The sequence below is a fragment of the Lathamus discolor genome, chromosome 6 (assembly GCF_037157495.1).
Source record: "Lathamus discolor isolate bLatDis1 chromosome 6, bLatDis1.hap1, whole genome shotgun sequence".
Classification (NCBI taxonomy): Eukaryota; Metazoa; Chordata; class Aves; order Psittaciformes; family Psittacidae; genus Lathamus; species Lathamus discolor.
Window position 1 is genome coordinate 22,656,157 of NC_088889.1, and position 144,179 is coordinate 22,800,335.

General features: G+C 43.4%; 3 protein-coding genes across 16 annotated transcripts; all 3 read right to left on the reverse strand.

Moving 5' to 3' along the window:
- Nucleotides 1-2,741: 2,741 nt before the first annotated feature.
- Nucleotides 2,742-31,922, reverse strand: ADSS1 (adenylosuccinate synthase 1). Its single transcript, XM_065684208.1, has 13 exons — nucleotides 31,635-31,922; nucleotides 16,005-16,107; nucleotides 14,547-14,609; nucleotides 13,750-13,800; nucleotides 13,344-13,410; nucleotides 12,157-12,264; nucleotides 11,720-11,801; nucleotides 10,634-10,760; nucleotides 9,058-9,212; nucleotides 7,751-7,875; nucleotides 5,735-5,832; nucleotides 4,428-4,577; nucleotides 2,742-2,923 (listed from the first exon to the last, which is right to left on the reverse strand). Exons 1-13 carry the CDS (start codon nucleotides 31,815-31,817, stop codon nucleotides 2,871-2,873), a joined length of 1,365 nt encoding a protein of 454 aa, XP_065540280.1. The 5' UTR covers nucleotides 31,818-31,922; the 3' UTR covers nucleotides 2,742-2,870.
- A 13,392-nt stretch (nucleotides 31,923-45,314) lies between these two features.
- On the reverse strand, nucleotides 45,315-61,606 carry LOC136017373 (inverted formin-2-like). Of its 7 annotated transcripts, none has more exons than XM_065685613.1 (13): nucleotides 61,522-61,606; nucleotides 60,743-61,247; nucleotides 59,744-59,886; nucleotides 59,150-59,211; nucleotides 57,532-57,634; nucleotides 56,802-56,887; nucleotides 55,686-55,786; nucleotides 54,370-54,440; nucleotides 54,157-54,264; nucleotides 53,559-53,629; nucleotides 52,154-52,274; nucleotides 51,247-51,390; nucleotides 45,315-46,838 (listed from the first exon to the last, which is right to left on the reverse strand). In XM_065685613.1, the coding sequence occupies exons 1-13, from the start codon at nucleotides 61,552-61,554 to the stop codon at nucleotides 46,722-46,724; spliced, it is 1,665 nt and encodes a 554-aa protein (XP_065541685.1). In that variant the 5' UTR covers nucleotides 61,555-61,606; the 3' UTR covers nucleotides 45,315-46,721. The 7 variants fall into 7 exon arrangements, with proteins under 7 accessions (XP_065541685.1, XP_065541684.1, XP_065541686.1 ...); XM_065685612.1 differs by having other exon boundaries at nucleotides 51,247-51,411; XM_065685614.1 differs by lacking the exon at nucleotides 61,522-61,606 and adding an exon at nucleotides 61,328-61,481 and having other exon boundaries at nucleotides 51,247-51,411.
- A 6,685-nt stretch (nucleotides 61,607-68,291) lies between these two features.
- Nucleotides 68,292-112,154, reverse strand: LOC136016665 (inverted formin-2-like). 8 transcript variants are annotated; one of them, XM_065684238.1, is made up of 23 exons: nucleotides 111,921-112,154; nucleotides 93,235-93,643; nucleotides 91,808-91,923; nucleotides 91,117-91,276; nucleotides 90,290-90,323; nucleotides 89,080-89,221; nucleotides 88,835-88,976; nucleotides 87,466-88,311; nucleotides 86,090-86,235; nucleotides 85,942-86,003; nucleotides 84,605-84,707; nucleotides 84,436-84,521; nucleotides 83,842-83,942; nucleotides 82,467-82,537; nucleotides 82,246-82,353; nucleotides 81,213-81,283; nucleotides 80,503-80,623; nucleotides 79,785-79,949; nucleotides 78,982-79,084; nucleotides 77,197-77,355; nucleotides 75,417-76,187; nucleotides 73,898-73,957; nucleotides 68,292-70,496 (listed from the first exon to the last, which is right to left on the reverse strand). In XM_065684238.1, the coding sequence occupies exons 2-22, from the start codon at nucleotides 93,626-93,628 to the stop codon at nucleotides 73,899-73,901; spliced, it is 3,960 nt and encodes a 1,319-aa protein (XP_065540310.1). In that variant the 5' UTR covers nucleotides 93,629-93,643; nucleotides 111,921-112,154; the 3' UTR covers nucleotides 68,292-70,496; nucleotide 73,898. The 8 variants fall into 8 exon arrangements, with proteins under 8 accessions (XP_065540310.1, XP_065540308.1, XP_065540307.1 ...); XM_065684236.1 differs by having other exon boundaries at nucleotides 73,898-73,954; nucleotides 111,921-112,003; XM_065684235.1 differs by lacking the exon at nucleotides 111,921-112,154 and adding an exon at nucleotides 111,790-111,877.
- Between the last annotated feature and the right edge of the window lie 32,025 nt (nucleotides 112,155-144,179).

Sequence of the window (144,179 nt, forward strand, 5' to 3'; positions counted from 1 at the left end):
TAATTACTGTACTTCCAAGCATCTTTATGCTTAAATAACTTCATACAAATGAAGCACCTTTCACAGTGCTTGTAGTAATTAGCACTTACCAGGCACCTTTCAGAAGTGCTTTGCAAACATTAAGAAAGGTCAGAGATCTCATTGCTCTTTTATTTGAGCACCCATAAATTCGAAGCATACAGCTTCCTCCATGTCAGAGCAAGGACTGCAGGGCTTGACCTGCAGGCCTCCAAAAAACAGTGCAGAAGAAGTGAGGGGGTATTCCTAATGACTATTTTACAGATTGAAAAAACAGTAGGAGAGAGATTAAATAACTTGTCAAAGATTAACAAGGGAGTTGTAGCTGAATTTAGATTCATGGCTTTGGGCTGGGGTCTTTTTGTGTCTTTTTTTAAGAGATAAAGGTATCGCCTTGTGGCATAAAGCTACAGCCTGTGCTGAACTGGGGTATAAAGAGACTGCTCTGCAGCTGAAGGGTGTAAGAATTCTGCATTACAAGCAGCAATACACCCATAAACAGTTAAATGTAGTGCTTGTACCATTACTTTTGTAATTACTCCTTGGCACAAATGGGTTTGAATATTAAATGTTATTTAATATTGCACGAGAAAAGACAAAGGAGATGAGTATGACAGAAGATATTCCAGGTAGGTTTTTCTTTTTCCCCCATCTTGGATGCAAAGAACATTACCACTTTGTACCCCTGGAGTTATCATCTAAGAAAAAGGGTATTTTTTACATACTACATAATGGCATTATTGGGTTGTGATGCCATTTCCACAGCCCCTGGGAATGATACAAAAATATCGTTCTAGCTCTCTGGGACATATACAGGAAAGGAACATTTACTGTGAAAATTCCACAGTTAAGGAATATCTCTATTTTTAGTACATTCTTTTTCTTTTACAAGAGATAAGCCTCTTTTGAGAGCTCTTGGTGTTTGACTACTATAAATTAGAAGATCCACAAAGAAATCCAAATTTATTCTTGACAGGTCGGGCAGAGAACAGATTCAGAGCAGCCCTGCAGAGAAGGACTTGGGGGTGTTGGTCAATGAGAAACTTAACATGAGCCGGCTTCCGTGTGCGCTCGCAGCCCAGAAAGCCAGCCGTATCCTGGGCTGCATCAAGAGAAGCGTGACCAGCAGGTCGAAGGTGATCCTGCCCCTCTACTCTGCTCTCATGAGACCTCACCTGGAGTATTGTGTGCAGTTCTGGTGTCCTCAACATAAAGAGGACATGGAACTGCTGGAACAAGTCCAGAGGAGGGCCATGAGGATGATCAGGGGCTGGAGCACCTCCTGTATGAAGACAGGCTGAGAAAGTTGGGGCTGTTCAGCCTGGAGAAGAGAAGGCTGCGTGGAGACCTCATAGCAGCCTTCCAGTATCTGAAGGGGGCCTTCAAGGATGTTGGGGAAGGACCCTTCATTAGGGACTGTAGTGATAGAACAAGGGGTAAAAGGTTAAAACTTAAACAGGGGAAGTTTAGATTGGATATAAGGAAGAAGTTCTTTACTGTAAGGGTGGTGAGGCACTGGAATGGGTTGCCCAGGGAGGCTGTGAATGCTCCACCCCTGCCAGTGTTCAAGGCCAGGTTGGACAGAGCCTTGGGTGAGATGGTTTAGTGTGAGGTGTCCCTGCCCATGGCAGGGGGTTGGAACTGGATGATCTTAAGGTCCTTTCCAACCCTAACTATTCTATGAGTCTGTGATTCTGGGACCTCTCCATGGCTTCTGCGTTTTCCAGCCCTGGCTGCCACATGTCATCCCCTTCTATAAATAAGCACTGCATTTTGCTGAGGAAGGTCAAAATGTGTGAGGGGTGTAAATACTGCAGCAGTCATCATTAAGTCATGCATTGATTTATTCTTGGAAACCTAGGTGCTGTGGAAACAAGTGTGCTTAGAGCCACAAGTCCTGTGTCCCTCAACAGAGAACTACAGTAAAATTTTGGAAATTACAATCACTGCACTTGCAGGAAGGAAAGCCTCAGGTTGGCTGAGGAAACAGAATGTACTGTCTCAGCTCCACCCTCCCATGTGTTTTGTACCCTGAGGACACTCTTCCTTCCACCTTCACTCAGTCCTTCCCTACTGCATAAAGATTGCACATCTGGCAGTCTCCATAAGGACTGTCTGTCAGTACAGAGGATATTTGAAAGAATTATTAGACAGGTCAACTTTCCCCAGTTTGGCCCGTCTACAGATGTTATTTCAGATACAGGGATAGGCTCTGTGATAAAAATACTTCAGCTGCACTCCATTCATTTTAGGAATGTTAAAAAATCGTGATATAAAGATTACACATAACTCCGCTTTGCTTTGTGCAGTCAGAAATTAGAACACCCATAAAGCTCTCTACCAAACTTCACTGTATTTTTGGAACTGAAAATCTGTAAAATCCAGCTGATTTAAGTACACAGTATCTGTCTCATTACTGCCAACCCAGATATAGAGACATCTTAACATCTGAAGTTGAAGAACAAATCCAAGCTTCACAATCCTAAAGTTACCCAAGTAAGTACTGGAAAAAAGGCTTAATACTGGTTTCAGCAAGAAGAAATAACTCTATATGGATGTAAAATACTTTCAAACAGCAATATGACTCAAATTTTTAAAAAATATTTTTCCTTATTTTGTTAATAATAATTTATCCATTTTGGTTTTGATGATGGCCTCCAAGGAGATTTTACACCAAATTTACTGAGAACTTAAAGATAAATAAAATGCTACAATACAGAATATACATTTTGTTTCTATTTAATTCCTAGAAGAACATGTTGGTTTTAAATAGCATCTCCATTTAAAGAGGAACCAGTAAGGAACAGAGGAACTCCAAATTGTTCTTCTCATTGCAGAAGTTCTTTCTTCGTTTAAAATAGCTGGATCATTGACTCTCTTGATTTTCCAACTCCGACCCATTTAACTAGGGAGCAAAACGCATTCATTAGAACAATTACTGAGCGTAAATATTAGAATCAATGAATTGAATTAATTTTCACCTGTCATCACGCTTCACTACAAACTGTCCAGTTTTGTGCTGAAACAAAACTTCCTAAGTTTTACTGTCAAATAACGCTTTACTCCTGCTGCGGTACCTGACTAGAAGTGCAATATACTGAAGTTTGAAAGCATGAAACAATTGTAGCATGAATACAAAGCAGTGCAGATGGAAGACCTAACAGAAGGTCAAGCATGTATTTTGCAGGTTTCACTGTCACTGTCTCGAGTGATAAGACGCCTATCTAAATCCCTGCAGAGAAAGAATCAAGAGCTCTGCCAGGATGTGAAGTTTGCTTGATGTGGAGAAGGAGATAGTGATGCACATGTACTTTAACATGGTTAAATGTAAGGCTATAATTAAAAACATTATCCAGCCTGAGCAGCCACCTCAAATATCATACTATAATTGTTTCACTACAGTTCGTGCAAGTGGAACATACTATAGTTTCTATAATATATAAATTACATTATAGAATACTATAGTTTCTCTAATCGATTGCCCATTGATACTATAGAATTGACTGTAGGCAGGTCTCCTTTAGCCATCAAACCCACCAAGGTACCCTGCCTTCACACAGAGAACCAGAGAAATAAAATAAGGGGAGCCTTATTTTCATATCCCATTGCCCACATCTGTGTCTATGACCACACACAGACTAATCACTGAATTTCAGGCTTCCTAATCCATGAACAAGACTGGAATTGCCACAGTTGTCAGTATCCTGTACTCCCTAAATGTGACCTTCGAGTGCTTTATGGAAAACAAAAGCACACATGCCAGCTTTCTAAGTTTGCTGCTGTGGAAATTCCTTTCCAAACTCTACTATTCATGCCACACCTCCTGGCACCTCTAGAACTCCAGCAATTAGGTTTGAAGAAAACTGGGTGGCTTAACCTTTGGACACTGATTATGTTAAGATTCTCACTTTTCCGAAGTGGCAGAAGTGGGCCAAACAATCTTGCATCCATTAAGCAATACATTTCCTTATATGGGTAAGTATGGAAAAGAGTTGGGAAAAAAAAAAAGGGAAATCTGATTCTATGTTCAACAGGGATGCAAGTGCAGGAAGTGAAATTGAGAGATTAAGACATTGAACTAATTGCACTGAAGCATGGTACGCAGATCCCTAAATTTTCTCTGACAGAAGGCAGCAGTTTGCCAAGAACAATACACATTTATCTTTCCCCTGGTTAAATCCTTGTCAGAGCATCTTGGAGCTCTCTGCAGCACTGCAGACCTGCCTGCAAAACACCCAGCTTTGCTGCTTTTTGGCAAGCTGTCATTTACCATCATCAGCCCATCCATAGGCAGCTACACTGCCTCCCTCCCAAACCAAGCCAATCCCCAGCTAAGGACTTGAGCACTTTTATATAGCTGTTCCCAACTGCTGTGGCATCCTCACATATACATCTACAGAAAGATCTACCTGGCACTCCAACATGGTTTTCCACACAGCGGATGTAATTCTGGGCCTTGGGTGGGAGGTCCTCCCACTTTCGTGCGCCAGTCGTATCGGTCTTCCAACCAGGCATTGTTTCATACTCTACTTCCACCTTCTGTAGTATCTCCTGATTAGCTGTGGGAGAACAATTTTTGTCACAGTTGATTTTAGCTACTTTACCTTAAAAGAACACACCTAAGGTACTACACCAACAAAGTCTTTTGACAACATTTAAAATCTCATAGATAAATAATCACTATTACTACTGGTCAGTTCATTCTTTCATAATTTAAGATTAATGTCTGTTACTTGGGAAGGTAACTCTGACTCAGGAGGATCCAGGAATACAGTTTCCTCTTCTAAAAACTGTAGGATGCACTCTATGTTGTCAGAAGATTACAGTCTCATTTTTGAGGAAACAAGTTATTTGAAGTTTACAGGAGTTCCACTTTGTGGTTCAGATTTGCACATAATAAAATGTAAGTCCTCCTGTAGACAAGGCACTACTGTCTCAAATGGTTTTAGCTTTTTGGAACAGTATTAAACCAGGGCTGCTAAAAATTTAGCTATCTGCAAGCTTTTCCACATTGGAATTATCACTGTGTCCACAGCCAGGAACTACCATCAGTGGTGCGAAAGCTAGCTGCTGCCAGCCCTCCCCATGCCCCTAGAGTCCACATCCTAACAGAACAAACCCTTCATCTTGGCACAGTCTGTCACAGGTATCTTGAAATCATCATTAATGTAAGAAAATTACGTATTACCACATCTTAAAAGTTTTAAGATGAATCATGTTGATAGGCAATATATATTTTCATTAACTACACTGTTGTTGCTGTTAATTACAGTTATATGACAGTATACCATAAGCAGCTTTATTCTGCTTGTATCTGTCTCATTTTTGCACAGCTTAATCACTGCTTTTGATTTTACTTTACTTCATTCAAAGCTTATTGCCAATAATACACAGTCACTGATTCAGTCTTGCTGACTTTCAGATCCCTGGTGTTGCAAATAAAAAAATCTAATAGGACAAGACACAGAGGGCCTAACACAAGATTTCATTTGCTCTGAACTTCTTGTCAGCATATGTACAGATGCAAGGTGAATGGAAAATGCTAACGTACTGATACAGCAGCCTTTATACTCATACTACAGTTCCACAGACTTCTACAGGAGGTCTAACATTAAAGAAATCAAGACTGATTTTAAAAAGCAAACAGGTCTTACCCATTAGGTGTGACTTAACAGGCAGGAGAGAGAAAAATGGTCATAGATATTTAACAACATACCTGGAAAATACGGAATTCTTTTTCCACCCAGTTTGTAAGCAATACCGATTTTAATTTCGTCAAGGACATCAAGAATATCCAGTTTTGTTAATGCCAAACTGTACAGAAAACATAAGTTAGTTACACCCATGATGGATCTCCTCTTTAATCCTTTACACCTGTCTTTTTCATATACATACTTTTTCCCTCCCCCCTTTCTAGTTTTGTACTCACAAGTCCAACCCAGGCAACCCAGCAAGCAGAAATATACAACTAAATTAAACTATGAATGCTGCTAATTGAATTAACACCTCTGGAATGAACACATCTGAGTTACTAAGAATTCCAAATGCTTCGTTGCTCATACAGGTGCAGTGTTCAATTCAGTGCATGAAAATGTAAGCCTATTATGTAAAGTGGCATTTACTGGACTTGGTCTGGGTGTGTATGACAGCATGTCCCTTTACATCACTACTAGTGATTATTTCTGTTACTCCTACTGATTCAGAACAACTTTAACAGACTTATTTACTAAATTACACTTTCAAAACAGACTTCACAAGCATAAGCTGGCTACTAAAATCACATATACAGTTCAATAGGAAGGACCCCAGCCTGACTTTAAGTGCCTGGGCTGTGCTACCAAGGTTGTCAGTTTAATGAACCTTTTCTCATCTTGTGAATGAACACAATGGAACACAAAAATGGAACCTCAAGAAGGCACTGTAGCATTCACTGATCAGAATAAAGCTGCATTTTTAAACTAGTCAAGACTAGTGCCTGGTAAAAATGCGAGTAGCTAAGGATTTTGACAGGTAAGTGCATAATAGTCCATGCCATATGTGCTCAGTAAGTATATGATGAATGCAATGATTAAATGAAAAGACCTTTTGGGAAAGAAGCAGCATAGTCAGTCTCTCCATGTTTTTTAACTTCACAGTTACCAAAGATGACATAGTTTTGTTGACAGAAGTGCAGTAATTGTATAGAACTGAAATGCGAGGAAACATAATGCCTTCCTAACACTATTTCCACATAAACTAGAGCTGTGCAAGTTAAAGTACATATAAATCCAAGTTAAAAAATATTTCCTTTCCTCTGACAAACTAATGAACAAAGACCGCTATTATTTTGTAACATTAGTAGCATCAACAATTAAGTCGCAGTTTATAAGATATTTAAGTGCCCAGGCTCATGTGCTTGCATAAATAAACAAGTTTGCCTGAATGCATGAGTAAGTCTATACTTCATCTGAATGAAACTGTAATTAAAGTTTTGCAACTTTTCAGAAAATACAGATTGGTAATTAGTTATAAATAAATAGCTTGTGACAGTTATTAGCATTAGACAAAAGCTAGCTTGAGAGCATTACGGTCTTGAACAGTTCCTTTTAAAGAACCACTTTTCCTTTAAAATATCAATTTAACATATAATTTGAATTACAATAATTTATTGCCTAAGTCACTCAGTCCCAAAGAATATAAATCTCAGCCCATTAAATGAAAGAAATATAACATATAAGATTATAACTTTGCAAATAAATGAACCTGTCAGGACCAGAATGAAAGCTGTGCCACCTGCTGTACACTTTGTGTCATCCCACTCATGTAACTTAAAGAGGTAGTGGCTCCGAAGGACGCAGAATTGGTCTGACAAGTATGCTCCATTTCAGCCAACCAAAGCTCAAAACCAGTAGGTTTTAGATCACGACACATGTCAGTATGAATGCACTGGATCAAGAACACTAGAACAAACTGACAGAAAACTGATATATTTACCCAACCTACATCAGCCATCTGATATAAGCAAAGTGAAAAAGAATTGCTGCTATGAAGTTGTAAAATCACTTGATTTTATAAAAGCCAAAGGAATTAGACCATTATTAGCATTAAGATAATTCGCAGTTGCCCACTGTGAATTATTTTATTGCTTAAAATGCAACACTTTACTGGACTTATATTAATGTTACCTACATATTTATTCTGTGAAGCACAAAATTATCACTTCCAAATGTAGCGCAAAATCAGTGATGCTTACGCAGTGAATCCGTTGATCATATGAACATATTTCAAACTGACAAGATCTAACCAGCCACAGCGTCTCTTTCTGCCTGTAGTTACTCCCCATTCATGGCCACGGGACTGTAAAAGATCTCCAATTTCCTAAAAGAAGACAAAAAGAATACTGATGGCATTTCATTGAAAAATAGCAGAAAATGAATATAAATAATTATGGATGAATAGCAAGAAAAATACAGTTGTTTAATTCCAAGGCCTTTTTGTAGGAAAAATAGAAAAAAAATGAAGCTTTATTAAGAGGGGACTAAGGTGAAGAATAAAGCCCTTCATCCACAGGATGTTTGTATTTCAGTCACTAGCATTTCCAAAATACTTATTTAATATGACTATTTCATGTTGCATGGAGACACGTTTCTTCCTTCTTCCTCTGACTGCAAGATTTGCTTGATGATTCAGCCCTGGTTTTAAATTTTGTTTCCATGTACCTTCTTCATCTGTTTGGCACCTATTGTTTTTGTGAGCAAGACTGTAAATGCTTGGGACAAGACCAATGCTTGTACAACGTTTCGGTCAACAGACTCCTTGGCCACACCTAGGGCTCTCAGGTTCTACCACAGCATGCAACTGTCAACTGTTCCCTTCGGACTGTGTTTATAATATGTTAAAAATGAAGAAGAAACTTTACATTCCTGATTCATAAAACTAAAAGGTATCACCAATTCATTTGAGCCACCAGAGAAAGGTTTTTCATGACTAAATCCTTAAATTAGATTCAGATCACTGACCTAGAGATTGCTGTGTGCATAGCTCACAATCAATACCCTGAGCTTTCTAGTTTCTTGAAAATAAAACCACAATGGACAGCCTAAAAGAACCAAAATCTCTTCCTTTCTCAGTATTTACCAATCTGTGATTGACTGGCTGAAGCACACATCACGCTTATTGTATAAATCACACAGAACACAGGCTGTCAAGCACAGAAGCTGTATATTGTAAGCTGTATAGTTAAGCTTTCCTGTGATGCACTGACAGTTTAGTCTACAACAAACTCTTACCACTGAAACATGCCTAACAACATTACATAAAATGATGAAATCTGGTTTCACATCATTCATTATAACAGAAGTGTGGTCACTGGAATATAACATCATCACATTCATGTTTCTCTCCTCTGATGAAAAATACCTTAATAATGTAATTCTCTTCTTGAGTGACTACTTGAATTATTATTATGGTACTTATTTATCATTGGTATACCTTTATCCTATTCCACTGTCCTGATTTTTTGGCTACTGTATATATCGCATTTTATAACATTAAACCTACATTAATCTGCTCAGTGGGGAATGCTCCAATTCCCACCCGAGTAGTATATGCCTTCACCACACCGTAAACATCACCAACATGCTGGGGAGGAACACCAAGTCCAGTGCATACACCACCTACAGTGCAGTTCGATGAGGTCACGAAAGGATATGTGCCTGTCAGAAAAACACAAGAGCACAGCCCTGTTTCAGCAATGACAAGAAATAAAGATTGATTTTTCCTTTGTGAGTTGAAAGGAGATTTTCACCTGTGTATTTGTCTTTAAAGCTAAACTGAAACAGCAGCCAAAGAGTAAAACAAGTTCTTCTTACATGTACCCATTTTGCTTTTAAGAGAACATGTTAAGCTGTTCTTCCCCAAATTGCTTCCTCTTGTTGTGAATAATACATATTTAGATTTCTAAAGCTCTACAGAAACCTTTCAAAACGAAGGAGTTTTTCCATTCAAACAGCTGAGTCATCCTGGCAATATGTACAAGCGTATTATTAGTGAGCGAGAAGTTCACACAGACAAATAAAACACACTACTTTCCTACAATTTCTTATAAGGAGGTGTGAAGTATGTGCTATCTGTTCCAATGCATAAGCTTTTCTGCTTTCATCCTTTGCTACTCTCACTGCGGACTGCTCACAAGGGAGAAATTTAAAAGCATCTCAATACTACTTAGGCACTGGATCTATTATAGGACACTGCTGCTGTGTAAAGCTTTTTTCACTGTCCTGTGTATCACAGAAAGTATTTCCACTACATCCACAGAGAGCCTGGTGTAAAGGTCACAGTCTGACATTCCCAGTGCTCTACACAAGCAGCTCTGAATATCTGCAGCAAAAGTCTTAAAAGGCTCTTCACATTCTCTACACTGTGACTCTGGGTTGGAGAATCTCTCCCGTTCTTAATTTCATCTTCATGGAGACCTAAGTGGTTTAATTAGATTCTGCGTAAGAAAGCAGAGATCAGCTGAAGAAGCTAGGCTTACAGGTTATCTGCACCAGTTTAATCCTCCCTCCACTGCAGAGTAATTATCTCAGCAGCACTGCAATGGGTGCCTGGAATGTATGGCAATGTGAATACACATTTAGAAGTAATAGAATCATAGTTAGGGTTGGAAAGGACCTCAAGATCATCTAGTTCCAACCCCCCTGCCATGGGCAGGGACACCTCACACTAAACCATCCCACACAAGGCTTCATCCAACCTGGCCTTGAACACTGCCAGGGATGGAACACTCACAACCTCCCTGGGCAACTGATTCCAGTGCCTCACCACCCAAACAGGAAAGAATTTCCTCCTTATATCCAATCTAAGATAAAGATAAAAATCTAAAATAAAGAATATCTGGAATGAAATTTCAACTCCACCAGAATAAACTTCAGTAAAAATTAATATTTAAACCCAAAGTACTTAATCCTGTTAATGATACAATCTCTGGCTTACTGTGCTTTACTTTTGGGAGATCTGTTCCTATTAAAGACTATTTTGTTGCTGTATTTTCCTGCTCTTTGCAAAGCTGATATAAACACAGATCAAAATAAAACTAATCTCCTACAAGTTAAATTAAGTTTAGAATTTAACATACCAAAGTCAATATCAAGTAATGCTGCATTGGCTCCTTCAACAAGAATCTTCTTTGGGGAGCCATGAAGAGCTTCGTACATAAAATATACGCCATCTCGAACCATGGGTCTTATTTTTTCAGCATATCCCTGCAAATTTAAGTAGAAATGTTAGTTTCCCTAGACAACGGCTGCATGGAGGGAACACTGCTCACTTTTGAGATGCAAAACATACAAACAACCCTAACACACCAGCCTCAATAACTACATTTTACCTGAAAAATACAACCATTAGCTTGTATTTCACTGAAAATCAATAAATGTGTTGAACAACTCACATAAGGAAACATGACTTGTAATGGCATTAGAATCCCATAATTTCTGTGCAATTTCTATTTACAGAGATGTTCTAAACCTACCTCTTTTTGTTGATAAGACTCTCTATATAGTGTGTTTACAGTCTAGACACACTGAAAGTGGACTTAGAAATAGTTCAATATCCAGAAGAAAAAAAAATAGTTAAAACCACTACTCACAAATACTAAAAAGTATCTTTAAATGTAGGGTAGCAGCTCTGAACAAGCACCAGCAAAACCTGGGAAAGGTAAGGGATTTTTTTAGCATCCTCCTTTACTACATATTCACAAAAGATGTTTTACCAGTGGCTCTTCAGAATTTATTTATAAAAAGACATTTTTGAAACACAGCTTCCACAAACAATTCTTCAGTAAGCATGGAAGTCTCTCAGACAGGCTACATCAGTCATGGCTGGAGACTGTTAACCGGAAGTGCCACCCTGTACTCTCTTGATTACTTTAATAGAACAGTTGTTTCATGTCAAAAAAGCAAAGTATTATAGGAGAATTAAATAATCAAAAAAATTCATTTAAATGCACACATCAAGAGAACATTCTATTACAATGCACAGGTACTGCTTATTAAAAGGCTTTGAAATAGTGAAGATACACATTTTTCATTTAACTTGATTAATTAGTTTAATAAACAGGAGTTCTGGTTTTCATAATTTTTACTTTTTAAATTAAGTATTACTGTTTTTTTTCTATATTTTCCCTGAAACTGAACAAATACTACAAGTGTTAAATCCTTACCTTTAGCTTTTTCAATTGTCCTTCTATATCTATTTCCAGTGTGGGAAACATTGACTTGTACTGTTGTGCCAGATTTTTAAACCTGTAAAATATTGAAATCATATCTATGAAGAATATAGTTACTGTTCATAGAACCTTTGGCAAGAACTCAGTTTATATTATATAAGGATATATTCAGAGCTATAAAGAGAAAACACCCAGAACTTCGATACCTCAACCACAGCATTTCCCAATGTACAGAATTACATTTTAAACTGTAAGAAATATTGCGAAGTATGGGAAATAAATATACACATTCTTTCAATTTTTTTGCTCTTTTTAGACAATTTATATACAAAATTCAGACACATATTTAAAAAAAAACTTGTTGAAAGCAAGTCTGTCAGCCAAAATGTATCACTCTATGACATAACATTTAGAAAATAAAACAGTTGTACCTTGAAGAAAATTCATCAAAGTCAGAAAGAAGGTCACAAATTCGAAGGCCTGTGCGTGCAGCTTTGGAAGAATAAGTTGGTCCAATCCCCTTCTTTGTTGTGCCAATACTAATTAAAGATAAACCCCAAACATGTAATAAATACATGTGAAAATACACTTTATGCTAGGTAATATTATTAAAGCTCTTCAGTATACCATACAATATACCATACACTGGGCAAGAGGTCTAAGAGAGAAAAAAATTAAAGTTCTAAATTGTAAAAGACACAGCCATTTTCATGCTTCAGTAGATTTGCATAAATATTGCTAATATTCGTTGTATAGAGTAAAGCTTTACGCCTTGGGTCTGGCTGACACAAGCTTAATTGAAGCTGTTTGTATATACACATATTATAAGGTCATAATGGTTCCTACATTATCCTGTGGTACTTGTACATCCCTTAACACAAACAATAGGAAACAGAGGTCATTTTCATTTCCACAGTTGCAGCACTGCCTATAGTTGCAAACAACAACCAGTTGAAACAACAAATCAGTTGCAACAATTAAACTGTTTCCCTGTCCCATTCCTATTTTTGAAATGCATTTTAGAAATACAGTAATATTGAGATCTTTATTTGTATGCTAAGTTTGACTGAAATGGTTCAATGGATCAAAAACTAATAGGCTAACAGAGAGAAAAAACACAGTATGTTCAGGTAAACCTTCACTCTTTCAGAAACCAGAATAATGAAATATGAGGTTACACACTGCGCTAAAGTGTAAGATTAAAATTAAAATAGAAACCAGCATCTCCATGAAGTGAATACACAATAAATGATTACAAGCATGGAACCTAATCATGACACTTCAGAGCTGATTCAAAAGAGCATTGCTAGTCTGATATCAAATTGGATTGAAAATATCATTTTAATGGAAATGAGCTTTGAGAATTTGGCAGGAATTTCAAAAAGTCTCTATATGTTGCAGAGAACCAGAAAATGGAAATATGGCAGAATTCATCCTCTGCCTTTTCAGTAATAGCTCAGAGTTTGTTCACTAACGTAAGCAGGAGCAGAACAAGTCACAGAAATAGTAACACCAGAAAGGCTCTTTAGAGATACATTGCCTTCCTGTTTTCCAAAATGACACCAATTTTTCAAATTTGCATAATTATTAATGAAATGAAGGTGCTGAAAATACTTACTTTTTTCCTTCTTGTGCTTGACGCTGCACTTCCTGGAGCCCATCTACAGCCTGGTGGAAGTCAAACACTGCAATGGAAAATATAATGGACAGAGTAGAAGATCAAAGGAGATAAATGTTCTTTAAATCACAGACATCCATAATTTCAAGACAAAGTGCCTTTGTTATCATTGACAATCCACAGGCCTCCTCGTGTGGAAACAGAATGAGTATTACTTAAACATTGTGAAAACAGTAAAACATCACTCTTTAGTGGATACAAATTCCATTATTGTGCTTCAGATAGATGACGCATAAAGAAGCCATATTAGATCAAATACATGACTATTTTGTGGAGTAATAATGTAATTTAGCACCATGAGCTAAGCAATCATTTGTGAGATTTTCCCCCTTCAATCATCACTTACCTATATGTGCTCTATCTGATATAATCAGTCTTTTCTCCCAATCTTTCAAACCTGTCAGAAGACAGAAAAGTAGGATTTCACCTGCACTGATTGATCAAAATTTGGTTTTAAATTTTTTGTCTTCTAGTTTATATAGCTTCTTATTAAGAAGACTGCTGACAAAATGGATAAACCATAAGTGAATACCAAATATCAGCAAAGTTTTAATTCACATTATTTTATACTTTTTCAGCTTTCTGATTTTGGTACGGACAAAGATACTCACTACTTCTTAATGCCAGAACACTGTGGCTTACACATGATTTCTTTTCCGGAAAGATTCCTGTCTAACTTGCTATACAGTAAATCAGTTAAACTCCATTTGTGCCTCAGAAAATAGAGAATTTATATATATAAAATCATAAAACACTGTAAGGTGTGAGGAACCTCTGAAGGTCATCTGGTCCAAAGCTTTGCTCAAAGCCGAACCAACCGAGTTCATACTCTGGCATAGAAATGGAGACACAAAAACTCTGGGTTAAATCATCTCAATTTTAGGTCAAAGGAAGCTTTGCCACACTTACATTGTATCTAATATGGTATCAAATGCCATAGAACTCTCTAAAACCCCATGAGAAGATAGATAGCTTTTGAAAATCTGTGTAAAGACTACAACATGATTCAACGTTTTAAATAAAGCTTTCCTTGGTATTTAAAACCCGGAATGTTATTGCACTTCATATTTATGGCCAGACACAAAGGTTTAAGAAAACCCTCAACCCGGCTGCCTATTTAAAGAAAGATTAACAATTACAAACCTTTCTTTTCATTCTTTTCAGCTTCTTCAAACAGGCCTGGTAAATGTATAACCACTCCATTACCTTTGGGAACATAAATGATTTATTTTAAAGCAAGAAATAAAATATTCATTTGTAGGATGTAAGGCGTGTAAACCCCTGCTGTCTGAAATTGCATTTAAAAGGTAAGGCTAAGCTTCTCACATTTTTCACAAAGGATAAATCCTCATTTTGGTGAAGCACCTACAAACCTGCTAAAATCAGAAAAAAAAGAGCTCGCTTGTTTCAGATGTGAATGCCGGACCTGCTCCAAAGCCAGCTGTGGTAAGCCAATTCTTGCCTTTGTTTGTGGTGGACTTTGCACCACGACTTTAGCCTCAATTGTTCACTGGTAAAAGCTCGAAGAAGTCCATGGCCTTACAGCACTGACAATCCTATGTGACAATATTTAAACTTTCTACAGTATTTGCGTATTTGTTTTAAACTCAGCTCAAACTAGTGCAATCTTCTTTTGTAGCTTTTGAGCTACCATACAGAATTCAGAAGCAATATGGAGCATTACTGACGAGACATGGAGGATTAGTCCTGTAGTGCACTAAAAACAGCTGCTGTTTTCTTTCTTGGGAGCAAAAATATACTCAAGAGCCTATCTCAGCCTAAATTTAGGATAACTTAAGTTATAGTTTTTACTAACTGACAAGGGAGTAAATTGGAAAAGAAGACCATGCTCAGCAGAGAAAAAAAAAGTGTAATATATTTCTATCACCCATTCAGAAATTATCAAACAGAACAAAACTGAAAGTCCATGACTCACTGACATTCAAAGTCATTTCTTGCACATTCTGCATGTTTTTTCTCTCAGAAATGAATATAATTTTGGACAATAAGAGGCTTAAATTTGTCTACGACTTAGCTATGAGTTTAAAGTCCAGTAAGCAATGCAAACTTTTTTACGATGCCATCTGCATCCAGTATCTTTACAGAAAAATACAACATCACCATAAACAGCTGGTCATGTGAACAAAGAGGAGACTGTATTATAACCTTCGAGGCACAGCCCTGTACCTTGTGGCCTATTTCCAGAAAGCTGGTAAAGAAATACCAGAGATAAATTATATTATTCATTTAGCCTAAGTGCTGGGGTTTGCGTCCTCAAAAAATAGCATATGTACTTCTGAAAGTATAAAAGGATTGTGCAAGTAGAGGGTGGGATCCAACCCTGCACCATAAAGGGTGATAAAGAGCAACATGACAGAAAGAGGGGCTTCTTAGTTCCAGTTTTCTAGTAGCAGAAACTAAACTGACACTGAAAGTAGAGTAACTCTTCATATTAAAGCAGCTGCAAAAGAAAAGTCAAACAGTTTAAGCTAAATCAAATCTGCCAGCCACTTACGTGTTTTTCTTTCCTACTATAAAATATGGTTGCAGCTACCCACTGCATAATGTTATTTTATTTAGTAAGTTCCAATACTGACTTACCAATAAAAGAAATTGCCTTTGGATTAATGATGCCACTAGGAAATAGGTGAAAATCATATTCTTTCCCATCAACAACCACAGTATGGCCTGCGTTATTCCCACCCTGCAACAGAAACAAATACCTTAAGATTAATGGTCTTATACCACCACTCTGAACTCTCAGCAGACGATTTGACAAAATCATCTTTTATTATTTGTACATTCATATCTTAGGTCACTGCTTTCTCCATCTTACAGTTTCTTGAGATGCTGTAGTATCATAAAAAGGGCTCAGAAAGGACAATTAAGAGGGCTGAAGGACCTCAGCAGGACTGTGTAGTATCATGAAGCAGGACAGTACCACGGAGTCAAGGCAGGACTGGGGCAGAGCAAGAATAAACACGGGAGTGATGGAAGAACCTAGAAGAGAACTAAAGCTTCTGGGACCATAACTGCACTGAACCTATGGAGTCCTGTCTCCAAGATGCCAATGCGAGCCCATCCTTTTCAGGCATCTTCTGTACATGGTCATTTCTCTTGAGTTTAAGCCTTCAACACCAAGTAGTTCCTTCTGAGTGGAAGCTCTTCCTGCCTGCCCACCCACAAACAGCTACTGCTTTTCTAAGCATTCCAGATGGGAGGTCTATATAAAGTTGGGAGCATGTGGGGTCTTTGCAGATTTGTGGAATCTCCCCATCAAGGGATGATCTTCTACTTTTTGGAGACTCCTACAATTCACACCTTACACAAGTACCTACGAGACCTGAAAATGCGAGCTGGTATTTTCCTCAAGAAACTGATTTTTTTGTGAATGGCTTTTAAACGAGCACAATGAGACAACACACAAACTTGGGAAGAGGTGAGTAAATCAAGGTCATGAGTTGGTTTCAACAGAAACAGCAACAAGTTTAAAAATTCAAGGTCCAGCTTTCTCAACATGCCTAATTTTTGTTGAGGTTCTGTCACCATGTAACTTTTTCTCCTGATAGGGTTGGGAAACCTGATTGCTTCTCTGTTCTGGTGCTACAGACCTTCATTTTCCAAGGAATTACAAATCTTTGTGGATTTGATATGAGGTGTGAATGATGTAGAAGTGTCTGGAATGAGGGTATCTACTGAAACGAGAATTGAGACTGTCACTGGTAATTTGCAAATAATGAAGAGTGTTGGCTGAATGTGGGCCATTATATGAAAACTCTGAGAAAGGTCAGTGATTAATAAAAATTAATAAAATTATACATGTTCTTCCAGAGGTTCATTTACTCATTTGCTCATTTCTTTGCATGTGATATACAGGAAAATGGCAGCCAACACTCCTTTCAAGGTGTGGATATATGCTGAAACACAACATTAAGAAAATAGTAACTATGGGTTATAAAAATAAAAAGCAAGCATTTTTTAAGGAGGGGGATGGACAAAAACACTATAAACATGCCTTTAAATATGACCAAAGTAACTCCCATGTGCTGGAAGATGTGAGCTCAACAATGACATTTAAACAGACAACCTGCTAAGGACAAGCTGAGTACAGGTTGTAACAGAAAAACTGGTGCATGTACAAATTTCACTTGATTTAGCAAACTGCATCCTTGGCCTGGGAAGGACTCCTGAGTGTCCTGCTAATGCAGGGTTACAACTTGTCTGGAGAATCCTGAAGCCAGCAGAACCATCCTAGGTATTTAGCTTGCCTCACAGATACAAGAAGCCAGTTGTGGGAACCTGGATCTAGTTAAAGATACTGAACTAGCTAGCAGGCTAATAAATCAGCAGGAAAGTACTTCACGTGATATTTAAGAGGTCTGGAACTGGATGGATTGCACTGGTTGAAACACTAGTTTATTTTATTATAGAGGCATCCAGTTTGAGAAAGAGGCTTGTGATGTCTTCTGAGACAAGCAGGCATGCTGTCACTTATACTACAGTTAAATTCTGCTTCTAAATCAACATGAGTAGAAACAAATGAAATCAGGCCTGAGGACTCAATTTGAATTAACAGCATCCTAAATTATAGTCAGATGTATTTCCTTATATCCTAAAATTTTAGAAAGTGGGATATACCAGTATGAGAACGTTCATGAAGGATAGTTTATGCCTTTGGAAAATAACATTCACTTCCAAAATCAGGGAAGCCTGGGAATTCCCATTAAACTACTCTGGTGTGGGAAGTTCAGTTCCCAAGCAGAAACCATCATGGAAGCTGCCTGTGCTCCAAAAGGCTGAGACACTACTGCGATGACAGCAGTGTCTTAAACATTAGCATCCGCTTGAACCTGAAACCTTCCTTACTGCTTCTGCAGTGATTCCAATATGTTCAAGTAGGCACTTGTGTCCCTTCTGTTAAGCCACTTTAATCTCTAGTGACTCTGCTAAAAGTGTTCCAAATGCAGGAAACCTACCAGATCCAGGTGATTTAGGCTATCAATTACAGCAAACTGCAGCAATGAAGTGGGACTTGAGAACGAGAAAACATTAAGCATGCCAAAGACAACAGGGTAGATATCTTACTACATAAACAGTAAGTCTAATAAAAAAGACCTAAATATCATTTAGGAAGCTCATCTCCAGAAAGCACACAAAAGTCCTTCCAGGCAGCTACATTAACATTTCAGAGCAGATAAATCTTTGTTTCTGACAGTATTTGGTAGGTGTTAAAGTTCTTCATATTTAAATCAGGCACCTAAGGAAAAAAAACCCAAGCTTCACTGAAGTCATTCAAAGCTGCACTGGGTTTGCATGACAAAGTTTTGGTAGCAGGGGAGCTACAGAGGGGGCTGCTACAAGCTTTCCCCATGTCCAACAGATCCAAGGCTGACCCCATCAACAACAGCGGTTGTGCCTCTGGGATAATAGAGTTAAGGGACAGAGATTCCCCCACAGCATGTGGTGCTGCAGCCCATGGAGGTCCATAGATATCCACCTGCAGCTCAGGGAGGACCCCACACCATAGCAGATGGATGCCCAAAGGAGGCTGTGAAGCCATGGGAAGCCTGCTCTGGAGCAGGCTCCTGGCAGGACCTGTGGCCCCATGGAGACAGAAGCCCACACTCGAGTAGGTTTGCTGCAGGACTGGTGATCCCACAGGGATCCACACAGCAGAACTCTGTCCCTGAAGGACTGCACCCCATGGAAGGGACCCACACCAGAGCAGTCTGTCCCTGAAGGCCTGCACCCACAGAAGGGACCCACATTGGAGCAGCCTGTTCCTGAAGGACTGCACCCCACAGAAGGGACCCACACTGGAGCAGTCTGTCCCTGAAGGACTGCACCCCACAGAAGGGACCCACACTGGAGCAGTCTGTTCCTGAAGGACTGCACCCACAGAAGGGACCCACATTGGAGCCATCTGCAAAGCAATCATGCTGGAGAAGTTCATGGAGGACTGTCTCCCATGGGAGGGACCCTATGCAGGAGCAGGGGAAAGTGTGAGGAGTCCTGCTCTTGAGGAGAGAAGAGCAGGTGAGGATGTGATGAACTGACCACAACCCCCATTCCCTGTCCCCCTGCACTGCCGCGGGGTGAGAAGGTAGAGAATTTGAGAGTAAAGTTGAGTGCAGGAAGAAGGGAGGAGAGGAGAGATGTTTTTAAGACTTAGGTTTATTTCTCGTTATCCTACTCCGACATGATTGGTAATAAATTAAACTGATTTCCCCAAGTCTGTTTTACCCATGACAGTAATTGTCAAGTGAAGTCTCCCTGTCCTGATTTTGACTCACAAGCCTTTCATTATACTCTCCCCATCCAACTGAGGAGGGGAGTGACAGAGCAGCTTTGGTGGGCATTTGATAACCAGCCAGGGTTAACCCACCACAATAGCCTGCAGTGGAAAATTAGTGTTCAGGCTTTTGAAAGTACCTACATTCCTTAATAAGTCAGTTTTTTATTAACTTTGAAAGTGCTAGAAGTTGAAGCCCTATTAACAGCATTAATATGTATAATTCCAACATATTTTGCCTCAGGAACACTCTACTACCTTGTGGTGCAGAAAGCTATGCCTTCTTTTTATTAAAACCCAGCAGACCACCAGCAATGTGGTTTAAATTCAACAACCTAAAATGCCAGTCATTTCAGGTTCAAAACAGACTTCAAGTTAATAGAAATAACTGCAATACGTTGTTTTCAAAGAGTTAAACAACAGGAAACATAGTAGATATTATTTACAGAGCACAGTATCCAATATGGTGAGGTTCAGGTTTTTGTTTTTAATTATTTTTAAAGAATATTTAAGTTGGACTCAGATACAAACTGGATTTTTCTGGAATATTTTAACCTACATTTTCAGACTTATAATAATAACAGTTATATATTGTCCCAGTACCAGAAGGAGCTAGAGGAACTTAACACCCTGATGGTTTTTTTGTTCAGTATGTTAATTTAAAAAGAAAATGTATTTCCAAGCTTTTTACATGCTGATCTACTCATGACATTGATTCTTCTACTGAAGTAATGTACTTTGGTTACTATCCCATAGTATGTGAATGCAAGAACTATGTCAAGACACTGAACTGAGAAGCTATTGCATCTTACCGGTGTTAACAACTGTATGCTGATATGAACACTATCTTTCAGAGGATTAACAATGATTATGAACAGGTTGGCAGAGGACAACACATAAGTCTTCATCTTTTTAGTAGAACTTACAAAACAGAAGGAGAAACGAACGCACTTTCCAAAGCGCTCTGCCATTTAAAGGCTGCTCTTTTGTTCTGTATTATTTTTAAAACATCATTCTCTGCAGTAGAAACATCCCAAGGTAGAAACAGAATTTGTATTCAGAGCAGCAGTGAGGCTGTGCAGCACCTGCAGCAAGAACTCTCTTCCCAGCTGGCCTCAAGATACCTGTTTGAATAGGAATGAAACGTGCCCTCATGTTCAGTTGTGTTTCTACCTGCTCCTGCCAGCCAGACAGTGTGCAGGAGACTCCATTCTGCATGTGTCAAAAGGAGCGTTTCCAGGTGCTCCACTGGTTTCCACTGGTTAGCACATCCTTCATTTGCTTAGTGCTCCCCACAAAGCCCAAATATAACTGAATTAACTAGATACAAAAAATCATCAGAGCACGTGCCTTAAAACCTGATGACAGTTTCAAATTATAACTAGAGGTTGAACACAAAGCATGTTTCTGATGAGTTCCACAGTGATCGACTCACATCCTCTTCCAGTTAGCAATGTTAATCAATGAAATCGAGAGAAAACAGAAATTCATTCTTGAAGATACGAAGCCAACACAGCAATCGTTTGAGCAGTGTACCAGAAGTACACAGCAGTCTGAGCTACTTGGCCAGTTGGTGTATGCAGTGAATGCAAACATGCCAACCAGGTTTAGAATAAATTAATTAGAAACAAAAAGATGAGCTGAAATCTAGATTGGAGGTATCTATGTTAGGAAGCACATAGAGGCGTCTGAACAGAGTTTCAGTGCTCACCAATATGCCTAAGGCAAACCTTGCATGTATAAACGGGAATATCAAGTAGGAGTAGAGAGATTGTATTACCTCTCCTTTTGGCAGTGGAGCAACTGCTACTAGAATACTGTGTCCTTGGTACTTGGACAAGATTACAAAATGATCCCCCTCTGGCATTATAATCTATGAATTTATAATCTATGAACTGGAACACCAGATACAAACCAGAAGTTTAGGAAGTCTGCATGTGAAAACCAATACTATGATTCAAACAAATGCTTTATTCCTGGCAGTGCTCAAGGCCAGGCTGGACAGAGCCTTGGGAAACATGGTCTAGATGAGGCATCCCTGCCCAGGGGGGTTCAAACTAGATGAATTTAAGGTCCTTTCTAACCCTAACCATTCTATGATTTCTGTCTATTTCTCTTCATTGTAATTATTTCACCACTACTAATACCACCCATCAATTAAGCAAAACATTTCCTGAAATTCAGCTACATCTGCAGACCAAATACCTCTCATCATAGAATCATAAAGTAGTTAGGGTTGGAAAGGATCATCTAGTCCCAACCCCCCTGCCATGGGCAGAGACACATCCCACTAAACCATGTCACCCAAGGCTTTGTCCAACCTGGCCTTAACAGAGTCATAGAAGAGTTAGGGTTGGAAATCATACTGTGAAAGAGACTATAAAATGAGTTTTCTTCCATTTACAGCATTTCATATGTGATTCTGAATAAACAAGAAGGAGCCCTGTTACATAAACTGCTTGTTCTTTCTCTTTACAATTTAATTAGCAGTGGCTATTTCTTTCTAACTTACATTAGCAACTGACTGGAACTAACTTGAGTAAATGTAGCTGCTCAGTCTTGCCAGCAGAACTGGCTTTGACATGGCCTTTATAACAAGACAAATCCATTGTATTTCTTGGTGTTTCTCTTGATCTACACCATTGCAAATGAGCTTAGAACATCACTGGTTTAAAAAATAAATAAAATCCAACACATAGACAAATGCAATGCATCAAGTGCTCTGACCACCAAGACCCTCAGACACCATGTTGCAAAACCACCTGCATATTATACGTTCTCAGATGACTGAAAGTGCTGTACTTTACAGCTGGGAGGTTGCTGCCATGGGTTCTAGTTATAGCTTCCGTTACTGTAAGCTTTTCCTTGACATTTTCTCCAGTTAAGCTCTCACCTGATAGCCCCCAACTCAGTCCCAAGAAGTGGATCACAACTTTTATTTTAAGTTAGCCGTTGGAAGGAGCTGGGTTATGGAATAATCACAAATGTACTTAGACCAGGAGACCTGAGGGAGCAGTGATTTTTAAAGCAATGCTGGTGACAAAGACCTGGAATGAGTTGTATTTACCTCCTGACACAAATCGTCATCGGGCAAATCTAGTTTGCCTTCCCAAAGAATATGCTTGCAATAAACTTCAAGAACCACTCTGCACAGAACTGCTATATCCAGTTCCTGCATCTGTTCAAGTATGTTCCTGCTGTGTCCCTTGTCACGTCTCACAGAATAAACAAAATCCAAAGGATCCCACCTTCCTATTTAAAACTGTGATCTCTTCAGAAACTCCTGAATTCCCATAGAAAGAGGCCTTCTAACGCCTACTGAGACAATTAGTATGATTATAAACACAAACACTCCTGAGAAGAGCTGAGCAAAACTGTTGACCTTTTAAAAAAATACATATAAACATTTCTTGCACAAGTATCAAAACCTGAAGCTTAGATCATATTTTCACTAATAATGTAGTATTTTTCCTTTACTACAAATGAAGAGTGACCCCAACTTCTATGGATATATTGGCCTTCCTAAGTGTCTGGAAAACGCAACTGAAAAAGCCAGGTCTAACTCAACTCAGGTTTTAAACAGCAGTCAGTGTAGGCAAACTAGATACTCAAACTCAAGTTATTTTCTCTCAAACAGAATTTAAAGTTTAGTCAAACCACATAAAAACAACCTACTACAAGAGACCACAACAAAACACACACTTAACTCCAGCAGAAGATGTAAAGAAACTAAGAAAATCTAGTTATATTGATAGAAAATTCTATAGTGAAAAAAAAATTGACTCATAATCCTAAAATAAAGAATAAAAAAACCTCAAAAACCTAGACATGTCTGCTCATCTTTAGTCCCCTCTTCTGAAGAAGCACAGTCATGCCCCTGTGGGAAGTAATATGATCCAAGGATATGAACATTACTTTTCTTATATCTGTAAACAAGTTAACAACAGCTAGTGAGTTACAACAGGAATGAAATAGAACAGATGTCATTTCGGCTTAATTTTCAGCTGCTTTCTTCTGATGCTTGTAGAGGATAATAAATTCATCAGGCTTTATAAAGGGGATTGAAAATTAAGCTTGCTTTCTTATGGAGATTTGGAAACTTTAAACCTGACCTTCTCATACAGTATTTATAATCCTGGTGGTCCTGAGATGATCTCGCTGATGTCCAAAGGAGAGGCTAGTTTAAAATAGCAATGTCACCATGTTGCTCTAAAGCCTAAAATGATACAGCGTAGGATGCAAGTACAAGCAAAATGAGAACTAAAATTTGGACAAAATACCTTAGAAGCAACAGATTGCTACAATAAGGTTTCATTTTTTTAAAGGGTGGAATTCTTTATTGCAGGTAAGGGAACTACTCGTACTTCATGAACCCTCCCCGGTGTGGAATAGGAATATAAACCTCCTTGATTTTTTTGCAGCAATCTTGCAAAAGAATTACTTAAAAGAAATGTGCCTGTATGAATGTACATGTACATATATAAGTGGGATCATCACTCTTCCCAAACATCAGAGAAATCAAAAACAGTCCTGCAGTACTGCACACTCATGACTCCAAGGCCATCAATCTCTTCACTGAACACCATCAAGCACTAAATCATTAGGAGATTAAAGTCTTTACATACCACTTTATTCTGCTGGGAGAAAACATACTAAATATGAGGGTTAAACCTCACTGAATGGAGAGCAACATGTTACATACATACATACAGAGAAAAACAGTATCCAACAAGCACCTCTAACACATAATCATCACAGAACACTGGCCTAATTTAATGCCTGCTGCACACAGTTCCAACAGCCCATGATCAGTAGGGACAGCCACAACAATGTATGGCTGCTTTGCCCTGCCATGTCAGCCACACCACAGAGGAACAAGGCACCCTCCTGTCTTGTACCTAAACCACTAAGAAAAACTTCTCATCTCGCACTTTCTACCACATCTCATGTTTATTATTTGATCACTTGCCCACAGTATATTCCTTTGCATTCTTTTAACTTCCACTTCTAATATACATGGTATTTACTTTGCACTAGAGCAAGGAAATAAGGAAACTAGCAATAATATCAAGTTATTTTTATCTTAAGCTTTGGGCATGCCCCTTCACTCTTTGACAGATTGTCTCTAATGTTGCAATGATATCTCAAACCCCAAAACATTGTTATGCTTTTCTTACTGGTTAGCCCCTCTCAACCTCATTAACTTCCCCTACATCAAGAAAACAAGCCACTCAACACCCTTGGTGTATGACTTGATTAAACCTCTCAGGTCCAAACGACTGTGAACCACTTGATGACAAAGTACCTTAACAGCAAGGTTTTCTGGTACCTTTTTCAACCTCCTCAGCTTTTTTCCAGTATTAACATCAACTCTAATTTTTGTCCATCTGTCTCAAAAGATTGAGCATACTGACTTGGGTAGAGGAAATCTTTTAATAAAAAGTGACTGCATACTTAGCAAAAAATGAAAACACATTAATATGAGCAACTTAAGAAATCTAACTAACAGCTCTTATTGCAACCACATTCCTACAATTTGGTGGTGTTTCTTCAATGCCAGTTCTTAAGGGAATGCTGGTAACATCAGACAGATTGTTTCCAGACTTCCAGAAGGCAGAAGTGTCACAGGTCTGACACATGAAGCATTGTCATGGGCAACACTGGAACAGCAGCGCCAAAGGCTTGAAAAATCTGAGAACCTGTCTTGGATGAGTAACTGCTGCTGTATCACTGCCACTGGTTTTGGTATGAAGTGAAGGAAAGACATGCATTTGTGCCACAGCTGTTACATCAATCTATTTGGTAACTGAGATCAAACCCACTGCAGCAATGGTTATTATCACAGGGGCTCTACTAACTTACCAGCAGTATTTTTTGTATCTTTCACATTGAGCTTTTGGAACATCTTTTTCCTCCCCTTCAATTTGTTTTATCAAATTGTTTATGAAGCATTTTTTTATAGTGCTCTTGGATGTTCTGTTGAGAAACAATTTATTGCACAAGAAAGCTTCATCAAGAAAGGCAGAACGGTTTACCCTCCATTACAACAAGAACTCCTAGACATTTTTGGCACGCGCCTAAATTATAAAACAGGAAGTGTCTCATGAGTAATTTACTATTACTGGCAAAGATGGACAAGGGTAGACCAGTTGATGTCATCTACCTGGACTTGTGCAAAGCATTCGACACTGTCCCACACAACATCCTTGTCTCTAAATTGGAGAGATATCAATCTGATGGATGGACCACACGGTGGATAAAGAACTGGCTGGCTGGCTGCACACAAAGAGTTGTGGTCAATGGCCCAATGTCCGGCTGGAGACCAGTAACGAGTGGTGTCCCTCAGGGATCGGTGTTGGGACCGATGTTGTTTAACATCTTCATTGCTGACATGGACAGTGGGATTGAGTGCGCCCTCAGCAAGTTTGCCGATGATGCCAAGCTGTGTGGTTCAGTTGATATGCTGGAGGGAAGGGATGCCATCCAGAGGGACCTTGACATGCTTGTGAGATGGGCTGATACCAACCTTATGAAGCTCAACCACGACAAGTGCAGGGTCCTACACCTGGGTCGGAGCAATCCCAAGAACAGCTACAGGTTGGGCAGGGAAGAGATTCAGAGCAGCCCTGCGGAGAAGGACTTGGGGGTGTTGGTCAATGAGAAAACGAACATGAGCCGGCTTCAGTGTGCGCTCGCAGCCCAGAAAGCCAACCGTATCCTGGGCTGCATCAAAAGGAGCATGACCAGCAGGTCCAAGGTGACCCTGCCCCTCTACTCTGCTCTCGTGAGACCTCACCTGGAGTATTGTGTACAGTTCTGGTGTCCTCAACATAAAAAGGACATGGAACTGCTGGAACAAGTCCAGAGGAGGGCCACGAGGATGATCAGGGGACTGGAGCACCTCCCACACGAAGACAGGCTGAGAAAGTTGGGGCTGTTCAGCCTGAAGAAGAGAAGGCTGCATGGAGACCTCATAGCAGCCTTCCAGTACCTGAAGGGGGCCTATAGGGATGCTGGGGAGGGACTCTTCATTAGGGACTGTAGTGATAGGACAAGGGGTAATGAGTTAAAACTTAAACAGGGGAAGTTTAGATTGGATATAAGGAAGTTCTTTACTGTAAGGGAGGTGAGGCACTGGAATGGGTTGCCCAGGGAGGATGTGAATGCTCCACCCCTGCCAGTGTTCAAGGCCAGGTTGGACAGAGCCTTGGGTGAGATGGTTTAGTGTGAGGTGTCCCTGCCCATGGCAGGGGGTTGTAACTTGATGATCTTCAGGTCCTTTCCAACCCTACCTATTCTATAATTCTATAAAGATGCATAGTACTTGTCCTGCCATATATGACAATGGACACTATTCCCTTTTCCATTCACACCCATACAGAACTGTGCAGTAAATGTTCAGTGAAAAGTTATTATTACAAATGTACCTTACATAGTCACAGCTTAAGGAAAGAGCCAGAACTGTATGAGCACTAGCAGTTCTCAGTGAACTGTGAGCTTACTACAGCAGTTCTAGATACAACATTTTGGGAACAGATTAGTTTAAGTGGTGCCTCTGGAGGCACATCACCTCAGCAGTTGTGACAGTTGACCATTTCTCTGATCATGCTCCAAGACACATCTAAGAAATTATCTAATTAAAACCCAGGCAGGTAAAACCAGCCACAAGCTCTAGCTTTGATGGTAACCACACAACATATGAGGTGACATGAGAAGCAAACACCTGGAATGAGAGCTGCCACTGAAGAAACCACCATCTGAAGCCATGCCTTGAACAATGCTAAACCTCTCTTCATTAGTATGGTATATGCAACCAAATTACTAAAACTTACATTAGGACTTTTGTTCTATGACAACATGCTAAGAGGCTTGGTAACAAACAAACTTCCCTTTTTGATATTCTGTTAAAAGCTTTAAACAAATGCACAAAACCTGTTTTTGCAGGAAACAATAAAATGAAACATCTGCAATTGAACTCTTTGATTATACTCTTTCCTGAAAAATATACCAGGGATTAAAAGCACTGCAAAGCATAATGTGACAGTTCTATGCCACAGGAGGCCACAATAAGAAATAAATATTACCCTCTGTCATTTGCTTCTGAATGGTTTGGCTTGCTGAAAGGCAATCTAAAGGAAAAATGTTCCTGATGTTCTCCATTAAGAACCTGAACTTAGACAAACCTAGTTCCTTAACAGCCCTAAACTGCCTGTTGTTAATATTTAGAAATACCTTTTCTTCTTGTTCATAGGGGTATGTGTGCCCTTATATCTGGTATTTTAATGAAAGCAGCCTATGAAAAGTTTTGTTCAGCATCGTTACAAGAATATCCATAAATCTTCTACCTGTATTAAAACATTATTTTTCACAAAAAAATGCTTCAAGTATACAGGTAAATAAAATTAAACTACTTCAGGTGAGTAAAATTTCACATTGAAATTGTGTCACACATTTCACTTGCTAATGTGAAAAAGTAGGTGAATTATAGTGTGCACCCAACTCGTTTGGGCTTAGACTGCGTACAATCAAAGTACTGCGAAAGACTGAAGCAACATGATCAACCAATTGAGACTCTTCAATTCATGTGAAATTTAATTCTGCAATCTCAGGAAAATTAAAGTGGCAGGGGATTTAATGCAGAATTTTCTTTATTTAACAGATTTTGAAGCTCCCCTTGTGTCTGTGAAGGACTTCCTATTCCCATCTGCCTGCTTGCCTTTCCAGTACCCCGGGAGGAAATACCATTTCATTTCCCTGTAGCAATATAACTGGCACAGATTTTTCTCACAAAATCAAAGCACTAAAAATACATGAGAAATATTTAATAAAAATTATTTCCTTTCCTTTCATAGAAATATTAGATATAAAGAAGAAGTTCTTCACTGTGAGGGTGGTGAGGCACTGCAACAGGCTGCCCAAGGATGTTGTAATGCTCCATCCCTGGCAGTGTCCAAGGCTGAACTCAGGACACTGGCCATCACAGGGGGGTTGGAACTAGATGATCTTAAGGTACTTTCCAACCCTAACTATTCTGTGATTCTATGAATCAGGAACAACTATTTTGAGAAAGCTCTTCAAACTCAAATTTGGCCCTGAATTTAAATTTCTGTTCAGGAAGAAAAACAAAAACCCAAACCAAACAAAAAAAAACTAAAACAAACAAACAAAACCCCACAAAAAACCCCAAAACCCACAAAACCAACCCCCCCAAAAAAAACCACCAACCCAAAACCAAAAATAAAACCGATCTCTTTAAAATGATAGCTCAAGGAGTATCTTACAGCAATGAAGAATTAATCTAGACGAGGCATTGTTTTAGAAGACACAAACATGCCCCTTTCAGACATTCATTTTCTAGCTTTACCTGCTTTCATATTGCTGAAGACTAAAACAAGCTGTCAAGCAGTGTTTCCATCAACATGGTGGAAAACAGAGCATACAGGACATCAGGAAATCACCATATTCTAAACAACAACAAAATTCCTGATGGAGCCTTTTCTGACTTTTTCCTCTAAAGTTCAGGATAAACGAGATATTCAGTGTTTCTTGTTTAAGCAATCTCTTCTAATATGTTAGTGCTATTGCACCCTGAAAGTTTTTCTTTGTTTCTAGAAAGAACATGAACCAAGCAAGGTTCTGGTCCAAACATTGAGGTTTTTCATGGCAAAACACAGCATTAATGAAGTCCCTCTCAAACTGATTAAGCTTACAAGTGAATGACCTACAACTCATCAGTACTGTTCACATGCTTTAAATAGATGTGTATCTTCACTAAACCTTAACAGGCCCATCTGATTTCTCACAGAAGCAAAAATCATACACCATCATCTACTTGCATGATTGGCTTTGAAAGCATGAAATACTATATTATTAAAACAGCATCCTCAAAATTGCCAAACGCACAAAACCCTCATTAAGTATTAAAAAAGCCCCACTTCTTAAGTTGTATAACTGTTGCTACTCAGAAATAACTTGTTACTCATATTTTGTCTTTCAAAAGTTTTATATTCTTTAACTCTAATCCTGAAGACACTTCCATTAAATCAGTGTATTTGTAATCCTGCTGTAGTCTCATACAGCGTGTGCGTGCATGTATTGGTTAACACAATTCTGAGAGTCCAGAGCAATTGTAGATCCACCTGCCTTCCATCCATACCAGTCTCATCATCAGGCTACAGAAAGATGATCTAGATGTGCCCAGCAGCCTATTAAACCATATGAGCCATCTAGCCTGTTGTTAACAGACTAACCCTTCCAGCATGCTAATGCATGCACACACACAAGTTCTGTATCCTTCAAAGAGGTTGCACCTGGGGGCCATGTTTGCAAATTAGTTCTCTGGATGCAGAGCAAATCTGGCTTGAAAGCAGCCTCAGGGCATCCCTCAAAGGTGGGTCTAAAACCGAACAATATGACTTCTTGCAGTACTAGCAGTAATCCCATGAGAAAGCACCATTCGACCAGGGCCTATACGAAACAGTCCTCAGCTAAAACATTTAGTTTTCATTGTCTCATCAAAGCAATTATGAGACCTGTTTTTAATTCCTAGCCACACGTTACTGAGGGGGAAATGGGAAATAAAGATGGAGAAGTAGCTGTAGTCCTCATAATACATATTCATTAGCTAACTTTCGCAGGCAAGCTTCTCCCCAAGGTGATTCAAGAACTTGTGAGTTTAATGTCCTAACTGAAAATACTTTCTCCACCTTCTAAATATTTAACTTGCATGGCATTTATTTACATAATATACTTGATTACACCAATGTCCTTGGGTTTATCAGTTAGATTCAAGGATATCTGCATCTTTTTAATAGCTATCACATCTTTAAAGCAGAATAAATTTCATGGCACATACCAACTGAGCTGACTACTCATTAATGTGATCACATACCTTACAGGGACAGCTGAGCAGACTACTAGGTGTACTGGTCTAATATGTTCACAATTAATGTTTGAAAACAGTTCTTTAAAAGGGTGAGTCTAATTTGGTTTATAGTAGACAAACAGATAAGTTTTAAGAATCTCCGCATTACAGTAAAAATACGTAGGAGCAAAGGCATGTAAAATCATAGAATCGTAAATGTTCCCCGTTTTCACCTGTTTAAACCTTGCACTTTTACATAACTTGCTTCTTCCATTTTAATCACGCTCCACTTTGAAACATTCTTAGAATAAACTTCCAGGCGTTTTGCGGGGAACACCACCTGCCCATCCCAACCAGCCCCTGCTGTAAAACTCTGGAAAACTCAGACGTTTATCAGCAGCTGGTCCTCAAGCCGGCTCATAAGCGCGTTTTGCCCGGAGGACCAAGCGACCCAACAGCCTCACAAGCAGCGTCACATCCCTGCAAGCCGCTGACCCCAAACCCATGCCCTGGGGCTTTGCTTCCCGAGGCAACCCAGCGCCGGCGAGCACCCGCAGCGCCGCCCATCTGCCCCCGGCCGCGCCAGGCCCCGGCCCCCGGCGGCACCGCCCCCCGTCCCCACGCCTGCCGGCACCTCGGGATCTTGTGTCGCTTATCGTTAAGGGTCAGCTATTTATATTTATAGTGCAGGGCTCTTTCTTTCAGAGTGGTATTTCGAGGCGCAGCCTCCAGGGCTGGGAGAGTGCGGGGGCACACGGCTGCCCATCGGGTGGCATTTGCGTCCCGCCGTTTGCTGGGGAGAGGGGCAGAGGGAAAGGGGAGGAGTAAGGCGCGGGGAAGGGACTGAATACCCACAGAAGCGAGGAGCGACACAAGACAGAAGCAGGCGGAAGGAAACAGAGCTGGAGGGGAGAAATGGAGAGAGAGAGACGAGCTCCGGAGAGAGGGGACCCGGAAGGAGAGGAGGGCGCCGGGCCGAGGGGAGCGCGGGTAAAGCAGTGGCCGAGAAGAGCGTGAAACGCAGGGCAGAGAAGCACCGAGGGGCAGCGGCAGGCGAAGCCGGCGCGGAACCCACCTGGCACCGGCACACAATGTCCGACTCAGTGGCCAGCAGGTCGACCACCTTGCCCTTGCCTTCGTCCCCCCACTGCGCCCCCAGCACCACCGTCACTTTGTTACCGCCCGGCTCGCTGCGCGCCCGCTTGAGCCCGCCGCCGGAGTGGCTGCTGCGGTCGTTGGACGCCCGGGTGCCCGACATGCTGGTGGGACAGTGGCTGGAACGGCCGCCGCCTCGCTCTGCCTCGCTCCCCCGCCGCCGCCGAACCCTGCCCCTGCGCGTTTCCCGCGCCGCGCCGCCGCCGTCGGCCTTTAACGGCGCCGCCGCCACCCGCCCCACGCGGCGCGCTGACGTGGGAGCCCGCTGCCCCGCCGGGCTCGGCCGGCCGCCGCCGCGTTCGAACGCCGCGCTCCGCACGCACGCACACAGACACGCACACAGACACACACACACACAGACACACAGGCATACACACACACACACACACACACAGACATACACACACACAGACAGACACACACACAGACAGACACACACACAGGCACACAGGCACACGCACAGACACACAGACACACACACACAGACACACACACACACAGACACACACACAGGCACACAGACACACGCACAGACACACAGACACACGCACAGACACACAGACAGACACACAGACACGCACACAGACACACACACACAGACACACACACAGGCACACAGGCACACGCACACAGACACAAGACACACACACAGACACACACACAGACACACACACAGACACACACACAGGCACACAGGCACACGCGCAGACACACAGACAGACACATACACACACAGACACACACACACACAGACAGACACACACACAGAGACACACAGACAGACAGACACACACACAGACACAGACACACACACACACAGACACAGACACACAGACAGACACACACACGCACACAGACACGCACACAGACACACAGACACGCACACAGACACACAGACACGGTCGGCGCAACACAGACACACGTGCGGTCTCTCCACACACACACCGAGCTCCACGCACAGATGCTGTGAGGCACGTTCAGTCGTGAGGCACACGTGTGACACGGGCGCCTCAGAGGGACATGGGCCTGTGCCACCCTCAGGCACACTCGCTTGTCTGGGGCAGGGGCATCCGGCACAGACGGACGGACAGACCGACAGACAGACGCCGGGGTGGGTCACCCGGGGCTGCGTCACTGCTAGGAACGCTCACACAAGGGTCAGAGGCTTGTGGCTGTGTCACTGTCAGGGATTGGAGGCACATGGCTCTCATGGAGGGACGCAGCACACATGTCCGAGGCATGCGGCTGTCACTGCAGTCTGAGGCCCATGGGGCTGTGTCAAAGGGACTTGCAGACACGTGTTATCCTGAGGTCTGTGACTGTCACTGTAAGACACAGCAGCAGTGCTGACAGTGACACAAGACAAATCTTTGCACTGGTCTTGGGCACAGGGGGTGCGTCACTGTGAGACACACTCAAAGTCCTCAGGTGCATGAGCCTGTGTCACTGACAGACAGACAGACACCTGCCTGACGAGCACAGGCTGCTGCCACTGCAAGACAGATGTTGGTGCAAGGCATTTGAGACTGGCTGTCAGACACACAGAGTATCCTGGCACATAAGCAGGTGCACTCAGCCTGTGTACGTAACAGTGGAGAAGGGCAAGCACGCAAGCAGCTCTGGCACACACAGGTCATGAGACACAAACATCCACCCGCTGGCCCCAGAAACATGGGCAGGCGCACTTGGAGTTTGACAGACACACGCTACCCTAAAATACAGACCACTTGTTACTAAGCTGGCACATACCCTGTTGACAGGCACATACTAGCCTGTCCTGGTGGCCTGAGGCACCCGAGACCGTTTCAGCAAGGCACACACAGTCACCCACGCATACACTCACACACTGACCTGAAAAAACACTGCACCGTCACTGTGAGACAAATAAACAAGTGAGGCACGTGGAGCTGTGTCACAGGGATGGGTTTATGTGTCTGCTTCCCTCGCAAGACAGGCGAACAGACAGTGCCTGGCGCCCATAACCCCCTCCCCATGCACAAGCCATACACTGGGTTTGATTTTTTCCGTAACATGCATCCTCCAGCTCCAGGCACATAGCACCATGTCCTTAAAACAGCAACTTGAAAAGCATGAGCTTACAGACTAGTCTGAGGTACATGCAACTGTGCTAGTATGATGCATATATATGCCAGCACACACACACATGTGCAGAAGCAAAACGCCACTAGAACACAGGAGGTTGCAGCTTCAGGAGGGTGGAACTGCTTGCATGCTCCTCCTGGTGAGTGGATGTGTGTGATTCCTACCAAGAGAGCAACTGCCAGAAATTCATCATTTTCAAGTGACATGCTCCTTCTTTTACCCTGTGGCTTGGATGAGATGCCATGATGCATGAGATCACACAAACGTCTATGCAGTGGTGAAAATGCAGAAGGTACTCATGCAGAAGGTACTCATGCAATCCGTTACTCTGGTATAAGGATGAAAAGAAAGTACTGGAATACCTGAACTCCTGAGAAATGAAAATCTAGCAGCATGCACAGCCCATTTCCAACATGCATATGTGGGCTCTGGATGTGTGCAGTATGCATATACACAAGCATCGACACGTGTATACACAGACATGTATGTGTATATGCATATGCGTAGGTATACATGTATATGTATATACATATATGTGTGTGCATGCATAGAAATAGTTTAGAGCACACTCCAGACTTCAGCATCTTGTAAAATTCATGGTGGCAAACAGAGCTGATATTTGTTCTATTTCTTTTCTCCCATTTGCAGTATTTCCTCTAGGAAAAGGTGGTAAGGAAGATTTAACACTCTGTGTGCTCCAGCTGAGTATTTAGCATTGATCTGTGGAGGTGACAAATATGGAAAGCTGGAGGGGAGCTCCTAATATTTGAGCCTTGTTTCTCCAGCTACTGCAGTCAACTAAATCACACAAAACTTCACAGCTCCTACAAGAGTTATTCTAGTTAGAAATCTCTGCTGATTTCCAGCCTTCTTGCCAATTTATACCGTATGTTCTGTGCTGATGTTGCCATTTAGTTTAAATACTACTTCCTCTCCCTTTCCTGTGTATGTATTTATAGAAGGAGTTACATCCAGTCTCTGGTTTTATTTTGCTCAGCAGAAGAAGACAAGATTTTTTACTCTTCTCTGAAGACTGGCTCTCAATTTACTTGTTGCTCTCACCTGCCTGCCCTGCACAGGTGCTGAATTTGGTTCATGTTTCTTGAATACGGACAGCTAGATTTGTACACTGTGGTCCATGTCAAGTTCCCTACTACCCTCTTAATTAAAGTCTCCTTTCAGCTGAAAATATCACACTGGAGACATTCCTGGACTTGTCAAGTTTCACATATGTGGTGAAAGTTAGCTCCTCTCCCACACTTCTTAACTGCACTGCTGGTGTCTCACATACTTAACTCTTTCGAACTGCTACCTCTTTCTGCCATTGCACGTGCATAATAGAATTCCTTGGTACTTTGTGTATATATTCACAGCCAGATGCCACATGCAATCTAACATGGCCTGAAAGGTAAGCCCTCCAGCTCAGGTTTCAGAATTTTGCGTTGTAGAATTTTAACCTTTGCTTTTATTTTGACCATTATTTCAGTTGTCAGGATGGAAGGTTACTGTGCGGTCTTTAAAACCATTTGGTTCCTACACATCAAACGTCTGGCCACAACTTCTCAAGCGTGGAGACCTCATAGCAGGACATGGAAGTGTTGGAACAAGTCCAGAGGAGGGCCATGAGGATGATCAGGGGACCGGAGCACCTCCCGTATGAAGACAGGCTGAGAAAGTTGGGGCTGTTCAGCCTGGAGAGGAGAAGGCTGCGTGGAGACCTCATAGCAGCCTTCCAGTATCTGAAGGGGGGCTATAGGGATGCTGGGGAGGGACTCTTTGTCAGGGACTGTAGTGACAGGACAAGGAGTAACGGGTTAAAACTTAAACAGGGGAAGTTTAGATTGGATATAAGGAAGAAGTTCTTTACTGTGAAGGTGGTGAGGCACTGGAATCGGTTGCCCAGGGAAGCTGTGAATGCTCCATCCCTGGCGGTGTACAAGGCCAAGTGGGACAGAACCTTGGGTGAGATGGTTTAGTGTGGGGTGTCCTTGCCCATGGCAGGGAGTTGGAACTAGATGATCTTAAGGTCCTTCCCAACCCTAACTATAATTCTGTGATTCTATGATTAGCTTTATGCCAAGCTCTTTGGGCTTCTTGTCCTGGTACTGGCCAGTCTAGTGCTGCCCAGCATATCTGACTAGTCAAGCTTGAACTTGTTCTACCTCACACAGGAAAAGCCAGCACTGGACATGTTTCTCTTCACAGCCATGCACTGACAGCTCATGGACCTCCTCTAAAAAACTTCTGCACTGCTCTGTCATTTTCTCAATCATTTGCAGCCAGCCTGTCCTGCTATGCAACAGAAATTCTTGTTAATGACTTAAACTTCTCTTTAGATACCTTAGCCGCCTTCATAAGTGTACTTACCCTACACTGTGTACTACACTGAGTGTCTTAGTGAAGTCCATGTCTGCTGTGTTTGGTCTGTCTTCATAGTTGGCAAAGGAAGCCAGTGCCAGAGTGATGTATTTCTACTTTTGCCTGTCCCTTTTGTACTTTATCCCAGTTTAGTTCCTCTTCAGGCTTTTGTTTTCTTTCAAAATTTCTTCTAAAGCTTTCCTTACTGTTCCATCAATTCGTTTAGATTTTTATTTTGTCACTTAATAGCAAAATAATAAAACTTGTGTCATGTCATTGTGGAATAAGTATTTTTTAGGCATTATGTTTGTGGTTATTTTTGCAATTTGAAAACATGAGCACCAAGGACAGCAAAATGTAGCAGTGATGTCACTCAGTTCCCTCACACATACACTAATTCTCAAAACCGACAGATTGTGTGTCTGCTCCACACAGCTATAATAAAAATACCTTTTGCTGCAAAAAGTGTATATTCATGGTGCTGTTTCAGAAGATGCTGTATGCAGCTACATTTTGAAGTTAGAGAAGATCCCATTGTTGTATTTATTATGGCATTTAGCATTGCCAGTCTTGCATAACTTTTTCCCTCTCTATGTGATACTCTACACCTATTAGCATAGGAACTCAAATCTTTTTCCAGAGTAATGTTATTGCTGTTCTTTTGGTTCCTTGATTTCTGGTTATGCTCTCTCTTGGTTTGTTTTGGTTTTTCTGTTTGGTTGGTTTTGTTTTATGGGTTTGGTTTTTGTTGGGTTTTTTTGTTTTTTTTTTGGGGGGGGGAGGTGTTTTTGTTGTTTTTGTTTTTTCTTTGGTTTTTTTTTTAATTTGTTTTTCTTTTTTTTTTAAGCAAATCATCCTGGCACAACTAGATGTAAATTGCCCTGCTTAAGGAAAGAACTTGGCCTTTTTAACAGGAGATGCATAGTGTTTCAGCTATTCAGGCTCTCAGCAACAAAGAATACGTTTATAGCTTTCGTATTTCTTCAAAATGACTGTCTTGGTGGAAATGTCTGCAATTTTTTGTGCAAAGAAAAGCTCAGTTTCTCTGCTTTTAGCAGCCAGAAAGTGTTCTAGTGTATTCAAATGCCCGTAGCATGGGGAACAAACAAGAGGAATTAGAGATGTGTGCACATCTACGGGGGTATAATATAATAGGCATCACAGAAACATGGTGGGATGGCTCCTATGACTGGAGTGTTGGAATGGAAGGTTACAGGCTCTTTAGAAAAGACAGGCCTGGCAGGTGGGGAGGGGGAGTTGCTATGTATTTTAGGGATAGGCTGGAGAGTGTGGAACTCTGTCTGGGGACAGGTGAGCAGTTTACAGAGAGTTTGTGGGTCAGGGTTAAAGGGAGAACAGCCGTGGGAGACATTACTGTGGGGATCTGTTACAGGCCGCCTGATCAAGGAGAACCTGCGGATGAAGCACTCTGCAGAAAGACAGAAAAAGCCTCACGCTCGCAGGCCCTTGTTCTCATGGGGGATTTCAACCACCCTGACATCTGTTGGAATGATGGCAGTGCACGGCACAAGCAATCCAGGAGGTTCCTCGATTGTGCAGAAGACAACTTCCTTCTGCAAGTAATGGAGGAGCCGACAAGGAGAGGAGCCATGCTTGACCTTGTGCTCACCAACAGGGAAGGGCTCGTTGGAAATGTGGTGCTCCAGGGCAGCCTTGGATGCAGCGATCACGAGATGGTCGAATTTGAGATCCCCAGGACAGTGAGAAGAGCGTGCAGCAAGCTCATTGCCCTGGACTGCAAGAGAGCAGACTTTGGCCTCTTCAGGAGCCTGCTTAGTAAGGTTCCATGGGATACAGCCCTGGAGGGCAGGGGGGCCCAAGACTGTTGGTTGATATTCAAGGATCACCTGCTACAAGCTCAGGAGTGTTGCATCCCAACTAGAAGGAAGTGCGGCAGGAGGGCCAGGAGACCTCCTTGGATGGATAAGGAGCTGCTGAGGAAAATTCAAAGGAAGAAAGACGCTTATAAAAAATGGAAGCAAGGACAGGCGGCCTGGGTAGAGTACAGGGATGTTGCCCAGGAAGCTAGGGACCAGGTTAGGAAGGCTAAGGCCCAGTTAGAATTAAACCTAGCCAGGGATGTTAAGGATAACAGGAAGGGATTCTACAGGTACGTAGCAAACAAAAAACAGACTAGGGACAACATAGGCCCCCTGAGGAAGCTTTCGGGAGAACTGGCTACACAGGATTTGGAGAAGGCTGAGGTTCTGAATGACTTCTTTGCCTCGGTCTTCACTGGCAAAGGCTCTGACTGCACCACCCAGGTCTTAGAAGGTAGACACAGGGACTGTGAGAATGAAGACCTTGGGCCCACTGTAGGAGAGGATCTGGTTCGAGACCATCTTAAAAATCTGAACGCGCACAAGTCCGTGGGACCTGATGGAATCCATCCGCAGGTCCTGAGGGAGCTGGCGAATGAAGTTGCTAAGCCACTGGCCATCGTATTTGAAAAATCATGGCAGTCAGGTGAAGTTCCCGACGACTGGAAAAAGGGAAATATAACCCCCATTTTCAAGAAGGGGAAAAAGGAAGACCCAGGGAATTACAGAGCAGTCAGTCTCACCTCTGTGCCTGGTAAAATCTTGGAGCACATTCTCCTGGAAGGCATGCTAAGGCACATGAAAAACAACAAGGTGCTTGGTGACAGCCAGCATGGCTTCACTAAGGGGAAATCCTGCCTGACCAATTTGGTGGCCTTCTATGGTGGGGCTACAGAACTGATGGACAAAGGTAAAGCAGTTGATGTCATCTACCTGGACTTGTGCAAAGCGTTTGACACTGTCCCACACGACATCCTTCTCTCTAAATTGGAGAGATATCAATTTGATGGGTGGACCGCTCGGTGGATAAAGAACTGGCTGGATGGCCGCACACAAAGAGTTGTGGTCAATGGCTTGATGTCCGGCTGGAGACCAGTAACGAGTGGTGTCCCTCAGGGATCGGTGTTGGGACCGGTCTTGTTTAACATCTTCATCGCTGACATGGACAGTGGGATTGAGTGCGCCCTCAGCAAGTTTGCCGATGACACCAAGCTCTGTGGTCCGGTTGATACGCTGGAGGGAAGGGATGCCATCCAGAGGGACTTGACACGCTCATGAGGTGGGCTGATGCCAACTTTATGAAGTTCAACCACGACAAGTGCAAGGTCCTACACCTGGGTCAGAGCAATCCCAGACACAGCTACAGATTGGGCAAAGAAGAGATTCAGAGTGGCCCTGCAGAGAAGGACTTGGGGGTGCTGGTCGATGAGAAAATGAACATGAGCCGGCTTCAGTGTGCACTCACAGCCCAGAAAGCCAGCCATATCCTGGGCTGCATCAAAAGGAGCGTGACCAGCAGGTCCAAGGAGGTGACCCTGCCCCTCTACTCTGCTCTTGTGAGACCTCACTTTGAGTATTGTGTGCAGTTCTGGTGTCCTCAACATAAAGAGGACATGGAACTGCTGGAACAAGTCCAGAGGAGGGCCACGAGGATAATCAGGGGACTGGAGCACCTCCCGTATGAAGACAGGCTGAGGAAGTTGGGGCTGCTCAACCTGGAGAAGAGAAGGCTGCATGGAGACCTCATAGCAGCCTTCCAGTACCTGAAGGGGGCCTATAGGGATGCTGGGGAGGGACTCTTCGTCAGGGACTGTAGTGACAGGACAAGGGGTAACGGGTTAAAACTTAAACAGGGGAAGTTTAGATTGGCTAGAAGGAGGAAATTCTTTCCTGTTAGGGTGGTGAGGCACTGGAATGGGTTGCCCAGGGAGGTTGTGAGTGTTCCATCCCCAGCGGTGTTCAAGGCCAGGTTGGACAGAGCCTTGTGTGGGATGGTTTAGTGTGAGGTGTCCCTGCCTATGGCAGGGGGGTTGGAACTAGCTGATCTTGAAGTCCTTTCCAATCCTAACTATTCTATGATTCTATAATTCTGGGGGTTTCTTCTTATGTTATTTCAGATGATGTAGCAAACTTGAATTTTATTTTTATATGCTTTTCAGCATTTCTGCAATCAGTTCCACTGTCATTCTGAGATGCTCAGAAACTCCAGTAGTATTTTCTTTCGAGTGCCAACAGCGGCAAACCTTCACATTCTTTAAAGTGTTCTACATGAAAAAATTACTGAACACTTTGCCAGCAACCTGATAAAGCAGGGGAACACTTCTCTTTATAAAAGTTCAAACCATGTAACTTAGCATAGAGGTAATATGAAGCAGTTAATTACTTGAGGTGATTTATTATTCTTTTACATCAATTTAAAAGCAAACTTGAGTCCACCAAACTCAATGGATTTAAACCCATTTTGATGTGTTAGATAGGGAAAAAAAGAAAATCAAACCTTCAGGGTAGATTTTTCCCAGATAAAAGCAGATGTTTGACTTATAAATTGAGTAATGGGTAAAATTAACAGGGAGGTCATGCAGACTGACATGAGATTTGTTAAGAGCTGCAGGTATGCATGTCCCTGTCCTCAGTGAGTCACTCAGTGCTGGTTACTGACAAAGAAGGGAACAAACCATTAACTCAGTAATCAGTATCAGCATCTCAGAGGAGTTCCCTGTTCCTTGGAGCTCTTCCATCAAAACCACTTCACCTGACAATGCTTGACCTTTGCAATTTCACAGAAAAACTGCCAAGCATTTACATTCTCAGACAAAAAAAAAAAACCAAAACAAAAAACCACAGTGCTTTTACTTTAGGGCAGTTGATAAGAGCAAAATACGGCCACATGATTAAAGCAAAGCACTTGAGATTTACTGCAGAATAAATTAACCAATACTGTACCATTTCTTTTCAGAATTACATTTTTTCCTAACAGTTGTATGTTCACAGCTGTAATAAAAATAGTAAAGTGGTGCAAAAGCATGTGAAGATATATCCTTGGGGAGTAGTAAAGAATGATTTACTTGGACAAAGTGCTTGGAGGATGCTTCTCTGAATAGGAGTCAAAATGCTGCATGGTTGCAGAAGAAGTCAAACATCATGCTAAGATGGATGAACAACCTGTAAAAGGCAGGAAGATGTCCTTTCACTCTCCTTAACCCTGCTGAACTGCCCAACTGGAGATACAGCACTGTGCTGTGGGGAAGGTGAGATCCAGTTGAAGGAAAGCTAGAAAGGAGCCACAAGTGTGTGAACACAGATTTGGAAAACCCTAGGATAAAAAAACTCGGAAAGCCCCAAGCTGAAACACTGAAAAGGCTGGGGTAGTCAGTCTAGGAAAAAGAAGACTAGAGGTGACGTGATAACAGCCTCTGAATATGTAAAATGGAGCGGTAGTCTATTTTCTCTGTGGTGGATAGGATGAAATGAAAAGCATTTGCATTTTTTAGTAGACTGACCCACCGATGTGATAAACATGGACATGGACAAACTTGAAGGCATATAAAGCTTTATTAAGCTTGAAACAGAAGCTGTGAATAACACGAGCTTTGCTCAAGTACTACTTCTAAGGACAGCATTTCAGCACAGCAGCATTTTAGCGCCGTCTTAGCAGAGCAACAGTTTGTACAGGCTATGGGATTCCTGTGTCCTTGGGCATTTTTGAGAAGAGATAACACAAAAATGATTCAATATTAAGTGCTTTGAGTTAGACCAGCTTTACGAACTGAGTAACTCCCAGTGCTGTAGGTCTTTTCTGAAGACTTTAGCCCAAGCCCTCAGAAAGTGTTTATCACCTGTTTACATACTAGGTCGAATACTTAAGCAACAGTTAAAAAGCAGTTCAGCTGCCACCACATTCTGTAATCACATGTCTGTGAGTGGGCACATTTATTCCACTGTTTGTTGTGTCAAGCTATGAGAGGGGTATCACAGCAGGTACTTGGCTTTGCTACCAAGTCCCTCATGAAGAGGGAATATATAAACCAGAGCTAATGTCCCACAACATGGTATTTGGACTGTCACTAAAGGAATGTTTTAATGAAATGAGCTCAATTTGAATCACCTCTCCAGACAGCATAATGAGTTGGAGATTCTGCAGGGAGATGTATGTTTTAAAAGAGATTAAAGGAGCAATGCAGTATGGTTATGCTGCATTTGCCTACGAGAGCATGGCCCAAAGTCTGCCAGACTCCCAGAACAAGAACTTTGTCAAACTCATTGACTCCAGGGCACAGGGTCAGTCTTTTTTCTAAGAAAATCTTGCCGTTTCCAGTTCATGTGAAATTAAATTAACTGCTTAACAGTTTTGTATTGCCAGATGCAATTAAGAAGCTTTTTCTCAATTATTCACCATCTTCTTTGGGCGATTAAAAGCCATATAGTCTGTCCTTTCAGTTACAATTAAAAATAAATAAAATAAAAAACCCACAACAGTTTTCACTATCAGCACAAGAGAAGCAGTTGCTCAGGATCTTATCTGCTAGAATGTGATTTAAAAACACAACTAATAAGCCTCACAGATTTGTTTAGGTCTGCTTACTAAAATGAACATATGCAGAAATGAAATACATCCTGGATTACGAATACCTACAAGAGTACAATGCACTAAGTAAGCTCTGCAGTGAAAGCTGTACTTATCATTAATACGCAGTTTTTAAACCATTATTACATGCTTTAAAAAAGCAAAGCCAACCAACACAACAGTAACTCAGTAAGCAGTAGGCTTTTAGCAGCAGAATATTTGCTTATTTCCCTAGTTCTTGAAGAGTAGATGCTTTTACTATTGCAAGACCAATTTATACTGATGACATTTTATCTATCAGTTTGTTACTCACAGCCAAATGAGTAAGTCCTGTGTAAGTACAGACAGTAAGAGTTTTACCAGAGAAAAACTCTCTTGAATTTGTCCCTGAATATATCAACATAAGAAACTGGTCTGGGGTCTTTGCAGTTGGATTCTGTATGGAGTGATGGCAGTTACGCTGTGGGACTCCTGTTCTTCAAAATTTACTTGCTTTGCATCTTTTAATAGCATTTTGTTTCTGCTGCAGTTACAATATCAAAGTGACATAATGCATAAATTCTCACCAGGTATTTAACTGCACACTTCTGTGGTTTTTTTCTAAGTGTTTTTATTCTGTCACTTACTCCTGTCATTAGCTGTGTCTTCAAATTTCCGTTAAAAGCAGCTCATTTTTCATTTGATTAGCTAAAGAAACCTCTATATGTTATTTATTTTGAAATAACACATATATAAATAGATTTCATGTTATTTTTTACTTGAAATAAGATCTAGAATTGGTCTTTGTAAGTATCTGATATAATTCTCCTGAAGAATTTAAATGCACAATAACTGAAGCTGCTGCAACAGAAACTGGAGAAAGTAAATCAGGGTAGTTGTTTAATCTATTATCAGGCATGGAAAAAAATCTCAATGCAAATATATATGTAAACATGTTCGGAGAAGTTGAAAAAACCCTAGATGTCTGGGCCCCTAGAATCAGCAGGATCTTTATTACTTTGGAAATCCTATCTTAAATTCACAGAAAAGTGGTTTTTAATACATGTAATCAACTAGGATATTGCTCTGTTCTCTTAATCATGCCTGTGGGATAATGGGGGAAATTAGAGACTGCCTCCCCCCAACCCCCTGAAGTTTTAACACTAAGGAAATCTTAGGGTAAAATGCAGCTGCTACTTCTAGGATGGGATGCATGGAATCTACCCTGTGATAGTTGCCCAGGCAACTCAGCAACCTTGTCATATGCTAAGAGAAACTGAACAGAGGGTAGGGTGGAGTGGAATCACCGCTCTGTTATACTCCCTGCAGGAACGAGAACTTGAAGGTACCATGTGCTGATAACAGCACAGCAGCTGCCAAGCAAGGAAACTATGTCTGCATTTTTAAAAGCAAAGCTACAGAATTTTACACCATTCTGTAGCAAAGTATGCATGACTAGAGTCACTCAAACTCCATAGGCTTATAGTTAAAAAATTTAAACCTGTGTTACTATGGAAAAGCCTGGACACCTCTAAGCGCCTCCTACAAGGTCAGAATGAGCAACACTAGTGAACAAAGAACTGATAGCAGGAGAGGAGGCTTTGCCCTTGTATAGGCAGATTAAGAAACAGAGCTAACAAATCTCTAATCTTGAAGGACCGGAAGTACATGGACATCGTTGATATACGGCTTCACGCATCAGCAAAGCATGACTGGGGTGTCCTTTCAATGAAAATGATGTAACATTATATAAATTAACTAACCAATCCAAAAATGTGGGGGGGTCATGGGGAGTTAGTAACCTGAATCAAATTGTATAAATATGTGAAATTAGGAAAGGAGGGATAACTTCGTTGTAACTTCTGGGATCAGCTGGTGCACTGAACCTGTCTTCTCCCCCATAGGGCTGCCTGTTGGGTAAGAACTGTATCTTATGCATGCTAAATGACTAACTCATGCTACCTGTTATTAGCGATTATAGTCTGGTTGTGTGTCACTTCAAGCTTGTTTTTGCAGACCTCATCACTGGCGATATCTGAACATTATCCTGTCACAAACTTGTATTTTGTGTAATAAAAGACTTCAGCTGAAATCTGTTCTGTGTAAGTCTCCAGAGACTTGAATAATTGAAATAAGTGGTTTTAAAAGATGCTGTTGGTGCAGGTTCCTGAATAGGTTAGATGAATCATCCTCTGGGCTGTGTGGTAGGTTCCACGTAATGGGATGCAGATGGGCTGGTCAGACACAAGGATCTCATCTTTCTTGGGAAACTGGCAGGCTGGTCAAATATAAAGGGTTTGAGGAAACCTCCCTTGTAATGTGAGAGTGTTGGAGGGACAAATTTGGACAAGAAGGTGCAAGCACTACACAATCCTTGGGCATAAACCAAGTCTGAGACTAGGATTGGATCCAGCTGAACCCAGCCCCTCTAATATCAGCTGGAAAGCAAGGGGGTGCTTTCTAAACCTCATGATTTAATGGGAGGGTCTCCCTAACACCTATCATCTACTGGCCAAAGGCGACCACCCATTCCGTGACAATGCCATACATTTGAATTACATACATTTTGGTAACAACTTCTGACTCAGCTTGGTTCTCAGCAGTCTTTCAGGAGTAGCTGCAAGCCCTGCCTTGTGGTCTGTGAATAATACATCAGCAATGGGTGTTACTGTCTTCACCTCTTTTGTCTGTCCTTGCCAATTTACTGTCTTTTCATTCCCCCCTTCAGAAAATTAATACAGAGGATAATTAACTTGCTAAATATATGATAAATAAAAAGAAAAAAAAAGGTTTTACACAAACCGAAGAATGTTAAGATGTGCTCCAACATCTTGCCATGCCAGATGTGATACACTCTGTAATTCATGTCACCACATCCTGATGGAGATTAAAATGGATTTTAAAAATGTCTTATTCTCATTGTCACAGTGCTACACATAGCTTTCTAAAATAAGTACGGAAAAATAATTCAGTCTAAATGCTCTCTCAAGTTTATGTTTATATGCCAAGAATTAAATTCACCTTCTCACAAAAGACCAAAAATAATGACAGTTCCCTCTAAATTGCATGCTGCAGGTGCAGAAGGTTCTTCTGGTCTGGTGCTTCTTCTCTTCGCAGGGTTGAAGCACATCGTCAATATTTATGGCTGTTGAATGTCACTTTATAATACTATTTTACCGTATACTAAATTACTTTTCTGTATTTACAGCAAAAAGGTTTATTGTTCTAATCTGCAGGCTTACATTAAGCATGTTATGATTATAAAGTACATAAAACATATTTGCGGTGCAGCATATTGTCAAGACAATGTTGAAAACTTTGTTTTGGTCAGTTTTCAGTGAAGTTTATGCATTTTTAAAATTTATTCCTATATAATATTTCTTACTATAAAAAGAAGTAACTGTGAAAGAGGAGCTAAAAGAAGACATCTGATACAAGGGAAACTACAGCCTTTCAGAGGGTGAGCATCTAGTGTAATATTTACTTGAACTCCAGTCAGATTTATTAATGCCATTTTTGCAGTGATTCTCTGAAGAATCAAGAATCACAGTCAAATGTTATTGGCAGAAATTGTCAAGAAATGTGGATGACAAGTATTTTCCAAAATAGAATTTTAAAACATACACATGCCAATAGTAGCACTAGAAATGCTTTATATCCAGGTAGGCCCAGCACAACAAAAGCTTTCCTGTATTTATGTCAATCAGCTGTGCTTCAGCAAAGCACAGTCACCCCTTTAGAGCACACTCATAGCCACTTTAAGGAATCGGACATCTAATCAGGAAAAGGCAAATGTTGTGGTAACAGTAACATGTAACACAACTTACCTACCACAGTGACACAGCACAGCTTGAAGTTCAAGCATATGCAACTTTCTACACCCTAACAAGTTTTCTAAAAACTATTCGTAGCTATAGCAGGGTATCACCTACCTCTAAGCAAAATAGTAGTAACTTGTTCATTGCAAGTGATGTTTTCTTCTGACATCCCTCTCAGGATTTCTTCCAAGAATTCACGTGCACTTGAGAATTTATGTCTTACTATACTATCTGCATGGCAAGTGCATCATCCATGGTTAAATCACTGTCATTGTATTAGAACAACTACAGCTAAACAGATAATTTCCTCCTAGTTAACAAAAGACTGGCTGATATAATCAGAATTATTTTTTGTTAAATGTACTTCCATACTCTCTCTTTGGCTTCTTTGCCTCATCTTCTTTAAGCTGTTTTTTCCTTTTCTCAGACTTTGCAGCTTGTCCCTTTCTTTCTTGATTTTCCTGCAATCAGATGGAATGACAAAAAAATTAAGAGTTCCTGAAAGAAAAGCTGGTTAAGAAACTCTCAATTTGCAATGAATAGGTATTCTGAATATGTCCTATGCACATTGAAAGCTTTCAGCTGCTGGGATTCGAGGGTAAATAGCAGACCAGCTTCCTGGTCAATCCCTTGGGCCTTCTCCATATGATGATGTTACAAGCAAACTATATCATTAGCTTTAACTGAAACATTCAACTATGGACTGAAATGCAGAACATTAGCTTAACTTAATTAGCATGTTAGAAATTTATTCCATAGCAACCTTGATTTTATATTGTTTGCATTCAGGGATTTCTACCAGAAATTTCAGGAACTCCTCAACTTGTGTTAAACAGCAATTCACAGTTTCTTTTCAGGCAGGCATTAAATTTGCCAGCTGTATTGCTTCACTAGTATTCAGTGGCAGACTCAAGGCTGGATGTCTGTTGGTACCAGTCAAACAACTACCAAGATGGCATAAATCCTGTTGGGATTTATTCAGACAGGCAGGACTCTGATTTCCACAGAGCTGCTGGTACCAGGATGATATGATTAATGGAGGAAGAGAAAGCAATTGAATGATTACTCCTAATAAAGGAAGACCTTGGCTCAGTGGAAGAGTATTTCTGGGTTTTGGTAAGTATCACCATTGAGGGTAGTTCTGAACAACTGGGATAACCGTAGCAGAACATCAGGATGGCAAAAGCCATTTTCTTAAAAGCTTATGCAGTCCTTGTTGCAGAGCTGCAGTCATCAACAGAACAATGCCACCACCACCTCGAAGCTTGACTGCTTCTGTCTGCTATCAGCCAGTAGCTTATCTAGGTATTGTAGGTAGACTAGCAGTTATTTGTCCTGCTGTCCTAGAGATGTGTGATGCTAAGAGAAGAGCCCTGCTGTGCCATATTACAAAATTTAATAATGTCCAGGCAGATGTTGATGATTTGATGCAGATAGGATTCTTGATGAGACATGTATGGTCTTCTCTGGGGGGAGTTTGGCATCAGGAAAGACATTATCCCATTATAGTGATAGATTTGTTTGATTGCTGTGGGTCATCTGCCACTATTTCCATAAGATGGGCTGAAGAAGTCCCAGGAAGCTTGCACAAGTCTTAGAGACCTTATAGAAAATAAAAGCCTAGAATTCTTTGGTCCAAAGAAATTTCCAGACAAATAAGGAAAACTTATGAACCTTAACAGTTAGTCTCTCTGAAATATAGAAGCATTATAGGCTCAAGGTTATGGTGCACCTTCACTGGATGCCTAAAAGAGAAGAGAAAAATCATGTACTTTTGACAAAGAAGACCATATATTTGCCCTGAATGGAGGGTGCTTCTGAAAGAAAGAGGTGGTGCTGTCTTATGGGGAGGTTAAAAACTTTTCATCACTGCATGCCTCCTATGTGCTTGCCTGATAAATTCCTAGCATAATATCTTTGAGATATTATGGCTGTTTAGAAACTTGCAGATCTGTGGGCCCTGGGAGAATGTCTCTATGTAACATGCCACAAGGAATAAAGGAGGCGAATTCAGGGGTACATTACTTGGGCAGCACACACACAGTACTGAGAACAAACCGAAACACATTAAGAGTAAATTTATGGATTGAGCAAGCCTGAACAGAATTGTTCAGAGAATTTTTTTTAAAAATATATAGAACAATTTGACACAAACACACTTTTGTCAGAGTTTCTTCACCATAAGAAAGCTCAACAAGGTAGCTTGGTAACAAGGCAGAGGAATGAGTATTCGCAATCACTTCTCCATCTCCTAGATTACTGAAGGCAGCTGTACGGATGACACTGAATGAAAGAGGGTATCACTTTGGATTTGCACTTTGTGGGATGTTAGGTATTTGCTTGATCTTTGAATGAAAAGATGCTCCACAGCAACTGTTTATCCCCACACTAACTAAAGCACATCCTGTTCTGACACCATATGCACCCTACTGAGGAGCAGCTGCTCTGGCTTGATAATCCTAGGGGAGAACTCAAAGGAACTATCTTCTCACAGAGCTGTCTATATAACTTCTGTCAACTGAGTACTTCCTAAAGCATTTTCTGTTTAACATTTTTCTCCTTTGTCTGAGATTAGACAGCCTCTTTTTCGGGAGCTCCCCTCTTTGAACAGCTGCAACTACTAAGGGAATTCAAATGTTTCTCCCAGTTCCCTATAATCACACAGTGTTTCTTTTCCGCACAATTTTACAACTCAGTTCTCAGTATATCTCCCATTCTGTTTTTTTAACCTTGAGCTGGGAAGCTGTTTTCTCCTTGTCTCCTTCCTCCTGCCATCTGCTCCTTTTATTTTTTAAGAATTGGTGAAACAATCATCAGCCCCGGGTGACAAACCAGCTCCTTTTCAGTTTTGGGGATCACTTGAGTGTTTGAAAAGCCCTCCCTCCTCTTCCCCCACTTCAAGTACATGAAGAGGAAGAGGGCAGGTTCTTACTGTAGTAATTTCATTTGTGTAGCTCAGTTTTTGTTACCTAAAAAATGAGACACCAGAAAGAACTCTCAGGGAACGGAAAAAGGTTATGTTTAAACAAAGAGACAAAACCCAAATCTTTCTATGTAAGGCCAGGAGACATGAAGTATCAGTCTATATCATAGTTGTTTCCTTTCTTGTGTGGTGTGAGAATGGAAAGACAGCGCTAGTGACTTGGTAATGCTAAGAGACCTGCTTTACACAGAAGACATCTCAAAATATAGGTTACACCTCAGCCTTAAAACTTACATCAAATGGCACTGTAAAGAGAATGCACATGGCTGATTCTAGTGTAAAAATGAAAATTGCACAACAAAAATATGCTTTAAAAATTAAGACCTTCAAGTTTCCAGTATGTTGTCATTTCAAGCACAGAGAGTATCTTTACTACAGGAATAGGATAAAGCAAGGCAAGAAGGGAGAGGAGATTACATTACAGGTCTGCAATCGCAGTAACAAAGATGCAAACCATAGGGCTAACAGCTGTGGTACCTTTGAGGTGAGGTGCTGCTGAGAAATGAAACCAAAAATAGGATGAAAAGGAGTTTATAAGTTGACTATATAGAAAGAAGCCTCTTCCTAGTTGCTCCAACCTAACTGTGAACAAGCAGCACCCAAACAAGTAGTGTGAATCTTCTGCAGCAGTACTAGGACAGTACATAACTTTTATTGGTATTGCTTCTTAGAATAACTGCAGTTGTTGCATTTACGCTTCACAGCAATTTCCCAGTATAGCTCTCCACATATGCTGAGCAGTTATGTTCTTGACTCTTAATTCTATTCTTCCTGCCTACAGCTTTAGGAACTATAAGGATTAAGTGTATTGACAGAGGATCTGTGGTTCATAGGGTTTATTTTCCACACTGTCTGTGGTGCTATAGCATTGCTTTGGAGCCTGGGCATCCGTATTGCTTGCAAAATCAAAGCCCAGTTCCTCACAGGACAATCAGGTATTGGGAACATTCAGGATATATTTTTCATCTTTCATCTTCCACCACTTCCCCAGAAGCTCCTTTGTTTTCATCTGAAACTATGGTGTATGCAATAGCACTCCTTCAGCCTCTCTTGCCTTGACATTGCCCAGCATAGTTGTCTGTATTCTTGCAATATTTCTTGTAATGTGGATGATTTTCTCTATAAAAGGCAAATCCAGTCTGGGGCTCTCCTGGGTGCAGCAAAGGAGTGGGTGATTGTTGCTGTTAAAATACATAAATCTGAAGCCACTATCACCTGGCTTAAGGGGTGATAAAAAGAGGTGTTAAGAAAACCCTAAAGGAAATATATTCATTCAGGAGTGAAGTAGACAGTAGGGGCTGTGAGATTGCGAAGGCCTCTAGAGAACCAGCTGGAAGGTGCTCTACTCAACATTTGTGGTAGAGTTCCTGTTTTCTTACTCCTTATTGCAAGCCTTATAAATTGATAAAGTGCCAAATACAATCTCTTGTGAGATACTTTGTTTTGTAAAGGACAAAAAACATAGTGTTTTGAGCTAACTAGTACAATAAAACACCTAGATGTAATAAATATATCTTCCAGTTAGATTTGTCTATTGGAAAATTCATCTTTTGCCTATTGGCAAAGCCTATAGAGCATGTCAGGTTGTTCATTTTTTCCACACACCACTAAGCTTCTATTGCATTGAGGCCTGATTAATAATTTTGCGATGGAACAACTTGGAGGTTTCCTAGTTCTCCAGAAAAGAAAGAAAAAAGAAAAAAAAATCAATCACATTTTATATTTGCCCACATGCTTATTTCTTGCTTCATGTTATAAGCAAATAAAGAGTTACCCTCATGCTGGTTTAGCCCAGCACGGAGTAGAAGAAAAAAAGAAATTCTTGCTTGCTTAAAAACCCATGAAAGTTTTCAACCTATGTCTAAATGGTCAGAAAAGCAAACCACCTGTAAGGCCTTGAGGAAGAGCTCTCTGAAGGTTTTCATTGTCCTAAAAACATCTTCTAAAGACAATTTTGTTCGGTCTTCACAAAGATAATCAGCAAGTTCTTCCTTTTTCCTTTCAATGCTTGCAAATTCCTTCTGCAGGTCCTTTGAAGCATCAAGACTGTCCTGAGACACAGTTTACAAATCAATTTATGTACCTATAGTAAGTAACATATTCTGAGCTGCCCAGAAGACTCAAACCTGTTAACACAGAGCAGTCAGTTTAAAAGAACCTGACTATTAAGAACAGTTCACAATGTATGGTATTTTCTTCTTCATTGAACCATCTGCTTTACTCACTTCCATTTGTCCCAAAGCAACTTATTGCATGTTGCCACTTTCATCACAGAGCCATATGGTAATTGGCACAACCTGGGATGACTGATCAAGGCAGATACAGCACTAGGGTTTCTGCCTTTTAGCTTTACATAAGTGACCCTGTTTTGAGAACATAAAAAGCTGGAATGTTTGGAAATATGTGCAAAGGAGGGGGAAAAAAACCACAAAAAAAGCATATTGCAAATCTGTTCACTTTTTTTTCCCCTAAGAGCAGCGAGACAAAACATATTTCTGTACTGCACTGTCTGCATTTATAGTTGCATTCTACATTTCATTTTTAGGGCCTTCCTTCCTTCTGCCCACACACAAAGCTGACTAGTCCTCAGCTGTTTCCTCATCACAATACCACATTACAGAAGTGGAGAAGAGTATGGGATGCTCCTTCCACCAGGGCGCAGGGGGAGTGTAGCTATGACCCCTTTCACATAGAGCTCTATGTCCAAATGCAACCTGAATTACAGGGGGGTTGAGAAGAGAGTTACAGTGTTTGGAAGAAGGACGGGAATCATGTCACACCCACATTACCTACTTGAACAGATTTTGCATGCTGCATTTTTACATCATCTGTCGACAAAAATAAACGCTTCTCTATTTCCAGCAGTTTCTTCAAATTGGCACCTGCCTCTGCCCGTATAGCATCAAAGTGGATTCTGAAAGGTCCACAAAAAGGACAGTACATTGAAGGGATGAGTCTTTTGTTTTTGTTAAGTTAAAAGATTATTGCAAGCAGTAACATCTCTGCAAATGAATGTAGAGGTAATCATCCAACCCAGACCCTGCTTTTGCAGTAGTTCTTTAGATAAATCCTTTTTGGTATCCTCAGACCCTTATTTAAGAAAGAATCTGTGCTATCTCTTTGTGCCAGATAAAAAGTACTGAATCAGCAAAGCTTGTTGTGTTTCTCAGTGCCTGCAGGTGTGAGCAGCATTAGAAGAGTCCCTTGCAGGGTTTGCATTGTAAACAGTTCTCCACAGGTCAACTCTGTAAGTTTGACTAACGTAGAAGGCAATTATTTAAAAGCCAGCACATTTATATCACTGACCATCAAGATAACAAAAGGTAACAAAAGTATTTCCGTTATGACACAACCCCCAAATAAATTCATGTTTCAAAACAACATCCAACTTAAATTCTGCACAGATAACTCAGAAAAGCCATAATATTTTCTGTTGTGCTACTACATAAAAATACATAAAAAAAAAAAAAAAAGCAGCTACTTAACAAATGCTAACTCATTTCCAGGTTTAAAAGTTACCCCTGCTTCTAGATACAAGGAAATCTCACACATTGCAAGGTTCTTATGAATTCATAGCAGGATTTGAAAATGTTAATTCTGATGCTATCAATGTGGATTCTGATTAGTGTAATCTAACATATCTCTCTGTGATTCTTCTGAGCTCAACAGAAAGAGCTGGCACTAGACTCATGAGGCTTTCAGGCACAGGGGGGAAAGTCTGCAGAAACAGACTTTATTCTTTTTACCCAGGTATATTAAAAACTTGTGTTAGAAACTTGTGCTAGAAACTCAGGAACTCCTGAGGACCCCCATTTGCTAGTATATCACCCCAGTCATTCCCTCCTTACACCAGCTCTGTGCATGTACCTCCTGATGGGCTTGCACATGAATATGACTAAGAAATTTCAGGGAAATTGCATCTTTCTATTGCGTTGTATGTAAGAATCTGATCCTTGGAAATGAGGGAGCTCACTGTTTGTGCAGTTTTAGTAATGGATCATAGAAAATAAAAATCTACATGAAAAGTCTTAACCAGATTAATTACAAATCTCAGCGTTATTTGGTGTTAGAATGGAACCTCTCCCACAGCAGAGAAGTCCTGTGACCTTATTTCAGCATCATAAAATGACTCAGCTCCTTGTTAGCTTTAAAGAGGTTGGTAATTCATACATGACAAAAACAAACAATAATGTCCTACCCTGCTGCCTTGGAAACAAAGTCAAGATCTTTGGGAAGCTGCAACAGATCTCTGTGGTTCTTTTCAATCTCCTAAAATTGAAGTGAAAAGTTGTTACAGTCAGTCAAAGAGTATGAAAGGTTTTCAGCTGAACAATTAACACTTCAGTTTCCATTCTTATAAGTGTAGGGATAAATTTTGTCTCGTTCATTCTTTTTCTCAATTTGACATGCATAGGGAGTTAAAAAGAAAGCAAAAGGTCTTTTAACTGCTCAAGCTTACATCCCATGTGCTGCCACAGTGGGCAAGCTGACCCTAGAATTTGTCTTCATACCACTGAAATTAGTTTCATTTGACAGATGAGTTCGGAAGCAGCAAGCAGATACGTTAAGTGAACTTGAGAAAGGAAACTCAGTGTTAACTCTCTAAACATTAATGCACGTGGATTTGATCCCATCTGCACAGAGAGATGTGGAGAAGTTTTCGGTGTATTTCAGGCATAGAGGCTCACCTGCAGATACCTACAGTAGGGTGCTACTTAGGTCAAAGCCCCTTAGTTTCTGATGGGTAAATACTTGAGAATAATGCACACAAGAACAATTTCACAGTTTCATTGTACCTCCAAAATATAGTGAAGCAGAGTAATGTGGCTTTGGTTTGCTTTTGTTTCTGTTAGTCTGAGCAAGGCACTAATTTTAAAGCCTCCAGCATCTCCAGTGTGATGCCCCTAGAAGATAGAGAAAAATATTCCTTCCTTCGGCTTCCAAGTCTTGCATTTGTATTTTCTGTTAATCTTTAGAAATACAGCAATTAAAGAAATCAGTTTACTTACATAGTTCAGAAAGTTTCCAACTTTAAGAATCAATTGGCAGAAAACTAGCAGTCGGTGACTGGTAAGAAGTGCTGAAAAAACAAGAAGAGAGACATTTTCAATAAATTAAATTATCTGAAACAGGATTTTCCTCGGGTTTGATAGTGGCGGTAACAAAATTCTTATCCAAGATTATGTCAAGCCGTCGTTATGGGTTTGGAAATACACCAGTACAGAAATACATCAGCTGAATGGAAGTGGAATGAGTAAGTTTCTATTGTGATCTCTTCTCTGCAAATGGATGGAAAACTAGTTTTTCCATCAAGTCTGGAGTATAGATGTGTCATCTCTGCAGCTGCTTACGAGGGAGAACTGCATATGAAAAAGTGTATAAACTTGTGAATGACTATAGCCTCCATTTCCAGCACATACTGGTCTAAGCTAAGGAAAGCACAGGGCTTTTTGCCTCATTTTCATCCTTAGTGAGAGTGATAACCAGAAGCTGTGCATTTTAGCAGGAGAATCTGGGTCAAGAATAAAGCTTTAGGGAGAAATAGAACAGAAACCCTGATCCATGCAACAGGATGGATTGGGGACAAACAGTTGGGACTGCAGTGTGCTATTGATTACAATGCGGTAAAGAGAAACTATAGCACCGACACCAGACAGCCAGGTATAGCCAAGTTTTGTGTTGAAACATAAACAAGTTTTGAAGTTTAAATGTTCAATAGGAGGTCATTGACTCTCAAACTATTGAACTGAAGCAAGAATCCAAGAGCAACTTCAAGAAAGATTACTTAAAACTAGAACCAAGACTAATTTTGAGTGGAGGTATGGTCCTGAAACACTGGTGAACATCACTTGGGGCATCCATTTTGGAAGCCAGACCAGATTCTGGTATGTCACTGAGGCCTGCTACACTACAGAGCTAAGCTGGACTGCGACCAGTGTGCACTAGAAATAAAACTGGAACCAATTTATTGTTACAGACAAAAATCTCCACCGCACATCAAAATCTGACCTATATTCAAACAGAACTTGGCATGGACAGAAAGGAAATTTCTTTCCTCTCTGCAGAACCACTGATAGGAGAGAGGTGTGTGTTACTCATGTTGACAGGAGGTCCACTCCAGAGCAGGACAGCGCAAACCGCAATTCTGCAAAGTGAACCCTAGAAGAAGGAATCTGCAGAATAATTTTTACATTCATGACATATTCAGCAATTAAAAAGTAAATTTTTATTGGATTGTAGCATATGCTACCACTGATGCTATTCAAGTAAAAGAGAGGCTTCCTACAACTGTGCCTGAGCATAAGCATAGCACTGATGCACTTACTTTCACAGGCTGTCCTGATGGCTTGTACTTTTGGCCACAGACACTCCAGCTGAATTTTTGTTTCCTCACAAATCAGCATACATTCAATCCGCAAATGATAGCTAAAAGAGAAAAAAACCCTAACCAAACAACCCCACAAAAACAAACCTCACATGCTAGATTAACTGACTTGTGTTCAGCCCATTTTTAGGCAAAGCTCAGTACCAGCATTGTTATGTTCTCCTTAATGCTATGACACAAGAATTGGATTATAAATAAATCAAACACGTATTTCCAAAGATGTCCTAGAAACAATTGTCTCCTCTTTCACAAAGCAATGTTGCACTGACAGCTGGCAATGACTTCCTTGCATAATGAAGCCGTATTTTTTTTCCGGTTCCCAGGCAGCACTAACCAGGATTTTTGTTCCTCCTTTTAACATCCCAAACAGAAACTTAAAATATTTCTGCAGTGATGTCGTTTAACGATATTTATGGCTCAACCATGGATTAAAGTTGTGGAAGAGCCATGAAAACATTTTCTAAAGTACTTTTAAAGGTAGATACAAGTTTTAGACAATTAAAAGCCCCATTTTCACCGTGAAATTTTTGACAAAGCATCTTTGGTTGTGGCATGGCAACCGATCAGATTTATGGAGGGCTATTGCTATGAATTACAACATATCAACATGTTTTTATGAGCAGCATAAAGATTTCTCTGTGTATACCTCATCTCACTGCGTGAAAGCACAGGCATTGCTGTGATTCACTCACAGGTTTGTGGGCTGTCTTTGGCAGACTGGAATCTCTAAACCAGTGGTGCAGTGAATCAGCAGGCTTGTGGTTGGATTCAGCCTGCAACTTGATGCCATACAGATAGTTACTGTACACCAGTCAAGAGTTTCCTCATATCAAGGTTAAATTAACTGTAGTTTGCCAAAGGTGTCTGAAAGCCTCTTCAGCCTTTGGGAAGGAAAAGTTTCTCAAACCAGCTCTAGAAATAGCAGTCAGATGATTTATCCTGAAGACTGAATAGCAGGAACATATTTCTAGCACAAGAAACAGAGGTCTTCATTCTTACAGACAAATCTTACAAGAACCACACTCATAGACTGAAGACAAGGAAAATTTTGCTTACCTAGGAACTTCCAAGAGATGGAGATAAAACTGATCTGCGTTGGCTAATTCTGTTTTTTCTTCCTTGAAAGACTTCAGGCTATTTATCTAACAGGGAATGAAACAGTAAAATAACCACACAAATATTTCTGGTGCCTATTGCTTCATACAAGCATGAAGCTGGCTTTTCTGAACCTCTTGTGTGCACAGACAATGGCAGTAAGGCAGATATACAATAAATCTCATATATGAACTGGTTTGCAAGGGCAAGCACATAGGTTTTGTCTTGACTGGAAGGTCATCTGTATTTGTACAGCATTTTGTAGGATGAATCCCTGATCCGTATGCAGGGATTCATCAAGCTGCAGTACACAGAAGTCCAGCAACCCTTTTAGAAAGATAGGTATTTTCCCTTTGTCCTCATTGAAACCTGCTCTTAAAGGCTCTTTATTCACCTAAGTCCACAAATGCTAATGTACTTCATCCATCCAATTAAAACAATGGGAGTAAAGAACAGCACTTGATCTACAGCAGAGTTGAGGCTCCCAACAGGCTGTTGCCTAACCCCTGTGTGAAAGGCAAATCTGTAGCTGGGGCAGGCTTCCCACCACTCTGCCTTAGAAGATTATTGACTGAGATGGTGCAGGGGGTATGTGGATTCCAGTTGTAGCTTCTTGCTTTTGCAGTGCAAATGTTTCAAGCTGCGCACAAAGCACACTGAACTCCATCAGAATAACACACTTAATAGGTACCTCATGGTCTTCAGGCAGCAGTTTAAGTAGCTGCTTCAGTATCTCAGCATCCAACTTGGAACTATCCCCTTTCTGAATCATGGCAGCAATCTCTTCATTGGAGCTGTATGAATGAGAAGTGCTGTAGAGCAATGGTGTAGGGAGTAGCAGCATGACAAACAGAAGAGATACAGATCTCTCAGCTAGCACTTTAGGAGTAAATGAAGTAGTTTTTATTATATCTGCCTCACATTACATTTTGGATCTTAGTCCTCAGAAGTACAGTGTAGATATGAAAAAGCAAAGGATTTTTTTAAACCTAAAGTAATATTCCTTATAAACTACACGTGCTTTCTGGGCTTGTTCATCTTTACACAACAAACCCTGAGGGCTCTCCTTTTCCTGAGGGCTCTCCTTTTCCTGAGGGCATCCAGTGTCACTGAGAAAAGGTTTACTTTTGAATTTCTCCAGTGCTTGCAGGAAAGCCAGTGCTAAAACCAATGGCTTTCCTCATGCTTAGAAGTATTTATAAAGAGCCCAGAAGGTTTTACCCCAAATCCTTTCCTGAATCTTAGGCAGACAACATATCTTTGAAATGGGTTCAGGCTGCTCTGGTTTGGTCTCTGGAGAGCTTGTGTCCTGGTAGCTACCAGTGCTAACAGGGGCAGCACCTGGTTGCAGAGCAGCCTCATCCCTCACGAGTGCAAGTGGGGCTAAATTCTTTGATCCCACAGTCACTAGCTGCTCTCAGGAGAGCTTAACTGCTGCCCAGGGAATCATGCAGGGAGAGGAAATAGCAACTGAATTAGGTTATGCACAGTTCTTCCCCACTGAAACTCAGTTTGCAATGGGAAAATAATAATATATAAAATAAAAATATCCCTCTGATTCAGATTTATTCTTAACAGAAAGGAGCTTCCGGGCTGAGTTTCTTTTTGAAGCCCTCACATTATGGGCCATTGCACAAAGAGCAGGGAGAGCGCAGAACATGCTGCAGTAGTTTCAGAGAATCTAGGAGTAAAGGTATTCTGAAAAAGGCTAGAACAGATTCCTTTATTTTGTTTGTTTGGTGGTTTATTTTTTTCCCCCTCCCTGTGAGGACTGTGACTTGGTAAATTTCCCTTTGTTTAATCGTAGGAACTGTGTCCTATGTATAGAAAATCCGCAGATATAAACTATATACCATATTGGATCTGAACCCCCGGAGATGCCTCTTTAAAATCAATTCAATAACTTGAATTTTCCAGTCAGGAATCTTCATGAATGCTTGCTGCCAGCTGTTGATATTTATGTCAATAATAGCAAAGAAAAATATGTTTTCACATGATTTTGCTGTTAATTGTGACTATCGTGTCTTCAGGAATTAGTGTTCTATTTTAGGTCTAATAACAATTTGAGACATGGCATTAATTGTCTGGAAAGAGACTGCCACATCTCATTGGTTTATTGTTTGTTCTTTGTTTTCAGGTTTTGGTTGATTTTTGTGTTTTTTTTTTTTAATAAAATAAAAATTTGACTCTTTGCTAAAGAAAGATAAAATGTAAATGTAAAATATTTCTGCCAAATTTATCTCATTTAAAGTCTCAATAAACACAGACACATCAAATAAGTAATTCACTTGGTACTCTCCAGATCTTACCACTTAAATTGCTTCAGAAATATACTCAGAAGGAAGCTTTTTTTTGGACCTATGAATGTAATCTGTGGAGAGAGGAAAAAAAAGACAATGAGCCAGAAATACACTTACCCTGATTTTAACAAAAATTTAGAGCTCTTGTTTGTAGGACAAGATTCGTTCTTCATAATAACATTATCAACCCAGAATGGGTTGGAAAAGACCTTTAAGATGATCAAATCCAACCATTATTACCCAGGACTGCCAAGATGATCAAACTCAGAGCAATTTTAAACAGTACAGGTCGCTAGATCTGTTCTAGAAAGAGAAAGAGGCAAAGGCATAGAGAAGGGAATTGATTTGTCTAGAATATTCAGTTGATAAGAGTTAATATTGAAATTCCATGTCCTCCTTCTCTCAGATGAAGACCTGCCCCTCAGCAGAGTTACTTCAGGTTTAATTCTAAACCTCTCTAGTGCTTCTTTGAGGTAATCTCAGGAAATGATAAAAATATTTCAAGCTTTCTTATTATGAATTATTGACAGCAATAAAGAATGAATAAGCTTTTAAATTTCAAGGATTTTGCCTGGCTCTACAAAAAGTGAGCAGCCGAAGTACCTCTTTTACTTTCCTTATTTTTGGCCCCATTTTCTCCATAGGTGGTGTTGGAGGGACAGAAAAAAGTAGCTCCAAGCTTGTGTAGTCAGGCTCTACAAGTTCCTTGCTGCTGCTTGGCATCACAGCCCACATGGAGCGGCTTTCTGGAAGAGAGAAGCACAACAAAAAACAGCTGCAAGACACTCATCAGTGATGTGCCAGGAGTTCATTAGGAAGAACCACGGGGCATGACGGTTCAACAGATCTTTCCACTCAGCACAAGAGTATTTTGTAATCTTCAAGATGGACCACAGCGGTAAAGGAGCACTTTCAAGGCAGTGTGACTGTGGAAAACACACTTTAGAAGGTGAATGACATAGAATGCTAATTAGTCCTGGACAAATGTTAATTATTTAAGAGTGGCAGCTCCTACAGATAGCATCCCAAAGTTCTGAAGGCTAATTAAACCTGGAAAACTATTGCCACATTCGATTCACTGAAGCAAAGACAGCAGATAAATTTAACGGGCTGCTTCAAATTCTCTCTGCTATTGCTGACTGGTTACACATTGCACAATTGTGGTACCCAAAAAGGGGACGTTGCATCCAGTTAGGTAAATGTCTCTCACTGCAAAAGACAGGGACTCCCAAGCCCAACCTTATTAGCAGAATCATCAGGAGCCATCTGAGTAACACATGGCACTTCAAAATATGAACTGGTCTGGAACATCTTTAACAAAGGATCTCACCTCCTTTTTCTTTAGGAGAGACGGCCACGGTGGCACTGAAGACATTGGGGATGAATCTGAACTTAGATCTCTGCCCAAGAAGACACCTATGGCTCAAACTGGTTGTGTTTTGGTTTGGTTTGTTGGGTTTTTTTTACATGCATGTTTATATATTTTATCATAGCAGCAAGTTCTTATTCCCTGATGTCAAGGCCTAGCCCCGCAACAGTATTGTTCTATTTGGATGTGAAGTAAATGAACCAATCAGCCCAGGGATAAAAAAAAGCACATACGTCTCACCACATCAGAGGGGAGCTTCTGCCAGTGAAACATCTTCATCCTCAATGTTGGCATCTTCTTAGGATGAGGCTGCCCCCCATAGCCACAAGTAAAATGATTGCATTCAGGATTGCTGCATGGCTGGAGAGGTGGGAGTGATGGGGCATTCATGCCAGGTACAAGAAGTGGTGGAAGAGGCACTTTATTTCCAGGGGGTAAGGGTGGAGGGGCTGGCGGCTGTGGTAGCAGAGCTGACAGAGCAGATTCTACTTGGGAAGATGAGGAAACACCTTGCTGGGAAGGTGACATGTCTCCTGGACATAGCTGCAGCTTTCCAGTAAGGCCAGTTGGAGAAAGGCTCAGGTCTGCACTGGGGTTCTCCTCTTCCAAGTCCATACAAACTTGAATGCACCTGTTTACCTTTTGAACAGATCTTCTAGACAGTCTTTTGAGGTGATTTGGGCACTGCATGCTTGATAGCAGGTTCTCTGTGGCTTGCCCCAGTCCCATTTTCCCCCTCTACAAAACAAGATGATGCATGGATTAGCAAAGTTCCTCACAACCGCTAGCTCCCACAGAGGAACTGAAATAACAGTGACCTTCTCATTAAGGTAACAGAGGAAATATTTTTATCTGCTTTGCAAGTGACATATAATGGTGCTTTCAGCTGCAATAAGTCAGGAGCAAAGCAGTACTGCTAGTTGTAAGACTCCTTTTTGAATTCTCTTGATCTTTCTTGTTGTGACACTTAGAGAAAGGAAGAACAAATGCTATCAGCACAGTAAATTTCTACCTGGTTGCTTTTTTCCCCTTGTTGCTCAGCCATTCAGTGGGATTTTTCTCCTGAATGGGTAAATAGATGCCTCCTATGGAAGTTGCTATAGCAGTCTACAGATGGAACTTCGCAAACAGCAAGGTCACACTTGTTCTTGAGAAACCCTGTTACTACATCTTATCTTGAGTGCAGAAGGGTGGGGATTTTGAGAGAAACTCTCAAACTAGCCTAACAAATAAAACAAGCTACAGCTGAGGAGGATTCAGGCTGAGCTGCTTAGTGACCACCCGGGGAAAGGATGGGTGAACATTTATAATGAGTAAGATGGTTTTTGCCCTGCAACCACATTTTCATCTAGGATAAGTCTTTACATTTGCAGTAAGACCATACAGTTTCAGAGTCTCATGGAAAAGACTGTGGAAATCCCCATGTTGTAGTTATGCCCAATTTTACACATGGAAGTGGACCAACTGAAGTTAGTAAAGTACTTGCTGACTCAGAACTTGGTTTTGTTTGCTTGGGTGAACAGACCTTTCTTTTGCAAACACTTGCACTTCTTGTGGATGAACAGTGTCCTGGGGCACTTAATTTCAGTAGCAGCAGTTGTCTTCTGAGTTCTCTCTTTATCTTCTAAGCGATGGTCATCACCAATGGTAGAAAGACCACATGTTAAATGGGGAGCAATGAGCAGACCATCAAAACTTCAGAAATGACACAGTGGGTGCAGCCTTTTGGGAACTGTATGTAGGCAGGAACAAAGACCCTTGTCATCCTAGCCCTTGCACAAGCCTTTAATAAAACACACATTAGTAGCATCAGCAGCTTTAATGGTATTAACTGTATGGAAACTTTCAATTTTATGTTTAGTGTATGATCAGGAAGTAATGTTTATGTTTCCAATGGATGAGATACATGGGGAAAATACTTCCCTGGTTAATAGTTACGAATTACCATTTTCCTCCTCACACAGCAATTTTAAGTAATGACTTAATGCAGAAAAAACCTTTTTAATGAAGATGCATCTCTAGTCCATCATACAGGTCTAAAGCATCTCCTGTAATTTGAAACAGCTTAATTTTGAACTTAAATTTAAATTGTGAACCAGTGGATCCAAGGCAGAAGAAAATAAAAAATCTTTTGATTTGTGTTTTAAATCTTTAGTAAGAAAGACCTACATTAAAAAAAAAATTAAATCTACTAAAAAATAACACTTGATTTACATACCAAGTAGAAAGTTAAAATAGCTGAGCCAAAAGCCTATCACAGAAAATGAGCATTAACTATATTTGCTGTTTACATGAATTAATTTGTTGGCTTCTGTAAATATTTTTTTGCACAAATAAGCACTAACACTTCCCCAAAGGTAAAGCAGGCTTACATTTAATTTATACAAACAACTTAATGTATCCCCTTTAGGACTTCACAATCTCTATGCTAAACTTGTACAGATGTCTGTAATTACTGTAGCAGGACAAGTGAGGGATTCAGCACTATGAAAGAGCCTAATGAGAAATAAGCCACTTTACACTAGAAATATTACAAGTAAAATGAGCTGATTAAAAAAAAAATCTTATTAAAAGTAATCGTTTTAGGATTCTGCTGCTTGTTTATTTTAATTAAGCTCTTGGAGGAATCACTAGAAGACTATTTATTAGGCAGCTCTTTTTGTCATTCAATCAGAGTGCTCTTCTGAATTGCTACAGGGGTTGTGGAAAGTCTTGTTTTTAAAAATCCTAACAAATAAGTAATACAACACAAGAAACAGCTAATATATCTTGAATGATAAATAGGCTTATAATAATGTACCTCCAAAGATTATACTTTAAAGACTCTAGAGAAATCCACGCTGTTAGGAAGATTAAAGCTTTGGAACAGCGTCAAGGCAGCTGTAACTTGCTTTGCTGATCATGTTCAAATAAGCTCGTGGGTATATTTGAAAAACAAAACAAAATTTCTCCTTAGAAAGTGCAAAAATTCACCTCTGGTAAATACACATGTATATATACACACACATATCTCAGTTCAACCAGACAAGGATAGCATACTGCAGAAAGCTTCAAAAGCTCAGTAATTGGCTGGCACCACTTTTGGCAGGGCAGGGAATAGAGATTGGCTTAATGCACCAGCCCGATTCTGATGATCCAGTTGAAATCAATTGACTTGCAATTAACTATGGAGCTGTTTTCAGTGCTTTGCTACTCTACCTTTTGTGTGAGTGGGAAAGCTGCTGATGTCTGAGGACTGTTACAATACAGGCTTTCCTTTCCATCTGCTTGCTGACATGCTGAAAAATAGCATATTTTTCATTAGCCCAGAAAGAGAAGTATGTTGATGGCATAGGGTTTAGATTTTTAAGTCAGATCTGAAGAACATCTTACCTCTGTGGCTTGGGCCATGTAAGCACTCTCGTTTTTTTCATTTCTGTTGTTGCTAATGGGCTGATGTGGGGCTATGTTATTTTGCAAAACTTGATTTTCTTTGTAGCTGAAAGTTCATTTATTAGTCATTACTATGCTGGAAACAGCGATCTCTCAGTGAATGCTTCAGAAAACCTGGTTATTTCCCCTTGTGTGCTATTTCCAAAGGGTTTTTTTGAAGGGGGGAGGAGTAGTTTTTTAAAACTTATGCCCCATACACTTCCATGGTAATCATCAAAAGCTTAAGTCCAAAGTCAATATCTGCAATGCAAGACATCTTTGAGTGTAAGAAGGTATACTATTTACCAGATGGATGGAAGTGAGCTACAGGATATATAACCCAACCATGGAAAGCATTAGTCACTTGGTTATGCAGGTATATAGTCCCTAACTGGTGATGGTCTTTAACTAAAACAAAGCTACCGGTCATTACTTCCAGTGCTACGGTTGCACTTGCCATGGTTTGGATTTATAGATCTGCTTGCATTTCAGAGGCTCCCAGTGCAATATTCTTCACTGTTGACTTTTCAACAGGTGTAAACTGTTCTTGATGTTTATGATTCTTACAGGAATAAAAAAGTAGAAGAAATTAGAGATCTTAATCCTTTCTTGCACAAGCAATCTTGTTGCTATAAGGGTCACCTTCGTAATTTCAGATGCATTCCTAGAGGTTTCTAAGGGTTTTCTGCATTCTGGATTCACAGAGGTCTTAGGGGAACCACAGTTCTTTGAAAGTTACCCTCCTCCTTTTGTTTTGAGGCCGACATGACTGCAAACGTGTTATGAAAAAAAGAGAAAATGATAAGATTTTTTTTTTTGCTTATTACTAACAATATTTCTTTTGTGGTGTTTTTCATCAACAGCTGTCCAAGTGTTTCAAAGGATATAATTGCCCCCATTTTATAGATGTGGAAGCTCAGGCACAGAGAAATGGCTTCCACAGTCGCTTAGGAAGCCAGTGGCATAAAATGAGTGATCCCAGTAGCCAAAGTCCTCAGCACTTCATTTCAGTGCTGTTTAGTCTTTGCAATCTAACAAGTTACCCATCTCTCCCTTAAGATCCAGCTACTGCCTCCATTTTCTTACATCAAAAAGCTGGAAACTTTCCACTCTTTAACTGCCTCCACTGCTGGTTGGAGCATGTCTGTGAAGTCTATGCACTTAATGCCTCTGGGCTCGGTGCTAGAAATAGAGTTAATGAAAAAGTCCTTTAAGGGAACTGGCTGCAGCTTTTGGCAGCTGGTGGACAGGCAGGAGCCTTGGGATCTGCTGCAGATGGAGCCTGGACCAACAGCAGCTGTGGGTTGCAGACACTGGGGGAGACTGCTGCTAAGACCTGGTCTTTGTGTGCTGCAGCAAAGCGGTGAAGCAGCTCAATCAAGGAACCATGTGAAGGTGTATGTAGAGCATGGAAATGTGATGTGAAAGGTAAGAGGCTGGGAGAACATGGATTTTGGCATCAAGGGCTTTGTAGAGAGTAGGAATGAACTCTTCGAAATGGAATGTCAACAGTTACTTTAATTGGGGCTTGTATAGTTAGCTGAAGGGATTAGTGACAGGATATAATAGGTATAATCTTTGGATTAAAGCTATTTGGATTTGCTAGGTTTGAGATAGGTCATGGTTTGAAAGAGATTATTACCATGTTGCTGTCATTTGATACACATGCGGTTATGCTATGGTCTGGACCCAGGCCTCTGCAGGCAGCCAGCAATACGTCTCATAGATTGTGTCTTGCAGATGTCAGATCTCTCCTCTGTGTTCTAGACCCCCACAAGCAAAGTGGAGCAGTTGAAAATACCTGGAGGGAGAAGAACATTTCTGTCCTGTTTTTGCTGGGGTCACACCAATTAAGGAGGTATTTTAGAAAAACAAGCTATTTGTCGGTGATTCAGGATGGGTTAGTAGACTGTTACTATAGTAAATGTCCTGGGGCATATTCTTAGAATCATAGAATCATAGAATAGTTAGGGTTGGAAAAGACCTTAAGATCATCTAGTTCCAACCCTCCTGCCATGGGCAGGGACACCTCACACTAAACCATGTCACCCAAGTGAGTGTATGATGCTGGTTCACCGAAGAGGATTACCATACAGACCTGAAAGGGTTTCTGGACTCTGCTACTATCTTTTCTAAACTACACTGCTTGTCTTGTATCTAGTTCTTGCCAAACAGAGAATCAAATAAATGTTGGCTGGGAGGCACCCTGAAAATGGTCTTGCCCAAGCTCCCCTTCAGGGGACTATCACCACCACAACAGATCAGATCAGCTATGGTTTTGTCTAGTTGGGCTGTGAAAACCTTAAAGAATGGAGATAATAAAACATGGCAGAGTGCAAAAAAAATCTGTTGCTCTCAAAGGATCACTCCTGGAAATTGTATGCTATTGGGGGTTTCATTTAGATTACAAAATAGAGTTGTCAGTTTTGAATGATCACAGCAGCAGACATTGTAAGATGTTACCTTTTTTGCCTGTGCTGCCTATTCTTCTTTGCACAAACCCTATCTCTCTGTAGTAGTTCGAACTTTCTGCATCTATTCTAATGGATTTGGTAATTAATTGTCACTAATTCATGACTAAACTCATCACAGATTATGTTGTATGTAGCTGCATAAGGGCTAACAAACATCGGGTTCTGCATGCCCAGAGCAGACCAAACTAACCGTAACCGGTGTAGATGTTGCCAGCAAAGACTGCTGATCCTAGAAAAAATCTACTTGGACAGGCTGGGAGTGTACCTAAACTGATTTGATAGGAGCTGACGGTCACAGACTGATTCTTGTCTTCTGACTTTGAGTAATGTAAACTGAGTCTGCTTAAAGTCTCCATGGCAGAAGAGCAGACTTCCTGCTAATTCCTATTGACACCTGTCTCTGTGTGAGTTGTCACACACCGTTCTGGCAAGAGCTGTTCATGCTGCAGCAAAGAGACTGTTGGAGAGTCCCTAACGTGAATTAAGTACTAGCACAGAATGGATGGAGGAGTGACTTATTCTTACAGTGTTGAATACGTTGATAAACTTGCAGTGATTAAATTCTCCACTAGTATATGAGGTCTGCTACCTGCTCTACACTAAGGAGCTGGAAACCTTCTGTACTGCGGACTTTATTTCCATTGCAAATCCTTAAAGCAATGCTGTTAGTCTGAAAGATTGTTACTGTGTAATAACTGCAACCACTTAGAGAGGTCCTGTCATTACCACCGTCCCATTTTTAACTCTCTTTGCTTTTCTAGATATGGCAAAGCTGTCTTTCATATCCCATCCACAGCCTGATTATGAGGGGACCAAACAAAATGTGGTTTGTGATGGCTCACGATTGTATTTGCTTTCAGATACATTAGGTGAACCTAACTAACATGTTCACCCGTATTTCATGGCTGTGACTATTATCACATAGATAGAATAAGACTGGTACAGTGCTGACTTTTAGTATTGGCAAGCTTGTATGTTGTACTCAGTTGACCACTGTGTACAAAAAACTAGAAATATGGAACTGTAGATGCAGGCTTCATGTTTGGACAGAATGAAAACTGGTTAATTTTGCTGAAATGGGCTTGTGCATTTTTATTTCATCTCTCTTTCTAAGCAGTACAGAAGGCATTTCTCAGCCCCCTCTGTGAAATACATTCTCTACTGAATGTAGGAGAAGACCAAACGATATGCCCAAACTAAAAGATATTGGCATACCTTTGGACACAGATTTCAGCTATGCTTTAAGGACAGTGCAACACTGGTGGTGTTCATGTACTAGGTATAGCTCCATTTATACATCACTGTTTCTTTGAGAGAAAACAATGGGTAATTATTACTAAGCATACAAGACAATTATAAGCTTAGCTGCCTTATAAACTATGTGGAAAATATAGGATGTTGATGGACAAGTTCTGGTGAATCATAGGTCTTCCCCATTCCCACAAGAGAAAGGGAACTTATCAAGTACTTATTTTATTCTAAACTTTGACGGTTTTTCAGTACTGAAATAAAAAAATATATAATCCTCACAACAAAACAAAAAATAAAAACAACCCCCCCTGAAAAACTAACCCTAAAAATCCATCTCATAAACACATGTGAATTCTGATGTGAAACACTTAGAACAGACTTATGCTGATGTCTTTCATAGCTTCATTTTATCATATAACCAGTGCTTAGTTAAGGAATACACAGTTATTTGGCAGCTAGAAACTTGTGGCATTCACAGCCTGGTTTATATACTGGACTCCATGTGCAGTTGCTGTAACATACCAGAAAAAATCTTTTCTGAGGTCCAGACTTATTGTTGACTTAAATGACCACAGACCTGTCAAGTTGCTGCAAGTAACATTATTTTTACCAGCAATTAATTTAGCCTTGCAAACACTGAAAAATCTTCAGGATCATGAACTTTATTTTAAGGTAAAAATGGAGCAAAACTGCACATCCCAGTTGAACATCTTTCTTTGACCTGCTTTGGTTCTGTCCCTCTGTTCTTCTTAGTCACTGTAATGGAAGCAGAGCTGCTCTGGAGTAATAAATTATAAATGCTGTGCTTCAGCCTGCATATTGGGATATGGTTGAAAAGATAATTTAACATAGTTTTCACAGATGACTATGAAACAAATAACTGGCAGTGGCTCAAAATAACCCATTTTTTCATAAACTCTTGAGGGCAGTGGAAAGATAATGCCAAGCACCCTCTCTTTGATGGCCAAGGTATGAACACAGCAATAAAATTTCTGGCTGTGTGGAAAGAGCTGCTCTCTCTAGGTAGAAATGGGGGATAGCTGAAAGGCCCAGACAGAGAAGTGGACACCTGCTGAAGCAAGCAGTCTGCAGATAGGTAACACCCAGAAAGCCTGTTTGTTCCCGGGTCTTGAATCTCCAAATGATGTTCCTATTGACAGAACAGTAGGGTAGGGAGGAGGAGGTCGGCTGCTCATTGCTAGCCTGGGCTAGCAGAAACACAGAGGTTGCAAAGTTGCTGGGAAAATGTGTTTAATACTCAGATTTTTGAAGCCTGGGGTCTAATCTGAGAGCAGAGAAGCCAGACTAAAGAGCAAAAGGATGATGCTGGGGCGATGTGCTGTGAGACAGGAAAGGAGGAAAAAAGAAATGGGAAAACCTGTAAATGTGATAGAGCCAGTCCTGCAAGTCAAGCCTGGGATGGGTTATGTGATCACCCAGGAAACAGTGGGGCCCTGCCACTTCTGACAGCCGGGAATGGAATTTCAGTTGACAAAGGGTTGCGCCGCTCCACTCCATGGGGTCTCCTGAACTGAAGCTGCATGCGTCTGCTCTCAATGCATCTCTGCTTTTGTTAACCGATTCTCAATATGCTAATGCCAATGCTTTGGTTAAAATAAACCAGTTATTTAATTCTTGATTTAACTTCCAACTTAGTCCATAAAAGTTTTTACAAGAGTAAGTCCTGTTAAGCAAAGCAAAATAAGCTTTAGCCTGAACATTAGTCTAGCCACAGTGAGTTACCATATAAAGGCATAGTTCTTAAATGTACCCATCCCTTCCACTTCATTCATGTTTCAGCACAGTATCACACTATAGATCCAACAAACACAGATAATTTTAAATTGACAGCTATGTACAAAACTATGATACAATGTTATTACAAAACTTAAGAAATAAATCTCTGAATTTTGAAAACACAATACTGCACATTCCCAGTTTTAAAGCAAAAGTAACATGAATCTACACATTCTACAGCTTGGACATGAAGAATATTGAGTGCAAGCAGCTAACAGAATTCAAACCCAGAGATTTACCGAAGGATGAGCTGAAATGTGGCTGATAAAGCACTCTGGAAAACCTCTGTTGCTTTAATAAGAGGAACTGGAGCCCTGGATCTCTCAAAGTTCATGGATGCATCTGTGTGTGTAAGAAGACTGCAAGACTACTGATGTGCTTCAACTTACTTGCACATAAGCATCATGTAGAACCAGACACTGTTCATATGGCCATACGCTTACTAAAATAAATATTTTTTTTTCCCTGTAACCAATTTCCCTGGGTTTAAATGATTGAGAGTAACAATACTTTTGTCTGATCTGGGTCTTGGATCTGGTCCTATGTAAATCGTCAGTGGGCGACAAGAAGAGGGAGTTAACACGCTTCCACCTGTGGTGGTACAGACACTGCTTAATTTATACCCTACTTTATTTGAGGCACTGCTACTTTTAAGATTTCTCTGAGGGCTAAACACTGAGGTCCTTTCTTGGGCCACACTCGGCTGTCGTTTCAAGTGGAGTTTTACTAACAGCAGGTTGAAATATTTGATTTCCAGGGCAGCAGATGAGAGCTCTAACCCTTTCACGTCACCATGCACAGAACTGGCCCCCAGCCCCGTGAGTGCCCAGCATCAGACATGAGGCGAGGGGTTCAAAGTCTCCAGGGAGGCTCTCTGGGTCCTGGGGAGGGAGCAAAAGGCTGCACGAAGAGAAGCACTGAATCCTATCGGGCAGAGGTGACAACGGTGGCGTTTTGGCGATGCAGAACCTGGCTTCTGAGAAGCTGGCAGCGCTCTTAGGACACGTGAGTGGTTCGCTAGGTCTCTGTTATTTCTTCTGCCTTGTTGTGACACCTGCAGGAGGAGGGGAAAATGCAAACTGTAACTATAAGACAAAAGCAGGATGGTTTTGCATGTGTGTGTATCTAACGGTGAGGGTGCTATTAGGGAAATCAGACTCGGGTTCCTCCAATAACCTAAACCCAGGTAGAGCTAAATGTATATGTTCCTAATAAAAGCTTTGTGTTTCCAGAACTGATTCTGATGTTCAAGAGTTTGGGCAACTCTGCTTTTAAGCTGGGTGCTAATTCAGTCCAAGAAGAGTCTTGTGTTTTCCAAGCAGAATATTGGAATACACTTCTAGGTATTAAATTGCTGAACTTACTAAACCTAGAGGATTTAGCAGGACTGGCAGAAGGATGGGGCTGCATACTGTCATTTTAAAAGCTTGTCTCACTCATAACCAAAGCAAGTACCATTTCTAATGACAGACATGAAGTCAAAGGCCATACAGGAAGATGAGCATTAGCTTGGCTGCATTACCATGGTCTGTAAGAAAACTGCTCACAGAAAATACTGAGTCTGCAGAAGCGGATGTGAAGCATCTGTTCCATAGTATTAAAAGAAAACAATTTAAAAGAAAAAAAAAGGAAAACCTTGACCCTCAAATCCTGATGTGTCTGTGGGAAGAGGCTGATGTCCTACTGTGTCATGTATTTGTCATAGCTGCTGACAGGCAGTACTGTGTTCCCCTCCTGCCCTCTGCCTCCGTCACTACCAGGCTGTGGTCTTCGAGCACAGGCCTATGCTCCCAGTTTGGTTTGTCCTTTTATTTCATAGCGAGTAAATCATGTCGATTTGTGAGCAGGGAAACTGTCAAAGCCTGGTTGCTTACGGACTTGTGCTTTCAAGACTTTTGTTTCCCCTAACCTTCCTAAGTGACATAAAGATGGGAGGAGAGGAAGAGGGAGCTGCACAAACAGATGTGAACATCTGTCTATAGCAATCCTCTGGGGTTTAAGGCAAGGGAATTTAAAGAGCACCTCCCCTGAGTTCAGCCATTTGTGCAGTCCCTCCTGGGTTTGACTGTCAGCTTTTGTTAAATGGGCCTACTTCATTGAAGCTCTTTCAGATTTGGTAGGAAAGGAGTTCAGATGTTAACAGGGTGCACACAGAGTGTGACACCAGTGCCTTGATACCACTGAAAAAAACAGCTAAACCATTTCTTTCAGGAATACGGAGATAATGTGGGATACCACTCTTTGGGTATAAAAACTGACATTTGAAGAATATTAATATCAATACAGAAATTGCTACACAACAAGATACAGTCGAGGTGAGGCAAGAGCTCCGTACCTGATTATAACAGTGTTTTACTGCTCTGAAATATTATTTCACAGGCCCTTACTCTGCTGCTGTTACAGAAGCTCTAAAAACTGGTAAGGGGATTGAGTCTTAATCCTTGCAGCTGGATCTGCACAAGAAGAAAGAAGATTCCTACAGCTTCACTGAGACCCAGCAAATTCCACATCCAGCAAATCCACCAGAGAGAAATATGCTGTACCAAAAGAGAACTGGTGCTGTGACCTGACCAGACCGTGTGTGCCTGGGACAGAAAAGAAAATAAAAAACCAAATCATGTAGAACATCCTAGAAAAAATATCGATGGCAGCGTTCCAGGCTTGCTAAGTCTGTCATACCAAGAGGGACAGACTTGAGCTGCGTCTGAGTAAGGAAGCTGGAGATTTAAGAGAAGCAAACAGGTTTTTGTTTCGGCTAACCTTTCCAAGTGACATAACGATGAGAGGAGAGGAACAAGGGAATTGCGGGCTCCAAGGTGCAGCTTGTCACTGCCCTCTGGGCACCAGAGCACAGGCCAGTGCTGCCGACGGAATGCAGCTGTGCCAGGCGCTGCATTTCGAGGATGTGCTGGAACTCCTGCCTGTCTCAGTCACTTTATAAACATACTGTTTATCCATGCATTCCTCTGTGTTGCTTTCCTATGTCTGCTAAGGAGAGTACAGAGCTGTCTGCATCTGTTTTTTTTTTTAATTGGGACTGGTTTTAGGCCTGCATGTTGGAATCCCTGTGCTTAAAAAATACATAATGTGAATTATGCTTAACTCACAGTTTCAGCTGCCCTCCCTGGTCATGGGTCCTGACATACTTTTTCCTTATGCTTCACTGCTGCGATTTTCTGCTCTTGCAGAAAATCTTCCTTAGGACTTTTAAACCAACAGAGCTACTTCCCTTTTCCACTTGATATAATCCTGCAGTACCTCACAGAAAGGGCCAAGAGGAGGGCAGGAGTAGTTGGGACTGTAACTTCCTAATTAGTATCGCATGTTCTCTTGCTAGCAGTGATGCTCCAGCTGAAGGAACAAAACCAACCCTGTGTAGAAATCCTCCAGAGATTCCTCAGTTCTGCCACCCCAGGGGCTGGGGCTGCTGGGCTGTATGGGAACAGGGTTCCCAGCTGGGCCCCCAGGCACTGGGGGAACTGAAGAATAAATACATTCCTTTCAGGAAACAAGACAGAGGGAGGTTTGACATTATTGATTCAGCTCATAAGAGATGCTCATCAGCACGGAAAGGACAACGTGTAACTATGCAATTTCAGTACAGTGGGTATTTGGATTGTTTATTTTTCTTGCTTTTCTTTCCACTTGCTGTAAAAACAGGCAAAGTTTTGCAAATGAAAATCTCACTCTGAAACTCCTCAAGTTTTCTTTTGAGAGGCAATTATATGTTGCCAGCATCAGTGAAAGACGCAGCAAACTTGGTACACAGTTTCACTAGAAATTTGGTTACCTGTATTATTTTGGTAACAAAAGCCAAATGACTTACCCCCACCCTCATCCCAGAAAGCTGCATGAATGCACATAAGAAGCATTCACAGTCTGTTTGCTCCAATGGACTAGTCTGTGTGCAACTCTAGAACTGAATTTAGCTTTGAGAGGGAGTTGGTGTCTTGCCCCAACTAGTACTTCTCCCAGGGTTCAGTGTTCTACTCCCTTTTCCAGGTACCTGTATTTAAACAGTGCTATAGGAAGTGACCACCTGCAAGCAAACCAAACATCGTACTTTGCAAGAAGTAGGTACTGAAATTGCATTTTTACAGTTTTTGAGAAAATAATGGGATCAAAGCAAAGACTCTTTATCACATGAAGCTGGATTCACTTGGTTAGAGTAATGACTTTTAATTATCTGCAGGGAAAGGTGGTTTGGTTGCTGCTGACACAGAGGACAGACATGTGGGCTGCGACCCTGTGTCAAGGGGAGATCAGCACTGACTCCACTCAACGCAAGATCAACGCCCTGAAGAGGGAAAATCAGAGTAACAAATTTATTTCACATGTATTTGTGATTAGACACAAGGACAAAAAGCTTAGCTGATATGCTGAATACTGATTAGGTCTGTAAAGTCCCAATGCTGTGGTTAGTTCATGTAAAAACACCTTTGCGAGTTTACATACCTCATTGTACCACACAATCTTTTTTTGTTTTATTATCTCCAGTATCAGTCTCAACCTCTGCTTTTAAACAAAAGAGAGACACTAAATACATCTGATTATGGCAAGGCAAACATATCAACAGGGAACTTTTTATGATGAAAACATTGTCTAGTAGCAGAGAGTTTCCTAAAATGCCATCCCTGGATGCCCAGGGAATCCTGCGGCTTTTGGGGGAGTCAGTTCCTTAAGCCAGAAATACTCATTTCAGACGTCAGGAAAGCATCACCACGTGGCTGCATGCTGGGAGCGTGGGCTGCTCCAATTGCTGCAGCTCCTGCTGCCTTGTGGGAAGCAAGTTTGGGAACCACTGCTCCACAGGAACCACTTCTGGTTCGCAAAAGTGGCATGTTTCGAAATGTAAAAAACTACAGCTCCAGGGCAGACCGGCATTATAAGGCAAGTCCCTCAGTGGTAGGTGCTCACCTTTCTGAGCAGTGGGTATTCAAACCCCTCTTTCCTTTCTCCTTCACTTTCTTTGGAGGGAAAACCATTAACCGCTGATAAAAAGACACTTCCACCACTTATCTGCCCATTTGTTTGACCCCAGGATCTTGTGGAAAACAGGCTTTGGACAGTATATTGTGTCTTTCTAAAGGCTGATGGACCCATGTGTCCTCCCTGTGAGACACCTCTATTTTAGGATTCAAGTACCCACCCAAGGGTGGCTTCAGCTCAGTAGACTTTGAAGGACTTGGATGCACCTCCCAGGTTTGGGAGCAGCAGTGGACGTCTCCCATGAGGCAGAGACCTGGGTGGCTCCATGCCTCCTGTGGCTGAACTCTCTCCCGGCACCAGTGGGGTAACCCAATGTGAAGGACTGATCTGGCTGGCCAAATCCGATCCTTCACAGAAGCATCAGCAAGATCACCTTTTTTAATTGCTGACTTTCTCCCCTCTTCCTGCAGTGATGATTTGAGGACCTGAGGTTCAGGACTCACCTAAGTCCCTCTGTGGCAGGCTATCAAGTGACTGCAGGCAAAATGTTGTTGCAAGAAGGCTTTGGGAGAGGCAAAAACAAACAACCTCATGGCAGCACTGATGTTGCTGCCTTTATGTGTTTGTAAGTAGTTGGGAGGGGGTGATGGCTGATTAAGTACGCAGTATTAACTGCTCTTAATCACTGCTCTGGAGTCTAATAGGGCTCTTGTTTGCACATAACCATGCCTTCTAGCTGTCTTTAGCACACTTGACAGATGTGCTTATTGCCATCTTTACTGCTTATGTGTAATGGGCTTTTTAATTATTGATTCATCATTACCCTTTTATAAACTACTTGTAAATGTCAAGAGAATGAACTATGCCTGTGTTTTTCTTTTTCAGTCTCTTTCAGGTTTAAAAAAATAACAGCTCCATGAAACAGTGCGGCTCTAGGGACAGGGGCATTGGACCTTGAAGTGGGGAGGAGCAGATGTATACAAATATAGTAGGAAGCTTCCCCAGTTTAACTCAGTCCCCAAGCACTATATGTGAAATAGGCTACCTGAGTAGCTTTTGCTGTGCCTCTTCTTCTTCCTCCTTTTCCCAGATGACCTCTGCTTTTCCCTGTCGGTGTGAGTTTGCTCTGGAGGAAGTGTTGCTGAACAAGAGGAGTCAGTGGCTGGCTCCTCTGAGAAGGACTTCTCTTGAGACGTGTCCAACAGTGAGTCTGCACCAGGGTCTTCATTTTCCTTCACCATCTCTTTTGACTCTGCTTCATGAGACCCACAGAGAGCAGACTGAGCGCTGCCAGGGTCAACCCCACTCTTGCTCAGCTGGGTTTCTGGCTCCTGCGCCAGCCCGTAGTGCTCCAAGCCATCAGCTGGGCATTCCTTGTCCTGGCCTTCCGAGATGGCCCCGCTGGTCCATTTGTGTTGGTCTCTCAGAGCAGTGGCCGAACTGCTGCTCACAAACGTTATTCCTGTGCCCATGTTAGCAGTAGAGAAGGCAATGGAGCCGCCCTTTGTGCTTGGCTGGAGGCTTGCCCAGCTGTCCGCCTGCTTCATCCCAGTGCCTGGCATGGGCTGACTGGCCCCATCAGCTTCCACCAAGCTTACTGAGGGCCTTTCCATCCGGGTCTCTGGTGGCAAATCTCCTCCAGCACTGGGTTTAGATAACGCCTGGTTTGAAGCTGAAGCATCTGTAACATCTCCACCCACCTCCATCAAGGCAGTGTTTGATGGGGAAGTGCTTTCTGAGGGATGACCATCGTTGTTTTCATTGGTCTTACCATCCATCTCCTTTCCTGCTGCTTGTGGATCCTTAATGCCGCTTCCTTTGAACAAGAAACATGCAATCAGCCACAGCTGCAGAGTTGCATCTGGGATCAATCAACACGTTTCTGGCACTGGGAATGCTTACTACAAGCTAGCAGCTGCCTGGGGAGGGTGCACTGACCCTAAAGGAGCTGTGCAAAGGCAGCACCATTTTATTCTCCTTATGTCCCATGTGGCCACCCCAGCTGGAATCCAAGGCTCCAGCTCAGCAAAGCCCCTGCTCTGTTTTCAGCAGGTATTTCTGTGTCTTTGCTGCCAACCAGCTGATTTCCATGGAAGCCCCTGGACTCCCAAGGGTGCCTGAAAGCCTATGGCAGGAAAAGGGAACCTGCCTGCGAGGTCCTGAACCAGGTGCGATTGCTGGCTTGGCTACATGAGCACTTCAAAACTGCCCATCAGCCAGCCTAATCCTGCCCTTTCAGAGCAGGTTTAGGAGAGCCACAGTGCACAACTCAGGTTCTATGGCAGGCCGATATCCTTAGACTTACCTAATGTGCACTGACAACAAGGTCAAAAGATGAAAGAAAAGCTAAACCTAAGGGCTGTCTCCTAATAAGCACATAAGAACTTAGGTCTTTCTGTAATTAAGAACTTTTTAATCTGTTTTTTAAGGGCTTCTTTGGGCTCCCAAAGAAAGACAGGGTGCAGCAAGCTCCAAGGCAGTGACAAGCTGTGCTACTGAGACTTGATAGCACAGAAGGGACTTGCCTGGGGATGACATCAGTGCCCCATCAGCATGGTCGTGTGGCTGACCTGCGGGCCATGCCTCTTAGAAGATTAATCAGCATGGGTACAAGGCCATACTGCTCGAAATTGCTACTAATTTTGGGACAGACCTGGCTGGCAACAGCTCAGGGCTCTGCTCTTCTCCACAGCACTGGCTGCAAAGCCTCCTTAAATAAAATGCCCCAAATACAAACACAAAAGCTTCTTGCTTATGTGCTTGGCTCAAGCTCAGAAGCAAATGGGAACAAATAGCTGCAGGTACAGTCGTGCCTGTGTTCTTACCAGACTGGCTCTCCTCCGGGCCCTCTGCAGGTAAGGTTTTAGGAGTTGCATCCAACTCGTGTCTGTTCTTTGTCTTTCTCAGCGTGAACCCTTTTCTTATGTCAGCTAGCAGCGCATCGATGACACACACCTCCTCCTGCTTCACCACCCCCTTCTTAACTGGGAGAGAGACAGATCGGGGTGTTAAATCTGCACAGGAGATGGGGCAGAAGGAGACTTTGCAGTGATGCTATTGCTTGGGGTTGGTACTGCTGTGCTGGAAAAAGCAACCACTGGGCAAAACCAAGGCACCGATGCCAGGCCTGGCAGCAGCCCATGCTCCATGCCCCAGCAGCAGTGTGTCCATTCTGAAGTTAAAAGGTATACCCCAAACTCCGGGTGCTACAAGCTGGCACCAGCTCTGCCCAGGCTTGTGCCTGGTTGTACCATGGCATTGAAAAACCTCCTGTTTGCTATCTGTGTTGGTGGGGGCCTTTTTTTTTGGAGGGAAAATAACACAGATTTTCCTTTCAGCTGTTTCCAAATGTACTTTTCAGTTCTGCCTTTTGTTTTCATCCAGAGAAATACAGATTTAAGTTACCTGCAGGATTTCTGGGCAGATGCCAACCTTATGAAGTTTAACCAAGCCAAGTGCAAGGTCCTACACCTGGGTCGGAGCAATCCCAGGCACAGCTACAGGTTGGGCAGAGAAGAGATGCAGAACAGCCCTGTGGATAAGGACTTGGGGGTGTTGGTCAATGAGAAACTTAACATGAGCCAGCTTCAGTGTGCGCTCACAGCCCAGAAAGCCAACCGTATCCTGGGCTGCAACAAAAGGAGCGTGACCAGCAGGTCGAAAGAGGTGATCCTGCCCCTCTGCTCTGCTCTCGTGAGACCTCACCTGGAGTATTGTGTGCAGTTCTGGTGTCCTCAACATAAAAAGGACATGGAACTGTTAGAACAAGTCCAGAGGAGGGCCACGAGGATGATCAGGGGACTGGAGCACCTCCCGTATGAAGACAGGCTGAGGAAGTTGGGGCTGTTCAGCCTGGAGAGGAGAAGGCTGCGTGGAGACCTCATAGCAGCCTTCCAGTATCTGAAGGGGGGCTATAGGGATGCTGGGGAGGGACTCTTCATCAGGGACTGTAGTGACAGGACAAGGGGTAACGGGTTAAAACTTAAACAGGGGAAGTTTAGATTGGATATAAGGAAGAAGTTCTTTACTGTGAGGGTGGTGAGGCACTGGAATGGGTTGCCCAAGGAAGTTGTGAATGCTCCATCCCTGGCAGTGTTCAAGGCCAGGTTGGACAGAGCCTTGGGTGACATGGTTTAGTGTGAGGTGTCCCTGCCCATGGCAGGGGGGTTGGAACTAGATAATTTTAAGGTCCTTTCCAACCCTAACTATTCTATGAGTCTATGATTTTTGGGACATCAGTAGTCTGTGGTAAAGAGAGACTATTCAAGTGTACATGGGGATTTCGGAGGTGGTGGAAGTCAAATGTTTCTTGTGAGATTTGGGATTCAAGAGTTATGTTTAGAAACTGAAAAGTTAACTGAAATGTTTCAATCTGATTTTTTTTTTTCTGCTGTTCAGTCAGCAAACCTAAAATAAACTTCTCTGCCCAGCTACAACTGTGAACTGTCAGTTCTCAGCTATGGCTGAAAGACTTTAAGGCTAAAAGCCTTTAGTCAGCAGCATGTGGAAACCCTCAAAATAAATTACCACTGCTGGTCCATTAAAGCAGGGCCAGTAAGGAGCTCCTCTCAGCTCCATCTCTCTTTTTTGAAGTCCTTTCAGATACTCACTGACTTTTCCGTTTTCTCCCTTCTGTCTTTTCCCTTCTTCCTCTTCCAGCTGTTTCTTCCTCTTCTCTGCTTTGGCAGCTTGCTCCTTTCTGTCCTTGTTCTCCTGCAGTGAGGTAACAGGGGTATGAGAAGACTGGCAATGTCTGCTAGAGAAGCTGATGAAAGATCCAGAGATTGTTGCAAGGGAGGATGAGAAATTCTGGTCTTATCCTGTGCAGTAAATAAAATGGGCATGGGGAATAGGGGCTGTCTTGCCAAAAGCCAACACCACTGGGCTTGGCCAGGACTCAGCCACATCCCAGTGGGAGGTGGCAGTGGTGATCTGTCCAATACAGCTACCTACCAGTGTGCAGATCTTCCGCCTGACCTTTAGCTGAGACAAAAGTGAAAGGTACTGAAGCCACAATTCCCTCCAAACTGCTGGCTTCTTTACTACACATCCCTTTTCTGAGTCTCTTTGCTCAGGTTGGAATAAAGGGTTAAGTTTTATTAGCCCCTGCCTCTAAAATTTGACACCTGACTGGAGTCAAGTCACACTTGATTCCAAAACACCTTTGTGACACTGTGGCTAAAGTTGCACCAAAATCCCGAAACACTAGGGTCTGGGCCGGGCCAGGCCAGGAGCACCAGCACTGCATGAGTATGCAGTGGAGTAGGGATCAGACACCTCTTCACTGGGTGATGTCATGTGAAGCACTGAAAGGAGGAGGCCGTAACCAGCATCTTCCCCTATCCCACCGCTGTCAGAGAATAGGTATGCACCAGTACTAGGGATGCTCAGCATTCTGTGTGCAGATGCCAACCTTCAGGACTCGGATGAAGAGGTCTCTGAAGGTCTTCATGGTGCTAAATATGTCCTCTAAGGACAACTTGCTTGGGTCTTCACAGAGATAATTTGCAAGTTCTTCTCTCTTCCTTTCAATGGTTTCAAATTCTTCTTCTAGCTTTCTGGAAGCATCAATGCTATCCTGAAATGCATTTAATACACACAGTAAAACACCATCCAGAGGACAAGGAGTGAAGTGCACTTAAAGGAAAAAGGATGTCAGTGTTAAGAGCTTGGAGTAGGCTGCAGCTTTTATATGCATCAGAGCTTAAAATGTGGGGAGAAACTACGAATTCTGGATGACATTTGCCCCTGGCAACTGTGCTGTGCCAATTTACAAGGGTGGCTTGGGCAAGACATGATAAGCTCAATGCAAAGCTTAATCCCATCTGAAGGGCTTTACTCTGTGATCCATATAGAGGGTGAACAACCTCACTCAATAAAGTCACACACCATGTGGAGAGAACAGCTGGGGCAGGTGCCTTAGGAAATGGCCTCACCAAAGGTATCTAGGTCTGGGGTGGAGCTGGCAATAGACACTAATGGGTTGTGTGGCATTGCAGCCTAGTTCCAAATCTAAGAGCATGTTCCCTAGCAGTATTTTCCACCCTCGATGAGCTTACTCAGCTGCACATGTATTGCGCACTGCCTGTGTCTGTGTAACGGGAGAGATACAACAGAGCTCCATTACTGACCTGGATAGGTTTCTCATACTGTTTTTTCACATCGTCGTTTGATGACAAGACTTTTCGCTGAAGCTCCAGCAACTTCTTTAAATTGGTACTGGACTCCATGTGTATAATATCAAGATTAATTCTGAAATCACACAGAACCGCCCCATTAGCTGATACTCCAGCATCTTGCGCTGATGAAAGAATGGACAGGTCTGAGCTGGCACTACTTCCCGTTATTTCACTGAACTGATGCCTGAGATCTGACCTATCTATACAGTCTGAGCTCACAGAAAACAGCTTCCTTCCAACAGCACCTATGAAAAGGCTGCCAGGTCTACCTACAACTTCACATACTGAGATGTCAAAAATAGCCCGCCTATTGAAAGGCCTGTTCTCCACCCTCAGAGCTTGGCATTAGCTCACTTTCCCTGGTTGAAGGCATTTCTGGGTAGCTGGCTTTCACAGGCTCCTGGTACCACAAAGGCAGTGCAGATATTGGAAGGGCCTGGGAGGCAGCATTAGTTTAATGCTCTGCAAGTGTTGCCAGCTGTGGTAGAACTATTCTATATTAAAGGGGTTTCAACATTCATCAACCAAATTTTTTGGTAAAAACTAAATAAGATGCTATTTCTTTAATGTGCTATACCAGCTGTGTGTGTCCTAATTTCTGGTACATTGTTGATGTGTATGGGATTTATTTTTATTTCGAAGGAAGTGACACACAATTTTACCCTGCTGCTTTTGAAACATATTCAAGATCCTTTGGCAGTTCCAGTAGGTCCTTGTGGCTGTTTTCTACTTCCTGAAGCGGAAGAGAGAAAGAAGTGTTACTTGCTGTAGCAGGAGCTAAGAGAGGAAGCTGAGGAGAAAAGACACAGGCAGAAGTGCTTAGGAAGGAGGACTGTGCCATGTCCTGCTGCTGCCCCTCCTCTGCAGTTTGCCAAGCCACATTCAAAACAGTATGGCACATACAGAGGGGAAAGGTATTACTCCTGGGCTATAAAACCATACAAGAGGGCTGAATGTTCAGAAATACTCATAGTTCAAAGCAAAGCTGACCTGCTGCTAAGTTCTTTTTCTCCTTCTCCTGAAACATCTACCCTTGACCATGGGAGGAGGCAGAACTGTGATTTGATGCAGTCAGACACTTTCTACAGCTCCAGAAGGGTTTCAAAAGGGCTTGAATCTTATTTGCATAGTTTGCTTTCATGGCTGTGCTTGCTGAAGCTACTGCCAGCTAAAGCAGGGCTTGAACATGTGTAACTGCAATGGAGGGACTTCGATGAATGAAGGTGGCAGAGCAGCGCATGGAGAAAAAGGTTAAAAACAGCGATTCAGGGAGCAAGAAAGCAATCGGGGCTTAGAGAGGAACAATAAAAGCTTGAGCACAGTCTCATGGAGAGAGGAGAGGCTGCAGAAAGGAAGAAAGGCTGAAGGGGTACAGACCAGCCAGGACAGCTTTGGTGGCCATGTGCTCTGTGATTTGCAGCTGATGATGTGCAGATTGCACAAATGTGAAAAAGGAAGTTCCAGTCATTGAGGGGAAAGATGCTGGAGAACAAGTCTTAAAACAAGGAGCTTCCTGAGCAGTGCCCACAAGGAGACTCCACCAAGTAATTCCAACATTCCCAACTTGTGACACTCTGCAGTTAGCCAGAGGGGATATGAATATGAGCGTGTGGCTTTAACTGAGAGTTGGAGAAATGGTTCATCCATGATAAAGTCTCTCCCCCTTCCCTGTCATCCAGGACTTGGCATTTTTACCTCCAGAATGTGGTGCAGCAGTGTAATGCGGGTTTGGTTTGCTTTGGTTTCTGTTAGTTTGAGTAAAGTGCTGATTTTAAACCCATCGGCATCGCCTGTGTGACTTCCCTACAAGATAAAAACAAAGCAGATGTAACTCCTGTGTCCATTTAAATGACAGCCTTAAAGGAGACCACCCACACATCATAATGGGGGCAGGAGAAGACAAAAGAAGTACTTACATAGTTCAGGAAGTTTCCAACTTTGAGAATCAGTTGACAAAAGAGCGGCAGGCGATGACTGTTCAGAAGATCTGAAAAACATAAAGGACTTTTAAACAAAAGCCTGTGTTACACCAGAATATTTCCTAAACCACACTGAAATAGAAACTCTAAATTCCAGAATCTAAATTCAAATCTGATATTTCAGCCTTGAAGCCCAATGGCCCAACCTGCAGAGAAACTGATTCTACATAGATTCAACTCCATGAGTTGTAAAAGTTTTCGTTGACTTAAGTTTCTTTCTTCCTTTCCACCTGGTCTCTCAATCCTAATTGAAAATAACCTGGAGTTGGACCCCCTTCACTCACAGCCATCAACTTGCTGCCCTGTTTGGAAGTACCCTGATTTACTGTGGTGTAAGCAAGGGTAAATGGGCTGCAATTTTAATCTTGCAGATTCCATTCAGTTGTGCAGCGAAGCCAGTTCTGACAGCCCTGTGATTATTGGCTGGCTGCTAAAACCAGACACGCTCACCTTGTTCTTGATCTTGCATGGTGGAGGTGATTATCAGGGCATGAAGGATACAGTCCTTGTCCTTGCTCTTATGACAGGGTGCTGCGGTGGTGTGCTTTCTGAAGCACTCAGCTTTGAGGCAGGAACAGGTCTAAAAGGACAACTGGGCTCATGGGAAGACACTTTTAGGGGAAAGCTTCAATTCATCCCAGCAGGCAGCTGTGATGCCAGCTGGAGAAACCTCCAGCAGGCAGCTGGGGGAACTGGCTCTGTTGTGTTGACAGCAGCTGATAGTGTCAAAACAGCATCCTGCTCTCAGCAGAGTGGGACCTGAGGTTTCTGCGACATGAAGCCAAAACCTATTGCATGATCTCTCCGTGTACACACAATAATGGAGCATCTACAAATTATAACCCAAAAAACCCAAACTTTTTCTTCTGATTCCATTTGTAGGCAGGGAAAAACTAAAGCATCACTGCTTCCTGGGGAAAGTGCTTTTCTGGCAGAAAAGAAAATTGCCATGTGAAAGTCTTAATGTGACAAATAGTGATGGATGAATTAGCTGTAACGGGACCAGCTCCGCTGTCTGAATTCAGCTCCTCTGAAAGAGTTGATGAGCTTCCAATGCTTCACTGTTGAAAGTGTTTCAGAGGAATACATCTGCTGCAGCAAAAGAGGGCCAAGTGTGTGGAAAAATGATCTCTGGTCCTATAAAAGGCTTTGACCGTCAGTGGAAATGCCTAAAGCTGTACCCCAGCGCACCAGTGAATGAACCACAGAGGAGTTTTTCTGGGGGCTGGGTAGTGTAGCTCCCCCTGGAGCTTTGAGAGATTTAAAGCTTCCCGTCAGGAATACGATACAGAAATAAGGCCAGGTAATTTACCTTCACAGGCTCTCCGGATGGCTTCGGCTTTCGGCTGAATCATGTCCAGCACAACGGTGGTCTCTTCACAGATCAGCATACATTCAATGCGCAGCTGGTAGCTAAGGAAAGAGATTGATTCAAAGCTTAAGGCTGATCTCAGCCAGCACAGCAGCCCTCCTCCCACATCACAGGTAAGACTGGCCACCCCATAACATCACTGTCAACCACATCCACATCACACCAGTGTTTGTGGCTTGTGAAGGGAGGCAAGGGGCTGCTTCTTGCCTTGGGAACCAGTGGGGATGTAGTTTCTGCTGACGCACTGTGATCAAAGAGAAGACTGATCACTGTATGAGATATAGGTTCCTCCTTCTGGGCAAGTCTGACCCTGGGTCTGGGCCAGTTTCTTCTGCTTCTGAGGGAGAGGAGGTGCTAAAGCAACAACAGCACTTCATCAAAGGGCAATAAGGAAAGGGGTGGCTCTAACATGGAAGGAGGAATCCACCAGCTATATCCATCAGTGTTGGTCTGAGTCTCCTATAAAGAAACTTAAACTTCCCAGAGGTAAACCAAGAAAAAGATTAGGCTGAAGTTCATGAGCAACATCCTTACCTTGGAATCTGAAGGAGGAGAAGATAAAACTGATCTGCATTTGCTAGTTTTGATTTCTCTTCTTTGAAGGCCTTCAGGTTTTCTATCTAATGAGAGAAATAAAGAATCAAGACTTCATGACTGCAATGCATGTTCAGCCTTGGAACTAAGGTCACCATGAGGTCCTGACCTCATGCTTTTCAGGCAGAAGCTTCAGCAACTGCTTCAGAACCTCAACATCAAACTTGGTCCGGTCCCCATTCTGGACCATGGCAGCCACCTCTTCATTGGAGCTGTAGGGAGAAAGAGCAGAGTGATATGTCACCTAAAGACCCCTCTTCCACAGCTGCACACTACCAAGACATGTATCTCCTTAAGCTCCCTGCATTTTCCCTAGTGAGAGCCACAGTAATCCACAAGCTAAGATGTGTCCCTATGATATGTCTCTGTGAACTTAGAACTGGGACCTGGATCCCTGCTATGCTCCCAAATTTTGGTTCTGGCCCTGGTCAAATGACTCAAGGCTAGAGATCAATCCTGCAACTCAGATCTCTGTCTCTGAGGATTTGAATACCTTAAAAGAAAATCTAATTCTTAACTTTTCCACTGCCCTTGTTTTGAGGAGGGATTTGACCTCCAGAGGTGTCTCACAATCTATCACCATAAAAGTCTGTGCTACAATGTCATCTGTAACGTAGTGTGCTGGTTTGGCTGGAGTAGTTATTTTCTTCATGGAGGCTAGTATGATGCTATGCTTTGGATTTGTTCTGGAAACAGCACTGATAACACAGGGATGTTTTTGTTACTGCTGAGAAGTGCTTACACAGAGTCAAAGCCTTTTCTGTTCCTCACCCCACCAGCAAGGAGGCTGGAAGTGCACAAGGAGTTGGGAGGGGACACATCTGGGACAGGTGACCCCAAGTGACCAAAGGGATAGTCCAAACCATATGGTGCCATGCTCTGCTATACAAAGCTGAGGGAAGAAGAAGGAAGGGGGAACATTTGGAGTTATGACGTTTTGTCTTCCCAAATAGCCATTATGTGTGATGGAGCCCTGCTGTCCTGGAGATGGCTGAACACCTGCCTGCTGATGGGAAGGGGCGAATGAATTGCTTGTTTCATTTTGCTTGTGTGCGCAGCTTTTGCTTTATCTATTAAACTGCCTTTATCTCAACCCGCGAGTTTTCTCACTTTTACTCTTCTGGTTCTCTTCCCCATGCCACAGAGGGGGCAGTGAGAAAGCGGCCAAGTGGTGCTTAGTTGCTGGCTGGGGTTAAACCACGATATATGGCGATGTAACACCTTTGCCAACATGTGGGGATGTTGTATGTAAAAACATAATTAAAAATTAAGGCCCTAAATTTAGTATTTTAAAGACAGTGCAGGAGAAACTGGGAAATGTTCAGATGTTTCAGTAACACAGATCAGTGTTGGCTTTTTAAAATAGATTTCATGAGGACCTTCCAGATACTATGCAAAACCTGGTCAAAATCTCGTCAACTGTCACAAAAAATTGCCATATCTTACCATTTAAATTGCTTCAAAAATATGTTCAAATTGAGACTTTTCTTGGAGTCCAAAAATGTGATCTTCATTAAAGAAAAAGAAGATATCTTATATTAGATGAGCTGTTTGTAGTGATCTTTATTCGAAAGAATGAGAGAGACATCCTCACCTCCTTTGGTTCTGCCTTCACTGGTGCAGCCGTTTTCTCTTTGGGGGTTGCTTGTGGAAAGCAAAAGAGCTGCTCTATGCTTGTGTAATTTGGCTCTATAGTTTCCTCACTGCTGCTGGTCACGGAAGCCCACATTGAGTGACCTTCTGAAAAGAGAAAAGGTGTTCAGACTGACTACAGGGACAGCTGAAAGCTCCTGGGCTCTGGGACAATGTGAGTTGCTAGAAGGGACATCTCTCAGAAGATCAATCAAATAAGAAGAGACATCTTATTCCTGGACAAATGCTAATTATTGATGAGCGCCAAGTCCCACAGGCTGGATTCAAAGGGCCCAAAGGGTAATTAAACCTGGTGTTTTACCCCAAGATATGCTGGTAAGGGGAAGCAGCACTGGGCACACAGAGGCCATACAGCTCATATAGCCTCCCTATATGACTACATTCTACTCCACAGTAGGCAAACTAGATCAGCATGAGAAAGACCTTGGCCATTTCTTTTCTGGTCCCTGACTGATGTTATTTTTGCTTCCTTGCATGCTAGCTGAGGGACTGGCCACCACCTGGGTGTTTTCGGACTGTGTCCTTCCTCCATTTTTCATTTTGTAATTGAACCTTCTTGTAAAATGCTGGCTATAGGACTGCTTGAATTAATTCTCACTGCACTTGCTTGAAAATATTACATTTTCTTTTTAAATCACCTAAACATGCCGGTAGAAGTCTCTACTGACATGATCCCAACAATTAACTTCTCTTGTGACTGAAAACAAGCCTTATTTAGACTTCATCTATGCCAGCTTCTGTGCAGACTTGCTTGTCTAGGACAAAGCTGATGTTGCCTGTCCAGGCTTCTCCTCACATTTCATTTTCCTCTTTGGATCCATTAGGAGAGAGAAATGTAACCCAAAATCAAGACACAAGGCAGTGATTCTCACAAATCTCCAGTTCTTTCAGTGTCTTTCTTGAACTGTGATGTGATCCTTACCTGTACTCTTACTCATGACTTTAGTATACCCAGATACAAGTACACATGAACTAGGGAATGAAGGTCCGGGGAACCCAGATCAGAGCCTGTTGAGAACACAAGCCTAAGGCATGTCATGGTGGATTTGCAGAATATTCCCATCCCTCCCCCTGCTTCTAATTTCAAAGTATTTCAGCTATAAACCAGCTATTATAAACTACCAATTTAGTTGGAATGGTTATTTTATCAGTAGTTTTGTGCTACTATTATTTACTTAAGCTCTGCAGGTCAGATGTAATGGAAAACAGGGAAGTTCTGTATCCAAGTGGAGTCAACCACATTTGACAAACTCAAAGACAGTGTTTTGTTCCCTGGGTCACCCTCAAAGCAGCAGTGACTATGCCAGAAGCACCCACCTCTCACCACATTGGAGGGCAGCTTCTGCCAGTTCAGTTTCTTCATTCTCAACGTTGGCGTCTTCACCGTCTTGCGGGGAGGCCTGCCCAAGCCAAGAGGGCAGCTGAACTGGGGGGCCACCACAGCTTCTATATGCTCTCCTGCCATGCCGGGCAATGGGGGTGGAGGGGGAGGGATGCCCCCCATGCCGGGCAATGGGGGTGGAGGGGGAGGGATGCCCCCCATGCCGGGCAATGGGGGTGGAGGGGGAGGGATGCCCCCCATGCCAGGCAACGGGGGTGGAGGGGGAGGGATGCCCCCCATGCCGGGCAATGGGGGTGGAGGGGGAGGGATGCCCCCCATGCCGGGCAATGGGGGTGGAGGGGGAGGGATGCCCCCCATGCCGGGCAATGGGGGTGGAGGGGGGGGGATGCCCCCCATGCCAGGCAATGGGGGTGCAGGGGGAGGCAAGTCAGGGAGTGGAGGGGCTGTAGTTGCATTCGTCATGGGAGACGTGGGGGTCACCGCAGCTGTGCCAGAGGGTGGGTGTGGAGGTGGTGGTGGTGGTGGCGGTGCCAGAGCAGCATTGTGTGAAGGGTTAGATGTCTCTGGCAAAGCAGAGCAGGCTGTGAGCTGGCAACATGAGTTCTTTTCATTGGGAGGTGGCCCTGAGGGAGTTGCTGATGCCTTGGAAGGGTTTGAAGATCCTGCTGGACTCTGAGCTGCATGTGCACATGGCTCCAGCTCAGCCTGGAGGCCTTCATTCACACTCCCAGACAACCGGTTTTCAGCTCGCTTTTGCTTGTTTGGATGTTTCTTGATAGACAGCAGCCTCTCGATGACCTCTTCAACTGTGTTCCCCTGGACTAGAGAAATGAGTCAGGGGTCAGAGAAGGGGATGGAGCCCAAAGGTTGGTTCATGCTATTCAACCCTCACCAAGGAGCGGATCTGAAGCCACAGCACTGCCTGCTGTCACTTTACCTAACTGCACTTCCAGCTTCCGGGCAATTTCCCACGGTTCTTACCAACGCTTTCTGAGCATGACTGCCAGCAACACTGGGCAGCAGCAGCAGCAGGATACCAACAAGGACAGATTCCCACTGACTCCCATGACCCACAGCTCAGGGCTTAACCATCAAAGCAAGACTATGAATCCTGAGCCCACTGCTAAACATGGCCAGCTTTCACTGTCATCCACATGGCTGGGGTTTTGCATTGAGACTTGACTCTGTGCAGGAGACGTAGCTTTGTCCCACCTTCTGCTCTTAACAAGTCCCATAGATTATTTCCTATGCATTTGGGAAGGACTTTGGCGGGTAGTGGGTAGAACAAGGGAAAACAAGAGGATAGCGTGAGGCTGCAAGGCTGGATGGATATGTCATTCTTACTGTCATTTGCAAGCAAAAGGGCCCTGTTCACAACTGCGTCCAAGGACTCCCACAGCAGGAGGCTGGAGTGATGAGATGGCTCTAAGTGCAGCAGGCTCTGGAGGATGGACAGCAGTTGGATGGACACCGGAGACCGGCTCACCTGGAAAATAGAAGAGCTTTCTATTACAGCTAGGCTGGTTCCAAGCAAAGTGTGTTAACTTTGCCATTGCATGACTTTTCACCCCACCTGAGGGCCTACTTACTTTATTGAAGAGAGATGAAAAGACCTCATGATGATCATTCATGTTTATCCCATCACATATCTTTAACAATTCCTCATCATCTTCTATTTTGAACTCCTCAAATGTATCACACTGGATAAGCAGATCCTCCTCCTCTATGTCTCTGCAATATTACAGCATTCATTTTCATTGGAGAGCCCTTCACTGATTTTCAGATTATTATCTTTAAATGGCTTTTATCTCTTTGCCTCTTAGACTCGGACAGTCAGTGTTGAAAGTAACCAACTCCACCTTATTTATAAAGGACCAAATGTCATGTGAGCATCCTTTCTTGAACGGAATGTACCTCTTTCTACAGTTAACACATACAAATGAATGGGACTTTCCATGGCATAACCTGGACCTGTGTATGCTTTGTATAGACTTCTCCTTGGAGCTGTAACAGAAGTGGCATTTCCACCTTCTTGTAACTGGGCCACCTTTATTTATTTATTTATTTTTAATGTCAAGGCAAATTAAGAATATTCCAGTGACATTTCTGTTTGAAAAAACTTCCCTCTCTGCTACTCAAAATTGGATTGAAAAAACTCCAGCCATTCTAAAGCTAACTTTTTCAGAACTCTTGAGACAACTCAGAGATGGAATTCTATGCTTGCTTACTGGCACTATTGAAAAATCTCCTCTTCCCTCATTTTTGTGGGGTTGGATGGAACAATTCCAGTTACATGGCAAACTGCAACTCGCATATAATGCATTCTAGAATTTACCATGGGTGTTTCTGACAGAACATTATTTTAAAATTAAGACACTGCAAAGACAGATATGTCAGATATGCATTAGTAAATTGCTTTAGTTGGATGCTTCTGGGAGAACACCAGCAGTGAAAGGGTTTGAATGCAGCAAGCTGCTCAGTGAGCTCCCAGCATCACTTCAGGCTCAGTCTGAAATGCAGCCTCAACAAGGATGTTGCTGAGCCTTGCTCCATTGTGCCCAGAGACGCTGTCAGTGCCATCTGCACCAGCAGCTGTCCCTGTGACACTGCAGTTGGCAAGAGCATCTTAACACTGGCCTAGTGCCTCCAGTTCCCATATAATGGGTGCGTACAAGTGTAGTCTGCTCCACCCAGGTACACTTGACTTCACACAGCTGAAAGCTGATGAGTATTAAGTTTCCACACCTTAAGTTACTATGAATCTTACTTATAAAAGAAAATTAAAACAGTGATCCTTACCTTAGCTTGTCTAAAATATCCAACAGCTGAAGACCTGGGAGAACAAAAAAATACCTACTTGTATTGATCTGTTCTGATTTTTACATAATGTTATGCTCAGAAACACTTTTTGCAGAGAGAAAATGTGAAAATATCTTCAGATGGATCTGTCAAAGTAGGTAGGCTGATTTGGTAAATGAAGAGACCCACGGTACACACGCCTGCAGCTGTGTGAACCACTGCAGCATCCCCCTGGAGTTACTGAGGGACACAGGCACTTCTGGGGCGTAAGCCACCTCGTTACAAACTAGACATCTAAAATGAGTCAGATGAACAGTGTGGTCAAATGTCCCATACTCTCAACAGAGAGAAATGGAGCTCAGGCTTGCTAGCTCACATGTGTGTATCACATGAGGTAAGTCCTAACAATGGTACCTAGGATCCCAATATTCAAGCAGTTGGAAAGTATTTCTGTACCACAGGGCAGCTTCTGTGGCTAAACTGAGTAGACACAGGGTAAAGAAATCTTATTTACTCTTATGAGGAGTTGTGATAAATGGTTGGCTATAGAAATGTATTGAAGAAACTCAAGTGATATAGTCCTGCCGAAATTCCAGAAAAGATCAAAGCTATGAGAAAGCAGCAAAATTAAAAAAGTCTGGTTACATAGAAGTTAACAGATACTGGTTACATTGAAGATAACAGAACCCAAAAAAAAGGAATCTGCCTTTAATATTTGCAGTTTTGCCCACAGCCCTCTTTAGTCACCTTATGGATACATCTGAAAAAAAACCTTGCCTGGCAACTGATTTTCTCCAGAGAAAGTTAAATGCAACAAACATCTTTACCTATGAACTCATTTCTGATTTGTGTCCTTGTTCTTAGCTCTTCTTTCCCCAGTATGATGGCATTGATAGCACTCAGCAGTGTAACCATGTACGGCACGTTATCTGCGTTGGAGAGCTCGTTCATTATAATGCTGAATCGATATTGCTGGTTCTTCACACTCTGTTAATAACACAAGTGATATTTCTATTCAGACAGCTCAGAAATGTCTACCACTTTGGTGCAGGCTGTCAAATGGAATTAAAACCTCTTAAAAACCTCTCAGTTTACCCCACTGCGCACAAGACGGGAAAATAGGTGAAAACAGCACTCCATTATGAAGCAGGGTCTGTCTGGCAAAGAAAGTCAGTGAAACTCCTCTTGGATCTCTATGCTTTCTGATAACTAAGGCACCTATCAGAGCTTGTGGCCAGTGAAACCCAAAGATGTGGCAACATCTATTTTGCTAATTGGGTTGTGCTTTTCCTGCCAGAAACAACCTTGTGGTTGGCAGCTCTCTGCCCAGACAAGTCACAGTGCCACAGATATATGCTAACCAGGCCAAATTTCCTATAGTTATCACCCCATAAATCCCTGCCTCTCTTACTGAAATGAGGCAAAATTACCTTAGCTCTCAGCCCTGTTTTGTGGTACATGGATCTACCTGCATGGATCAGACCAGAGCCATACCTCCTGCTTCAGCCCAACACTTGCCTTGTAATGGTCCAAGGCATCCAAAGCCAAAGCGTGGCCATCAGATGAGTAAATGCACAGTGCAGCCAGGAGCTCAAATATTTGCTTTTTGACCATGACATTAGTTGTGTCGAGTGCTGGAGGAAAAACAAAACAAAAAAGAATTTATAATGACATTAATGTTCCGAATATCAGTGTCTTCTGCTACATGGGTCATGATCAGTGGTAGAAAAAAGACTCAAGGAGTGGAGCCACTACATGGAAGATGAGAAGAAAGATATCCCAATGTATAGATATCCCATCCCAATAGCATTACGTGATGTTAACTTCTAGCTTGAACAGTAAATGCTACAGGTACTCTACTGGCATTTTGCTGCAGCTTGCATCTCTTCCATGTACCAGTGGCATGCTGCAACAGCAGTCAAGATTTCAGCACCCACAGTCACACATCTCATTTCCCATTTCCACATATGTGTATTTTCCAGAACAGCAGATGAATCATTTCCATCAACTAATGAGCCTTATTTTTAGTGCAGAGACACCCAATGTGCATATCAAGTAGGCCAATTGTTTTAACCAGGCTCCATGAATTCCCCTTTTCCCACTTTTCTTTCTCTGTCAGCCCTTAGAGCTGGAAGGAGTAGATGAGACCATCTTATATTTTTTATTAGTGCCCAAAGAAGCTCAACCACTGAAAAGCCCAGCGTGCCTCCCTGTTTTCACAGCACAAAAATACCAGCTCTGAATTTCACATGGGTTAAGAAAGTGCAGGGTGGAGAGGAAAAAGACTGCAAAACTGAGGAGGGGAACAAGCCAGCTTTCAGACTAAATGCATTTTGAAGAGCTATTAATAAGGGTTTCTGGGCACAGCTGTGATCTCGGAACTTATCCTTCCAGCAGCACCATTATTAAGAGCTATACAGTAACTCCTAGGAGATGCCCTGATGAGTTTCATATCTAATGACGAACCAACTAAATGGCAGGAGAAAGTTAAGTGGCATTACCTACCCACCTTCTAGAAGGAACAGACTGAGCAGCACAGAGAATGGACTTTTCTGAGTTTAAACCATGCCACCTTTCCTTCTCTTTACAAGCTACAAGTCTTCAAGCCCTTTCAATTCCTCTGCCTTTGCCCTTGGGGCTCACAAAGACTAAACAGCAAATGTCTGCTGACAACTGCAGGGTTGAGGACTTCTCATGCCCACATAAGCTAAGTCTGGGTTTATCCCTGGCTTCTCAGTAAACTATGAAGATACTGTGTGGAAATAGCATTGCGTAGCAAAGGCAGCATGATTTCAAAGCAGTATTATTCTAAAGAAGAAAACAATGTCTTTAATCAGTTGCAACCAACAGTTTCCAAGAAGCCTGCTGCAGGGCAGGAGAATAAGGAACAGGAAAGCCTCCCCAACGCTGCCTATGCTGGATGAAGGAGGAAGGTGCCTTCTCACCTTGAAAGAGTTTTCTGACGTAGCCCTCATTGCTCACAATGTATTCGATGCCTCTGTGGGAGTTCATAACCGCTCGCACACAGCTAATGCAGGTGAGCTGAAGCAAGGCATCAGAAATCCTGGCCACTCCTCTCCCAGACAGCCTGTCCAGGGCCTCCAGGAGGAGGTCCAGCCCGCACAGCTCCAGGAACTGGACCATCCAGCTATCATCACTGTTCTCCAGCCGCTTCTTCAGCCCAGAGTAGTTCACCACTGATGGCATTTGCAGGAGACGGATGCACAGCTCCGGCTCTGCATTTTCCAGGTTGGCCTCTGACTGGTCAGTCTCCTGGGGTCCAAGTTTCTCCTTCAGGGCAGCCCACTTCTTGTGGGCACCTTCCTTTTTGATTGACATCGTGAACAGTTTGTCCTGAAAGAAAAAGAAAAGACAAAGTGAGAAGTTTGTCTTGACTGACCAACAACCCTCCAGCAGCCAGCGTTTTTCTCCTAGTGGTCGGGATGTAAAGCTCAACTGCAGCAGGTCCCCAGCTCTCCAGCATTTATGGCCCACACTGGAACCTGTCCTTCCCCAAAGAAATTCAATATATCCCTTCCTTAACCACACACATTCAGGCCCTGAAAACTCTGCAGAGAGACTCTTAGTACATGTAAGCCAGCAAATACAGTTTTAAAAGTAGGCAATTTACATCAAGCAAAAGGATAAGGTTGGAAGTGGCTTTATCAGCTCTGAACTTCTTATGCCTATTAAACCACTTCAAAGTCTCACTGCGCTGGAGAGGCCGTGCAGTTTCTAAGCATTTGCAATGAGATGGAGAAGTAATTTTGAGCATATCCTGCTCATAAGAGCATCTGATTACCCTGTTATTTTTTGCTTTTATGTCTTTTGACTGATGGAGGTTAGTTTTATAGCACTCATCCTCTTCCTGTGTGCTGCAATAGCAAATGCATTTGCAAATAATGTGAGAGCACAACTGGCTGCATGTGAAGGGACAGCAGCAAGAGGCTATGAAAACAGCAGTGTGTCTTTCTGGAGATGGGGACCATCTCTTCAAGGCCCATTCCCATGGAGGACATAGCCTATCTCAGGATGCTGCTAGCAGCAAGGGGGGTGAGGAGCTGATTCAACACAGAGAAATAGCAAAGCCAAGTCTAATTAACTTTTGGTATCAAATTTTATGATTTTAGGCAGGATTATTATTTTTAAGGCCCACAGTGATTAAGTTACACAATGCAAGTCCTTTTCAAAGCTGAATGCAATCGTTTTGAAGCTGAATTGCTCCCAGAAAGGTCAATTTGTACCACAAAAGGAGAGGATAAACCTGCTTAACCCCAAACCAGCCACTAATGCTACCTCTCCTCCCTGCCACGCCACAGGGTCATTGGCTTCCCTGGGCTGGTGAGCACACACAGGGATCAAAATAACTTGGAGTCCAATTGGCCCCCAAAGCCCAGCACTTGGAGGATTTAAGGGATTATAGGAGAGTCTTGCTTTCCCTTACCAGCTCAAGCACGATAGGTTTCTAGCCCTGCAGCATGTAGGGAAAAGAACTGGGAAAAAAACCCAACAAATCTGAGAGGTTTCATTTGCCAGAAAGCCAAGATAAAGGATGGACCATTTGGAAATAATGGATGGACCAAGTTGGAAATAATCTTGTTTTTCTTAAAGCTTGCCTTCTGATTTTTCCTGGGAACTGCACTGTTAAGAAAGGTCTTGGCTGCTTTGTTGCAGGAGAGCATCATGGCTTCTGGTTTACCAAAAGCCTTATTTTGGCAGTCACCCCTTGGCAAATGTACAGCTAAAAAGTTTGCTAATTTGAGATAGGCATCATATTATAGGCCTAAACATGTCTCTTGGACAGATGCAAAGTAGGACAGGATGGGGTGTTTCAGAGAGCTTGAACATTTCCCCTGGGAAAAGGCAATGGTGGAACTCTCTGGCAGTGGCATTTAGCTCACAACTCCAGCAACAGTGTTGAGTAAGGGTCAGAGGGGTGATGGAATTAGTGGGATACGGTCGCAGCAAATCCTTTCAGAGAGCTCTGAAGAAACCCTCTTGCAGAGTTTCCCTTTGCTTCAATGGGGAAACAGCTGCCAGGTGCCCAGTTGTTCACTGTTCTGCTATCTGGAAAAAAATGATGGTCACAGTCGAGAAACATGAAGTTGCAAATACATTATCTAAGAACACAGTGGTAATAAAAAGCACCATACGAAAAAAACCAAACCAAACCCAAAACCCAAACAACAAACCCTCCCGCCAAAGTACAGGCTTGAGTTTCTAAGATTTGTCATCACTGTCTGCAGCCCAGAGCCCTTACTCACTCTTGGTAAAATTCTTGTTGGAATTAGTCACCCCCAGTGACTCCTCTGTACTCTAGCCCAGGAATTTGGGTTAGGCTCAGTGCAAAGTTGAAGAGTAATACTCCCTCCCCAGAGGGAGAAAAGAGAAGCTATCCTGCCCCAAGGTCACAGCCCTGGTGATGGCACAAGATCCTACATCTCTCACCACAGATAATTCACAGCTGTGGGGCTGCAGAGACACTCCTACAGAGATGTGGTCAGATCCCACCCCATGCTGTGCACGGAACCCAGCAGTCCTCTTCCGACACCTGGGGTCAAGCCCAGACCTTCAGCATGGGACAGTGATGAGGACCATCTGACCTGGATGAAGTGCAGTTCATCCTGCCCAGGCCCATTCTCCAGTGCCTTTCACAGTGATTCAACAGCCTTCAGCCTTCTGCTGGGAGGAGGAATCAGCTGTCCTGTATTTTTTACTTCTGCATAGGGATGGGCACAAACTCAAGCACTAGCTCTGGGGCCAAGCCCTGGCTTACTGGGTGGGACTCATCCTTCTCTTGGCTCTGCTGTAACCCAGACTCTTTCCTCTCCACAAAGTGAAAGCACACACCAAGCACAAAATCTGTTTTCGGGTCCTGTGTGTTCACAGCAGAGTCTTGTGGTCCTACTGGTGAGATAGATTGCCGGAGTGGCTGCTGGAGGAGGATGGTCCTCCTGGATCATGCCAGGGCTCGTGCTGTCTACCCAAGGGGCTGCAGAAGTTCCTATCATCAGCCACAACCTCCCTCTCTCTTAGGGTGACTTGTTTTTACACTCAGCACATCACTATTTTTACTTGTATATAACTAAATGTTTCTTATCAAACCAGATAACAAAGCAGGCTGCTTTTTTGCTCCCAGTTGTGCGAATACTTCATTACATATCAAAGACAATAAAATAGCATTATTGACCTTAGGCTGAACTGATTTCTGAAAATTGAGCACAACCAGTGCAACAGGAGACAGGAAATACTGATGAAGCATCCTGTTTACCAGCAGATTGTTCTGAATTATCCTTTCCTTCCCACCTGCTCCGTACAGATGTGAAGAGATAAGAAACCAAGGCAGGTACTTCTCCAAACAGTACTGGCTTGTATTTTTATGCACTAAGCTGAACAAATTGGATTGATTAAATATTCTTTCCCACAGAGAGTGCAATCTTTTTGTAGGGAAGAAAAAAAGACAGCTAATGTATTTAATCATAAAAAAAGGAAGCAAAATAAATAGGAACTGTACTATATAAATGGAAAGCAAATAAATATGGAGGAGACTGCAGTATGATTCTGCAGATGGTGTGATAAATCTGTTTACAAACATAGATATGAGTGATACATTATGAATCCAACATCTTTCCATACTTCCCATTAAGCACAGTGTTGCAAAGCCACTCAGATACATCTTTAAAGGGCTGGTAGTTTCACTTTTCATCTCGGACCACAGGAACTTATTAGCAGGTAAATGATCTCAGCAGAGTGAGACAGATAAGGGCTGAAAATGGAACGCATCTGTCTGCTGTCTCACAGAGGCCATTTAGGCTATGCTGGCTGAGGGAAGGAAAGTCCCCTGACAAAAAGAGACAAGGTGCTAGATTTAAAAGGCTGAATGCATCTCACCTTGTGCCAGTAGAAGGGCATTGGGGAGCTTTGCTTTTTGCTGCCCAGGACACAGAAGAGGATGTGATGGTGGAAGCAATGCCCCCAGCCTCTGCAGCTAGCCATGTCTGCAGCACCGACAGCCTGTCCTCCCCAGCTACACACTTGGCATCGGGACTGGGTGCCCGGTGCTGCTCCCTAGAGCACAGCCGGATGGTGCCTCTGTGCTTCCTGCTGTGGGGACACCAACAGCCACGACATTCACTGTGATAAATGCAACCCTCTCCTCATCTTGCTTCTTACCCTCAAAGGTCAGTTAGTCCTGATGGGGAATGACAGCTAAAGCATCAATGCAAAAAAAACTTTGAAGACATTCCTTTGGGAAACAATAAAGGCATCATGATAAAGACTTGTCCTCCTGCAACCAGCCACAGCAACGCTGCGGTTCACGGTGCTAACTTTTTGGATCACTGGGTTTGCAAAGCTGTGATGTTCCCTGCATCCACACAAACCAGTTCATAAAATTTCCTCCATTCTTCCTGAATCGGGTGCTTCCCAGAATCAGTTTTCTGTGCCCTTCTGTCCTTCAAGTCAGCTCCTAGGGAGATGACATCTGTGGGAGATAAATCAGGGCACATCAATACTTTCTCCATCCTGTGAAGCTGTGGAGAACAGATCTGCACAGCACAGCTTTCAGCTGAAATTATTACATGCCTCCAGGATGACACGGATCACAGCAAGGACCCAGGAGGACTTGTAAAAAGAGATTTCTCAGGGCAGCTAAGTGCAATTGAGTGAAAACAAAAGGGAGAAAAATTACAGGTCAAAACCACTCTGATTTTTTGGGAGCAGACCTGCTGCCCATGCTGCAGGATGGGCAGGGGTGAGAGGAAATAGCAACTCCTTGCTGCCCTTTGAAGAAGTGAGAGGACCCTGCCCTACGTGCTGCCCTCGCAGCCCTCTGCTTCCGTCCACAAGGCTGCTAGTGCACGCTGCTGGTGCTAAGGAAGCTCTTTTCTCTGCTCACTCCCTCCTTCCTTCTGTGTCTGTTCCTGATGCTAGGGAGCCTGTTCTGCCTGGCTGACTGCTAATGATAAGTTTTGCTTCTGGGTAGTTCCAGTTTTCACTCTGCTGCCAGGAATATGCTAAGCCCTTGCATTTTGCAACATGTCAGACAGTCACTAAAAAGAAACAACATCCTAGCTTTGTGCTTTCCAAAACTACTTCCAAAAGCATGATGCGTTTCTTCCTTCTCTCCTCTTGCTTTCACTTTTACTGTTGTGTTTACTCATGTCTGAACAGCTCGCGCACATACAGGCTAATGAAATCATCCTCCCAAGTACTGAAAGAAGCAAGGACGGGGGGCGGCACCACAAATCTCTGGTTTAGAAACCAACCTGACCCCTTGGTGTGGGCCCACTAGCATCAGTAGGAACCATCAGCGTAATCAGTGTCCTAGGGGAGCTGACAGTAACGGTACCTTAGGAAATTGAGGCGTGCAAACAAAAGGCATGCTTTGCCCAACAGATCTCAGCATGCAAACCAGACACTGCTCCATCCTTTCTCTGCCACAGCCAATAACTCAGTGATCTTCAGATCTATGTATTCTTGATCCTCACCTGTATCAGAGGCCAGAATGAGTGATAAAAGCTTAAAAAATGAAATAGTCTTGGAATGAGTGCCCAGTCTTGCTCCACATTACTGAAGGAAATTAATTCTCCAGCACGGTGTGTTTTACTTTGGCACAACTCATGTATAAGGCAAAAAGGAGCTCCCAAAGCAGCCCAGGTTGGCTGTGTCCTCAGAGGTGCTGCACTGTTACAGAGAGCGTTTTGCCTTTAGCAAATGCAGGAGTACAGACATTCGGGCTGCTGTGGCTGGCAGGAAGGATTTGTGCCTTTCACACACTGCCTGGGGCTTCTTCCGGAAGTGAACTCCCAGAAAAGGCTTTCAGCGCTTAGACAAAAAGGACTGTGGCAATACTGTCATAAATATATATGCATTTTGCCAGTATAACTCATTACTTTACAAAGAAAGGAAAACCACCTTGTCCTGATTCACTGCCATTCACCACTCCTGGAATGCTGTGTGCAAGTACAGCTTCTCTCTCCTGGGCAAACACAACCTACGATACCATGTGATGTCTTGCACAAGGGGTAAATATGTCCACTCAATATACATTAGTAGTGGTGGGATTACACTAGAATTAACCACACCAGTAAAAATCATCGCTACTGCCCTCTTCCTCACCAATAAATAAACAAGTAGATAAATAATCAGGCTGCTACCAGTACCACATACAAATCAAGCAAGTGAGATGCTTAAGGATGTTTATGTTAGGATCTTCAGTGGCATCTAAACCCTTATTTATACTTAACGGTTGCATTAGCTTAGCTTTAAATGGGTTTAAACCCACTCTTTGTTACGACAGTAACACACTCTGAAGACACTCAATATCCAATTTACTTTAACCTGGTAAGCCAGGTTTAAATCAGATTGGTGCAGCTATCAGACCTGCGCTTGGGAAATGGCCACTGCCCCCGGGAGACCTGGCCAGAAGCACCTCCACCTGCCAGCGATCCTAGCGTCATTCAGCATTTTGGGATGTAATTTATTATGATGATTTGGGGGTCACGTGAGAAGCAGAAACCCAGCAACATGGACAGAATGGCATTAACTTTCTAAGACTCCCACAGCTGCCACTCAATAGGAAGCTGTCACACAAACAGATGAGAGCCAAAACCCTTTTATTGCCTTTTGGGGAGTTAATTTTAAACACCTCCACAGGATGCCAAGTGGAGAGAGAACATGGGCAGAGGGAATAATTCCTACCTCAGAGCTGAAGCCAAATTACTTCCTTGTCTCTCTTACATGGCAGGATCCTCTTGACTGGCTGTGTGAGCCTTCACTTCCCTGGCCAGCTCATTTTCTTCTCTGCCAACCTTCAGTCACTAGTCTAAATCCCCACACGAGCCTGTCTGCAAATCACAGGCTCTAAGAAAGTTCAACAGGATGTCAGTGTCTAGTAGTATGTAAATACCAGTCTTTGGAAAGGTGCAAGGAAGTCGCTTTTCTGTAGCCTCCAGGGAATGCATTTGCATGTAACTTGTCACCCTCTTCATCCACCGCACTGGCAGCTGGGAGGGTGACACTTCCCCATGGGCTGGGGAGTAGGGAGGCTTGCACCCCACCACAGCTCCACCCGCCAGCATGAGAAAGCAGTCCAGGCATGGGGTGACTCAGAGCAAGGAAATGATCAAAGCAGGGAAATGATCTGGCGAAGGGAAGGGGGAAAAAAGAAAATTATAAAAAAAAAAAAAAAAGAGGAAGAAGGGTGGCCGGGCTGTGTGGGATGGAGCGTGTGAGAGCGGCAGGCCGTGGGGGCAGCCCCTTCACTTTGCATCAGCTGTGCAGGGGCTTTCCAGCTTTGTGGCATTGGGCCTTAAACACTGCAAGATGTTTGAATCACTGAGAGAGGCAGGACAGCTTAAAATAATGAGGCAGCCCAGTCCGGGATCAGCAGCTAGGAGACGCATGGCAGGGCGAAGGTTCGAGGCTCAGGTAGTGTTTCCCCCTGGGCACGGCTCAATGATGGGAATCGTGCTCTCATCGTGGCACCCCTAAAGGTCCCACTGAGCTTTGGACCAGCCCAGCTTTTGTGGGCTGAGCAGGTTCTGAAAACTTTAAGAGTTTTTTCTAACAAAACTCCTCTGTGCCATTCTGGTCAAGATTTCATGTGGAAACCAGTTTGTTAAGCCACAGCTGTAAAATGCATCCATTCAGCCTCTCAGGAGGTGTTAACTGAAAGCCAGTTATTAAATTGTGAATACTTCAACATGGCCCATTGTAGCAGAGACCTCCTGCCTGGCTCAGGGTGGCAATTAAGCTTCAAATGCTGTTTTTTTCTTACCCTGTGCTATCTCTATCCTGAACTGAACCCCCTAGATCCAAAGTTGGAGCCCACAGCAAGCGTCTTGCTGCCTGTAGTGTGGAAATGTGTACACAAAAGCTCAGCTCCACCAATATTAGAAATACACTGATTAGTCTGTCCTTCAGTTAGTCTTTAAGAGACTATTGCCCATGTGCTTTCTAGTTAAGGCAGTTTCACCACAACAATTCAATACCCAGGGAAATGACTCTGCACAGATCCCCATTCTGCCTTAGGAAGCACTCTGACGGCATGTTTATACAGTCCAAACCAAACATTAATTCATGACAGGTTTTGCAACAGAAAATGAATGTCACTTCACATTACATGCCCTCCTAAAGTATAATCCCCAAGTCCTCAGGCGATTAGCTGCTAATCTGGTTCTTGGGAGCAGGACGGGGCTCACAACAGGTTTTAGGGAGAATACAAAATGTTAAGAGAAAAAAAAAAAATCCTGAAAGGATTGTTGATGTTGCAAATTTCTGTTCTTGCAACCATGGGAGAAATTTAAAGGGCTATCAGCTTCCATCAAGCTTCATCTGAAACCTGGACCTGTGAGATATGCCAGAACTGTCTGTGTTCTTAGAAAGGCTGCATCATCTCTCCCATAAAAAATAAGCAGAAGCAGACGAATCTGCTAAGAAATCAGAAAAACCAGCTCTAGAGCTGCAGTGTACCTCTGTGGGTCCCATGGCACATGAATAGCAGCAGCAATGGGCAGTAGCTGAGAAAAATGAGGGGGTTTGGATCCCAGCTTCTGCTCCCAGCTTGTGCATCACTTGTGCTGCTTCCAAGGGTTTGGAGCCGTGCCTGGCTGCTGCAGGCAGTTGCCTGCACTCTTGCCAGGCTCTAACACCAGCCTATGTGAGGCCAACTCACAGACAAGAGAGATGCTTCTGCACCGTGCTCAGGTCCATCAACCCGACTGTCTGTAACTTGGCACTAGCAAAGGTTTATGTTTTTCATGGCACAGCCAGAGACAGTCCATGCATAGGGTTGTGTCTCAGACTGAATGCTTTGGGCACTAAGGAGCAAGGGTTTCCTCAGCATCCCTGGCCTCCTCTTCCCCTGGAGAAAGCATTGGCAGCCCCATGCTGATGTGCTTGGAGAGGGGTGCCAGTGGGGAGTCCATCCCACCCAGCCCGGCCATCCTTATTCCTCTTTTTTTACAGGAGACCTGACTGCTGTCCTGGGGAGCAATGCTTTGCTCCCACACCACAAGGATGTAGGGTGGTAAGGGCATAAATCATCAAGGCTCCATCCCCGCGTCTGAGCTTCTATTCCACCAACTTTGCTTTCAGATTGTTCAGAGAGAGGGATAATGGTTTTCTCCCAGCAATCAGCCCAATTTTACCCCATTTTTCTAGCAGATGACTTGGTGGTCCTCTGAATAGCAGTTACATCAAAATCAGACATATTAAATCAAGAACTAAGAGTTCAGTCCCACAGTAGGTATAAACGAGCCAAGACCCTCTACAGCTCCAGTATCGCTCTGCTGCCTCTGGATTGCAGCACGGTGGCTCCCCTGCCCACATGGCGGATCCACAAAATCCAATTAAACAGAAATAAATACACCCCATTTGCCCTCAGGAATTAGATTATTCTTAATTACAGCAATCAGTGTCTTCTCACTGCTCTACATTTATGTGACGAATCAGCTCCCGTGCCAGTGGCTTTTCTTGTAAGTTGTGTCAAGGATTTTGGAAAGGAGACACCAGCTTATTTCTGGCTGGCAGGGAGAAATGCCAGCCAGAGGTCTGCTGCGATGGCTTTTTTTCAGGTGATCCTGCCTAAAATGCCTCGTTTCATCCGCTACTAAATTACTAAACATCAGCACAGCCAGTATTCAAAAATTACAGGTGAAATACTCACCTCCGCATCTCTGTGACCGCCTTGTTGGGTACTGCGGCTCCTATGGAGCCAGTGAAGACATGTTAATAGGGGAAAAATTAGGGTACTGGAAAGAAACCTGGATAATACAACAATGCTCCTTCATTCATCTGAGAACTGAACTCTGCATTAAGCAACCAGAAGTACCAGTGTCAAAGAAAGTGCTGAAAGGGCACTGAAAAGGTATTTGCCCAGGTGAAGGCATACAAATTTAGGAGAAGAGCCCAATCCTCCCCCTGCCCACAAGGAAGAGAAGATGTCTGGCCTTTGCCGTGGGGACAGCAGGAGACACCAGAACAACTGCTGGGTAGCGATAGGGTAGGCCAGCAATGACCTTCCCAGGCACCGGAAGAGCACAGTGAAAGCAGGCAGTTTGCTCCCTCCTTGGGGAACGGAGACACTGAGCATCCTCAGGAAGTCACGGGAACAAGACAGGAACTCGAAGACACTGGCTCTTTTGCTTACTCAATTTCTCTACGCTCCTTGGAGACTGACACCCCTCCCGCTCCCGTCGCAGACCAGCTCTCTGACTGCTTTTCCGCTGAATATATTCACTTTATATGACACTATGAGAAAAAAAGGAAAAAAAAAAGCTCCCTGAAGTAGTCTATCTGATGGATACTTCCAATAATGAAAATAAAGGACTCTGCTACTGCCAGTACATTAATATCTCCATGAGCTTTGTATTTAATGGGCTTGATCTGCTTTAAATATCCAAAACATTCTCTCCACAGCTCCTTTGGTAGGAAGCTTCTGTAACAATAAAAACATCCTGCTTTGGGGAGGGTGCTTCCAACTGGGAAGATTAAACCATTAACTGCAGGGAACTAGGTGCTTTGGACAGGCGTTGACAAAATTATCTGCCAAAACACCAAATTGCACCAGCAGTTCTACCCTGAGCAAAGGGCACAGACCTACTCATGGGTTTCTAAAAGATTTATGTGCTCCTAAACACAGGCTGAGTAAAGAGCCTGATATTTATTCAATATATTTATATTCTACACACCTATATTACACCCATGCTAAGACTGCAGGGGAACCACTTAGGAACTGCCAGGATGAAGGCTGCCGAAGCGGCTGAACTCTGCTCCCTTGCACACACACTGGTGCTGCAATGGTGAGATGTAATTACAGAAAAAAGACCTTTTGAGCCCTGCCCCAGAGGGAGGGAGGCAGCCAGGTCTTGTGCAGGGTTTAGCTGTACTCCTCCAGCACAGGCACAAACTCTCCTCACTTGTTCAAGGACGAAGATCTTCAGGCAAGGAGTAGCTCTTCCCTAAAAAGCCAGTTTGAGGCAGGAGGTCCACAGGGGAAATAGTTATAGGCACCACTAAGCCAAAGAGCTGCCAGGATCCATATTAACATTTACAGACAACCCTGCTGAAAAAAGCTGTGAAACACCAGAATGGTATATAAGGAAGCAGTGTTTTTTCCAGCTGTTCTCCAAACAGGCTACAAATACAACTCCCTGCTATTGAGATCAGCTTTTCCGTTCAGCTGCTAATGAATCATGGCTGCTGGTACCTCATCTGGCAAACGGCTCAAGAGCAAACATCATGAGCATTTTTGTGCAGATAAGGCTGACCACAGCACAGATTCCTAACGGCACACGAAAAGTACATGTTGCACACATTAAGGAGGACAAGCATTGATACTGCCTGGTACTTTTCTGTGAGCTTGTCTGAATATGGATGTTACTAGGAGTAACCAGGGAACGTGCTCAACTGCTAATTCAAGAAGTTAAGCATCTGAGCCGTTTAAAGAAATTCTTACAAAAAAGTGGCTTAGCATGGTTTCAAAACTAATCTCCAAAGATGCCTTCGGACTATTTTCTCTACTGCTGGGTGAAAAAGTTTGAAGTCCCTATTTTATAACGCAGTAATCCTAGAATATTGACTGGCTTAACCCTTCGCTTTGCTACAGTAGTTGGTCCAGCTGTTTCAAGAGAACCTAAAGTTGTCCTCCTAGGGATGATCCTTCCAGTTCTAACTCGGTATTGGAATTAATACTGAGTGAAGGGATTTTAATTTGGCCCCACCAGATGGAGGTTTATAATGGGAAATTCTCATGCTTTGAGAATGACCTTACTATACACAGATCTAACTTACATGCAGGATCTCTTGTATCAATACTTGGATCTCTTTTAGTTTTTCCTGTATAATAGTTTAAATCACTTTAGAAACAAGTAGTTGATATTGTTTTTTTCTTTGCAAAGAAATCAGTTGTTCAGTCATATCCTCAGGTTTGCATAGTCCAAAGACCTGCAGCACTTTATGCCAGCTGAGCATGTGGCTGTCACTGATTCTCAAGACAAAAATCACTATATTTATCTGATAAATAAATATACAACTAATACTAGGATATCATTTTATAAATGATTCATCTCCACACATATGGCTTTCACCAACACATACTTGGAACTGTAATCAGAATAGGGGTTTGGGAATTATAGGCTTGTAAACCAATTTAGCTTTGTGATAGTACTTTCTCTTACCTTTCTTCTAGGAAATAGAGGCCATATTTATGGCTTGCTAATGGTTGTGGAGGTTCGGTCCATTTCCAGTAATGGAAATAACAAACCCCAGAATTTATCCCCAGGCTTGTAAAAGAAGCCTCAGGACTGGGTAAATACAAAATAACTCATGAATATTGGACAGCTTGTTCTGAAATGTGGAACTACAGCCCATCAGTGCATAAACAAGTGAGCAGAGCCAAGGAGGCTGGAAAGCAGCCTCCCAGGGAAGAAATGGAGCAGCTCAGCCAGGCTTCGGACGCAAGCTACTTGCGAAGCCACATGCTACATCAGCATGATGCAAACCAGAAGGGAAACAAGTTATAAAACCTATCAGGGAATGAAAATATTTATTCCCCAGTTCACCTTCATGGTGGGCTTGAATTTGCACAACCTGTCATACAAGTCATGAACAAGTCACATTCACAAATACTTCCTAAATTGCAGAGCATACTGCTGAAGTGCCAGGTAAATACTGCAATCCACAGTTTCTTTTTCCATGAAAACTTTTTTTCCCTAGCTGAGGGCACATTTGTTTTATTGCATTGAGCAGGCAGCAGAAAGCTAAGCTGACCAACTCTAAAGGATTTTTTTTAACAACAGAAGTAATTAATCTGCTTCAGAGAATGAATCAGCCTTTTCTGAGCTAGAAACACACAAAGGAGGAGATTGTGGCTGTTTCTGGGGTGTGAGGGAGGATTACTCACACAACCAACACAGCGGAGGCAGCCACCCAGGGTCCATAGTTGTGGGCAGCAAAGGGGGCAAAACTCCAAAGCTGAACCCCAGAACCTCCTGCTGCCACACCATGCATTCAGGGGACCCGCTGCATTGGAGGGAAGGAGCCGAAAGAGATGGGCCTGCACAGCGTTAATGGCACGGGGAGGGCTGTGTGGCTTTGCCTCTCCTCCTACAGTCCCCCTGGGCTGCACCCCCATCACATGAGGGGCTGTACCTGCCCTCAGAGTAGACTCTTCGGCAGCAGTAACCATCCTTTTATTTAGGTGAAGTACCTTGATCTGGGCCAGGTGGTGCAAAGAGCTGATTTGCCATGGCTTGGTTTGTTTTCAGGCTGTGGGAAGAAAGACATCACTCAACAAAAGGCTGCTACCTTGTACTATGGGAACTTGTGTTATCACCTGGGGCCTTTGTCAGAAAATAACACTAATGCCTAGCTCACTGCTTTCAGCAAACGCCATGCAGTGACTTAACAGAAAAGCAGGATGGATGAATAGACAGCTCCCAGATAGGGGAAACCAACACAACAGAAGCAGCATGGAGATAGCTGCCTTATTAAAAATAATGCAATTTAAGACAGAGCGGAGGGTAATGAAGTTATTCCTTTAGCTGCACTGACACGAACAGACCTGCTCAACAAAGTTATAAACAAATACACAGAAATTATGCCATTGTCATTCACTGATCTGGAGAGAGGAAAGAGGCTCTGCTGCTGCCCAAGAGCTGCTGCTGCTTCTCTGCCTTAGTCCCTCCCAAGCCTGCTGAGGCTGGCTGGGAGAGGCTGTGACTCCAGGAAGGGACAGGACTGCTGTGCAGTCCTTGGGATGGGGATGCCATGTCCCCCTGTATGGCACCAGCCCTACCAAGGGGCAAAGCTGAGGCAGGCAGTCCAAACTCCACGTGGAGAGGCTTACTGCAGACCAGAGCAGCAGGTCTTCAAATTCATCTGACCTCTGTAAGGGCAAAATCACCAACATTTTCCATTTCAAGCTACAACTAAATTTAGAGGTTTTATGGTTCCAGGGTGCCTCCTTTCCCACACTTTCCTGGAGTGATCTCCGAATTCCTCTGCTGTCCTCACTCATTAAAACGCGACTTGGCTCTCCCAGCTGGAAAAGTGGAGACCCACGCAGCCCCAAGGTGGCCTGCTGCCATTCGTGATGTCCTGTGTCAGCATTAACTATCAGCTTGGGAACAGCAGAGGCAATTTGCAAGGCGGATTTGGGGAGAAATCAGTGTTACTGAACCTGCGGGTATTCTGTGAGAAGCTATGCAACCTACCAAGTGGATTTTCTCATGTCCTTTTTGGGACAGTCCTCCTAGCACCAAGGACTGACCAAGGACACCTGTACAACAGATTCTAATGCAGCAGCAATGCAAAACGCAAATTCCTCCTCTGCCCTTAAACATTCCCCAAAATTAATACCATATACTCCTCAGCTGAGGCAAAATAATGGTCACAGCAAGAAAAACAAATGGAAGTCAGTATAGAATAGCACCAGCTGGTGACACCTACCATAACCATGCTAAGATCAACATTGTACCCCACCAACTACAAAATTTGGCAGCTCTTCATTTGCCTTTACTTTTTTTACCTGTCATAGTGCTGGAGCAACGTCCTTTCTGAGGTGAGCTGTTACTTTTAAAGTACTTAAATATTTTGGAATGAGTGGCTCCAATGCTGGGATGAGGACTTCATCCACTGGCTCTCAGTCTTCCTTCTGGCTTTGCCTGGCCTCCTTCATCAGCTCAGCAGGTTTCTCAGAGCACCTTGAAATACACCATGAAATGCTACAGAGTTTTTTGCAGACGCTACTGCTTGCTTAAGATTTCCATTGATCTGTGGCTTCAGCATTCCCAGCACTTTGAAATGTCAGCTCAGGTATCAAACTGGTAGAAACAGCTGAATCTGAGCAATACCTGTCCATTACATCAAACAGAGAAACCATCATGCTGTTAGGCCCTCTCCTGATGCTTTCTGCAGATGTGAAAGGCTACATGGACAGAACAGCAGCAAATGTTCACTTGCCACATCGTACAATTACTTACTTTTAACTACAGCTACTCTTTCAGATGCCAGGCTATGACTCAGGGGCTCATGAACCCCACGCACCCTCTTCCTATTTGTTTCCACATTCTGTTCCATAAAATCAGCTCCTTGTGTACCACTGACGACATCTGGTAGCAATCATAAGGCTTGGCTGTTGCTCACTAGTTATTTTTGATTAGGAAAAGGGAATCAGATGATGCTTGCCCTTGACAAGGATACCGAGTGGCACTGGGCAGTCACTGAAATGTAGCGAACCATTTTTTGAATCATTCCCATCTTGTGCTTCACTCCAGTTCATATAGTAGCTTTGGAGAACTGGAACAACTGGAATAACATGACAGCCCCACACCAGACTTATCAGCATGATGTTGCCCTTGGTTAGAAGGACAAAGCCAAGGCTCAAAACTTGATGTAACTTTTTTCCTTCTCTCAATTTGGTCTTCCCATCTTGGTTCGCAGCACAGGACCCAAGTGCTTTCTGTCTGTTAAAATACAGATTGCCTACTCTGTTCCAGCACTTGGTGCTCTCAGTGCTTTTTCAGGCCACTGGGAGATGACAGCACAACGCTCGCAACCACTGTACGATGAACTGTGGTGGCACATGCAATGCTGAGAAACACTGGTATAAACTCCAGTTTGGTGGGTAATACCAAAGAGATTATACAGAAAAATGCAGTCATTCTTGAGCTTCCCTCCTGCACTGAACACTAGGGTCATCACACTGCAAGACTTTATCTACCTTCTGCAAAATATTTAGCTATTTTTCACCCAGCTAGATAATAAGCTATGTACAATGTTAATGAATGGAACAGGGATAACTCCTTGTGATGTGTTCATTTGCACCTACTGATAGCAGTATTTTGCAGCCAGCAGAGCTGGATTTGTTCAGTGTCACTGTGTGAGCCTATGAGTTGACTTTGTTGATGTAGTGGGTGGCATTTCCTCTGAATCATTATTGATAGACCTTATTGCAAATATTAAGAGCAAGGATATTCAACCGGGAGTTAAACCTGAGTTCATATAAGAGTTTGCCTGAAGTTCCCCCGACTGTTTCAGCTCTATGAATATTGTTTGCTGCCCCGTCTATGGCATTGTGTTACTACCCACTGCTGAATTACGCCCATCGTCTACACAGGGTTCTTTGCGGTACGATGGTGGGATTAAAAACCCCTTGTCAACAGAATAATCATTCCAGAAAAAAAATAAAAATAGAAGACATGAAAGTAAAAGAGATGGGAGAGAAGGGGAAAGAAGGACCAAATGGCAACTTATTTTGCATTGCTAAGAACAATGTTCTACCCAGTTACTCTGGGAAACCTATCTGGCATACCTAGCACACAAGAAAGGCATACAGTCCAGCTTCCAATGCATCTGAAGCGCAGCCATTTGCTATACAGCTCAGTGAAACTGGGAGTTAAGACACAAAACTCCCAGTTTTTTTTTAAGTTATGAAAATTTATAATAACTAGGATACAGACCTAAAAGGATCAGACAGCCTTCCATGGAAGGGATCAGTCCAAGTTTGGCAGTGGACAATACTGAAAGTGAGGGAGACCCCTCACTTTCCTTCCACGTCTTCCTTAACAACAGAGTGAGTGGAAGAAAGCTGGGAGAATACCACACAAGCACAGAACATGGGTACATGCAATAAAAATAGGATTAATAAGAGGGCTGGAATAAGATCAGTGCTGACAGCAGGAAACAGAGGTTGGACAGACACCTGGGGATGAAAATCCCAGTTTTGCATCCCCATCATCAGATAGGAGGAGCCTGAGAAGGGGTTAATTGCAGTACCTATCAGGTGAGGTATTATTTCTAGGTGAGGTGTCAAACAAACACCGAGCCTTGCAGCTCTGCTGTTCCATGGGGAAGTTGTAGAGTGCAAAGCCCAGAGCAGGACTGCCAGGAATCAGCAAAAGCTGGAGCCTGCTTCATGAACGCTGACAGCAAGTTCTAGCTTGTTTGGCATTGCACAGTGAAGAAAAAAACATGCAACTCCTATTTCTATACTGATAAGAGAGAAAAGCATCTCTCTAACTAAGCAATCATAGGGTAAATACAAAGTAAGAGAAAGCGACATACTGGGGAAAAAAAAATAGTATCAGTTCAGAAGGGTTCTGAAAATTTCTCTTCCTAGGCAACTGGGAAGGAAGGAATTACAGCAGAGTGCAATAAGGCATAATATCATTCAGTAGTTAGATTTGCTGACCTGTCTGGTGCCTTCCTGTCTTACATTTAGGATCTTTTACACAATGGGTCTTGTACACTGCTTGCATTTTTGAAGCAAAATTCTTGGATGACAGCCTAGAATGGGATTATTAACTTCTAATAGGACAAAAAAATCACATCTCCTCATAGGCTCCTGTAGTCCCATCCCCCGCCCTCCAGTTTTTGCAGCCCATGCTCCTCTGTGTAGTATTAAAAACAAGTTAAAGTGGATGGAAAAGAAATGAGATTAGCAGCCAAACTGCCCAAATTTTGAGCAAGTCCAGTAGGATGACTGCAACCTTACTGTAACTCTCTCTTAACTTTTCCTTCTGACTTAGGCCAGAAGTTTCCTTGCAGTCTACCAGGGAGCCTGATGCGTTTCTCAGCCTAGAGCGTGTTTACTCAGAGAGATTCCTGAGTCTGGGGAAACTGAGAAAACCGACAGCTCACAACGTTAATCTGGTACGGGAAGGGAGGATCATAAACACAGTTTTGGGTTTTTTCTCCTAAGATCAGTGTATCGGAACACTCCTTCCCCACCCCCAAGCTCTGGAATTCAGGTCTGGGTGCTGATGTTGAAAGAAGCCACTTCGTTATTGCAGAGCTATTGAGCAAAAGGGAGGATGAGGCACAAGAGAAATATGTGAGTAAACCCGGGCAGCACTTAGGAGACCTAGTCCAAAAACCACTGGATAACAGAGTATTTCAAAATAAAAGCCTGAAACTGTCTCAGCCCCAGGAGCAGACGCAGCAGCCATACGTTGTATGTTAGGAAATGCACTGTGACGCTCACGGACAGTGGGACACCATCCTGCCTGCACATCCCACTGTCACATACCTGCAATCTGGACCACCCTGCACCTACACGTCATACCGTTGCACTGGAAACCCGGACCACATCGCACCTGTACCGTTGTGTGCTTTCAACTGTGATCCAAACCACATCCAGCCCGCAAACGGCATCCTTGCAATCGCAATTCAAACTAACTCCCACCTGTATGTTCCACTGCCGCACTTGCAATCTGGACCTCGTCCCACCGATACACCGCGGTGTTGCATCTGCAATCCGAACGGACTGCCACCTACCTGATGGACTATCAAACCAGCAGTCGGGACCACGTCCCAGCTCTGCAATCAGACACCACACCTGCAGTCCAGCCTAGCCCAGGTCCCACGCACGCCTCCCTGCCGTCGCACCCACAGCCCGCCCAGACAGCCCCTCTCCGCAGCGCCGAACAGCCTCCCCGAGCAGCCTGCGGAGCCCGGCGGCTGTCCTTCCTCCCTCGACACCAACACCGTCTCACCAGCTGGGCCCGGGGGACATCCGAGGGAAGGATGCCCAGCCGAGCTGCAACCCCGGCAGGGGACAGGATTCAGCCCAACTTCTCCCAACCTAGAGCACCCCGCTACCGCCCCCGGCGGAGCTCGGTCTTACCGCGGCGACCTCCTCCGGGAGGGGAGCGGAAAGACGCGATACCCAAGACCCCTCACTTGAGCCCGCAGCCGCCCGGCTCTGCCCGCCCGCGGCAGCCGCGCCCGGTTCCGGGGCGGAGCGCTGGCCGTGCAGCGGGAGGGGGGCCGGGAAGTTTCTCCTCGCCCGGGGTAGGGTCCTGCTGCCCTTATCGGGGGAAGCCCGACGGCAGCCCGGGCCCCTGTCTCGGGTCCACCCTAGAAGAGCCCTGGGCAGAGCCTCCCCGGAAGAACGGCCGTCCGTGCTGTGGCCCCTCGCCTCCCCTGTTCCTCCCCGCGGGAGGGCCCTAAGCCTGTCGGTGGGGGTCCCCTAGTGCGCCTTTTCTGCCTGTCGCCTAGGGAACCTTGGAGGCAAGCGCTGCCCTCCGACTCGGCAAGAAGCGTCTTGAAGCCCGAGCCGCTCATTGCCCCGGCATGTGCACCCCGTGCCCGGAGTGGGGCCCTTCTGCCCAGACACGGGGGCTTGAAGCCATGGACCGGAGGTGGGACGTGTGTGAGGAATCACGGAAGCTGGGGACAGACCTCTTGCATCGAGTATACCCTGTGCCACCTTCGAGGGATCCTGATTTACGTTATCCCGGTCACCTTAAGTGTTTCACTTCAACATCGGTGCAAAGAGGCAAGGGATGCCTTCACCTTTAGTGAAATCCATTGGCTCTACAGATCAGCAGCGAAGCAGTGGAGTTAGGCTAAATATTATCAGCCAAGTGGGGAGAGTTGGGTGGAAAAGTTGGTTTCCCTTTGTGGGTCAGGAGTGCTGTCTCCTGTAGGAATTAAGGGCTGGAGACGATTCTTCTTTCAGGCAGAGCCACTCAGCTTTGCTATCCAGAGAGAAAACGAAGGGAAAGTCATGGTTGAGAGAGAAGGGGATAGCTGTCGGAAAAATCATAATAAAGTGGTTTGCAAAGGGCTGCTGCAAGCCTGTGTGAGCTGAGCTTAAACCAGTGAGTGTATTTACAGGAGGCTGGAGGATAGTTACAGGGTAAGAGCACAGTGCTGTGCCATTCTGAGACTTCAGACTGGAAAATGAGACCTGAGGCTTTACTGTTTGCTCGTAAAACGCTCCTCTGTTTCTAGTGGAAAAGGAGAGAAATGGAAGAAGAGTGCCTCTCTTAGGGATGGCAGTTCACCAGCGTGGCTCGTCAGGTTTTATTTTACTCAAAAGAAATGTTTCTGATTGGTATCTTCTGCAATTCTCAGCACATAAATATTTTGCTTTGCAGATCTACACAGCAGAAAAAAATGTATGTATCCCGTGGAATATTTCTCTGAGGGTATAAACCTGATTTTGAAAGAGCTATTTTTTATTTAGGAAATAGTAATTGTCTTTTGCTGCCACTGCTGTTTTTCCTTTAGCCTTTTTTCCCTTCTCGGCAAGTTTTTGGTACTTTGGTGTATGAAGAGGAGCAGGGAACCTAAATCTTTCCTACTCGAGTACATTATTTTTCTCATTTGCCTTTGTCTGGTCCTTTTTCATCCTGGGGCGGCCCTTCATATGAGCAGGGCTGGCCACATGGAAGGCAGGCAGGACACCTTACTCCTGGCCATGATGGGACCTGCGGAGCTGCACACCAAGCTGCCTCATGCATAAGCCCATTTCAAGCATTTTCAGTGTCTGATTTGTGGCCTCTTTCCCACATGGTGACTGTGTGTACTGGGGCAGTTGGCCGGTGGATCTTTTTATCCACTTACCAGTTATGTCCATAGGACCATAAAGTGGCTGGGATGCTGGGGAGCTGTGTTATGTGCAACAGATCTGCAGCTCAGTGCCCTTGTACTTGAGGCAGACAAAAGACAGCAAGCGAGCTTTTCGCCTTCCTCCATATGTCACTGCTCTACTCATCTTTAATGCTCAACATTTGTCTGTCATACTTTCTGAGCTGGACGTGACAGGGACAGTACATGTGGACCTAAAAATTGCTTGTGGAAGATAAACTACAATTGCTGAGATATAAAGCCTCTCACCATCATGTAGGAGTGAGGAACAAAGCTCAGCAAAGACAAGACGAGAAACTGAAATTCTGTGTAAACACCCCTCATTTTCATCAAAATCCCTTTTGACCGAAGCAGATATGAGCGTGGGGGTGAACAGTGTACACAAAAATGCTCCTTTCTTGTCATAAAGCCACATTGTGCATATGTGTTCAGAGCTGGATGCACGTGTGATATGGCTGAGGGGATTCAGGAGCTGATTTGCTTCCCCAAACCTGTACTTGCAGTGTGTTTTGCACGTTGAAAACCTCATATCCTCAACAAGATGACTGAACCCTCCCTGGGCTCTTCATCTGCCTGCCTGGAGAGACTGTGATCACCAAAGGTGTTGTTAAATGCCTATCTATCTGAATTTCTGTTTGGAGCTATCACTGCCAATTATATCAGAAATGTGTAAATGGAAGTGCATCAATGGAGCAAATTCTTCTTTGGTTACACCATAAGCCACTTTTTCTCTTCTAATCCACAGCTGGCCACTCTTTTGCTTTGTTTCAGGCAAAAGAGCTGATGGCAAGTCTAATTTTGTTCAACGGCACCCTTGTGCTGGTCCTTGGTTGCTTGGTCCCATCATAAAAGGGATGAAAAGAAACACCACTGCAGTTGGAAGATGGGGCTTGAGGATATTGTTGCCCTGACTGGATTGAGTTCTTAAAAAGCAAATTATTTCAGTGCAACAAGCTACTTCCAAGTCACTCTTAGCTTGTATTGCTCTGTGTTCTCGTTACCTATACTAATACAGAACAGAATAGAATAGAATATATTAATTTCAGTTGGAAGGGATCAACAGTGGTCATCTAAACCAAATGCCAAATATTTGGATCAAAGTTGTGGGGTTGTTTGGTTTTTTTTATCTTTTTCTACTTGCTGTCTTGGGGATCCATGTCAGGTTCCTGATATTTTACCTATAGTTGTGCCTTGCTCCTTAGGGGGACTGAAACATTTGTATGAGGCTTATGACATGAAGGCAGGGCTGTGGGAGAGCTCAGGATTGACTGAGAGACACAATGTTTGTGCAGACATTCCTCTTCCTACCAAGTAGCTGAATTTTAGATAGAGATCTGCCATGCTGAGAATGTCATTACTGCATAGCTGCAAGAATTGTTGTCCCAAGGTCTGATGAGAGCTGGGTTTGTGTTTGTCCCTGCTCAGATTAAAGCAGGACTCGTTTCCAGCAGTGATGAAGGTTAAGAACATGTACGGCACAGAAGGATTCCTCATCTTTTGTTCCTTCACTTCAGCCCTTTGCAATGCCTACAGCAAAGGTCAGAACACAGAAGGAAAGTGCTTTTTGGTTTTGAATAGAAAAGCAGTGGCAGTGGTTGAATATTCCTGAGGGAGGGGCCCTGGGAGAGCTGGCAAAGGTATTATGTCTAATATCAAGCGCACAATAATCTTTGTGTTTTAGTGTTCCCTGAACCACAGGAGATTAAGTAAGAATGCTGGGAAGCAATCTAGTATTTGTAAGTCAATAATGGTGCATACATACACGAGGATTTAGGCACACATTTTCAATCGTTGTAATGGGAAGATGAGAAAAAACAAACGCATTTATGAAGCCTAGAGACACAGAATGTGTGAAATGCCTCAGACTGTGTAATTTAGGTAGACTCGCTGGTGTCCTATTATATAATGTAGCTAAGCACAGTCAATTTTTCTAAGATGTTTTCAGTCTGCCTTGTATTTTGTTTTATTGGAGACGACACTTGGAGAGCAAGAAAGTCCTTTGTTTTGTAAGAGGGCTCATCTGTTCCTCTTTCCTACTCCCCACTTGAGAGTGTTTCTTTACTCATGTGCCATCATGTTTATTTCCCCAGCAACAGCGGTTGCATCTCAGCCGTGATTTTGAAGACATTAAAAGCTTCCAGAGCAAACATCCACTGCTGTTAAAGAAGAGGCTGAAGTCTTCTTCCCCTCACTCCCAGATTTCTACCTAATTGCAATTTAGGATTAATGGCTATGTTTCCTGTGTAATGGATTCATAAAGCGCTGTAGTTCTGGCACTGATTATTCAGACACACTCAAATCATGGACTAACAGGACATAATTTTGAACTAATTCAGTGCTCTGGCTTTCCTATAAACTTTTTAGTCCTCGGTCTGTCTGGTACTCTTCCAGGTACACAGCAAAGCCACGCTTGCTGGTACTTGCTGTGGATGATGGAACCATTTACAAACTTAGAAGCAAAGGGTATACATGACTCCCCACCCCTATCTCTTATCCAGCTGGTGTAAAGATTTCTAAGTCCGCCAGAGCTTGGAAATGTTTCCAGCTCTGACAGGAAAGCCTTCTGCTTTTATGTCCGGCTTGCTGGAGTTCGGGTCCCCTTTGCTAATAACTCAGCTAGGAGCATCCTTTGAAATGCTGTGTGTAATTCTCGCTAATTCCCAGAATGGTGAATTTAAAGTGGATCAGAAGGGGAATGGAATGCTACTGGTGATCTACAGTGTGAGATTAAAAGACTTTGGCTGATATAGCGTAACAAAATGAGAGTTGAGAGAGGATGTGATCATCTGCGAGTATTTCAGGAAAGGTGTCAGTGCCACACAGGAGCAAAACCCCCCCCAGCTATTCAAGCGTATGAGCTATACTGGCACAGGAACAAATGGGTGTTAATGAGAAATGAACACATTCACACTGGAGAAGAGAACATTTTTTTTAATGGTCATAAAAGTGTTATTTCTGTCAGATAAAAAGGCAAAAAATCATAGGCTGAATTAAAAGGGAGCTCCATTGGTTTATGAAAAGTCATTGAAGAGGGGTTTGCCTGCAATACGAAATGCCAGTTTCAGTGACCATGAAGGGGTTTGGCTCAAAATTCCCCTTGCCTTTTACTTAAACCTCTTTCTGTGGCCTGAAGAAATGAAGAAAGGCTGTGATATACAGTTTTTCCCTCCCATTTTGCGTAGTGATCAAGGGCATCCAGTTTTGTAATGTGGGGTGGGGTGTTTTTGGATAGACCACCCCTCCTTTGGTTCCTTCCTCATTCCTCATAAGTCAGTCTCAGCTTACATCTCATGCCTTGGTTGTGGTTCACTGGTGGCTTCCTTTCTCTCTTTGCATCCAGTGTGGCTGGTGTGTTTTACAGACTTTGAGATGGAAGGTGAAGGTTCATGGATATGTAAGTTTGACTGTCTCTTGTCATAGAAGACAACCTTAGGATGACCAATCCACAGCCACAAAAAGAAAGACCAACCATCTCAAGATGTGTGTTAAAGGGAATAGCTCTAGCCAAATTACACCTCCTCCCATTTTGCCCTCCCCAGAATGCTGGAGTTGTTGGACACTGTGATTGGATCCAGCAAAGCTGTATGGTGTCCTCTCCAGCAAAAGAAATAGAACCTCAGAAGAAAACCAGTAGAAGAAAAGCTTAAGGCAAATAACAAGAGATGATTCTTCACAGAACATGACAAGTTAGGAAACTCCCTGCTGCAGGATGTTGTGGATATTAGAACTCATTGAAGACCGATTCGTGGGAGAAAAATAGACCAAGGGCTGTTAAGATAATGCTTCTGGCTCTGCGTGTCCCTGACCTGCAAAATGCTGGAGGCTGAGGAGGGGCATCATTACATGCTGTACTGTGACAGGACTAGCAACTGTGAGGCATCTGGTATTATCACTTACAGAGGCTAAATATGCGGCTAGTTGGATGGAGACTTCGGTGTGGGCCAGTACAGCTGGCTGTATGGGTTTGGGCTTTCTTCCAGCCTGCTTCTCATAGATGGGGATATTCCTTCGCCATCTGCAGGTCCTGGGTCACTATCCATTCTTTGAAAGGGTGTCTACAAAAGTCTTAGCTAAGTGACTTAGTAGAAGACTGATTCAAAAGATACGATGTCTGCAAAAGGCTGTCTCACTTTTTCCCAGAAGGTCTTCGTTCTGGTTTTGAGCAAGGCATGGGATTTTTTGTTTTCAGAGAGAGTTTGGTGTTAAACTAGCACTGAGTTTGCCAGGTTGCCTGAGCTGGTGAAAGGATGGAAGTACCGCGGCAGGGCAAGGCATGGTTCCTTCTCCTTTAGTACCACTATTTCCACTAAGCTTGCTGAGAAGGAGCATGTTGTGCATGTTAAGTATCAACATGGCACTGAATTTCATGCACAGTTTTGATAAATAAAATCTGTGTTCTAAGCAAAGGCACCCAGACAGAGCCCCTTTGTAAAAGTGAGACTTAGACCTAGTGTGTGTCTTTGGGAGAAATGCACAATTCATTTCGGGGAGGGAAACTGATACAAACAGCAGGCCATTTTCCTTTACAAAGGCTTTCTTTCAAAGCTGATGCATGCAGCAGAACAAAGGCTGACCCCATAATCTGTACTCAACAGTAGCTTGGAATATTTGATAATTTGGCTATTGTACATGCGTACATCATGCTTGGCTATAAATAAATAGGGCCATGGTTGGATCCACTGAGGATATAGTCAGCCTGTTTCCCATTACCAGTCTGGTTTGAAGGAAATGCTTATTTTGTGTTTCTGCCTTCTTCTGCCCAAACTAAGCCCATCTGAGGCCAAAGGATCTTAATTTCAGGCCCAATAATAAAGACGTAAAATATTTTGCTACCATTTTAGAGAAAAAATCTTTACTGATGCAAATCTTGTTCACCACTTTTCTTTTTTATCCCTGTGATTTCTGTTTTCTTGAGGACCTTTTCTTGGCTGAATTCTTACCTGGCAAACAAGTAGCCCAAGAAGAATTTGGGCCTTACAGGTAACTTTAGGCCCATGTTATGGTGAATGTATAGACTAACTTTCTACACTTCGGTTCCTCATGTGCGAAAGGAGGAAGGTGCAACTTCTAAAGCTTAGTCCTTAGATGCCTGAGATACTCCAACAATAGAACAGTGGCACTTGCTCAAACATGTAAAGCAGTGGTAGTATGCAGATTAGTGATAGTTTTCGTAAGTTGTCCACGAAGTCCTGTGGGGATGTAACATATTTGCTTAGTTCATTTTGTGGTTATGCCCATAATGCAAAGAAAATTTGGGTTGATGCACTGAAACCAGAAAATTACTGCCTTAAGACACAGTGTGTTTGCAATATAAACATTTGAGCCTTTGTTAATATAATTGGCTGTAACTGGAGAATAAAGTAACCAGAACGAAATTCTTAGAAAATCATCAGTTGTTTTACTGGATGAAGCATGTTTTACTTGGACATTTTCATCACATTCAGTTCATTGGTTAGCATTAGGTAGGAGTTTTTGCAGTGGCACTTTTCAGAGCATGGCATGAATGACTCGTCCTCTATGGCATAACATCACATGGCATAACAGCACATAAACATTTTTCTAATAACATCAAAATCTTTGTGCATGTTTTAGTATCGAGGCCAAGAACACAGAGGTCTCTTCCAGCAGAAGAGCGGATGACATCCATGACTCAATACATGTCATTGCCTCTAAATACATAAACACTTGACTACTACTAGCATTTACTCTGAAACTTTTCTGACATTCCTATAAATGGATCTCTTTTTTTTCCTTCTGTTTTGAAGGAGTACACTTTGCATTCCTCAAATATTGTGAAGATACTGGTGATGAAGGAGCAGATTTTCTGGAGAAAACTCAACAGCCAGGTCCCTTAGGATCAGGGTCTAGAAAAGCATAACAGAACTGCATGGGAAACTTCAGACTGTCCTTGGAAAATTGGTAGAAAAGAATAACAGAGAATTAAATTGGTGGTCAAAGGGATACCTATAAAATAAACAATCAACAACCTAGAAAAAAAGCAACTTCCACAGATTGATGACTGATTAAAGCATTTTTCACAACTGAGAAGGAATGACTGCTATAGTGATTTATCTTGGGCTGCTTTTCTGTGTTTCCGTAAGTGATCTGGAAGAGGATTGAATAAGGAAGTGGCAACAGTTCCTGATGATGCAGAATTTACTGAGAATAATAAAAATTAAAACTGACAGTAATAATTAACAGAAGGATCTGATGATGGCTACTGGTTGAATGGTAGAATAACAGATGCAATTCGTGTACTTCAGGGAAAACAAAATAATCTTAACCATACACAGCAGTGAGGTCTAAAATTAGCTATTGCCACTCAGAAAAAAGAGTTTAGACTCGTCAGGTATAACCCTATGAAAATGTCAGCTCAGTGCTCAGCAGAGAGAAAATGGCAAAAAATGTTAGGTACTGTTCGAACAGGAAAAGAGCACAAAAGAGAAAACATAACAAGTTACTCTAGAAAAATTTTGCACTCCCTGCTGGGATGCTGCACACCCGGAGCAGAGCATGCAATTCTTAACTCCCTTGCTGAAAAAAGAAAATAAGCTGAAGTACAAAGAATGTGGATAAAGGCAACAGAAATGGTAAAAGGAATAGGAGCATTTCTCATGAGAAGACTTTTTACTGACTAGGAAGAGAGATGACTGAAAGGCTCTATCTTTGAGGCTGCAATGTCATAAGTGCAATGGTGAAGGTGAATAGAGAACAAGATTATTTACTTTTTTCCCTCAAATGAGAGCCTAGGGTCATATACTGAATTAATTTTTTTCAGTAACTCAGTTTTTAAACAAACAAATGAAAGTACTTTTTTATACAGTCTGGCATTAAACTGTAGAGCTTGCTGTTCTGGCGTAGATGCTGAAGAATAAAGGGCTTCTAAAGGTGGTTAGGGAAATTCAAGGGAGAAAAGTCCATGGAGGCTATTAATCATAAAGATTGTTTACAAGCTGTGGATCAGAAAGCCCATAAACTGCACATGGATTAGAAAAGTCTTGGGTCTGCCTAAGTGTTCACTGCTATCAAAGGCAGGATATGGGCCTCTACCATACATGGGGCATGTACGGTCCCGTAGTAACTGTTCTCCCCCTTTTCCCCTGAACTGTAAAGAGCTCAGTAAATGGGGTGCGAGGTTTTTAAAAACCAACCTTCAGATTGGTTCTAGACCTTGAAACTCTGACTTTTCCCATATTACAGAGGAAGATGGCATCAGGCAGCAAGAACACTCAGATCACCTGTGTCCCCATCGGATCATGTACCACGGAACTAGGCAAACCAGTCCATCTCCCCATGTGCAGTTCTGCTTCTGTTCTTTTCAATTAAGGTACCTTTTAATCATTTGCTAACGTTTTCAAAACATTTATCCCCTGCCACTGACAGGCTTTGAGCTAACTGTGGTACAGAGAAGCTGCTTTTTCAGAAGCATCTGAAGACAGCAGTTACAAAGCTGATGTGACAGGGAGTTTCCATAGCTTACTCTCACTGCACAAAGGCTTGCTTCTTATGACTCAGCCATTGATGTGGTTACTCATCGGAGAACTGTTTGAAGAAAAGACTAATTTTGAGTGGAATTTGATTAAGATCTGAATGGTGGAGCTGGGGCAGAGACTCAGAGCTGGGAATAGTGGTAGGATGGGGTAAGGAGGACGGGCAGCTTTCTACATCTTACTGGTGCCAGCTTCTGCTTTCAGAAACCCTTCCCTCCTTCCAGCCACACAACAGCTGCACTGAGCCCCAGGGGTTTGTGTTAACCTCAGAAAGCAGCATATTTAGCCCTGGAGCCTGCTCAAGGGATGTGCCTGACTGTGTTCTCAGCTGTGTATGGATTTATATGTCCCCTCCTCTGGCTAGGTAGGCTGCGTGGGGAATATGCCTCATCTCCACCCCATGTTCACAGGACCAGGCAGCCGAGCCAGCATGAGAAAGGCTGTTATTTAACATCGCTATGGGCCAGCCGTAAATGCATCTTTCGGTTTCAGGAGGAAACCAGAGAGGGTGTGGTGATTCATGGTGAACCTGAGTCACAAGGTTTGCAAGGGTTATGCTAGGGTAGGGCAAGCCATACCCTTACTTGATGGCAAGCCTTCAAGTCACTCTCTAGCTCTCACTTCCCTGCTGTTAGCATTCTGTGCTGTCTTGTGCTTGCTTAATTTGTACTGTATTACCTTGCCCTTTCCCTGACTGTTAAAGAGTGAAAATCATTTTCATGGCCTTGGCGTTGTGCAGTGAATTGCTCCAGGCTGGACAAATCAGTCTTCTCTCCACAAGGCCAGGCTCACAATGAAGGATGGGTATTGCAGAGGGCTTTTGTTAGCAGCTGCAAAGCAAAAGCAGTGCTGGCGCTTGTGTGATGAGAGAAACTCATTGCAGGTGCAATGAAATTCTATGGGTCTGGCCCTCCTAATCTCTTCTTCGTAAAATTTTAAGCACTCCTTGTCTCCTGATTGTCCAGCAGACAGGGATCAGAGGGGACCCAAAGCTGGTGAAAACAGGAGGGAAAAGTGTGGCTGCACAAGGGGAAACTTTGCCCCTTGCTTCGTCAGCAGCAGAAGCTGGCCCAAGAAGGAAAGCTGGAAAGGCATTTATTTCCAGTGTTGCTTTTTCATGCATTGTGTCTCACACAGGTTTCAGAGGAATCATGCCTGCTGAATAAGCACAGGCAGGCTGGCCGCACTGGGACTTGCTTTCCCCAACAAGGCTTCTTGGGGTGGCTGGAGTAAACACTGACGATGGCTCATTTCAGGCTGCCAGATCTTAAGGATGATGTTCTTGTCTTGTCTCCCGGTGCACAGTGTAGACCCTACAAACCATAGCAGTGTGGGCTGTTCTTGGCTCTAGACCTGTAAATCTTCCCCAGAGCAGAGGAAGACCTGAATCCCAAAGGCCATCCTGTAGGAATTCAGACCGATGCTGCTGGAAGCTGCCCTGGTCTCCCTGAATATTAATGTAGCCAAGTATTGCTGTAGCTCTGATGCTCTAAGGATGTAAGCAGTGTGAGACATGCAGGGAGAGAGATCTTTTGCTATGCTCTCTTCAATTTTATTTATTAAGAAATATGTGCAGGGCTTAGGAAAACTGGTCTTTAAATCTGTCATCAACTTTTAAAAAGATGAGCCTGAAAGAATCATAGAATAGAATCATAGAACACTTAGGGTTGGAAAGGACCTTAAGATCATCTAGTTCCAACAGCCCCTGCCATGGGCAGGGACACCTCACACTAAACCATCCCACCCAAGGCTTCAGCTTGTTGTTACCTGACAAATTTGTAACATAAAAAGCTGGGGAGTTGTGTAGGTGCTGAGCTCCATTTTCAAATTCCATGAATGGAACTGTAAATGAATGGGGAATGGATAGGTCAGATCTACCTGCATCACAGCTCTGAAAAGGGTCTCTCTCCACCAAGCTCACCCTACCAGAGGTAGTTTTGCTGGTGTAAGACGCTACTAAGTCAGAACAGCAGACTTGTCCAATCACACATGCTGGGCATGGGATTTATTCATTTGACTTCTTCCAGTTCTCTCCCTGAAGTGTTCATGGGGCAGTATTGTATCATGGCAGCTCCTCCATGCTGGGATCCCCTGTGTCTGGTGCAGCTGCTCCGCTTGGTCTGTGAATTCCCCATCAAACATGTAGAGACGATCCCAGATGGGAGGATACAGGCAGGTCTCTTACAAACACCTTGTACTCATTTTCACTCCAGAGAGACCAGGTGAGTAAACATCAGCCTTCTTATAGAAACAGCATGCTGTTGGCCCTGAAAATTGAGAACTTTTTCGCATTTTCAGGAGCAGTATGATAAATATTTTCATTTCAATATTTTTTCTTTTATTGGGAATTGCTTTCATTTAGCTTCTTATCGCAGTGACTTTGGGGGCTAAGAATAACTAGAGTCTAGCGGCTTCTAGCTGGTGAGGCATGTATTTTGAGAACTGAGTTCAAACTTGCGTTACTCATAAGTAAAGAAGCAAAAGCTGCTCCTGCACTGAGCTCAGCTCCCTGTGGGCCTGAGCAGATCAGTTTTCTTTACCTCTTCAAAGTGAAGACCATTAGGAATATGCAACTACTCCAGCCTCTTTGCAATGAAGGAGCTTGGTAACATGCAGGACAGCAATAGCTGCCTTCAATCTCTGGCTGGAAATAACTGCTGTATCTCAGACAGCTACTGCTGGAGATACCCACACAAGGCTAATTCATGAGGTGCTGGCTTGTGTTCTTTTGGTTTGCGAAGACACTCTGTAGGGTTGTGAAGACACTCTGTACACAGACCTCTCTGTGTTCAAGTGCAGAGAAGCCCTTTGCAGCTGCCAGGTTTGCAGTTCACTGTAGGCATGGCCTGATATCCTGCTCAAGCAAGGCGGCTGTAGCCTTTTGCCAGCAAGGAAGCTGCCTTGGACCTTGGAAAGCCACTGTACACAATTGCAGAAGTATGAGAATATGGCTGCGTACACTGGCCAGCTTTTATCATCTAGCAGTGGTCAGATGAGTTGTGAAGACATAGTAAGGCACTGTCCAGAGAGCACAAGCCAGATGAAGAGTGTGATCTTTTGGCTTGGCTGTGAGAAGAGCTGCTTCCTCAGATAGCTGAATTAAAGCTAGTTCAGTCTTTGGGCTACTGTCTCACCTCTGTTTTACAAGATGACCTCCAAATTGGTACCCTTAATTGGTCCTGGAGGGGATTTTTTTGGATCTTTTGACGGCCAGAGGAGGGAGAAGGGAGATAAGGCTAATGCTTTTCAGTTAGAGGAGCTCAGGAGGGTTTGAGCTCTGGCTGCCCTGAGTACCCAGAACTGGGACACAAGGCTTTCAACCAGGCAGTGTTATGGAGCTCTGCAGCTTGGACATCTGCAAAGCCTCAGGAGCAGAGGTGGAGGCTGTGCTTTCCGAAGGAGAAACGAGTGTCTTGCCTTTCCCCTGGGGAGCAGATGAGGACAGCATGAAGAGGTCCGGGTTGCCTGTAATGTGGGAGGTGAGCAGAAATGCCAGAGGAGTCAGGCACTTGGAATGGGAGGGGAGAGATAAAGCCCATGGGGCAGTCCTGGAAGGAGCAGGAGGCAGTGTGGGAGGCTTCGCTGCCATGCCAGGGGCAGGGGAATTGTGGAAGGCTCCAGTTTTCAGCTCGGAGGTGGGATTGCAAACCTCGATAGTTTCTGCCTTCTTCAGGCCCAAAAAAGTTGTTTGTTTATTTTGTTTGTTTTTTTTTTTTTCCCTGAAACCCACATTTTAGTGTGAACAGGACACAGAAAAGAGATTACTTTGTGTTAAATGAAAAAAGGAAGCAGAAGCAAAGATGTGTGCTGATGTGTCTGAAATACGGTATGAAATGAACAGCCAGTTTCTGTTTGGAGTTACAGCTGCGTAAAGGCAGTGCAATGAGCACTGCGGTTGATGAGGTTTACAAGATCTCTCTGCCGTGGATGATATTACACCCCTGAGAAGCCAAAAAGGAAGCTGTGAATCTTGGCCACTTTTAGAATCACAAATCAGTATATGGGGGGAGGAAATTTGGGCTCTGATTGAAAACAGAGAATTGTAGAGCCTTTGGGAGCAGGGACTCATACAAAGCAATAGGCAGCTACTCAATGTGCTGGTGACCCAGACATACAGGTGTGACAGGATGCTTTTGAAATGGGAGCACTGTGAGCAAGCTGTGGTGCTTTCTGAAAGGGTGTAGGAAAATGCTGATAGTGAGCAGAAGCAGAGGAGTGTAAGAAGGTTTTCAAGGTTTTCACCTTCTGTGGAGGAAGCACTATCACACTCCCTCCTGTAGTAGGTGTTAGTGTGGTGCGGCCACTGGGGAAATGATGGGGGCAACCAGGACACAACCAGGAGACAACCAGGAGAGCCAACATCTGGCCATACTTCTGTACCTAGATGGTGGTGTGACTCTCATTTCAGAGCCCATTAAATGCATAAGGGTCTTTGGAGACATGTGTCTTTGTCCACATGTCCTTCTGTTAAATATAGACATCCTATTTGTGTTAAGTGCTTTGAGATCTGCTGGGCTTTTAAGCTCTGGGTAATGATTCCTGCCAACTTCTCTGTGGGATATGAAAGGGGCTTGTTCACAGACTGTATGATCACTCTGCTCAAGCCATCACTGGGAGGATCTGGACAGCCATACCTGACAAACCGAGCACCAGGCACTGATGTAAAGATCACAGAGGGTGGTGTACTTTGTCTGGACAGATGACTGTTGTTTCCAGGAAGATATAAAAGGGTTGCTGGCAGTTATGAAATAAATAACTATGAGTTGTGGTATTAGGAGGACTGAGAGGATGCCTGCACAATTATTTTCTCTCTTTTATTTCACCCCTTCCCCTCACATTTAGTAAATAGTGGCTAGGGAGAGTTTAAGCAATCCCTTCAGCCTCTGCAGTATGCAGGTCAGATACAGGGTTAGTGGAATCAGCAGAGGCTTCATTAAATTCCCCCCTGAGGATCAATCTGTAAACAGCAGTAACTCCAGCTGTGCTGGTTAGCCATAGGCCAGGTGGGAATTTTGGGCCACAGATGGAAAAGTAAGCTTGGGAAGAGCTGGGCCATCTTTTCTAGCAGAGATACAAGCACATGTGCTTATTGTGCCTGTAACTGGATGTGAACTCCCTTCTTGAATTCTTTCTGATTTAGAAAAAAAAGCCCCTCTTAAAGCTTTAACAAGTTTAACAAGATGAAAATATGCCTTGCCAGCCAATTTAGCTCTTGCATAGGGTTGAGGGTGAGCAGGCAGTTATGTTCTCTGTTTCAAGGTCTTGGTGCTGCCCTGTGAAGCCCCATGAGTGCTATGGGCAGCTGTGGAGCCAGGGGAACCACAGGTCTGGGACACAGAGCCCAGCACCGTCCCTTCAGGACAGGCAGGCAGGAGGAAAATCAATAGCACTGAAACTGGGAGAGGATGGCTTGTGCCAGGCACCAGGAGAGTGGCACAACTGGTTGCCAGGCTCCTTCCTTCTCGTCATGGGCACGGTGCAGGAGTCTGAAATGCTGCAAATGGACACTGAGGCAGTGAGACCTGGTCTACGCTGTGTGTCCATGTGTGCAAAGAACACAGGTGGGGTAAACCCTGCAGGATGTTGCTGTGCCAGAGCAAAGAGGCAGAAGGAGAGACCTGAGGATTGGTACCCTGCCTCAGCTACTGACTCCTGCTGTGAAGCCAGGTTATTCCTGTCTGCAGCTACCTTGTGTGAGAGTTTACATCTGCGTGTGCCCACGTGTGCATGTGCCCAATGATGGCAAAGGCAGAAGGACTTTGAAGCACACTATTCAGGCACAGACTTGCGTGCTTTGCTAGAAGGAACCATGGTTGAGTGGTTCACACCAAACTGTGCCTGTCTTGGGGGTGCTCATGGTTCAGAGTTATGCATTTCCTGAGGCAGGATCCAATGCATATGGGGCTGAGCTGGAGATAAGGTCCCCACAGCAGGTGTGTAGACCAGCATGGCACATCAGGGCTCTTGTTTAGCCAGGTAAACCCAGTTCTGGGCTCAGAAACCTCCAGGCAGAGACATGCAGGTGCTCATTCCCCACTCTCATACCCATCTGTGCTGCAGTGACCACAGGCACAGTGCTTTTTTTCTACTTCCCATTTTTGCAGCTATGGTTTGATTTCTCAGGCAGGGCTGACCTTGCTGGGGACTATGGGGACTATGATCACCCTGAGAAGCTCCAGCTACTATTTAGGAAGGGCACCTGGAGTCAGAGCTCCAGGAGGATGCTGTGCTTATGTAGTTGGCAAGGAAGGATTTGAGCCCTGTCTTTCACTCTGACATGAAAGCTCTTCCTCTCCTGAAGATGAAGGATGGGGTATCTTAGGCCTGAACAGGAATGACTGAACATTTGTCTGTAATGCTGGCAGCAGGACAGCTCCTTCTCCTTGGCCTGGTTAGAGGAGTGCATTGGCTTTCTCATCAAAATTAAATTACATGGGGCAATTAATTTGCATGGAGAGGGAGAGGCTCAGGCGTTCCCTTTGGAGCCCTTGATGCTGCTCTGTGCTCTGTCAGCACTGTCACCCCCGGGGTGATACAGGACAAACCAGCCGCAGCTCTATTTAATTTCTCCATTTTCTGAGAAAGCACGAAGTGAGGTCCCTAACCCTGGGCAACAGCTGAAAATGCATTCCTTTTCTCTCTCTCTGCCTGCTGGGGCAGTTCTCTGCAGGGCAGGTTGCGTTTCAGTTTGGCTGTCTTCCCTAATGTCTGCAGTGATGAGGCTGCACAAATGTGAGGACTCTAGGGCAGTGCTCAGAGGGATGGGAGCACTGACCCACTCACCAGTTAGCTGCCCAAATTCCTGCACTGAGGGAGGGGAGGATTCCATTGGAGCAGTGGTCAGGATGGATACTGGACTAAAGGGGTCATTAAATCACTGTCTGAATCTCCCCTCTTGCCTTTTAGGGCATATAGGGGGCTTCATGAGGAAGCCAGGGGCAGGACATTGTGTGCTGCAAGGGGAGACATGGCACTCTGGGGCATTCAGGATTGCACCTTCAACTGATTTTCTGCCATCAAGAAACAGGCTTCCAAGATATTAATCCAGATCCTGCAAATCATCTAAGTCCCCTTCTGGCCCTTGAGTCACTAAAACATGTTGAACCCAGCTTAACTTCAACCTCATGGCCAATTGACATACCTGTGCATTGGAGTGTTTTGCTGAAGTGGCAACCAATTAAGCCTTCTTCTAAAATATGTCAGTTTGGCTCGAATTGTAACCTCTGGTAAATACCCCTTTCAGGGACTTTACTGAGTTGTCAAATGAGGACCTGCCTATATCAAGAATGCTTCAACTTCTCCATCCCTTCTCTGTGTCAACAAGTGAGTGCCAACATCATTTTCCACACTGTTGGTGTCTCTTTCTCTCTGGTACCACACTAGAGTACATCTTCTCTCTCATTTGCAAAGGAGTTATTTATTGCCGCCAGACTGCAAGACGGTGAAGTGGCTCATGGCTGCCATGTAAAATGGCTTACAGATCATTGATTGCCACAGATGAGAAGACAGCAATTACACTATTTACACCACAGTTGTTTTGGTTTACAGCCTGATTCACATTCATTCCCCTGTAACAAACTCACGAAAGAAAAAGCACCAGTTCATTGGTGTTACTCATCTGTGTAATTAAACAGTAAATGCCTGATCTGTCAAATAGATAGAGGCTCATTCAGGTTTTGCTTGCAGTGAGTTTGCTCAGTGGAAGGGTGGAGGCCTTCAGAACTGGCACAGCTCCATTAAAATCAGCTCTGTTAAAGCGATGGACTTCTAGATAGTTACCCATGATGCTCTTGCAATGGGCAGGAGTAGCTGATTTCAGACAGCAAGGTGTTTGCTTAGGTTTTGGGGCTATATTAGCATCCCAAAATTTTCCAGGTTGAGTAGGCTGAGCATTCCAGCCACTTCAGAAATAAAAAAACCCAAGTATGTCCCCCATCTCCAAACCATCTTTCTTTCCCGGGGTGCTGGAGAGAATGGGAGGATGACCTCTTCCCTTCTTAAATCATAACTTGACAGTTTCAAAGTGGAGGTATTTTGTAACAGCTCCTTACCATGTATATTCTTCGCACTTGGATTGTGCACAGGGAATGAATGATACAGATTACACCAGATGGCACTGCTATTTGATTTTCTGGTTTATAATTGACTTGTATTTCCTAGCTGCTGCATGCTCTTTGCTCTTTACAGGGAAACAACACAGTGGAGCCACATGGGCACAGCCCTGCCCCAGATCACCCTGTCTGTGAAACAACCCTGAGGGAGACTGAATCATTTTGTTCTGACCACATATTCCAAGGAGATGCAGCCATGAGGCTCTAACCCTTGCTAGCCTGGCTTGCAGTGGCTGATTTATTAGCATTGGACAAGCTTTGCCTGCTTATGTTGCATTCCTTTAGGTGGTCTTCAAGGCTCAGTGTCTGCATCCTCAACAGAGGCTGAAATCCCTTTTAAGTAAGATCTCTTATTCTGCCTCTACTTAGGTCATTTGGGTGCCAGTGAATTCACCATAACCACGCAAGACCATATAATCCGCTTATAATAACCAGAGCAATGCTCCTTTACTTTGTCCAATCACTGCTGTCTCTGCCTACCTTTTTTTGCACTTCATCCTGTTGCTGGATTTCACCTGACCAAATCTGCTGAAAGGGCACAATCCTACAGGCTACACTGAATTATGTTTGCTCTGGCAGAAGACCAAACTTTCACTGGAAGATGCTTCGTATAAGCCTTTAAAGGGAAACCTATGGAACAGGCAATGTGTATCATATGCAATGGACATGCCTTTTGAGGACAACCAGAGCAGGAGCTGTGAGTACTGCAGTTTGTATTTATCCAGAAATACTAAATGAATATGCACTGAGTATGCAGGCCTTTGGAAAAGAAGGTTTCCCTCCTAGAATATGAGAACAGGGGTATTCCAGGTTTTTCTAAAGCAGCTCAAGCATCAGATTTATTTTGGGGGATTTTTTTAGTTTTTTTTTTTTTTAAGAATCACATATCTAGTTCTGTGTCCTTTTATGGTTTTTAGAGAAGTGATACCTTCAGATTGAATGCCTTTCTTTCCTGTGCAGGCAGCACTGTGGGCAGTGGGTAGTTGACTTGCAATAGGTATGAATCAGATCTGCTCTGTACTCCTGTGAACTTAGAAAGAGGAAGTGAAGCCATTTGAGATGGATCAGTTCTCCCTGAGTTACCCACACACATCCTCCAAACTTCTGGCACCTTGGCATATGTTGCTTACCATGGGTACTGCTGGTGAGTCAGGCAGAGAAATGCAGTGCTCTCCCCCATTTAGGTACATGTACCCTTAGTGCAACAAATATATGTATTTCACTAAGGATGTGTTTTACGTGTATTTATCTCTTTACCTTTCTATCAGAACTTGGTTGGCAGCAACAAAGCATGTGCTCAGCTTTCAGGTTAGATTCCTAATAAGACATTGGCTTGGATGCCCAGCTTGAGAAAACTAAGCTTTCAGTTGCTTGGGGAGATATTTTTCTCCTCAGAAATGTAGATTAGTTGGGTAAATAAACTGTTTTGCTGAAGGCAGAAAAGAAAACAATCTGTTATTTAATCTGTTCTTGCTAATGGCCCCCACTTTGTAGACTTCTCTCTTTCCTTCTTTGGCATCCCAAACCTCCCAGAGCTGCTGTAGGGTGATCACCATGAGTGCTTGGGCAATTAATTAATATTCTCCCCTCTGCCTGCAGTAATAACATTTCCCCAGCTTTCTCCCGTATCTCCTCTTTGAACAGAAATACTTCGTAAAGGTATAGAGGTTGCATAAGTTTCAGGTCTTTAATATCCTTTCTTTCTTCTAGATGCCCACAGAACCTCCTGCCAATTTGTATCCTTTGCCAGGAACTTAGGTTTCATTTAACCAGCAGTGTCTGAAGGTTTTAATAAGCTCCAAGGGCAGGCAAAGAATGGTGCTGGGATAAGGACAATGACCCTTAGGCTTCCTCCAGGGAAGCAAGAAAGCTTTTGAGAGGCAGGGAAAGACTTCACTGGCATTACACTGCAAGGACAGCCTAGTACTCCTTTTCTTGCTGATTTTCCCTTAATGACCTAGGTCACTCCATTGTCAACCTGTGAGTCTGAGAGCTTAATTTAGTCTGAAATTCCCTCTCCTCCTGCAGTCTCTTTGTCCCTTTTCAAGCAGCAGCAAAGTCAGGAGGTAACTTGTGAACTGGCTGATCTGGATAGGTTTTCACTGGCCTGGGAAAGCCCATGTTATGACCCAGAAATTACTTCACTGGTTAGTTTCACATCTTGTCCCTAAACTGTGTGAGAAAAGAAATTTTGGGGTTTGCATGGGCAAAGCAACGTTTCCTCCACCTTAGCCTTGTTACAAAGAGATAAATTCCTTTCTGCCATGTTTCTTAAAGCCAGACTAATTCCCCGGATATTCAGCCTGAAGTGTGTACACAGTGGATAAAACTTCAGCCCAATGAACAGATATTTGAAAAGTTATAGGGAAGAAAACCGAGGTAAGCATAGAGTAATCTTCCTTGAACCAGCCCTGCCAAGCTGATCAGTTCATAGCAGTGTTGCTCAAAGTTGTTCTGTGTGATCTTGCTCTGGGTAGGCACCACTGCACTTACGTGATTAGATAGTCTGTGTCTGCAAATCCTACTAAGCACATATTGAAACAGCAGGTATCTTACAAGGAGAGGTTTATCTCGGTTCTCAGGCAATCTTTCTTTGGGTTCCTAGCTCCTTTGAGTTAAGATGGGGATAAGTGACAGCAGGAAAATAAGCCACCAGAGTTATTAAATTTAAATATATCACTTCTCTGCTGTAATTCTTGAGTAGAGGAAACATGAAAAGATGTTTATGTCCCTAAGAAAACACTTCCTTTAAAACTAAGGAAGTAGATATTAGGAACTTCATAGAGTAGACAATCTTTCTGATGATCTCTGTATTGTTATTGCTGTATATGCTTTGTATTGCTGCTTACTGAAGCTGACTCAGTTCCTACCGAAATCTCCAAAAAGATTCCTGTTGACCCGAGGGGATTTGATCCAAGCTCCACACAGAAAATCAAGTAAAATAGTCCAAGAACCAGCTTGTCACACATAGTAGTTTTCATCCCACCCTCTGAGAGGTGTCTAAGGCTGCATGTACTCTGTTTTATTTCTCCAGGGTCTTGAGCTACTTGTCCATATTTGCCTTCTCTTGCAGCGTGTCCTGTTCTTCCACAGGAAAAATATGCTAGTTCTGTGCACTGGCATGTTTTTCTTGTGGATGCAGAGCTTGTTGGTAAAAGGGAGGGAGGGGCTGGGACATGCCCACATCCAGCTCTGATAGCAAACTGGGAAGTGGCTGCAATCTGACAGCTCCCAGATACCTCAGCTTAGATTTATCATAAAAGTACATAGGCAAGTTGGTTTAGGGACTGCACTATTGCTCCTGCCCTGGAAGTAAGCCAACACAGCCATGCTGATTTGTACGCCTTAAAATACAGAGAACTCAGCCAGAAAGCCACCTTGCAGTAGCTCTGCAAAAGGACAGGTTATTACACTTGGTGCTGCCAAAACTGGAGAAGACCCAAACTTGGAGCTGTGATAGTTTCACCATCCACTGGACTCATTAAACCATAGGAAGAGCATTTTGGGGAAGACATGCTATAGCGTAGACAGCAGTGAGAGGTATTTTGTGGTGATGTTACCTGTAACAGTCCAGGAGTTTATAAGAATAACAAAGTCACCTTCTCTGAAGGAATTCCAGGCAGGTGTGATATTGTTCAGATTATTCCCAAATAGCAATTTGAATGTGTACACCTGAGCAAACGAGCTTTTTGGTGACTGCATAGACTCACAGAATAATTAGGGTTGGAAAGGACCTTAAGATCATCCAGTTCCAACCCCCCTGCCATGGGCAGGGACACCTCACACTAAACCATGTTACCCAAGGCTCTGTCCAACCTGGCCTTGAACACCACCAGGGATGGAGCATTCACAGCTTCCTTGGGCAACCGATTCCAGTGCCTCACCACCCTTACAGTAAAGAATTTCTTCCTTATATCCAATCTAAACTTCCCCTGTTTAAGTTTTAACCCATTACCCCTTGTCCTATCACTACAGTTCCTAATGAAGAGTCCCTCCCCAGCATCTTTATAGGCAGTTATGAGGTCTTCACACAGCCTTCTCTTCTCCAGGCTGAACAGCCCCAGCTTCATACGGGAGGTGCTCCAGTCCCCTGATCATCCTCGTGGCCCTCCTCTGGCATCCTTCCCTGTGACCTGCGCATGCCTCAGTCAAGGCCCAGGCCTGGCTTTGCTGCAGCCTCCAGGAGCCCCATGTCCTGAGGGCCTCATACAGAGCTGTCAGGGGAGCATGTCAGGGTGATGGCCTGCCAGAAGCAGTAAAGCAGTACCCTGCTTTTGTGTCCCCACTTGCCAAGTGGGCCTCCTTCTTGGCTTCTCCAGCAGAGGAGAAGCATTTCAGGGCAGGGAACTAAAGAGGACCAGAGCAATGGCTAGGTCATGCTGGCAATAAGATGTAAGGAGGAGGTTCACTTTGCTTCCCTGGCTGCACACTGTAAGTGCTAAGCTGTTGTAAATAGACAATCCTCCTCTGTGACTACCTTGAGGCAGCTGTGCCCACAGGCTAGGAAGACTGATGCTCTGCCTGGTTGGGCACACAAGCCAATGGCTCTGCTGCTGAGCCTGCTCTGGTGGAGTGAAGTGAAACATGAGGTTGCTAATCCTAACAAGCCCGGGCACTGCAGCCTTAGAAGTGCTGAAGAAGGAAATCCGGGTGTTTCTGTCATTGGGTAATAGCTGAATGAAGACTTCTTAAGCTGAAACCTTGACTTTGCACCAAAGTTTATTTTAAATCCTTTGTTGCAACAACTCCTCATTCTTGGTCAGTTTAGATCCCTGTCCTTGCTACACATTAATATTTTCATACTTCTTAGAAATGCATTATTTTTTTCTTTATTATTTATTATATATCTAGTTTGACTAGTAGCCAATATTTCTGTTCCATGTTTGGGACCTCTCCCCTTGTCCTCTCCTATTATAGTGTGATGACAGTATGAATAGTTCTGATGTGAATGTTTCTGTGTATACAAAGTCTCTCCAGCTTTTGAAATGCTTCATGTGTGCCAGCATCCAGGGAAAGTGCAAAGCTGGGGTAGCAATTGCTGCCACAGAGTCTGCCTTTGAACAAAGTTTTGTGAAGAAGGCTATGGGAGTTGTCTGTGTTTGCCTCTAGTTTATCCAAACATCTGTTAGCAGAATGGGACTTTCCAAAACCAGACAATTACTAATGTAACTCAGGATTTGTATGTGTTAGCTGAATTTCACGCCTCCCTCCAAGTAGTGGGAAAAATATTTGGGCTGATAATAACTTACGAATCCAGATGTTTTTAAGGCTATGAATGCATAGCCACAGGTTGTAAATCAATCCCCCTTTTTTAACAAAACATTTTAGAGAAGGGTGCAAATTATTTCAGTAGCTCAGGACTGCTGGTCCTAAGATTGTGTCTGAAATTCTAGTTCATCTGTGCTCCAGCTAAGCTTTTGCTTAGAGGAAGCAAGAAGCAGCATCCAATGTTTGTTTTTTCTCTGACCTACTGCTAGTGAATTGAATCATCCCAAGCACCAAGCTAATGTTTTTCCTCCCTAGGAGAACATAATGTTACCAGCAAAAGGAGAGTAGCAAAAAAATAAAAAGGCAGCTTCAGGTGTTTACTCCAAATGTCACACAGTGTGTGTCTGAGGCCAGGAAAGACCATTTCTGAAGCTGAACAAAACATTCAAAAAGCCAGATGAGCATGATGCTGGATGGTGCTGAGCCCCTGCCACCAATGGGATCTAGGAGGGTACAGCTGACCCAGCTGATGGCATGTGCATGCAGATAGGCAAAATCAAAAATGCAGGACCTGACTTCTGGCGTATTTTTCAACACTCCCAGGGTAGATATCGGAATTACAGATGCTCAACAGACTGCCTCTTTCCGTACAGCAAACAAGATGCTCAGAGAGGACAACCTAAGCTCATTTTTACTCTTAGTGAGTACCCAAACAAGTATTCTTTTCCCAGTGGGAACTAACTTTGGGTCAGGACCTGTTGTTGCTAAATTTTTAATTCACTGTCCCATGGACAGGCAGAGAAACAGGGCAGACTCCTGCTACACTGTTCTGAACAGAGGCTGGCAAACTCATCATAACAGTTGCTGCTGTCACCTGGTAGATGCCAAGGTATCAAAGAGCATTTCTTTGTCATTCAGAGTTTTGGCCTGTCTGTCCTTGTAAGGATATGGGCACCTAATGAAAGGAAATAATTTTTTCCTAGTAGTGTTTTCACATAAGAGGTCTAACTTTGGGAAGAAGGGTAGAGAGGAAACTATCAAACCATGTTGGGCTACATTAGCAAGAGCAGAGGCAGTTCCTTTTGCGCGTGAGATCCAGAGATGTTACTATTACACACAGTTGTACAGATGACCATACAGTGCAGAGAGGAAACACTAACAGACAGGAAGCCTGGCAACTTCCAATTCGCCGATAAGGCATGTCTGTGGCTTTTGGAGCCTATCACAAGCATGCTCTCCCTTAGAGAATACAGAAGGAAGAGGAAAGAAATTAAATTATTTATATAAAGCAAATGTTTCCTGCATGTCTGTTGTTTACTGCTTCCATGGGCATGGTGCTGGGGCTGCCTGAAAACTTCCAGCAATGCAATTTTTATTTTGCAAAAGGAAGCTGGGTTTTGCACAAGTTAGGTATCTTTTGAATGTCTGCTTTCTGTATAAAGATTTAATTTGGGGTTTTTGATTGATGAAATGTGTCCATGGGTTTTTATTAGAGTGCTGCCTTCAGGTCTGTTTGTTTTTGAAGGTCTACAAAAGCTTCATTTTCCAGAAGAAATTTTATCTATATTCAACCTGTTCCCCAGACCAGTAGACAGGCAGATCGATGGCTGCATTTTCACTTGACTGTTACAGTCTGAATCACTCTTATCAGTGGTTGTATAGTGGAGACCAGAACACATTCCTGTTCAAAGCCCCATCCAGTGGGTGCTGGCTGGCAGAGGTACCATGTTCCAGGAGGTCTCATGTCACTCAGCTTCTCCACCCTGAGCAGTGTTCAAAGGTGATCCAGGTGGGCATGTGTTGGCCCTGCTGTGCTGTACCTGCTTTGCATAGGGAGGATTTCAGCTCTCAAACGTGTAATTTCTGCCTTGTTTGTGAGCACTTGACTCAGCTAAAAATACTGGAGTGTCATCTCAGAAGTTGTATCTCTGTGGCCACTGTGAATTCAGCTAGGCTGCAGCATCCCGGGAAAGCAGGCTTGTCTGGATTTCTGGTCATATCAGAGCACTAGCAAAGAGTGTGCGTGGCAACTGTATGGGGGGGGGGGGTGCAGATTACTGTCTCCATTATGCAGGTGTGGAGCAGATGCAATGCTGCTGAGGCTGGTGCAATTATACACACACAGCTTGGATCAGAATTCAACCCTTGACATTAAACAGCCCCAAGTGATTCCCCACCCCTCACCCCCAAAACCCAAAGATTTATTTTAGAATGAGATCACCTCTCTAAATAGTTTTAATGTAAAAAACTTTCAAAGGCGCAATTTTCTGCTACCAGTCCTGCAGTGCAGATACAGATCAGGAGCATCTCTGCTTTATCAGGTGTCCAGCTGTAATTTTTTCACTGGCTTGACAATCTACCACCATTCCTGATAGGGACACAGGGACTTCCCAGTTGTTCAGGCCTCTTGTGTACTGTGATTTGATGATATGGTAAATCCAGATTTAGGGTGCCAGAATAAAAATATCAGAATCCTATGCTGCAAAGCGCTGATGTTGCATAAACTCCCTCTGCCTGTCCAAGCGTTCACTGAAGACACTGCTGGTGTAGCACTGCATGGACAAGCTTTATGCCACATCCGCTGTAATCCAGGTGCTTTCCCGCAGCTGGAGAAACACCAGCCCAGACTCTGACTTGTGCTTTCTGGCTTACTGTAGAGATCAGATGTCTCTGTCTGATGCAGGTCCGATTTACACTGACGATTACTGGGATGCAGCCCTGCTGCCTGGGGAACTGCATCCAGAGCTGCAAAGCTGGCCTTGGCTCTGACTTGCCTAAAAACTTGCAGCGCAGCTCCACGCCGTGGGGAAGGAGAGGAAGCAGGCGGGGAGCTGCTCCGGAGGATTTCTCCGCTCTCTGGCACGCAGTGGCTTCATCCTCTGCTGGGATGCTGAGGGGCATCTGCTGGTTCCCTCCACCCTCAGGTCTCCCCGTGTCCCTTCTGTGGTGCGGGACTGGGAGCCCCTCAGGCTGCTTTGGAAATCTCCCCATACATGTGCTGCCACTCTTTCCACATAACACTGTTTAACACTTACAGGGTTGGAAGGCAACAGCAGGTGACTTTGGGAGGATATCGGACATGGGACCAACAAAACCCCATGGAGGACTTTGCTTTCCATCATTGAAGGCGTGTTTCTGCCCACAGGGGATGTCGGTGGCAAAATTCCCTATGCCACCATGGGGAGCAGCCCTGAGAATGGGTTAATCTTCAACTGCTTCACCTGCTGCTGCCAAAACTACATCTTCCAGGTGACAGGCCCAGCCTTCACAAAGAAGTGTCTCCTTGCCCATGTGGTGCATAGAAATTTCTAGTAACATGCAGCTGGGGCTGGCTCTCCATTGATTAAAATTCACTAGGGTACTGGTAAAGTCCTGAGCATCCCTGGTCCCGAGCACTGCTGGCCCTGGCAGAGGGTCAGCTGAGTAGGGGATGAACTCTTTTCTTAGGCACTAACTACCTGTGGCAAGGCCAGTCCACAGTGCAACAAGAAGTGCTAGTTATGAAACCAGGCTGCTTCTCCCAGGGCTGTCAGCACTCTGTTATGGGATGCCTATTATTTGGCTGACAAAGCCAGTGGTATCCTTAACTGTCACAGCTTCTAGAGTGTACTCCTAAATGCCATCAGTATTCCTAAGTATCATCAGCAGTGACAGGAATTCCTGAGAGTTCTGTTAGTTGTCTTAGTGGTGGCATCTCTATTTTTGATCCCGAATGACAGTCTCAGCTACATCTGTACTTTGATCTTGGTGCTCAAAACAAGGAAAGGAGGCTGTTTTCCTTGCCTCATAGCTCATGCCAATCTTCAGTATTCACATACAACACTGGGGATACCTTACTTTCCTTTTGCCAAGTCAGGTAAGGTTTCTTTTGTGGTAGGCACTTGGATGGAGGTGTGTTCAGGGCACTATTTAGCTTGCTTTAATCTGTTCAAATGCACAGCTTGTCTGCTGCCTTGATAACTGTGCCATGGCAGGAGTCTCTGCCCTGAGCTACCTTTTGCCATTCATTGTGTTGATCTCATATTTTCGCTTAACATGCCATGTAGTCAGTCAGATACCTGCTGACTGCTCATGTGCTTGAAGACTGGCATCTTTTAGCAGATTGAATATGAGGAGATTGGGGATGTAGCCTGCGTTGGTTGCATGCTTTTATTCTGTTCATGTTTCTACCGTATTAATATTCTATTCTCACTTGGATTACAATATTACACAATTTTATTGAAGCTGCTGTAACCAGTATCAATAGCAGTCCTCTTACTTCTTCCTCCCTTCTCAGGCTTGACATGTCCCAAACCCTGGTGCCATGCAGCAGCTGTGTCACAGGCAGCTATACAGCATGTTGTGACACCTTTCCTGGCCCCTCTCACCCATAATGATACCTCCAGTTGCCTCATATGCTGCCAAAGAAGGTACTTGAGTGTCTGAACATCTTGTGTGTAATTTAGACTCTCCTCAGGGGTATTTGGCTCCTGCCAAGCTTTAATTTGGCTTTGTTTAATTGCAGGTTTGGTTTCTTTTCTATGTGATGCTGAGAAACCCCTAGAAACCCAACCTGCTTACCATCAGTCCTTCTGCCTGTTTACCTCCTGCTTTCTTCTTAATGCATATCACTTCAAATCAGCAATACTTTTTTCCTTCTCTTTCCTGACACTTTGACATAATGATTTCTCCTGCAGTAATTGCTGTTGATGACCTTGTGTGGCATGTGCCGATATACCCTGCCCTTCACCATTCAGAAGCAAAGCACTTGTGCTTTTTTCTTTCTTTCTTATTTTTATTTTTTTTCCCCCGTACCAGATTTTCCTCCTCTGCTTTGTCCTTTGTCCTCCTCTGCATTTCCTTGTAAATAGCTTCTGGTGCTGTTTTTCCATGTATTTCTGGGCTTTTCCAGGCGTTCTTAGTTTGTGCTTCATTCAGGCTGCCTTTGGAGGGGCTCTTCTTGATTATGTCTGCGCACATCTCCAGCTCTTGGGTGGCAAATGGAGTTTGAGTATTTTTGATCACTGCCTTGGCATCTCAGTGTTGTCTCTGCTACCTGTCAAGGACACACTCTTTCCCCTCTGCTCTGAGCCCACAGACCATGTAAGTCTCTCTGAAACAAGTGACTGAATTTCTCTTGGCTGTGACTCATGCCTCTGCCTCCAGGAGGTCCCAGGAGCTTGTTCTTATGGTACTCTTGTGCAGATGCTGGCTGTGTGTGTGCAGTAGAGGAGCTGCAGCGTGTCCGCCTGCACGTAGCCACTCACAGCTGGCAGCTGCTCCCCCTTCTCCTAGATGTCACACCAAGCAGGGGATATGGCCACTGGCCTCAGGAGAGAGCAGGGCTGGCTGCATAGGGGCATGAAGCTCTTCAGAGCACCAGGATGCTGCTGGCTTCTGGCATTGCAGTGCTGGAAGGTGACTGTGAACACGATGGCAGTTGCAGTGTTCCTGAGATGTGCAGATCAGAGCTACGGGTGACCTAGACCCAAATACAGAACCAAATGCTTCTGGTCTCTCTTGGAGGAAAGCTAGAAGGCTGTGGTATGTTGTGGGCAGAACAGTGTGATGAGACTGCGGCTCAGCTCTGCTACCTTGCTGAGTGCCCTTGGTCTTGTTGCTTTCCAGACTGGGATTTCTCTGTCCATTACATGGGGATTTTGTGGCTTTGTGGTATATTTTAAGATCAGCAGACTGACAGCTGTACAAAAGATGAGCCTTATTCTTGTATCAGTATGTTTCCTTCAGCAGGGCTAACCCTAACCCAGCCACTGATCCAGACACTCCTGGGGGTTTATACATAGTTCCCTTGCTGACGTAGTGTCATGTACAAATTGTGATTAATGATGCTAATGCTCTCTCAACACCTTTCTAATTTTTCAGTGAAGATACTTTTATGAGGTATTCCTCCCAGCCTTGTTAATGCGTTTAAGGTATTAACAAAGTAATTGATGGAGCAACAACTTCATTCAGCTAAACAGTTTAACAGACTGGCATGGCTGACAAAGAAAACCTGCCTCCTCTGCTGCTACCCACAGGTGGGGGAGTCAGGAAGGCAGAACAGCAGATTAGTAACCACTCCACTGATGTCTTTTTACTACATCAACATTATATTGGCAAGGAAATTGCACTCTTCCCGCTTTGACATAGTTATGGTGATATATTAGGTATACAGAAGAGCTAATGATGGAATTAAATGGAGTTATAATATATGTTAGATCTCTTTCCCAAGGTCAACTCTGGATGACACAACAAAGATATAATAGGTGTCAGATAGTGATGGGCAGCATGTTTCTGAAGCCTGGACGCTAACATTTTTTAAGGGCATACAAAGAGAAGGAAGAAGATGGGAGCTTTCAAGTTCATGATACCTCACTGTGCTCTTGGTGGAGCCCTGTTTTTAGTAGGCAATTTTGCCTGTTGCCACCCTGATGATTAGCTAACCCCCACACCCCTTGCACTAATGTGCTTCGTTAGGGAGCCACACAGGTGGCACAACTGAGCTCTGGGTGCCGCAGACACCCATCCTGTGGGGACACATCCTGTGCCCCAAAGGATGGAGACCTGGGCTTTTCAGATACTGCTCAGCAACTCGGGAGGCAGTTCAGTTTATATGGCTACATCCCAGTCTCCCCTGTATAACCCGGGGCAAGTAATTCGGGTTGCATTTCAACAGTGACTGGTGATTTTGTATTCTTTCTTTAAGCACCTTCACATTTTATTGTTTAGCTTGGGGCAGCTAAACTGGATTCAAGCCAAGTCTGCCATCCTCACCTCTGCAAGCAGCACTCTCTCAAGTATCCCAAATATGGGACCCCACTGTCAGGTGCTTCTGAAGAGCCCATCCTTACATCCTCTGCCTCCCAGTTCCCTGTGGTGCACACAGAGATAACAGTGCTTCCTTTGCCTCCAGGAATGCTGGGGGCATGGACACAGTAAAAGCAGAAGAGCACTCTCAGACTCAAGGCGATTAAAAAAAGTATCTTAAATAGATTTTTTTTTAGTTTATTTTATTGCATTTCCAAAGTCTTTGTAATTACTACTGCACAGAACTCATACATCTCTGCAGGCTTTCCTCTGCAAGCGGCTGCTACGTCATTCCAGGGGAGCTGCACACCCTGCAGGGAAATGCTTTGTGAAGTGGTTCTTGAGAGACATCCCTGTGCTTTCCAAGTGATACCAGAAGTTTTATTCACATTTCACCAAGTGACCTTGCCCAGAGCAGCCGCTCTAAAGTCAAGTCTCTACAACTCTGCAAATTGTGTGTATTCAGATTTTTGTCTCTATTATTTTTCAGGTGAGGATGTCCTTTTTTAAGGTGAGGGTGTTAAACTGATCAGTTTCCATTCCCCTTTTGTTTGTAGTGTCTAGACTGAAAGGAAACGAGCTGGCTTTGCTTTCAGTCAGTGAGCAAGGGTGGCTGGCTTCTATGCCCATAGCAAAGAGAGGGGATGTATGTTCCCAGGGGCATGCCTGGGCTGTCCCATCTCTGTAGGGACTCTGCAGGTGCTGGGAGCTGCTGCTTCTCAGGAAGGAAACGGTGCCAGACAGAGTCTTGTATTAGGGCACCGAGGTCCAGCCTTGGTGGAGTTAGGGCTGGGGAGCTCAGGCAGTGGCACAGGAGGAGGCTGTGTGCACGCCCTTGCAGCGGAGCTCTGCTTCTCTTCGTTGAGACCGAGCTGGCCCTGCGCTGTGGGCAAGCGTGAATGTCATGCAGCCAACCCGCAGAACGGGTGGGATGAGGACGTTGCAGGTCTGAATACCAGACCAGACACTATTTCTCTCTTCCTCATCCTCCCGATTGCTTTCTGTGAGATAAATTAATGTACGGTGTTTCTTTTTATTCCTGTTAATTTCCAGCCCTTGGAAAGGCGCTTGGAGAGCCCTTCCTGGTGGGAACGCGGCTTTCCCTGTCCCCTCTATTGCCTGAAGCTGCGTGTTTAAAACCTCCCGCCTCCTGGCGAAGCCGCACTCGGTAGTAGCTTGCTTGTGACACGAGAGGGAGACGCGAGCCCGGCGAGGGGCCGGCCCGGCGAGGCCGGGGTTTCGGGCACAGCGGGTGGGGTAGCGGAGGCTTCGGGAGCCCTCAGTTCGGTGCTGGCTCTGCAAAGGCACGGAATGTACCTGCTCGGTTCCCCTTCTCCACCGGTCACACCGAGATGAGGTGGTCCCCAGCGCTAATGCAAGCATCACAGTATTCACTTGATAGGGTAGCACATGTTGGACTAATAGCCATTTCTATCTCAAGCACCAGTGACCCAGAGAAATAATTTGCCGGGTCAAATCTGACCCACAGACCACCAGCTGGATGAAGTGGGGAGGGGTATGAAGATGTACCTAATTTTTCGGTCATTTTCCGAGGTGAGTAGCTCCGGAGAGGACGCCTCCAGCACCGGAGTGAGGGGAAATAGCAGCATCCAGGGGTCTTGATCCTGAACGGCGAGAACCATCAAGGGAGCTCCAAGACCTCGCCAGGACTTGCTCAGGAGCCGGCAGTGCTGCTGATACAGCCGCTGACTCACAGGGGCGGTGCCAGGAGAGACCCGAGCGCGTAAAACACCACCCTTCGGAGTGCACTGGAATGGGTTGCCCAGGGAAGTTCTGAACGCTCCATCCCTGGCGGTGTTCAAGGCCAGGTTGCACAGAGCCTTGGGTGGGATGGTTTAGTGTGAGGTGTCCCTGCCCATGGCGGGGGGGTTGGAACTAGATGATCTTAAGGCCCTTTCCAACCCAAACCATTTTATGATTCTATGTTTTCAGCCTTAAACTGCCTTCAAGTCCTCTCTGCCAAGTATAATTCACCTCGAAATTTTATCAGGTAGGGAAATATAATGCTTACAATGTTATATACAATATTGACATTCCCAGTCCAGTGGAATCCAAATTCTGAAGCAGCACGGATTTCCAGTCTGCTGTTTCCAGGAGACAATCTCTGCAATGCCAACCCTCCCACCCAAGACACCAATGAAAGAAAAAAAAAAAAAAAAAAAGGAAAAATAAGAATAAAAAGAAAACAAACCCAAAGAAAAAACAAAACAAGCAAAAAAAAAAAAAAAAAAATTAGGGATCACAGCACAGCCAGCAAAACTGGGAAAGCACAGCCTTGTTGAGCTCATGTTGGAATCAAGAAAGGAAGAGGTGTCTTGCTGCTCTCTGCATACTCTCCCGTACTCTCCCATCCCCTAGAGAGTGTTTTGCAGCCCCTCCAAACCCCCAGCTAGCAAGTGCATGCTGATGCAGGTTGGTGCATTCCCATCCCTTGTCTTTGCAGTGTGCTGCTTGTGAGGGGCAGAACGAAGCTAGAACCATTGTCAACCCCACTGAAATCTTGAATGAATGTGAGCTCTCTGCAGTAATGGAGTTTATTACTTTAAATGGCTCAATAATGCTGCAGCTTTTCTATCTCCTACTCCATAATATATAAATTCTTTTACAGATCTACATGGAATTTCTTTGACATCCCCTCAAATTGCATTGTTTTAAGATACTTTTGCATTTTTATTGTCAACCCAGTTGTAATAGAGGGAATCCATATAGCATCAATACTGCTTGCTAGGAGACCCCGGTAGCTATGAAATATAAACCAGCAAGGTCTTGGACTATTGCTTAATCTTATCAGCAGAATTCAGGTAGCGTGAGGCAGAAATTGTGCTACTAACAAGTGTTGCCAACCATCACTGCCTTGATGAAATGGGATGGAAAAATCAGAAAATAGAGCTG

Excerpts from the sequence above, each read along its gene's own strand:
- ADSS1 (XM_065684208.1), bottom strand. The coding sequence starts at position 31,817 with ATGTCGGGCACCCGGGCGTCCAACGACCGCAGCAGCCACTCCGGCGGC. Across the intron at positions 13,801-14,546 it reads TGAAAAGAATGAAAAGAAAG|GTTTGAAAGATTGGGAGAAA; the intron begins GTTTGTAATTGT and ends GTCTTCTGACAG. Across the intron at positions 5,833-7,750 it reads ATGATCAACGGATTCACTGC|TTTGGCATTAACAAAACTGG; the intron begins GTAAGCATCACT and ends TTTTCTGTACAG.
- LOC136017373 (XM_065685612.1), bottom strand. The coding sequence starts at position 61,554 with ATGGCTGAGCAACAAGGGGAAAAAAGCAACCAG. Across the intron at positions 54,441-55,685 it reads CATCAGGACAGCCTGTGAAA|CACTTCTTACCAGTCACCGA; the intron begins GTAAGTGCATCA and ends TTGTTTTTTCAG. Across the intron at positions 53,630-54,156 it reads TGCTTCACTATATTTTGGAG|GAGATTGAAAAGAACCACAG; the intron begins GTACAATGAAAC and ends CTTCAATTTTAG.
- LOC136016665 (XM_065684238.1), bottom strand. The coding sequence starts at position 93,628 with ATGTCAATCAAAAAGGAAGGTGCCCACAAGAAGTGGGCTGCCCTGAAG. Across the intron at positions 86,004-86,089 it reads TGAAGGCAGAACCAAAGGAG|ATCACATTTTTGGACTCCAA; the intron begins GTGAGGATGTCT and ends TCTTTAATGAAG. Across the intron at positions 84,708-85,941 it reads TTTTTGAAGCAATTTAAATG|CTCCAATGAAGAGGTGGCTG; the intron begins GTAAGATATGGC and ends TTCTCCCTACAG.